This window comes from Lissotriton vulgaris, chromosome 4_1 (assembly GCF_964263255.1).
Source record: "Lissotriton vulgaris chromosome 4_1, aLisVul1.2, whole genome shotgun sequence".
NCBI classification, from domain to species: Eukaryota; Metazoa; Chordata; class Amphibia; order Caudata; family Salamandridae; genus Lissotriton; species Lissotriton vulgaris.
Window position 1 is genome coordinate 936,303,272 of NC_141691.1, and position 144,179 is coordinate 936,447,450.

The window sequence follows — 144,179 nt, forward strand, 5'->3', positions numbered from 1 at the left end:
CCCTCGTATTATTTCCACCAAACGACTTCACCTTTAAAGAAGTTAACTCGAGCCCAGATCCTTTATGCGTGAAGTTTTTATTTCAACATAGAATGTCAAACAACACCCGATGCGTTTTGGTGCAACCGCACCTTGGTCACGGGTAACAGTGTTTTCTCCCATCACAGTTTTTAAAGTAAAGTTACATTTAAACAACATAAACGTAGGACTACCCGTCCTCACACAAGTGTTTGTTATACCACAGTTTGGCGGCCATCTTAGAGTATGTTTTTGACCACAAGCGCAATATGCATCTTATACATGCAAAACTTATAAGGACAACTTAAATCCTGTGAAACATAAACAAAGTAACTATTTGCAATTCATAAAATTATTACGTTTAAATGCAAAAAAAACCTTTGGTTCCGGTTAAACAAGTCTCTGATTCTCAAGTTTGGCCAGAGTGGGCAAGAGTATCTTGCCCAAATATATAACACTTTACAATTCCGCCCCAGTGGGCATTGATTCAAAGCGTTGAATATAGCCCCAGTGGGCATAAAGGCCTCATTATACTTCCATCAAAGTGTCCTTAAGCTCAAAAAGTTTATCATGAGGGAACCAGATGCATTGTTCTTGTGATTTCATCCAATTAAATCGACAGCAGCCAGTGGTTTCACATCCTCACTGTGCGGCGACATATGTGTCTCCTACAAACATAACAAATATAATCACTTTGAAATATACACAAATAATTTTAAAAACACTTCGAAGATAGCTTCAAGATAATGTTGTGTCAGGGATCCCTTCCTTAGAGTATTTCAGTTAGGTAAATGCATTAAATGGGCTCCTATGTTAAGTGGACTGATAACTCCTCGTCCTTATTCAGCCCCAGAGATTGTACAGTATTGTATTTGATTATGAACCTCGATTCAAGTTGTCGTAATTGTCTGAGTCTATTAACACCTCGCTCCGATGGTAAGACCCTGTCCAAAGCACAAAACTTGAATAGACTTAGATTCTTACCATGAAAGTCTTTAAAGTGTTTTGCAATGGGGTAATTTTTGTCCTCATTGGTTATGGCCCTCATGTGTTCTAATACACGTTTTTTACATGGATGTTTTGTACTTCCAATGTACGTCAAGGGGCATGGACATTGCAATGCATAGACACAATAGTCAGATTTGCACGTCAAATGTTTCTGGATCTTGAAAGGTTTGTTATTTTTAGATAGGGTTATTTCTTCCTTATTGACACTGTTTTTGCAAGCCTTGCAAGAGCGACAGGTAAAGAAGCCAATTACTCCCCTAGTATCTTCCTTATCCTTTACCATGTTGCTGCAAAGCACATCTTTCAAAGCCGAACATTTTCTGTAGGTAATCATTGGCTGATTACCTACAGCACTTTTAAGTGTCTCGTCCAACTGAAATAAGTGCTAAAATTTCTTAAGACTTCTTCTGACCTGCCATGTTTGGTCAGAATATGTGGTAATGAATCTAAGGGGTCCTTCCTCACTGTTCACTGGTGGTTTAGGGACGAGAAGATATTTCCTGTTGACGTCTCTGACCTTATTACAGGCTTGCTCAACCACTTTGGCCGAGTAGCCCCTTTGGTATAAGTTTTGCATGTATAAGATGCATATTGCGCTTGTGGTCAAAAACATACTCTAAGATGGCCGCCAAACTGTGGTATAACAAACACTTGTGTGAGGACGGGTAGTCCTATGTTTATGTTTTTTAAATGTAACTTTACTTTAAAAACTGTGATGGGAGAAAACACTGTTACCCGTGACCAAGGTGCGGCTGCACCGAAACGCGTCGGGTGTTGTTTGACATTCTATGTTGAAATAAAAACTTCACGCATAAAGGATCTGGGCTCGAGTTAACTTCTTTAAAGGTGAAGTCGTTTGGTGGAAATATATATATATATATATATATATATATATATATATATATATATATATATATATATATATATATATATATATATATAGCTCCAAGACCTAAAACCAGGAGGGGCCTGAAGAAGTTATTTTCCTCAACCTGAAGGTTTTTTAACGTACTCATTTCCCATAATTCGGCCCCTTTGAAGCTGCTTACATAGCTTTCTGCTGCTACATCTACAGAATTCTACTCAGGGTTTGAAAACTCACTTTGTGTTTCACAGTAAGTAGTTCCGGCGAACTTCATATTAGGTTGGTAGTAGCCCAGTCTATCTGTCCTCTCCAACTTAACTTCTCCTCAAAACGGATCCCCGACTAATTGTACCTTAGAAAACCACTTCAAGGGTGCACCGTCGACTCTGTGTTTACTTCTAAGATCAGCAGTTGGCTTGATAAGCATCACCTTGTTTGTATAGTGTTAATAGTTAGATCCTTCCAAGAGCAGTAGTCCAAAAACACATCAAGTAGTATGTGATGTGTTTTCAAATATCGCCAATAGGGCCACATCATCTGCAAAAAGATCAACACTTTACTCCCTGCAATAATGGGTATATCTAGGTTTGCATTTAGCAGATGTCCAAACATATAATTCGTGAATAAACTTAAAAGGATCTGTGCCATCACACAGTCCTGCCTAGTACCTTGTTTATTCAGGAAAGAGACACTTCACTCACCTAGGGGCCCATAACAGTCCCTTGCCAAATTACTTGTGTGTAGCATAATGATAGCTTTCAAAAACGTGTCATGTACACCCATCTTACACATGGATTACTATACCATCTCTTGATGGAGACGCTGAAGTCAAAGATCATGTACAGGGCACTGCTCCTACCTACTTTACATTGAAAGACCCTCAAATATAAGTGTATTTATTGAGATATTGAGACACCATGTGAGTCCTGGACCTCAAGCTATCCTGTGCCTCTAACAGTATGGCGTTGCTACCTTGGAGTATTTTTAATATCACCTTCCCTAAGAAATTCCCTGCACCATTCAAAAGAGAGATTGGGCTGTTATTGGTAAGCTGTTTCATACTCCCTTTTTTGTGTATTGGCACCTTGATCACCGACTGCCACAAGGTCAGTATCCTTTCCACTGAAATAACAGCATTGAACACCTAAGCACGAAAACAAAAACAAACTTTAGGCTCCTCACTGGAAAGGTTAAAAGGAAATTTGGTCTGCGCCAGGGTATTTTTCTTCTTTTTATATTGAGAATAGGTCTTTCCACCTCAGGGAATAGATTTGTTAGGGCCTGTTTATCATTTACACACACAACTCACTTTTTTCTGTAATTCTATATTTATACAGCGTTCACTAGTATATAGCTGCTTGAAGGGGCTCACCAGGTCCTTGGGGACTATATGACAGTCCTGCCTATAAATATAGCATTTTAGAGCATTAGAAACAATTTGCCAAAATGTATTTGCATATTTCCTGTCACATACATCCATCAGCGCTAGCCACAGCTATTGTTTGACTTCTATTTGTTTACTTTTTAGCAAGTTTCTGTACTCTTTTTTAGCCCCTTAAGTGCTGCCAACGGTCGTCGCGAGCACTAACTTGCCAGTGCTGCGCACGACCATTGGCCGATGTGCCAGCATTCGTTCTTTGAACGTTAAGCACTCGGCGCTGAACGTTCGCCGCACCTATGATGTTAAGGTGATGGAACAAAACTGACAACATTCAAGAGAAAATTGGTATATGCCAATTGTGTGAGATCTTTATTCAAGTACATGCATGTCAATACCACTTATGGCTGAGATACCTGCCACCCCCTCTCAACACAAATCCCCAAGGATGGGAAGACGGAAACGGTTCTGAACTTTTAGAAGGCGGGAGGGAGTTACCCTCCCGGCCGTATTTATTAAAATATGAAAACAAAATTAAAACATTAAAATAACAGTTTTCATATCATGTACAATTTCATTTACACATTACGATGTTCTTGGCTGACCTTAACACATCTCTAATACAAAGGTTCTCCTAGCCGATACTAAACATCCTGCAAATGCATTTCTGAACATTGAAATTGTACATCCTAACGTTACGGGCCAACGGCAAGGTCGTAACCGGTGTCAGATCCCCAATACCAATTCCCCCCTCACTTGTGAGGGGCGGTCGCACAGCGGACTGTACCTCTGTGCCTACTTCCAATTTCCCTTGTCTTAGCGGGAGCCCCCTGTTAACTCGATGCCATCTTAGTGGTCGTCCGAGGACTCGTGTGAGGTGTCTAGAAGGTAGCGTAGACCCCCCTCCCACCCCACAAAACTTACCACATCTGCCGTCGCAGATGTCCAGGCCCCGAGAAATTCCGAGGAGGGGTCCGTAGCCCCTCCTCCCCAGGGAGGGGCCTATGGCCGCCTTCCCTTTCGGCATCCCCATCCTTAGAGGGGACCGCCTCCCATTTGAGGGGCCAATGGCCGCCTCCCCCCGGGCGCTCCCATCCATAATGGGTGACGCCCAAACCTCTAGGGATCTTCCAATTACTGCTCACCGATCATGACCTTACCGCCACAGGCCCGGATAGTTGACCGGCTATCCGGACCCCCCACAAAACTCCTACTTAAAGGTCATGGCTACAGATTCCTCAACCAAGCTATGAAGTCTCCTATGAGTAAAGCATTCCCCACCCGGGACAAATGGACCCCGTCCTCTAGATACATCTCATCCCCCCTAATACACCCATGCGGAATAGAATGCAAAGTATTTGTACGAAACAATCTACCAAGTTTGTTATTCACTTTCTTCACAGAATGATTTAAAGCAGACACAGAATTAGCCCCCCGCCACACCTTCCGTGGGATCATGTGGGACCATGCAATTGTGCACCCCGGGACCCTTCTCGCCAAACAACTTACAGTGGATAATATCACCTCGAGAAGTACTCGTCGACCAATGGTCACCAAATCTCTGCCCCCAAGATGCACTATGATTATAGATGGCGGTGACCTCGTCCGCCCTAACAAACCCTCCATAAACTTCTGAAACTGGTCAATACAGAGCCCGCCCCTTCCGTAGAAGGTCACCCTGTACCCGTATTCCCCAGCCATGTGAATCATGTCACCTGCTTTGAATACATCTGCAGCACGGTATACACCCGTTACAACGCATCTTTTACTCCGCACTACCATTACAACGCGACTTTTACTCCGCATCCCATTACAACGCATTGCGCTGGGGGGCGCTCTAGGATAGGGAATAAGTATAATTTACTATCCAACACCTTCCCTAGGGTCCACGGGGACTGGAGTTAGAATAGTAAATTATACTTACCACTATCCAGCACCTCAAAGCGCTATGCGTTGTAATGGTATGCGTTGTAAAAGTCGCGTTGTAACGGTATGCGGAGTAAAAGTATGCGGAGTAACGTCATACATCCCTGCGGCACGCCTCATGTATGAGTGTCCCACGACCCACACCACTCTTTCCTCAGCCGGTGTTCTCTGACCGCTGGTCCCCAGGTGTCGGGTCAACTGCACAGTCTGCCCCGCCTCGTAAGCTTGCGAAACTGTAAACCAAACAAAAACAAGAAGCGTGAGTGCATGACATTGGCTTCACAACATGTGCAACCGCATGTACCGTTTATAGCAATTCGAGGACCAACGCCCCAACTGTTTTACTTTTTCGACACTCAGACCCCTGGCTGTGGCCTCAGTAGCAGCCCCTATCGGGAAGGAATGGGTTCCAAACTCGCACGGGTTCAAGCCTGCGGCTGCAATTGCCATCGCAAGCACCCGTTGGAACTGAAACCTCGTCAGTGGGGTGGCGTCGGCGTGCCTCAGTAAGCTTCCCCCCCATGCTGCCGCCCTCTGCGCCAAATATTCCTCAACGCATGCCACCGGGCACATGGGAGATCCGGGAATCCGCTGGACTACTACACAGTCCCCAATCGCTCCCTGATCGGTCTTGGACCTGGCAAACGAGACTACCATTGTTTCCCCCCTAATTTGGATGTGCTCTCGGCACAGCCCCCCACCCGTATCCTGCTTGTTCCGTGCTACCAGCTCGCTTACCCGCATAGCCCCATGGAATGCTAAAGAAAAAGCGGCTCGAAATAGTACTGTCTCTGATTGAGACGAACAAGTTGCAGGGAGTACGGACATTAACAGGGCCAACCTTTCCAGACCTATCGGGTGCCTTTCGTCCATTCTGCGACCCTCAAGGCGTTGCCATCCTCGCAGCGCCTTCTGTACCACAAAAGACGCTGTGGGGTCCTGGATACCATGGGCCCATGCCATGAAAGAAATGGCGGCCCGGTGCCTCTGTGCCGTGGCCACTGATTTGCCTGCCTGATGTAAGGACAACAGAAACTTCAGGACATACTCCTCTTGGCCCCAAAGCCCCCCCCAGCAGAACCCAAAAAGGACCAATAGGAACGGAACGCCCCTTCGTATGCCTTCCTTGTCCTGGGCGCTAAACTCTCTCCCACGAGGTCTTGTAGTCCGGGGCACCGAGAGACCAGAGAGCTTCGGGGAATGGTGCCGCCACCGGGTCCGCTGAGGGTAGGAAACCCCAGAAGGCCTGCATACGGGAACGAGAAAGCGCGTCAGCTGCCTGATTTAACACCCCTGGCACATGTCTTGCCCTAAAGTGGACATTTAGCCTCATACACAGCAGCACAATTTCCTTCAGCAATCTCAAGATCCATCTGCAGCGGGCAGCCTGACTATTGATACACTCAACAACGGTCATATTATCCGACCAGAACACCACAGAGCGGTCACAAAACCCCTCAGGCCATGTTGTCAGGGCCACCAGAATAGGGAACAGCTCGAGAAACCCAATGTTACCTGTGAGTCCATTCTCGTGCCACCATGCCGGCCAGGTTTGTGCTGACCAATGATTACCAAAAATTGCGCCAAATCCCACACTCCCTGCCGAGTCCGTCCACAACCCCAGCTCCTCAGAGGAAACCGCGGGTTTGCTCCACACAACTCGACCATTGAAATCCGCCAGGAATGCCAACCATATGCGCATGTCCTGGCGAACCTCCGCCGAGAGCCTTGTGCGGTGGTGGCCTTCCTTAAGGCCAACCATGGCCTGAGCAATAGAGCGGGAAAATGGGCGCGCCATTGGCATTACTCTCAGGGCAAAATTTAGTTGACCCACAACCCGCTGCAACTGATGCAATCTTACTTTCGTCTCGCTAATACATGTTTCAAGCGATGCCTTAAATTTCGTCACCTTTTCCTTAGGCAAGCGGAAGCACCCCTCTTCGGAATCGAGCTCTATTCCAAGAAACTCGAGCGAAGTAGACGGCCCCACTGTCTTACCGGGTGCCAATGGCACGCCAAAGCGTCTCATGAGATCACAAAAATCATTCAAAGCTTGTGCACACTCTATGTCCCCGGCTGCCCCCAGGAATAGAAAATCATCAAGATAATGCATCACATGTGTAAACCCTGTTGTTTTTGTGAAAGCCCATTGCAAAAAACAACTGAATCTCTCAAAATACGCACAAGAGATGGAGCAACCCATTGGCATACATTTATCCATGTAATAGCGACCCTGAAACATGAAACCAAGGAGACGCTGATCATCTGGGTGTACCGGGAGCAACCGGAACGCTGACTCGATATCTGATTTAGCCATCAGCGCTCCGGGCCCTAGGCGATTCAAAATGGCGACGGCCTCATCGAAAGATGCGTACCGCACCGAACAAACTCCCGGGTCAATCGCATCGTTCACCGAAAGACCCCTTGGAGCTGACAAATTATGTATCAACCTGAATTCCCCCGGATCTTTTTTGGGGACTACACCCAGGGGTGAACAAACAAAATTAGCAACTGGCGGGTTGTCATATGGTCCCGCAACCCGACCTCGGGCCACCTCTTTACCAATCTTTGCTTGTACCACCGCCGCATTCTGCTGCACCGATAGTTGATTCTTACATTGTGCTTCACCCTGAAAATCCCCCGCCGGGATGCGGAAACCATATGAGAAACCATCTCACAACACCCCAGCGGAGAGATGATCTGGGTATTCGTTTAGCCAAGGGATCATTGCCATGATATCAACCGGGGTAGGTAGGGGCACCCCTTGGACTATTTCAGACCTGTTTGGTGCTTCCTCTACTCCCCGTATCACTAGCTTTGGCTCTGCACATATTCTCAGGATGGGAGGACTGCCCACACCCCGAACATTCGTGCCTGAACTTACAAGAACCCTGTGGCCTAGTACATTTCCCTCTGTTAAAGCCCCAACAGACCCCTTTTTTCCCTGAGCTGCCACTATTTTTTGAGTTCCGGTCATTACTTGAACCTGCCCGAAAGGGCGCCCCTGACGAATGGCGGGAATACTCAACTACATCACCCCCCAACGATGGTGACTTCCCCACGCCTGGCTTTTCCATTTTTTGCCATGAAATGGAGTCAAAACAATCCCACGTCAGGGATGAATCATGCTCCTTGGATTTACGAAATATATTATCATAAGAAAACCATTGATTCCCTCCATAAGTTTCATAAAATTCCATGATACGTGTCTGGTACACGGCCAATTCCCCCAACAATTCGGGCCTACGTTCCCCCATAATTGCAATGAACATTCCGAACGCTCTGCCCCAATTGCCTATGGATTCATCGACTCTAAAACCGGCCATCCTGGCTCGCCATACACTTGGATGTAAAAACTCTTTTTGATTTTTTACATGCTCGATCTCGTAGTGATCGGTCAACAAGGAAAACATGTTCACATATTTGTCTGCCCATATCCTCTCTTTCACCTCGATCGGGATATGCTGAACAATTTTTTCCCTCCTTGAAGGTACCGATCCTTCCCTCACCATCGGCAATGGCTGCTTACCTGAACCTGCCGTCGTAACTGTAGACCCCGCCGTACCAACGCCCGATCCTGGTTGACCCACGGGAGCCTGCGGGGAAACAAAAGGACAAGGTGCTTTTGCGGCATCTCGGGATTGCCGCAACTGCCTCATTATTCGTTTGGCCTCCTCGGCCGTGTCCCCCGGAGCAACAGAAGCCTCGTTGTTTCTGCCCAACCATGCCGCCAGCTGGGCAGCCAACTCCGGTGGCATATCCCCTTTGTTCACAGGGGTAACTACGACAGGGATCAGCTGCCCTGCGTCGGGAATCGGCACGGGAGCCTCTACCGGTCTAGGAGGGCTCGCCGGGGGAGCCTCCGGAACTGGAACCTCGTCATTTGCCCTGTTCCTGGCCCTCTTTCCTCTCCCAGCAGGGACCACCCCTGGCAATGCTGGCTCGATGATTCTTTTAGGCCGTCCCGTACCGTCGTAGGGTCGCCATTTTCCTCTTCATCTCCGCCATGTCTTTCAGCAGCATACGGAGCATTTGCTCGGTGCTAACCTTCTTTGCGACCCTTTTGCCCGGCATCTTGCTCACGATAGATGAAAGGTCCTGGACAAGGCTTCTAGTGCTAAAAGAGAAAAAAGAGAAATTACAAATTTCAAAATTGGCTCTTCGTTCCGTCTCGAGCTCACGTGCAACGAGGAGGTGCAGCTTCAGAGCACAGGAACAAGAGGATGCTTCCTTGGCTTGTCGCTCCTTTTATCCTTATTCGGGTGGGCGTAGACCCTCCTCCAATCCGCCTCCCGGCGTGGCTGGCGGTGTCGGTGTCTAGGACAACCCCCTCTTGGGCGGGAAAAGGCGCGCCCCAGCTACGCCGCTTCGGGCATACCAGCCGGGACACGCCTCCCGCCCAAAATGGTTTCCCGGGGAGATCGGGGTACTCCACCATACGTTCGGGGGGACCGAATGGTCGCCCCTTTCCATACTCAACCTTCTGATAATCACTTTTATCAGCAATCTCTGAATGCAACTTTTTGCTCTCTTTGTCATACTTGAAATCAACACAATGAGAGTAAAAAAACTCTGGCAACCTAACGAGGGGCAGTAGCTCCAAAATTTATTACATTGTAGAGCAAGATAAGCAAGAATTGAGCATGTTAATGACTGAAGCTATTGTGATAAGAATGTGCCAAAATATGATGTGACTAAATTACAGCAATTCTAACACAAAAAAAGGTCCTCGTGCCCATTATGGATGGAAAAGATAGGAATGGCGAGAGGGCTCATGACATGCTCGCACAGCTGGGGGGGCTTGTACCGTGAACTGGGCAGAGCATCCGGCCCTAGAGGGATAGAAGCTGCCTACACCCCCCCCCCCCGGCAGCAAATAAATAGCACAGCAGCAGCATAGAGCATGCCAAAGCAACAGGGTCAGCGAGTCACAAGGTTTCACAGTACATATCTTCACGAGAGGACGTAAAAAAGGCAATTGCCCAAGCAAGGTCCTTGGATGCTGTTCAGAAGTATGACTCAGTAAATTGGTGATGAAGTCAAGTTGGTTTATTTGGAGAAGGAAACCTGGCATCTAACACCCTCAACGGTCCAGCAGCAACTGCCCAAGGTCGAGTGTTGTGAGCCTTACATTCTATAGAATACATGAAGTTCCAGTATGAGATAAGAATAGAATACACATAACAAGGAGCAGGGAAAATAAGGTAAGTTTAAATGTTACATTAACAAATTAACATCATAACACATTCTCCTTCTTACATTTTGCTACGATCCTATAATAAATACCACAACTAACTTAAACAGTGACATAGTCACGTAAATAAGAGGGTGGTCGGCGCATTCTACTACTAGTAACACCTGAATCGCTTCTAACATCAGAGTTAACAGCAGGATTACCAAAATCACTACCATCAGAATCATCACCAACCTTATTGGGTTCAACATGATTTTGAAGTGAAGTACCTCCAATACTTTTTCCCATCATCTCCATTTCCACAGTGGAATCATTATCAGGAATGAACATAGCACCAGAACACTCCTCATCAAGGCTAGTCTGTCTGACAACTGCTCCCTTCCTTTGATATAGAGCAACTCTGCGCAAATTCCATTTCTGACCCACCTCTACACAACAAAATGCTTGGCAACATTGATAGCACGACAAGGAGCTGAAAATTTGCTCAATCCACCTTTAACTCTTCCAGACTTCAATTTAACCCAATCGCCAATTCAAAATTTTGATTCAAAGTAGTCCTCAGGACAAATACCATCAGATGACACCAAATCTTTCAACCAAGCGGGAACCAGATATGCATCACCTCATGCTTTTAAAAGGTGATACATGAGTTACACTGTGCTCTGTGGTGCGATATGCCCACAACATTTCCTCAATCAAGCGCATAGGAGACTGACCATTGACCACAGCCAATTGTAAAGTACCCTTCACTAGCCTATTAGCCCTCTCTACCATGCCATTTCCCATGGGATTATACAGGGTAGTGCAAGAATGTTTGACTCCACACTTTTCTAGAAAACAGCACATCTCGCCTGAAGTCAATTGTGTGCCATTATCTGTCAGCAAGACGTGTGGGACACCTTCCTCAAGAAACAACCTTTCTAATACTTCAATAGTTGATTGTGTAGTGATGTCCCTGACAAATTTGACCACAAGCCATCTGGAATAAACATCTATAATAACAACAGCAAAACGGAAATCCAAAGTAAGTTCTGAAATAGGACCAATGAAGTCTAAGCAAATTGTGTGCCAAGGTTCACCGGGATCACTAATATGTCCCAAGTTTTTCTGATTGACTACCTTAAGTATTTTCTCACTTTCCTTGCACAAGATGCAATTTTCAATCCATTTTCGAATTTGATCATCCATCCCTGGCCACCAAAATTCTTGAAGATATGCAACCGAAGTCCTAATGGAGGCACACATATATCACCTCTCATAACAACTTCATGATCATTTACAGACAACTCATCTAATAACTTCCAAAATGGTCTTAAGGTAACAGGTACCATACTTTCCAGAGGTGCACCATTCCTGATTAAAGACATAACTTGTCTCAACACACTATTAGATTTCATCTCCTGGATCCACTATTCTTTAGAGAAAGCACCCAAGCTGCAATCACAAACCTCATTGACTACAGCCACTGCTTCTTCAGATTCGAATTTGTTGCCAACATATTTGTCAACAGCTTCCCAATTTAAAGACATTCTAGATAAAACATCAGCTTGTAAATTTTTCCACCCATGAATAAATTCGATATCATACAAGTATTCTTGCAACCTTGCAGAAAATCGAGCTAAACGAGCAGACCTCTTTCCAGAACCTCCAGCAGATAACATTTTTATGAGAGGTTTATGGTCTGTTTTTAGAATAAATCTCGAACCCCAAATATACACCCTGAAATGCTCAATGCCCCAAGCCGCAGCTAGCGCCTCTCTCTCAATAACGGAATAGTTCCTTTCTGCCTGTGTCAAAGTGCGGGAAGCAAAATCAATTGTTCTTTCACCTCCTCTCTGAATTTGAGAAAAAAACAACCCCAATACCAGTGAGGGTGGCATCCACAGTGGGTATATATTTGTATTGAGCAAATCATGGGGCCAAAATACCAGCACTGCAAATCTTGTCTTTAGTGTTGGAAAAAGCTTCCTGTTGTATACTACTCCATACATATTTAGCTCCTTTCCGCAAAATAAATCTTAAGGTTTCAACAATGGCTGCAAAAGATCTAACAAACTTGGAATAATATTCCAAAAGGCCTAAGAAAGACCATAGTTGATCCTTGTCTTTAGGATAGGCCACATCCTTAATAGCTTGCAAAAAGTTACGTTTAGGAGTAAAACCCCCACTGGAAATTGTATAGCCCAAATACTCTACTTCTTCAGTTAAACATTTACATTTGTCTTTATTGACTGTCAATCCAATATGTTCAAGCTTCCATAAGACTTGTCTTAAAATGGCATTATGCTCATCAACTGTATTACCTGAAACTAGAACATCATCCTGAAAATAAACCACACCGAGAGGTCTTTGAAAAGATTAGTCATCATTCTCTGGGAGACACTTGCCGCCGACACTAAGCCAAACGGCATGCGTGTAAATTGAAAAGTGCCCTCGGAAGTGATGAAGGCGGTGAGTGGCTTAGAGTCAGGATGAAGCTTAATTTGGTGGTAGGCACTTCTTAAATCGATCTTTGAAAAATACCTCCTACCACCAATGGATTGTAACAGCTCATTGATATTTGGCAATGGAAAAGTATCCATAACTATGTCACGGTTGAGAGATCTCAAATCAATGCAAAACCTCAAATGGCCGTCCGATTTTTGAGTCAAAACTACAGGTGAAATCCATGCTGAGGATCCACAGGTTCAATTACCCCTGACTTTAATAATTCTTGCAGTAAATCTTTGAGACAATTTCTTACAGCAAGTGGTACGTTTATGCTGAACAGGACAAGCATTAGGTTTGAGTACTATTCTATGCAAATATCCTTTCACATATCCTTACTTAACTTCAAAAACTTTGTGAGCATTTTGTAAAATATGACCTTTCTTTATATCATCTTCAAAAACCATAATTGGATTAGGTGAGCGTGGATTAATGATAATATGCAAGTCATATTGATGCATCCATCCAATAATTGGTGGTCCATCTTTTGCTATGTAGACTTTTCCTTCAATGCATCTTGAACCAAATCTAATTGAACATTGCATGAAACCTAAAATGTCAATTGGTTTGCCTTGGTAACTAACAGGATTAATATCCTTATTAGATAAGGGAACACCTTCCCACAATGATTTGAAAATTGACTCAGGTATAATGGTAAACATCGAACCAGAGTCAACCATAAGAGAAACATCCTTACCACACACATTAAATATCGCAGAAGGTCTTGTTACTCTTCGTAAGTCTTGGTATATTTCGCCCACCAAATTAAAATCAGATTCCTCACCTAAGACCAATACACGATTGACAGTTAGATTGGAATCAACACCTGGCTGAACTTTAACCTTAGATTTGAACTTGTCTGAATTATCAGACGATTTACACATCTGTGCGTAGTGTCTTTACGACTACACTTATGACAGTTTTGTTAAAAAGCAAAACATTTTTTGTAATCAGCCATGTGATATTAGCTTCCACACCGTAAACATTCTCTATTTTTCTGCTTTGACACATTACTGAATGTGTTTTCCTTTTTACAGTCTTTTTTGAAACAGCATTAACATCAACCTCCTCACTCTGACTGGTACTTACAATTTCATTTTGAAACTTATCTTCCTTATTTAATTCTTTTATACACTTCTGTGACTCCTCAATAACTTTAGCTAAATCAATAGCTTCTTTGAGTGAATGATTTTTAGCTGCCCACAGCCTTTCTTGGATTTTCTTGTATTGACACTGTACAACAAGTTGGTCCTGGATTAATTCTTCACTCATTGTTCCAAATTTGCAATTTTCAAATAATTCACGCAATCTAGATACAAAGTCATTAACACTTTAATTTTTAGATTGCGGTTGTGTATAAAATGTATATCTGGCCATAACTACATTTACCTCTTTTCCAAATCTGATTGCCAACCTCTTGATGGCTTCATGGTATTCATTATCCGTTGGTTGACCAGTTGGACCCATTGCTACAGGAAGATATTTAAAAACACGCTGACCCTCACTTCCCAAAGCACTAAGCAATAAAGCTTTTTTCCTTCCAGGTGAACAATTAGCTCCATCAAGAGCTACTATGTCATTTTCCAACATCTCTAACCAATCCTCCACAAAATTTTAGGGGTACTTGGTGAAGGCAAAAATAAACGTGGCATAATACCATTTGAATGCGGGTCACACATCCTGAAATATAGCAGAATAAAAGAAATCTTGAAAGAATGCACTGAAACTCACAAAACTAAATAAGTTGTGCAAATCACCGTAGAAGTATTGCACACAATGTATTGAATTTCTACAATCCTCTTTAAACCAACACTCTAATGCAGGAAAGTCACTAAAAGGAAAAACGAGGTGTGTAGATCACCGTGAAAGTGCTACACAAAGTACTCCAAACTTATAAACTATTGCTTAAATTGTTGTTTCACAATGAAGGTATGTCCAAAAAATGCTCTTAGTAGATGCAGTCTGTCACAGGATGTCACAGAAATAAGGGACAGTACTTCAAGTTAGTATTTAATAACTGCACCAAAAAAAATAAACTCACCAAAACTGTCAAAACAAAGTGAAGAGAACAGTTCCGATCCTTGACACCTCAAACAGGGAAAGTGCCGAAATGTCTCGAAGATAAAAGTTGACACTTCAAACAGGAAGGAAATGCAGTTATTCAAACACCAGCATACAAAATGGCAGCACGTAGATGACGTGTGACGTGCAACATTGTCTGCAGAGCGTGTGCACTGTAAACGTTGTGCATTCCAGCAGCAAGCATGGTGCCTTTCAACTGCAATGATGTAACAGGCGACAACGCCGGAAACAACGACATCACCCCGTCGCAAGACCTCTGCAACTCCCTCGCCTCCTACTTCCACAACAAGATCGCTGACATACACAACAGCTTCAGCCCACAAACAACGCTCCCAACGACCGCACCAACGCCCCCCACCACCACCCTCAACGCTTGGACCCAGATCAACACAGAAGACACCATCTGCACGATGAACTCTATCCACTCCGGATCTCCGACCGACCCCTGCCCCCACCACGTCTTCAACAAGGCCGACGCTGTCATCGCACCCCACCTGCGGGACATCATCAACACCTCCTTCGACACCGCCACCTTCCCTGAGAGCTGAAAGCACGCCGAACTCAGCGCTCTACTAAAGAAACCACCAGCGGACCCCACCGAACTCAAGAATTACCGCCCCATCTCGCTCCTCCCGTTCCCAGCCAAAGTCATTGAGAAGACCGTCAACAAGCAGCTGGCCGCCTTCCTCGAGATGAATGGATCCCTCGACCCCTCACAGTCTGGCTTCCGAGCCAACCACAGCACCGAGACCGCCCTCATCGCTGCCACCGATGACATCCGAGCCCTGCTGGACAACGGTGAAACAGCGGCCCTCATCCTCCTAGACCTCTCCGCGGCGTTCGACACTGTTTGCCACCGCACCCTAGTGCAGCGCCTCAGCAACATCGGAATCCAGGAGAAGGCACTGGAGTGGATCATCTCTTTCCTCGCTGGAAGGACACAGAGAATCCGCCTACCACTGTTCAGATCTGCAGCCACAGAAGTCATCTGCGGCGTTCCTCAGGGCTCCTCGCTCAGCCCCACCCTCTTCAATGTCTACATGAGCCCCCTTGCGGCCATCGCACGCCAGCACAACCTCAACATCATCTCCTACGCCGACGACACCCAGCTGATCCTCTCCCTGACCAACGACCCCGCCGCCGCCAGAACCAACCTCCACGAAGGGATGAAAGACGTAGCCGAGTGGATGACGACCAGCCGCCTGAAACTGAACTCAGACAAGACGGAAGTCCTCAACCTTGGCTCCTCGCCCTCAGCCTGGGACGACTCCTGGTGGCCCCCCGCCCTGGGTACCGCACTGAAACCGACAGCCCACGCACGCAACCTGGGCTTCATCCTGGACTCCTCCCTCTCCATGACCAGACAAGTCAACGCCATCTCCGCGTCCTGTTTCAACATCCTGCGCATGCTACGGAAGATCTTCCGGTGGATCCCCACCGAGACCAGGAAGACGGTCACCCAGGCCCTCGTCACCAGCCGACTAGACTACGGCAACGCCCTCTACGCCGGAACCACCACCAAACTCCAGAAGAGACTCCAGCGGATCCAGAACGCCTCAGCCAGACTCATCCTCGACATCCCCCGACGCAGCCACATCTCCGGACACCTGAGAGACCTGCACTGGCTCCCCGTCAACAAGAGAATCACCTTCCGTCTCCTCACCCACGCACACAAAGCCTTACACGACCAAGGCCCGAGCTACCTCAACAACCGCCTCAACTTCTACGCTCCCAAACGCCACCTCCGATCGACCAACCACACCCTCGCCGCCGTCCCCCGCATCCGAAGAGCGACAACAGGAGGAAGGTCCTTCTCCTACCTGGCCGCCAAGACCTGAAACACCCTCCCTACCGACTTCCGCCTGACCCAAGACCACCTCTCCTTCAGGAAGAAGCTCAAGACCTGGCTGTTCGAGCAGTAGCGACATCCCACCCCCTCCCCCAAGCGCCTTGAGACCCCCTGAGTAAGTAGCGCGCTCTATAAATGCCTTGATTGATTGATTGATTGGTGTGTGCTCGCAGTTATGACGTTATGGTTAACCTCTCGGCAATATTTCTTTTCTTCAAGGAAACAAAAAGAAAAATACCTTCAGAGATAGCCAGTTAAGTCACGATGCGGCGGATGCACTTCTTCAGCGAGGAACTCACGGAACAACCACAAGCAATAGAGAATCGCACAAGATCACCAAGGGACCTTCAGGATCATCGAGGAAGACCAACCATTTTCCCCAAAATTGTTAAGAAGTACGACTCAGAGAATTGGTGATGAAGGCAAGTTGGTTTATTTGGAGAAGGAAACCTGGCATCCAACACCCTCGACGGTCCAGCAGCAACTGCCCAAGGTCGAGTGTTGTGAGCCTTACATTCTATAGAATACATGAAATTCCATCACGGGGTAAGAATAGAATATACATAACAAGGAGCAGGGAAAATAAGGTAAGTTTTAATGTTACATTAACAAAGTAACATCATAACAGATGCCTCATGGCAGGGACACTTAAGACCATTGCCCGTACAAGGTTCTTGGGATGCCTCATGACAGGGAAACTCAAGGGCAGACAAAGGGATAAGAAATGATCAACACTGGGTGGACATGTCACTTGCAGTCCGGCATGGCAACAGCGTCACAAATTCCAGACATTGGTAGAAAGGGAAGCCTTGAAGCCGTGACTTTCTCTTCCAAGTAATCAACAGAAGCAGAATTGTCACGGAAGTTAGAAAAGTGAATTACGAAAACCACTAAAGAGACATTATGTCTGTATGGATTATGCATTGCAGGATTTAGCAAGTTATGGGTATTAAAATGCAATAAGGATAAGATGCACGCTCTACAACCTGATGTGTTACATTGTAGTGCAAGATAAGCAGGAGCTGAGCATGTTAATGACTGATGCCATCCTGATAAGTATGCCCCAACTTAGGATGTGAATAAACTGCGGGCATTCTAACACCACTAAACAGCCTTGGCCCCAATTAGGATGACGGGCAGACTTTGTCCGCCCACCATCCTATCGGAAAAAGGGACCACCCGCCATAAGGGCGGGGGTCCCGATCGTGGCATTAGGATGTGCCCGCCACAGTGGCGGGCCCATCCATCATTCCTACCATTTTGGTGGGCGGTGAACTCAGAATCGCCCGCCACAGTTGCAGGAAGGCATGCTGTGCACTTCCATGCAAAACATAGCAGTTATCCCGCGGTGCCTCCCAAGTTGTCCATGGAACTGCTGGGGGATACCATAGGTACCCCCCATGTGCACCTCTCCCCCCCCTGGAGTCCTTGGGGGCCCACAACTAATATGGCCCATCCTAATATGGCTGGCCGTGTCTGATATACACCGCTACCACAAAAAACCTTTTTATAAACCCGATCTTTTACTGGCTGGGGATTTACCACCAAGTCCGGAAATTCTGTAGGGAGTGTCCCATTTATTTGAAAAGTAGTCAAACATTACCTTCTAAGGACCCTTTGAGGCCCCTACCCATAATAGACGGACCCTTTTCCAGGGTGGGGATGGACATTATAGGACCTCTTCTTCCGTCCTGTAGCAGATGTTGGTATGCTCTAATATTGGTCAATTATGTCACCCGTTCCCTGAAGCCATAGCCCTCAGACTGCCTAACACAGCGGCGGACAGTCTTTCCGTCCACCGCGAACCTCCCAGCCATACTAATATGGTGGGGGGTCAATCCGGCACGGATGGCAGGCGGATCGCCCCTGCCAGGCCAGCGGTAGCCACCACCGGCCTGGCTGGGGCGATCCGCCCACCATCCTAATGGGACCCTTGGTTTCCATAATTGATGAGAATGAAAGGATTTGCGGGAGGGCCTGTGAGATGCTTGCAAAGCTGGGGGAAGGGTAGAGTTGAAAAGAGAAGCCAAGAAATATTGCCATTTGGACAGTACACTCACAGCTTCGTTTGTGAAAGAATGAGTGCAAGTGCCCAAAGCTCAGCTCAGAAGTCAGCAGCCAACGCAATTAAAGTAAGTGCACCCAATACCAAGACTGAATAGTCTTGAATCCTCCTCATGACTCTTTAATCCTCTACCAGACACTTTCTACAACTACATCTCACTCTTGCAGATTACTGTATTCTGACTTTATGTCGGTTTTCTGTCTTTCTCTTACTCTGTCTTTCCGCTTTGTTTGTTTTTCCCTCTCTTGCACTTGCTAAATGTCTGATTCAGAAAAATATGTGCGGGTTCCCTAAAATGAGAGCTGAAAGCCCCCACTGGCAACCAACCACGAGCTCTCAGTAAGTACTGAATATATCTAGTCATGCTGGGAGCTTCCTTTTTCTTCCTAAATAATGTCTTCACAACCGAAGAATTGCATAGGTACTACTGTTGTGAACTCAGCGGAAAAGGTTCACTTAGAAAGCAAAACAAAGCAAAGCAAGGGTGTACTCACTCTCTCGCCATCCGGCTCTGACACTTCCAAATTAGAGGGATCATAACAGCTCTGAATGGTCATATTTCCTCAAGGGCGGTGGGGAAGGAGCAGGTGGAAAGCTGGGAATTCGGGAAGAGAGAGAAAAAAGAGTGAAAGTATAGAAGCCGTGCACTGTAAGACTACAATAACACAGTGTCAGAAAGGGCGAAGAACCAGTGTGGGAATCTGGACTGGCCACAAGACAAGTGATTTCAGAGTCGGTAGACAGCAATTTAACATTGCATGTATGACAAACTGCTTGACCCATACTCGACTCGAGACCCATAACTTGATGCATATGTTTATACAACATGGAGAAAGCAAAGACAAAGACAAACACGTTACCTTTTCAAGTCGAAACTTATTGGCTTTGCCAACGATTGTTATTACGTTTTTTAAAATTTGGACTTTGGTTTGGGTTCCCAAAATTCTCTATGCGTTCTATTATATATAACAATCTTCATCGTCGATATATATGGGATAAAGTACACCCTGGCGCACACTATAAGGATACTGCAAGTCATGGTGGGGTTCCATAACCATATAGAGTGGTGAAGCTGACGGCGAGATTCTTTATAAGGTTATGGTAGTCTTATTTTACATGTAAAATATGTTACCAAGCCCTATTACCAGACCCGAGATTGCAATGTGATGTTTTGTTACTGGATTTTATGACTGTTTTTGAAAGGATTGCAAGGCTTTTTCTCTCGGTGTCAGTGTCACCATCCTTTCTTGTACTGTTATAGGGCATGATAAACAGCTTTGAGACTTACTCTTGTAGTATCCCTGGCTTACTCCTGAGTTCTAAGGAGTATGCCACCGTGTAGCACGTTTTACTATTCCTTGGAATTGCCAAATTAAGCTCCATCTACTCATAGACAAATGTTTGTTTATGTTCTCATGGGATTGAAACTCGATTGCATTGATGGAATAAGCAAAACTCCACTTAGAATACTTCCATATTATTTTTTTTTACGAATGGGCTCATGTGATCATGTGTTAGGTACTTCAGCACTGATAAGTGCTCCGTTTCAGTTTTTGATACGTCACCACCTCATCTCGAACAAACAACTTAAATAGGGATAACACATTTTGCCATAAAAGAGTAATCAATTCTACCTTTATTTTTAAGAGAAAGAAAGCAATCAATGTTTTTGAGGAATCAACACTTGAATTTAGAAGTTTTCAAGTTCTATATAGTTTTTTTCTCAGCCCAACTTTGGCTTTTATATAGCTCCACTTCTAAATCATACTGACACTGGTCTTTAACTCAGTGGGACAGATCGAAGTGATTCAATGTAGGTCAGCCGAAGGCTGCTTCAAAAGGACTATTCATCAAAGTAAATCATGCTATTGGAATGCCATGGTTCCGTTAATTAGATATGCCATCACGTTCATGCTGCCATATTGTAACTCAAATGATAGTTGACAGAAAATCATTGCATTTTGAAAATGCATATATGCAAAGAACCTCCATTTTTTTTAACATGATCTGCAGTCCCGACAGTGCACTGCTCTGATCAAGGATTGCTGTAAGAATTCCCTTAACTCTAGGGGTTGTGTGAGTGCAGGACAATCAAAAGTCATGTCAATGTTGTAAGGGAGATATGAGACACCAGGCAAACCATTGACACAAATTCTCCTTAAACAGCATTGACTAATTCATCTCTCATTAGTACTTTTCTTAAGTTGCACTGGATATCACTCACTTTCTTAATATAAGTGCAAAGTATAAGTGCAAAATATTTCCATATTTTTTTAAGAGACTGTAAAATACATACAGGTATTATTGTATTTAACCCCCTTGAGTGCTGAGGCGCCTCCGAACTCCACTGTCCCCCTCTTACTGACCCCTGCCGTTGATTTTTGGGGGAGTTTGCATCCAGGCCGTTCATGACTTTTTATTTTACCACACAAGATACCCAGGCTGAATTTGAATCTTTCTTTCCCCATATGGTGGGGATTTTACAGGTGCTCAAGGTTTGTGAATGCCCCAGGAGAGAACTGAGAAAAAAGCCATAATGTAGAAAGATTTTGGATTTTATTTTGAAAAATGGAATGAACCTGCTGAGCAACGGTGTGTGTTTGTTCTACATATGGCATTAGCAAAATGTTTCTATGCAAATAATTTCCTCTTCCGAATTTTCATCTGGAAAACAAAGAGTTGTAAAAAAAAATCACCACGCTTTCTGAAATTTGCATCAGTCAGTATTTGCTATTTTTTCCGTTTCTACCTACTTGCAGGTTCTGATGGAAACAGCTTTTAAGGTTATTGGAGAGACCAGGAAGCAAAGGTATACATTTCTGCAAAGTAGAAAAAATTTGGAATTCAGGAAGCGGTCATTATGTAGATCCCTTGCGGTTTGACAAGAGAAACCAATCTATGAAATCAAAATTATAAAGAACATAGGAAAGGATAAAATGAGGTGACGATGTTTTCAGGTGCCATTTTTTGCCTTGACGACTGATCTACAAAAGTAAAATATTGTTACATCTGTCAGACTCTTCCAGGCACAGTAGCGTGTTGGTTGTACAAAAACCACCCAAAGCCAAATAACAAGCATCAAATTAGGATGGTAAAATCTAATTAATTAAAAATTGGTATGAAGGAAAGATGTGAATTTTTTAAATGTTAGCAAGATTCTGAGTTTAGGAATAGGGTTAATTGTACAGTTCTGAATGTGGTATTCCTCATAATGCATGTATTTAGAGCGAATTTTGAAAACAGTTGTTCTATCTTGCACTCTATCTTGCACTCTGACTCATCACAACTATACCAGGCAAGACACCTCCTACCAACCAATCCACCTTCACTGAGGGGTACTTGGCATACATAAGAGGGCACTTGGGTATAGAGGAACTTGTACAGTAGTGGGCGTATCGCATGCACCGCCTCCTAGATGAGCCAGCTATAAGCACAAAAAACATTTATAGTTAATACTGTAGTTAAGGAGGAAGAGAGTCACGATTACTCCAAACACGTGTCCACTGGGTCCCCTGGCACAAAATAAGACCCGCGGGCAAGGCTTGTGGGAGCAATGGCCATAACAGCTAGATTTCACGTGCCTTTTCATATGCCAAGCTCATAATATGCCACCACTTCGGCAGCTCTGTGCACCAGGGAGTGGCGAAGACAAAACTGGTGTGATGAGGTGCATTCTCCTTGCCTAAGGACACCTTTCCGCTGTCAAAAACAACACCTGAACTCATATCTATTGTAAAGAATGCTCACGTAGGGGAGATAGAGACCCACCCAGAAGAAATGTGCCCACTGATCACAGGGAAAGGAAGGCTGTGTGTGAGATGTTCAGGCAGACACCCACACTCCCCACTTAGTGACCCAGAAGGATGATCCCCAAACAGGAAGGAGCTCAGCGAGATACTGATGAATTGGTCCAACACAAATTGAAAAAGACCGCCCTTTATGGGGCCACATTGACTGCGAGGGTGCAAATGGCACCAATCGTAAAGCTAGGTCCACTGTAAAAACCCAGAGGGTTTCAACTGAGCTATAGCAGCAGAGGCCAGGGTGGTAGGCAGCAACTTGACAATAGTAAATGCTACTACCACTATGGATGGGCAAGCAGGCAGGCAGACAGATGCTCGTTAAAAGCATACCATGAATAGAGATCGATAGCCAAGGTCAACCACCATAAAATCCTAATTCACAAAACCAAGTCCAGGGAAACCCGAATAACCATCCTACACTCTGCTAATGAGGAGCAATTATTCCGAAACACCGGTGTCCAGAGTTGGTGCTGCAACTTTGCAAGAACACACTATCTTCGAATAGCGCGCACGCTATAAAGACTGCATCTACCATGATGCTCCTGGGGTTCACCTGCTGGTGGGTGGAGTCGGAGTGCGACCTTAGACTTTTCCGAATAACCATACATTCAGCCGCAGGGAGGTCAGACAGCTGCCGCACCACAGCAACAGTAATCAGATGGTCAGACAAACATGTGGCAAAAGCAACCACAGACAGGGAACTCAGTCCAACATGGACCTGGGCCACCGCCTCAGCAGGGAGAGGTAACTGCCTGGGAAGGTAATGCCTCCACACAAAGACAGAGTCTAAATTCACAGTAAACAAAAAAACTGAGTAAAATGCCATCCATTTACCCACATCCCAAGAACTAGCTGTACCAAAACCAAAAGAATGACCCATGAGTCTCATTGGAAATACAAACTTTTACTTGCATCTGGGGATTCAGGGCTGCTGTATGTGTTCTGTCGCTTGCGTATCCTCACTAAATATCACCAAGAAGAGCACCTGCAGGAGTCAAGGCCCCAGTGGGCTGCTGATTCCCCAGGGCGGGATTGGTTTGCCACACCCCAGGGGAGGGCAGTCTGACGAGGGGGCTGGATGGCTCCCAGATAAGTACTTAAAAAACAGGCACCCAGGTCCCTGTGTCCAGAGTCAATGGGGATGGGTTAACAATTACCAAATCAAAAGCTGCCCATTCCCAGCATCCAGCCCCGGACCCATGTTTCCTTTGTGGCATTTTGCCCCAACTGTGCTTCCAAAACCAGAGGTCTCCACTCAATGGAGGCCCCCTGTCAGTTCTAAAATTAAGCTGCACTCAAGTGACGAGAGCCCAAAGTTAGCCCAAAAAGAAGTCTCTGGAGAAAGGGTGGAGTTGTGCTATCTGGTGTCACAGGTGAGGGGATAGTTGCATGCTACATGCAGAGAACTGTAGTAATACCCTCAACTGACCTAGGGGCATGTTGCCACCATCAACACCCTTAACAGTGACATGTCCCCTCCTAGCACAGTCCCATGCATGTGGGTTGAAAGCCACCTGCACCAATGGTGTCCCCATGCACGGACCAGGAGAGACAGGGTCTCACAAAACTGGCTGCACCCATAGAACCCTAGATAAAGGATCCATCTCGACAGTCACATGACCACTCCATAAACATTTCTCACTAATCGAAGCACCCAGCTAGGCACAAAGAGAAAGAGGGGTCTAAATGGCTCATAAAATAAAATAATTCATCTGATCACCAAGAAGGCACCTTTAAGATTTAACTATCAAAAGATACCACAATCGGGCCACAATCCGATGGTGCACTAAAATTATTATAAATGGAGTGCAAAGAACACACCCCTAAAGGAAAATACAGAACCATGAAGAAAAATCATTTGTGTTGGCACATGTAATGTTTTCTAAATTAACCAAATTTAACAAGCTCTAATCCAACAGGTCACACCTCCAAGTGGACCACCTTTTCAGCTGTCACATCAACACACAAACACAGATCTAATATGTGTGAATCAAAAATAGGAACTGCACCACAGATTGTTTGCACCACAAGCATCAGAGGAGCACAGAGTCCTCACCTGGATCCTTACCAAGACCTGCAATGTTTAATTACAAGTTAGATACTATTGCACTTCTATGTACCCTCTGTCTTTTTTGGGTGCTGCCACACCTATTAGTATTCACATACATTCGCCAAGATACCCCCCAAGAGTTGATCCATCACCATTACCAGGCAGGAAAGAATGTCGGACCCCGTCTTGGTCAAGAATTGGACACCCCTCACAGAGATGTCAGGCAACCTCAGCATGCATAGACCCTCAGTGTCAGATGAAGTGTTCCTCTGCTAACCCCTGGAAATGCTTCTTTATTTATGATAAAACGCATCCTTGCGATGTACACACATTGTTGTGGATATAAAGATAGCATTCTCGTGGATGAATATAGAATGACATTTGTACATTATGTGTAAAGGCCTTGTACAAGGTTTTCAGACATAGTGATAATGTTGCACAAGTCCAGATGTGCAAACAATGGTAGTTTCAGAGAAACTAATCCACCAACATTGTCACACACAGGAATGTGTGCAAAGGTCACAGCGAATAATATTATTGTACAGAAAAGAGGACAATGTAAGAAAATGGGCTGTGTTGCTACATTGGCCTTACTCAGGCACATACCACTATGTTAGATGTTGACTTGAGTAATCTGGTTGACATTCGAACTGTATAGTAATTTATTTTCAGGTCAACATTGAAGCTTAGGACAGCTGTTCTGAGGTTTTGAGGCCAAATTGCCCTGTAGTAACTTTTCAGGTGGCAGTATCTCTGCATTGTTCACACAACCACTGTGTAACACAACTAACTTGTTTTGTCATGACGCATAGTGCAACACAGTTACACAGGTCGCGGGGACTGCCATTTCTGCACATGTGATATGGAGTAAGGTCCACATCTGCCTTGGTGATTTGCTTTCTTTTTCATGATGCCTATACTGATTGTGTTTTGACTTATTGACACTACTACTGTGCACATTGCACCTAGTACCCAGAGTGCCTACATCCCATGTGGCCAGTACTCAGGCCACATCTCCTGTGAATGTGATATGGGCTTGGTCATGAATTAGTTATGATCCTGCAGTCTGCCTTTTACAAAGTATACCACAGCACTCTGCCTTGTTGTGTTGTCTGGCATGCACATGTGCTTTCATATGGTCAAGGGTTCTGTTTTTCAAAAAGATTGCTAGCACTGATTCTCACCCCATTTCATCATTGGCAGAGTTTGTCATCTGCAGAGTATCAAACATCTTTGGACTCAGGCCCCCTCACTTGTATGTGTACATACTACCTCTAGCAATCCTCATTTTAGGCCACATATTTGACTTACTGCCACACACTGATGGAACCCAGATAATACACTGAATCTAATGTACCTACAACATCAACAATATGCATGACCAAATTCTTTTTTTTTTTTTTTAAACTTTATTGTGCAAAACAAAATCATTACAGGTATGGGCCTACAACCACAGGGGCCGGCCGCTAGTGTTTGTAGATTAATTAAGTAGAGTCAAAAAGCAGCGGTCGACTCCAATAGGTCCAGCAGAGGTACAGGATACACGTTTGGCAACACAGGAGGTATACAGGATACAAAGTATTTTTAAGTTTTTATAAAGGGACAAAGAAAAGAACAAAGGAACAAAAAACTCAAGGCCAGAAACATTGTAGAAGATGTCTAGCTCAGAAGGGGGAGACCTACCATACCAGGATAGAGAATCAGGAGGACGATATAGATGACCAGTGGGGGGAGGCAGTGGGGAAGTCAGGACAATCGGGTAAGGAATACAGTAATCAAGGAACCTCAGAAGTCAGGGGGACAAGGAAATGTCCGGGATGTCTGCGAAGGGGGGCGTACAGATGTTCCTGCGGTATGCGTTCCACTGGCCCCAAATTTTACTCCATGCCCTAGGCTTGCCCCCAGCCAAATATACGGTCTTCTCCGTGAACATGCACCAATCCATGTTCTCCTTCCATACCGACACGGTGGGAGGCCGTTGGGAACCCCAGAGCTGCGCAATATCCCTTTTGGCAATCATGTTCCCAAGTGCCGCCCACCGGGCCCGGGCAACGTTATAGTCATTCGGCTCCCACACATTCAGCAAACATCTTCGAGCCTCCGGCAACAGAGTGACCCCAGTGACACACTCCATTACTGCATGCACGCGGTGCCAATATGCAGTGACATCACAGCACTCCCTAAGGATATGAAGGAAAGTGGCACTCATTCCTCAACCGCGCCTAAACAATCCGTCCGATGAAAAACCCATAGCAACCAAATGAGGACCCGTCACATACACACGGTGGAGAATTTTAAGCTGGACGAGGCGGAGACGGGCCGGAATGGCAACCCCTTTGGGGAGGATAGTGCAGACTGCCAGTCCTCGTCATCCAATTCCAACCCGTCTCCAGTCCAGGCCTCCCTAAGATGCACAAGGAGATCTGCCCAATGGTTGATTAGCTTTTTATAAATCAGGGAAATTGTACTGTCGGGTAGATGACCATCGAGTATACGGTCCTCAAGCGGGGAAGATTCAGGGACCGTGGTACCGGCCGTAAAGACCAACAGTAAAGCGCAACGCACCTGTGCATATCTGAAAAACTCCCGCTCACTCAACTCATACTCACTCTGAAGCTCCGCGAATGGTTTGACCGCACCTTTCACCCAAAGATCACCCACTCTACTAATGCCAATCGTGTCCCAGTTCTCAAAACCTTTCGTCGTCCAGAGGCATCCCAATCGTTCCGAAGCAAACAAAGGGGTCGCTTGCGTCAGTCGATCATTCCACCCCATGGCCACATTGGCATCCTTCCATACACGCACTGCAATCTTGGTGGGTCCCGTTAAGTTCCTCCCCGCCATCAGAGAGTAGAGTGCTCTGTTGAAGTCGCCACCATGCAACAGGTATTTATCAATCGCAAACGCTGGATTCAGACCGGGTGCATATGTAGCATGGTTAATGGCGGACAACTGGGAGGCCCAATAATACCTCCTGATGTCTGGGAGTGCGATGCCCCCGTCATACCAGGGGAGAGTTAGTTTTGAGAGCCAACACCGGACAACATGACCACCCTCAAGCTTGCCACCCGGAAGCACCACCAGCTGATCCGCGACACCAAGAAAACTGCATTCAAGGACCGACTGGACAACAACGCACACAACTGCAAGGAACTCTTCAACATCGTGAAAGAGCTCTCCAACCCCAACGCCGGAAACAACGACATCACCCCATCGCAAGAACTCTGCAACTCCCTCGCCTCCTCCTTCCACAACAAGATCGCGGACATACACAACAGCTTCAACACCCAACCGACGAACGCCACGTCCGACTCAACCGAACCACCGCCCCCCACCACCACCCTCCGCGCCTGGACTCCTATCAGCACCGATGACACCGTCCGCATGATGAACTCCATCCACTCCGGATCTCCGACCGACCCCTGCCCCCACCACATCTTCAACAAGGCCGACGCTGTCATCGCACCCCACCTGCGGGACATCATCAACACCTCATTCGACACCGCCACCTTCCCTGAGAGCTGGAAGCACGCCGAACTCAGCGCTCTACTCAAGAAACCAACAGCGGACCCCACCGAACTCAAGAATTACCGCCCCATCTCGCTCCTCCCGTTCCCAGCCAAAGTCATCGAGAAGACCGTCAACAAGCAACTGGCCGCCTTCCTCGAGACGAACGGATCCCTCGACCCCTCACAGTCTGGCTTCCGAGCCAACCACAGCACCGAGACCGCCCTCATCGCTGCCACCGATGACATCCGAACCCTGATGGATAACGGAGAAACAGCGGCCCTCATCCTCCTAGACCTCTCCGCGGCCTTCGACACCGTCTGCCACCGCACCCTAGTGCAGCGCCTCTACAACGTCGGAATCCAGGAGAAGGCACTGGAATGGATCATCTCCTTCCTCGACGGAAGAACCCTGAGAGTCCGACTACCACCGTACAAATCAAAGGCCACCGAAGTCATCTGCGGCGTACCCCAAGGATCCTCGCTGAGTCCTACCCTCTTCAACATCTACATGAGCCCCCTCGCGGCCATCGCACGCCAACACAACCTGAATATCATCTCCTACGCCGACGATACCCAGCTGATCCTCTCCCTTACCAACGACCCCGCCACCGCCAGAGTCAACCTTCAAGAAGGAATGAAAGAAGTAGCCGAGTGGATGCCAACCAGCCGCCTGAAGCTGAACTCGGACAAGACGGAAGTCCTCATCCTGGGATCCTCGCCCTCCGCCTGGGACGACTCCTGGTGGCCCCCCGCCCTGGGAACTGCACCCAAACCGACAGACCACGCACGCAACCTGGGCTTCATCCTGGACTCCTCCCTCTCCATGACCAAGCAAGTCAACGCAGTCTCCTCGTCGTGCTTCAACATCCTGCGCATGCTACGGAAGATCTTCCGGTGGATCCCCACCGAGACCAGGAAGACTGTCACCCAGGCCCTCGTCACCAGCCAACTGGACTACGGCAACGCCCTCTACGCCGGAACCACCACCAAGCTCCAGAAGAGACTCCAACGGATCCAGAACGCCTCAGCCAGACTCATCCTCGACATCCCACGACACAGCCACATCTCCGGACACCTAAGAGACCTGCACTGGCTCCCGGTCAACAAGAGAATCACCTTCCGTCTCCTCACCCACGCACACAAAGCCCTACACGATCAAGGCCCGAGCTACCTCAACAAATGCATCAACTTCTACGCTCCCAAACGACACCTCCGATCAGCCAGTCACGCCCTCGCCGCCGTCCTCGCATCCGAAGAACGACAACAGGAGGAAGGTCCTTCTCCTACCTGGCCGCCAAGACCTGGAACTCCCTCCCGACCGACCTGCGCCTGACCCAAGACCACCTCGCCTTCAGGAAGAAGCTCAAGACCTGGCTGTTCGGGCAGTAGCAGCACCCCCCCCCCCCCCCAGCGCCTTGAGACCCTCCGGGTAAGTAGAGCGCTCTATAAATGTCTATGATTGATTGATTGATTGATTGAGAGAGCGATGCGTGCTCGACCGTCCCAACAAGTCTCCTCTGTAAACCCTCCACCTCCCGAAAGTAGCTCGCCGGAATAATATCAAAGGAGTTCTGAAGTGCGTAGAGAAATCGGGGTAGGGACATCATTTCAAACAGCGCCGCTCGACCAAGAGGGGACAGCAGCAGTCTACGCCAACGAGCTACGTCAAGCTTCAAGCGTCGGAGAGGAGGAAGGAGATTATGCTCGTAGCGGACAGCCGAGTCCAACGATATGTAAACCCCCAAGTACTTGAAGCCAGAGTGAGAAATTTGAATGGGGAACCTAGTCGGCAAGGGAGGAGGGCCACCAGAGATGACATAAACACACGACTTAGACCAATTAATAATCAAACCAGAGTTTTTGCCAAAGGAAGTTAGGACATCAAAAAGGACATTGTGGGACTTGTGAGGGGAACTGAGATACAGAAGAATATCGTCGGCGTACAACGAAACCCGGTCTTCAAAGTCAGGGGTCCACTGAATGCCCTTTATCGAGGGTTCCTATCAGAGCCAGGCCGCGAGCGGCTCCAGGGCAAGAGCAAAGAGCAGGGGGGACAGCGGACACCCCTGCATAGGACCCCTCCCAAGTGCGAAGGACTGAGAGACCCTACCATTGACAACCACCTGAGCCAGCGGGTCCGTATATAAAAGCCTCACCCAACTGATAAATCCCGCACCAAAGCCAAACTTTTCGAGAGTGGCCCAAAGGTACGGCCACTCTATCGTGTCAAAGGCCATCGTGGCGTCCAATGAAGCCAAGATGGCCGGTTCAGACAGAAGCTCCGCCCTGGCGAGGACTCCATGAAGGTGGTGCAAGTTTAAAGCAGTGTTCCGGTGCGGAATGAAACCAGATTGATCCAGATGGATCAGGTCACAAATAACAGTGAGGAGGCGGTTAGCAAGGACCTTAGCGAGAATCTTAGGCTCAGCATTCAGTAAGGAGATAGGCCTGTATGAAGCACAGCGGTCACTAGGTTTGCCCTCTTTGGGAATTACCACTATAGTAGCCAGGCTCTGGTCACTAGGGAGGGAGCCAAGATCACGCGAATCCGTAAACATATCACGAAGATATGGTGCAACCTTGTCAGAGCGTAATTTGTATAATTCAATGGGCAAGCCATTAGGCCCCATGGCTTTGCCGGAACGGAGGGAACGGATGGCAGTCGCAATCTCGTCAACCGACAACCATGCCTCCATACTCTCCCGGTCCTCTTCAGACAGGCAGGGCAGCGCGATGTCTCTCAACAAAAAGCGAGAGTCATCCTCGTCTCTGCCAGACACAGGGGAGTAGACCACACGAAAATAATCAGCAAAACATTCCACAATCTGACCAGGGTCAGTCACATCCACACCGTCAGAATTCTGAATCACAGGGACAACACGATTCGCTCTCTCCTTCTTATCGAGCCAGGCAATCAGTTTACCCGCCTTATCCCCAACATCATACAATCTACCTTGCTGTTCTCTGTACATCGTTTTGTCGGCCTCCGTCACAAAGAATTTATAATCAAACTGTTTCAAGCTAAGGGCGTGGAGTTTGTTCCGGGTGACACCCGTGTCCAGGTCATCCTCTAAATCCAGTATTTCAGCCTCCAGACTCTCAATCTCCCCATTCCTAGCTTTCTTACTCTCTGCTATTAAAGATAGGGCATGTCCATGAATAACAGCCTTAAAGGCTTCCCACAGGGACACTGAGGACGAGACCGACCCCTCATTCTCCAGGAAGTAGTGGTCAAGCGACTTCATGAGGCTGGTGCGGGTCTTGGGGTTACGGAAGTGCCAGGGATTGATAGGGGCGACCTGCCCCTCAGAGTGCAGACCCATATCAAAAAGAAGCAACAAAGGAGAATGATCCGAAATACCCCGAGCCAAATGGCTAACTTCCCCTATGTAGGAGGACTGGACAGCGGGCATAAGGAAGTAATCTAGCCTGGAGAGAATGCCATGAGCACCGGAGTGAAAGGTGTAGTGACGTAACGTTGGGTGCATTAACCTCCAACAGTCCACCTGACCAAAAGTGTCCAGGAACCCACCAAGCTATGATTGAGACGCGGGAAGGTCCCGGGGGGTTGACGATCCAAATCGCCGGAAAGTATCAAATTGAAGTCCCCACCCATAAGGAGAAGACCATCAGGGAGCCCCAGCATCATCCGACCAACATCCGAGAAAGTAGAGGTCTGGAGGCCTGGGGGTACGTAAACAGTGACCAAGGAGAGAGTCTTGCCCTCCCACCTACCGGTGAGGGCGGCGTAACGCCCTCTGTCATCAAGAGTGACATTATCAATCTCAAAAGGGAGGGAAGACCGGACCAGAATACCAACCCCTCTAGAACCAGTGGTGAATCCGTAGTGTGCAACCAATCGGTAACCCCACCTATTCATAGCGTGACACACATTGCCAACTAGGTGTGTCTCCTGCAGAAGTACAACATCAGGGGACAAACGCCGTAAATATTGCAGTACAGCACCCCGTTTTATACGATCACCCAAACCATTGACGTTCCAAGATATGAGCTTCAGCCCACTACCCCCCATTCCCAAACATGCTGCATGGGGCTCCCCACGAAGAGTAGAACATCAGGAGCAGAGAAAGAACCACTATGCCGCCTTGAGAAAAGAATACAGAAACACCCCTCCCCACCCCCCAACTAAAACCCGTTACAACTCCCCCCTCCCTGCACCCCTGCAGAAGACTAAAAAGCCACCCCAAAATGCAGTGTGCCTGTCGCCCTAACAATCCCATTCTACAAAAAGACCCCGGAGGAGGAAAGAGGCCCGTCCCCACCCGCCACCCAAAAGTGGACTACTACAGGACAACATACACAAGAGAAATAGCACCCAGCTGAGCAAAGTCCAATGTTCAGAAATCAGGGACCAAAAAGTCACTTTTGCGTAGGCTCACCACCCTCGGCACCGCCAGGATGCTCCGTCCGATCGCCTCGGCCCGGCAGGGAATCCAACCAGTCACTCACACTGTCCGGTCAATCAAAAAAGAAGGTCCGTTCCTCATATTCCACTCGAAGCCTGGTAGGGAAAAGCATGGCGTATTTCAGGCCTAGGTCCCGGAGACGTCACTTAATCCCTGGGAAAACCCATCCTTTGTCTTTGCACAAGTTGGGTGAAGTCCGGGAAAAAGTTAACCGAGGAGTTTTCAAATTTCACCGGGCCATGCACTCTCGATGCCTGCAAAATCGCATCACGATCTCTAAAATGAAAAAGTCTCACAATGATAGGCCTCGGAGGGGCGCCCAGCTTGGGTTGACCGCCCGGGACACGATGTGCACGCTCCACAGCAAAGAATTTACTCTGGCCAGAAGGGGCAAGATGGGTGAGGATCAGATCTTCGACCAGGAGGTCCACCGAGTGAGTCTCAGGGTTTTCCGGAACGCCAATGATGCGGATGTTATTGCGTCTTGTCCTGTTTTCATAATCCTCCAGCCGATGGGACATTTGGTCATTCACCGATTTCAAATTTCCAAGTTCGGTTTGGAGTTCCACCACATCGGCCGTGAGGCTGGAGGTCTTCAGATCCAGTGATTTTACTTTTTCGTTTGTTTTAGACAGGTCGGCCCTGATCAGAGTGACATCCACGGCCACCGTGTCAATTTTCTTAGCCAGGGCCTCATATTGCGGGCCGATGGTTTCCCTCATGCCGGTGATAGGGCCCATAATATCATGCAGGGACAGCTCAACAGGAACAGAAGGGTCGTCTCTGACGTCCTCCGGGGTACGACTGGAAAGCCCGGGGGAGCCTTTGGCTTGAGTATACCGGTCCATAACATTTGTCTGTACCGGTCCACCACAGAGAGACGTCTTAGTCTTCCGCTTCTCGGCGTCACCCCTGCCCGCCATACTGGAGACTGCTCCACGGAGGGGCCCACGAGACCTGGTGAAAATGGCTGCCGGCAATCTGGGTGCCAACACAAAACCACACGGGCTGGCTCGTATAACCAAGAAAAAGTCACAGTGTGATCCAAAGAGATGAAATGAGGAGGCAGCTCAGACACTAAGTGGGGGCTGAATTGGTCCCCAGCCAGGCGAAACGGTCTCTCAATCAGACCATGCGGTGATCCAGAAATGAAACCGAAATTAGAGATGCGGCCACCAAGGAGGCCCCACTGCTGTTGTTGTTCAACTCCGTCCCGGATCCGCAAGTAGCCAAGGCCCCGGCACAGCCTCCAGGTGGGCCTCAAAAGTTCAAAGTGCCGTAATTTCGGTTACCCAAGTCCGATTTCAATTCTGAGAAGAGTTATGGACTTAGCCGAGGTTCATCTTTGAAGAGCCGTCCAAGAAATCAGGATATCCTCAGAATGAATTGCGAGGAGTGGCGAGGGTCCGGGGAGCCCTGTGCTCACGCAACCATCTTGGATACTCACTAAGCTCCTCCTCCTGCATGACCAAATTCATTAGTTTTTGAGGGCTATGGGTCAAGCTGTAGCCTACATCATAGTAGTACTGGAATTGGTGACCTCTACCTACCTGGGTTTACACACAACTGGGACCATCCACCTCAGCCTCAAACCATCCCTTATTCCTGCCCTTTGTGATGCAAGCTAGTTCATCCTTTACCTTGAAAGATCCCTGTTTCACATCCTCTGACTTTGACATGTTTGTAATGTTGAGTCAATTTTCCCATCTGATTCCCTCGTGCCACGTGCTACAACTTTGCCCAGAGCTGCATCACATGAAGGATGTAGTACCACAATGGGCACTTTTCTGTCAATCCCTTTCCAGCTTCGACACAACAGTGACACTGTCAGGCACAGCAGTGCATGTGTCTGTATGTATATGTATATGTATAGGCATTTATATAGCGCACTACTTACCCGGAGGGTCCCAAGGCGCTTCGACCGCTGCGAAACCCTTCCTGGCTTCCCTGAGAGATGGTCCCTTAATGGGTATCTCCAGGGTGAGACCAGGCATCCCCGGCGGTCTGGTGGGGCCGTTAGTGAAGATGAGGCAAGCTAATGCCCAGAGTTGCCGAGTGTGATCGCTGATCAGAGTGGGCACCGAGGCGAGAGAATTATCGAGTCCGCTGACCCTGGTCCAGAAACCTGCCGCGCCGGGAATCGAACCCTGGTCCCAGGCCGTCCTCTGCTCTCGGGTCTGCCGCCTCTAACCGGTGAGCCACATTACTTCACTGTCTTGTTTAGGCTACCTTGCAAAACACATATCCTTCCCACCTCCTAGGTATCCAATGTGTCTCCATTAAGACACAGTGGCAGTTCAACATGCTCAGCCAGTACCTACAATGCACTGCACTACCAGGGGTCCACCAGGGCCAGACACCATCTTTTGTTTCAACACACATGGTGTTCTGGTGTGCAGCACTTGCATTCACCCCCACATCCAGTCTGATTCAGTACTTAACTGGAGTTCAGCAGGTCCCTACCATGGCAGATAATTACTGTGTGCTCTCCACCCGCATGACAGGACAGCTGTGTGCAATGTGCCTTCATGCAGTTCACTATACATATTTCTCTTGCTATGTTGATATATCTTGATACTCAACAGCCGCCTCACACTCTACACACCCACCCGCCAGCTCCGTTCCGCTAGCCTCGCCCTCGATTCCGTCCCACGAATCCGCAGATCCACCGCCGGAGGAAGATCCTTCTCCTACCTGGCGGCCAAGACATGGAACTCCCTCCCCACTCACCTACGGCTGACCCCGGACCATCTCTCCTTCAGGAAACAACTCAAGACCTGGCAGTTCGAGCAGTAGCGGCTCTCCCCCCCCCCCCCCCCCCACCCCTCAGCACCTTGAAACCCTTACGGTTGAGTAGCGCGCTTTACAAATGTGGTGATTGATTGATTGATTGATTGATACTTCACATGCCCCACACCTGACCCCCTCACAGGTGAGCAGTTTTTTCTCTGACATGCCCATTCCATTGCATTGGTCCACATTACATATTTGTGTGCATGGACCTAAGTTAGACACAGTGGCCTCATGGTGCAAGGTGGCCTGCATTGTCACAGTTAGGTTGGGCAGGGTTAATGTGTCCATGCATGATGTGCTCCTCCAGTCCATGTTTTTGCTTTGTATTCTGGGACTGGTAGATCTGGCGACTCATGTTGTACATTCCACTACAAGTGCCAGTATTCCAAGGTGAACCTGGACTGATACTGTACTTTACACATGGAAGGGAGAAATGTGACTGACCTGGACTGAGCTGTGCCACATGTAACTTGGCAGTGTGACTTACATGTATGTAATGTTGCAGCTTACCCTGTAGGTCTTGTTGTTCCTCGTGACCAGCACTGTCCTGACCCAGAACTCCTGTGCCCACCTGCGATTGGATGACAGCTGTCAACCATTCCTCCAAGGCATCCAACTCTTCCTGGGGTGCTGGGCATGGCTTCCTTCAGGTTGTTGGCCAGTTTCTCCTTTGTCCTGCACTTATAGTCAGGTCAGCATTGTTTACAGTCAGTGACTGTCCTCTTCGCTTGTCCCACGCTGTTGACCTTCCCCAATATGGACTGGCAAATGGCAATTTTTAAGTGACAAAAAGCTGATTTTGGTGGTCTGCCACCCCAGTGATCACAATTTCATTGGGCTAGATGTATCATGCATTTTAATGCATTCACCGAATTGGGTCGTTTGCAACTGGCAAAATGCATTCTGGTATGTATGAATTCCAATTTGCGATTTGGTAAAATGTTACCGAATCGCAGTTTGGAATTGTGAGTACAAGCTGATTTGGTATTAGGAAGGGGTGTGTTTAGGGTACCTTCCTAAAACCAACTTACAGCGGTATGTAGGATTTAATTGTGACAGAAAACTGTATTTTACCATCTACATCAAGTAGGTGGGAGCCCATTCTCAAATGGGACAGGCCCCCAATGCCCCAATGAGAAAAATACATTTTAAATTTTGCTCTTTTTTTAATAAATGCAGCCCGTTTTCCATAAAGGAAAACCGGCTGCATTTATTAAAAAATGATTACTTTATTTAAAAGCAATTGCAGACATGGTGGTCTGCCAACCCCAGCTTGCCACCATCCCTGTGATTTTAGTGATTCCCAATGGGTTGCATATTGCAACCTGCCTAAATAATAATAATGAGGTAGGTCTATTTGCAGTGCATTAGGAGACACTAAATGAAACTCATGGAATTTCATACATTTAAAAGCGATTACCTATTTGCGATTCGGAGAGATTTGCAATTAGGTAATTGCTATTTGAAATAATGATACAAGTGGCCCATTCTTGTCCTCACAGAAATTGCACTTTTCTTTTCCCTAGAAGTCAGTCTTGGCATCCTGGCTGATGCTGAGGTTTCTGGGTTTGTTGTCTTGGCTGCTGCTCTCTTCTCCCCCCACCATGGCTGCCTTCTGTGAAGTGTGGCTCTTTTGTTTCTCAAAAGCATCATATGTTTTTTAATGCTTCATGCACTGAAAGCCAGCCTTACGTCAATTTTGCTGCCAATGCCTCAGGTAATACTGCAACATTACATCCATTGAAACATCATTTTTTTATGCTCCGTGAACCTTATACTATGGTGTGCCGTACCATAAATACGGTACAATCCTGGCTTTTAAAACTGATGTAACAAATCGCAAGTCATTTTGGTGCATCACTGCCGCAACAAAAGAGGCCCCAAGTGTTGAAACGCTAACATTCTTTGCATCTGAACTCTTGGTGAGAGCTTTTCACTAAGATTGATGCAAACATGTTTTACCACAGAATTACTATACCAAAATGTGGAAGTGCTAATGTGTCACAATAAGATGAATCCTTAATAAAACAGAAAGATTGCAGTTTAGGCACAGCAATAAAATGACAACTCTACCCATATTACAATAATACACAGCAATAACAGCAACACAGCAATGAAGCATAGCATGGTGTAACAGCATTAAAAAAAACAACTATTGCACAGTAACAACTATGCGCCACAACAACAGAGCACCCAAATTGCTGCAACAAAACAATAGCACAAGGATACTACAAAAACAAACATTGGCAACAAATATTTGTGGGAGTATTTCTCATCCCCAATATTGAATCAATTTTTTAAAATATTATGGCAAATATTGCTTTTCCCCAGTGGACACAGCCCAGGATTGAAGGATGGTGTTATATATACAATCTGACTTCAAGCCCCTGCATCTATCAGACTAAACTAAACTTAGCTGTCTTGGACCTTTGCCCTTTACATTTATTTTTCTAGTTAATGCAACTACATCACCAATCTTTTTAACTCCTATTTTCCAACTTTAACTGGGGTTCTCCCAAAGAAATATTAGTTGAGATTGATATCTCCTCTTCTGATTAAAGCCAACGTCAATGCTGATGAGCCTATACATTATGTACCCATTAGGTTTTTATCAACCGCCACAAAGTTCTACATAGAGAGGTAGCTTCTCAACTTTCAAAATTACTGGAATAAACCAATAGATTAGTGGGCAAATGTATCAATATATTACACAATGCAGCACAGCATGCCCCTTGGTGCTCTGTGTTGTGTGACAGGGTTAGGGCAGGAATGCATCATATTTAACATTATGCAACATACTCCTGTCCTCTCCTTGAGCTGGTGCACTATGTGCTACCTAGTGGCAATGCAGGCAACCTAGCGCCATGGTGCAAGAGTGCCTGTTTTGCAGGCTGGACTGTTTTAATGCAGGAAGGGAAACCTGCCTGCACAAAAACAATCCTCTGAGGCTTTTTTCCCATGTGTGTTGCAGGTTGCAGCACATGTAAAAAGAGGAAAAAAATAAGTGAAATAAACATATTCATGCTCATTATGCCTCCGCTGGTAAGGCGTAGCATTTTCCCACACTCCATGTCTGCCATTCGGGGTAAATCTGGGAATGTGTTAAAATCCAAGGCTGGATGCGTGGGAACACCCACGTTCCACCCATGGAAAGCCACCATGGGGCAGAGTTAGGCAAGGAAGCAACTTACGCTGCCTTGCGTTACTCCAGATTTATCAAGCTGTGCAGGGCCACACAAGGTGACCTTGCAGGGCTAGGTAAATATCATTCTAGGTTTTGCGTCACCCTGCATCACCTTGAGAAACACAAGGGTGACGCAAAGCCTTTGATAAATATGTCCCTGGATGAATTAGAACTGGGTTTTAGACACAGTTGCAAACTGAATAAGCCATTCCGTTGGTCATGGGAAAAACAGGTGATGGAGGAAGAAAGGGATACTCTGGACCTCATCCGTTTGGACTTTTTAGTCGCCTTTGATATAGATGATCATACAGTCTTGATGGAATGTGTGTCTGAAAATGGAAAACAGGGCAAAGACTCGCCTTGTTCTAATCAATCCTTTCCAATCCTACCAGAGAGTGTCCTGTTATTACGACTGCTTTTTTAACACCTACTTACGTCCCCTATCTTAGCTGATTAGATCTTTCAGACTAAAAACTCTATCACATGCTGATGACATACAAATCAGAATCAGAGTTACCAATCTAGCTCCTTTGCCAGTGTTAAGGTTAAAAAAAAGGTTTATTACCATACAACAGTGGATAGACTCTACTTTTTTCAACTTAATACAACACAACAACTTGTGCCTGCTGAGCTTGGAAAAGGTTCATTTGCCTCCCAAAAAGCAAAGGTTTTAGGTGTTTTAGGTGTGTATATGAACTTTGAGTCCTCATTCGAAATGTCAAAATGGTGTCCTCTTTCTTGATGTTGTGAATGAGGAAGATTCTCCCTTTCATTCCCTTTTGGAGGTCTTCAAGGCTGTCCTTTCACCAAACTCAAGTTTATTGAAAACTTTGCTGTTCTCAATGTCTGTAAGCTTCACAAGTGTGATCAAATCAAACTCTGTCCCCTGGCTTCCAGTTGAGAACTGTACGCCATGTAAGGCTGAAAATGAGATGTGAAGAAATCATTGCTTCCAAATACTTTCCCTAAAAGTTACATATGCAAAGAAGGCCCATTACGAGTGCCATTCTTTCAATCATATAGTTCCTAATCTATGGAACCCTGTTCCCTGAAACATAAGCTCACTGGATATTCACTTAGCATTCAGACATGCTCTAAAACGTTTTTATTTAGTTACCCCTGGCAACCAGCACATCTACTGCTTTTAGGTAATTTAGCTGCAAGAACCTCTTCATGTTAGTTGTGATCTAAAAAAAAGACATATAAATAAAGAAATAATAAAACTACAATACTACTACTACTAATAACAATAATAATAATAATACAAGAAGAAACTGGTAATTAAAGAAACTGGATTTAAGTACTCATGCTCTGGAAGTCCTTGTAGACGGTTTGTACACGGTTTTCAGACATAGTGATAATGTTGCACAAGTCCAGATGTGCAAACAATGGTAGTTTCAGAGAAACTAATCCAACATTTTCACACACAGGAATGTGTGCAAAGGTCACAGCGAATAATATTATTGTACAGAAAAGAGGACAATGTAAGAAAATGGGCTGTGTTGCTACATTGGCCTTACTCAGGCACATACCACTATGTTAGATGTTGACTTGAGTAATCTGGTTGACATTCGAGCTGTCTAGTAATTTATTTTCAGTTCAACATTGAAGCTTAGGACAGCTGTTCTGAGGTTTTGAGGCCAAATTGCCCTGTAGTTACTTTTCAGGTGGCAGTATCTCTGCATTGTTCACACAAACACTGTGTAACACAACTCACTTGTTTTATAATGACACATAGTGCAACACAGTTACACAGGTCGCGGGGACTGCCATTTCTGCACATGTGATATGGAGTAAGGTCCACACCTGCCTTGGTGATTTGCTTTCTTTTTCATGATGCCTACACTGATTGTGTTTTGACTTATTGACACCACTACTGTGCACATTGCACCTTATACCCAGGGTGCCTACATCCCATGTGGCCAGTACTCAGGCCACATCTCCTGTGAAGGTGATATGGGCTTGGTCACGAATTAGTTATGATCCTGCAGTCTGCCTTCTACAAAGTATACCACAGCACTCTGCCTTGTTGTGCTGTCTTGCATGCACATTGTACTTTCATATGGTCAAGGGTTCTGTTTTTCACAAAGATTGCTAGCACTGATACTCACCTCATTTCATCATTGGCAGAGTTTGTCATCTGCAGAGTATCAAACATCTTTGGACTTAGGCCCCCTCACTTGTATGTGCACATACTGCCTCTAGCAATCCTCATTTTAGGCCACATATTTGACTTACTGCCACACACTGATGAAACCCAGATAATCTAATGTGCCTACAACATCAACAATATGCATGACCAAATTCATTAGTTTTTGAGGGCTATGGGTCAAGCTGTAGCCTACATCATAGTAGTACTGGAATTGGTGACATGTACCTACCTGGGTTTACACACAACTGGGTCCATCCACATCAGCCTCAAACCATCCCTTATTCCTGCCCTTTGTGATGCAAGCTAGTTCTTCATTTACCTTGAAAGATCCCTGTTTCACATCCTCTGACTTTGACATGTGTGTAATGTTGATTCAATTTTTCCATCTGATTCCCTCGTGCCACGTGCTACAAATTTTGCCCAGAGCTGCATCACATGAAGGATGTAGTACCACAATGGGCACTTTTCTGTCAATCCCTTTCCAGCTTCGACACAACAGTGACACTGTCAGGCACAGCAGTGCATGTGTCTTGTTTAGGCTACCTTGCAAAACACATATCCCTTCACACCTCCTAGGTATCCAAGGTGTCCCCATTAAGACACAGTGGCAGTTCAACATGCTCAGCCAGCACCTACAATGCACTGCACTACCAGGGGTCCACCAGGGCCAGACACCATCTTTTGTTTCAACACACATGGTGTTCTGGTGTGCAGCACTTGCATTCATCCCCACATCCAGTCTGATTCAGTACTTAGCTGGAGTTCAGCAGGTCCCTACCATGGCAGCTAATTACTGTGTGCTCTCCCCCGCATGACAGGACAGCTGTGTGCAATGTGCCTTCATGCAGTTCACTATACACATTTCTCTTGCCATGTTGATATATCTTGATACTCAATAGCCACCTCACATTCTACACACCCACCCGTCTGCTCCGTTCCGCTAGCCTCGCCCTCGATTCCGTCCCACGAATCCGCAGATCCACCGCCGGAGGAAGATCCTTCTCCTACCTGGCGGCCAAGACATGGAACTCCCTCCCCACTCACCTACAGCTGACCCCGGACCATCTCTCCTTCAGGAAACAACTCAAGACCTGGCTGTTCGAGCAGTAGCCACTCTCCCCCCCCCCCCCCCCTCAGCGCCTTGAAACACTTATGGGTGAGTAGCGAGCTTTACAAATGTGGTGATTGATTGATTGATTGATTGATTGATACTTCACATGCCCCACACCTGACCCCCTCACAGGTCAGCAGTTTTTTCTCTGACACGCCCATTCCATTGCATTGGTCCACATTACATATTTGTGTGCATGGACCTAAGTTAGACACAGTGGCCTCATGGTGCAAGGTGGCCTGCATTGTCACAGTTAGGTTGGGCAGGGTTAATGTGTCCATGCATGATGTGCTCCTCCAGTCCATGTTTTTGCTTTGTATTCTGGGACTGGTAGATCTGGTGACTCATGTTGTACATTCCACTACAAGTGCCAGTATACCAAGGTGACCCTGGACTGATACTGCACTTTACACATGGAAGGGAGAAATGTGACTGACCTGGACTGAGCTGTGCCACAAGTAACTTGGCAGTGTGACTTACATTTATGTAATGTTGCAGCTTACCATGTAGGTCTTGTTGTTCCTCGTGACCAGCACTGTCCTGACCCGGAACTCCTGTGCCCAGCTGCGATTGGATGACAGCTGTCACCCATTCCTCCAAGGCATCCAACTCTTCCTGGGGTGCTGGGCATGGCTTCCTTCAGGTTGTTGGCCAGTTTCTCCTTTGCCCTGCAATTATAGTCAGGTCAGCATTGTTTACAGTCAGTGACTGTCCTCTTTGCTTGTCCCACGCTGTTGACCTTCCCCACTATGGACTGGCAAATGGCAATTTTTAAGTGACAAAAAGCTGATGTTGTGGTCTGCCACCCCAGTGATCACAATTTAATTGGGCTAGATGTATCATGCATTTTAATGCATTCACCGAATTGGGTCGTTTGCAACTGGCAAAATGCATTCTGGTATGTATGAATTCCAATTTGCGATTTGGTAACATGTTACCGAATCGCAGTTTGGAATTGTGAGTACAAGCTGATTTGGTATTAGGAAGGGGCGTGTTTAGGGTCCCTTCCTAAAACTAACTTGCAGCGGTATGTAGGATTTAATTGTGACCGAAAACTGTATTTTACCATCTACATCAAGTAGGTGGGAGCCCATTCTCAAATGGGACAGGCCCCCAATGCCCCAATGAGGAAAATAATTTTTTTATTTTTCTCTTTTTTTAATAAATGCAGCCTGTTTTCCATAAAGGAAAACCGGCTGCATTTATTAAAAAATGATTACTTTATTTAAAAGCAATTGCAGACATGGTGGTCTGCCAACCCCAGCTTGTCACCATCCCTGTGATTTTTGTGATTCCCAATGGGTTGCATATTGCAACCTGCCTAATTAAGATTAATGAGGTTTGTCTATTTGCGGTGCATTAGGAGACACTAAATGAAACTCATGGAATTTCATACATTTAAAAAGCGATTACCTATTTGTGATTCGGAGAGAATTGCAATTAGGTAATTGCTATTTGAAATAATGATACATGTGGCCCATTCTTGTCCTCACTGAAATTGCACTTTCCTTTTCCCTAGAAGTCAGTCTGGGCATCCTGGCTGATGCTGAGGTTGTTGGGTTTGTTGTCTTGGCTGCTGCTCTCTTCTCCCCCCACCATGGCTGCCTTCTGTGAAGTGTGGCTCTTTTGTTTCTCCAATGCATCATATGTTTTTTTATGCTTCATGCACTGAAAGCCAGCCTTACGTCAATTTTGCTGCCAATGCCTCAGATAATACTGCAACATTACATCCATGGAAACATCATTTTTTTATGCTGCGTGTACCTTATACTATGATGTGCCATACCATAAATATTGTACAATCCTGGCTTTTAAAACTGTTGTAACAAATCGCAAGTCATTTTGGCGCATCACTGCCGCAACAAAAGAGGCCCAAGTGTTGAAACGCTAACATTCTTTGCATCTGAACTCTTGGTGAGAGCTTTTCACTAAGATTGATGCAAACACGTTTTACCACAGAATTACTATACCAAAATGTGGATGTGCTAATGTGTCACAATAAGATGAATCCTTAATAAAACAGAAAGATTGCAGTTTAGGCACAGCAATAAAATGACAACTCTACCCATATTACAATAATACACAGCAATAACAGCAACACAGCAATGAAACATAGCATGATGTAACAGCATTAAAAAAACAACTATTGCACAGTAACAACTATGCACCACAACAACAGAGCACCCAAATTGCTGCAACAAAACAATAGCACAAGGATACTACAAAAGCAAACATTGGCAACAAATATTTGTGGGAGTATTTCTCATCCCCAATATTGAATCAATTTTTTAAAATATTATGGCAAATATCGCTTTTCCACAGTGGACACAGCCCAGGATTGAAGGATGGTGTTATATATACAATCTGACTTCAAGCCCCTGCATCTATCAGACTAAGCTAAACTTAGCTCTCTCTTGGACCCTTGCCCTTTACATTTTTTTTCTAGTTAATGCAACTACATCACCAATCTTTTTAACTCCTATTTTCCAACTTTAACTGGGGTTCTCCCAAAGAAATATTAGTTGAGCTTGATATCTCCTCTTCTGATAAAATCCAACGTCAATGCTGATGAGCATATACATTATGTACCCATTAGGTTTTTATCAACGCCACAAAGTTCTACAAAGAGAGGTAGCTTCTCAACTTTCAAAATTACTGGAATAAACCAATAGATTAGTGAGCAAATGTATCAATATATTACACAATGCAGCACAGCATGCACTTTGGTGCTCTGTGTTGTGTGACAGGGTTAGGGCAGGAATGCATCATATTTAACATTATGCGACATACTCCTGTCCTCTCCTTGAGCTGGTGCACGATGTGCTACCTAGTGCCAATGCAGGCAACCAAGCACCATGGTGCAAGAGTGCCTGTTTTGCAGGCTGGACTGTTTTAATGCAGGAAGGGAAACCTGCCTGCACAAAAATAATCCTCTGAGGCTTTTTTCCCATGTGTGTTGCAGGTTGCAGCACATGTAAAAAGAGGAAAGAAATAAGTGAAATAAACATATTCATGCTCATTATGTCTGCGCTGGTAAGGCGTAGCATTTTCCCACACTCCCATGTCTGCCATTCAGGGTAAATCTGGGAATGTGTTAAAATCCAAGCCTGGATGCGTGGGAACACCCACGTTCCACCCATGGAAAGCCACCATGGGGCAGAGTTAGGCAAGGAAGCAACTTATGCTGCCTTGCGTTACTCCAGATTTATCAAGCTGTGCAGGGCCACATAAGGTGATCTTGCAGGGCTAGGTAAATATCATTCTAGGTTTTGATAAATATGTTTTAGACACAGTTGCAAACTGAATAAGCCATTCTGTTGGTCATGGGAAAAAGAGGTGATGGAGGAAGAAAGGGATACTCTGGACCTCATCCGATTGGACTTTTCAGTCGCCTTTGATATAGATGATCGTACAGTCTTGATGGAATGTGTGTCTGAAAATGGAAAACAGGGCACAGACTCGCCTTGTTCTAATCAATCCTTTCCAATCCTACCAGAGAGTGTCCTGTTATTACGACTGCTTTTTTAACACCTACTTACGTTCCCTATCTTAGCTGATTAGATCTTTCAGACTAAAAACTCTATCACATGCTGATGACATACAAATCAGAATCAGAGTTACCAATCTAGCTCCTGCGCCAGTGTTAAGGTTAAAAAGACAGTTTATTACTATACAACAGTGTATAGGCTCTACTTTTTTCAACTTAATACAACACAACAAATTGTGCCTGCCGAGCTTGGAAAAGGTTCATTTGCCTCCCAAAAAGCAAAGGATTTAGGTGTGTTTTAGGTGTGTATATGAACTTTGAGTCCTCATTCTAAATGTCAAAATGGTGTCCTCTTTCTTGATGAGTGAATGAGGAAGATTCTCCCTTTCATTCCCTTTTGGAGGTTTTCAAGGCTGTCCTTTCACCAAACTCAAGTTTACTAAAAACTTTGCTGTTCTCAATGTCTGTAAGCTTCACAAGTGTGATCAAATCAAACTCTGTCCCCTGGCTTCCAGTTGAGAACTGTACACCATGTAAGGCTGAAAATGAGATGTGAAGAAATCATTGCTTCCAAATACTTTCCCTAAAAGTTCCATATGCAAAGAAGGCCCATTACGACTACCATTCTTTCAATCATATAGTTCCTAATCTGTGGAACTTTGTTCCCTAAAACAGAAGCTCACTGGATATTCACTTAGCATTCAGACCTGCTCTAAAAAGTTTTTATTTAGTTACCCCTGGCAACCAGCACATCTACTGCTTTTAGTTAATTTCGCTGCAAGAACCTCTGCATGTTAGTTGTGATCTAAAAAAAGACATATAAATAAAGAAATTATATTATTACAATACTACTACTAATAATAACAATAATAATAATAATACAAGAAGAAACTGGTAATTAAAGAAACTGGATTTAACTACTCATGCTCTGGAAGTCGTCTGTGTAGGAGCGGAGCACTGGAGCCTGGAGGGGGTTACGAGAGGAGAACGTCTGTCTCCCTGCATGCCACTCCCTTCTTGCATCAGGGTTGTGCCCAGAAAGTGGCGGAGGGTAGGGCGGTGCGAGGCGGAGGGAAGTCTCTTCACAGGAGGGCTCGTCCGGTGGAGTTTATCCTGGAAGGGAGTGGCCGTGTCTGCTGCAGCAAGGAGGATCGAAGGAGCGCCCGTGTCTACCACTGCAATGAGGAACAAAGGAGCAGCAAGTAAGTGCGACCAGAGAACGTCCCCTGCACCGCAAGGCACCAGTAATGGCGGCATCCATTGCGGGATAAGGCGGAAACCTGCACCGAAAGCCGCAGGCACCGCAAGAGAAGAAGCACGTCGTGTGGAGGAAACGCACCTCAGCCCTATGCGTTCCTTACTAGTGTTAGCGGGGTCCGCTGATCCGGTTGCAGAAAGGAAAACAGTGCTGAGACCTTCAGGCTTCTGCAGTAGCAGGAGCACGTTTTAGTGGTTGGAATGTGCTAAATTTCATAACGGCTGGCTCACCCCTCCTTTCTACGAGTGTCTTGCTAATGAGAAGCAGGACAACGTGGGAGAGGGACAGGGTCATGCCGAGGAGCAGGAGGCAACAGCTTCTTGCAGCGCAGAGGCAGGGGACTTTGGGAGAGATGGCCATCACCTTCAGAATCAACGGTGAGGCGCTTTTGCTATACCTACTGGAAGAGGTGAGGTAAATTGGTTTGTCACTGTGGGAGTGGTGCAAGAGAGGGGCTATTTTTCACCACACCTTCTCACCGCAAAGGGCTAATTGCATACAGGAGCACCCCATCTATGTTCCATTTGGGCTCTATTCCAGGTCATTGAAGGGATGCCACCATGTTGGGGGATATGACTAATTGTTGGTATGAAACTTTATCTAGTAAAGTGCAAAATGGCCTTGGATTAAAATAGAGATTGTACTAGCGCAATTAGTAAATTCCAGTGAATTGCTTCAATGGTTTTGTGCAATAGGAGTAAACGGAGGACTTTATCTAATGAAGAATGAGTGGAAACTAAAAGAGGACTGTTTCTTCAAGGAATCTGGTCCATTAACAGTGACAAAGGACTACACTCCAGTCTGTTGCTATAGGGGCAGCCATCTTGGTAGTTGCAGAACATTGCTAATAACAAATATTCTGCTTTCTAAACCATGGCAGGGCATCATCTTAAACCTGAAGGAATTAATTCATTCTGAATAATTTACCCTCCCAGACTTACTAAAAATGCATCCAAAGCTTTTAAACAAAACCTTCTCAGATCTAATCCAGAAATGCTAATACTAGATTCTTCCTTCAATTTAAAAAAAGGTATGATTATTAATGACCTTATCTTCTTTACTCCTAAAATGGCCAAATGGAGAAATACTTTAAATAACTCGCTGAAAGTACAGGAATCAAAAAACATTCCCTATGGAACAAAGTTGCTCATTACACCTTCCCCAAAACTGAGAGCAACATTAAATATAACATGTTATAAAAATGGCACGATTCTCATCCAAGCTGCCAACAAAGATCTGGAGCGCTTTGACAAATTTTTCGCTACATTAAAAAACCTTGTCCGCAGCGGCCCCATCTCAGGAAGTAACCAACCTAATATGAACTATCAAGTCATTGCTGCACAGAGGAACCGACCGGTTGTGTCGGAATTAGGCAGTGCGAGCGAATCCCAACAGTCTAATACAACTATATCACTGGATGGCATTAACACCAATGAAGAGCCCCATCCATTGAATCAGGTAGACAGGAAAGGGCAGGATAATACAAATGGAAGAGATAGGGTGTTAGGTTACATAAGCCCCAATGTTGAACCCCAATTGTTACTTCTGGAAGCCAACACCCCGAACGATGGCGAAACAGGAACTGCCAGGGCGATTGAATCCCAACAGCCGGTTCAGGAGGTGGCATTAAAAGGCATTTCCACTAATGATGAGCCCCAGAAATTGAATCATGAAACCAATAAGCCATAAGACAGGGGCCTCAACCCTCAGCTAGCATTAGTTACTTCACCCATAGAGTCTAGCTCCCCGACTACGCCTGACTTTAAACCTGACCAGCCGACAGGATCTGTAAGCAGTTTGGAAAACACACAAGTCAAACAAGTTAACTGGAGAGGAATGCATGCGACCTGCACAGGGAATTACAGATCTGTTTCCAGTATCAATAAAACTGGCACAGATCCAGCAGAGATGTGCAAAGCTAGCCCCCTAATAGGGACGAACCCCCCAACGACTATACATTATAGACTAGACTCGGAAAAGACTAGAACCACTCAAACAAATGGGGATCTTAATTATCTTAGTTCACAATCTTGCAAGACCTACAAAGCCATGCTTTCCACCATCAGAGATATGAAGAACCTGCTGTGCTTATCAGAAAATTGGCTGGCAAAAATGGGGGCTCGTCAGTCTTCCTCTTTTTTAACAAATGTTAATCGCTGTTCCACCCCAAGGTGGCCTCAAACAGAATCTGCCGCCCACGCACGCAACTCAACTATCTGACAGACAGTGAGTTAGAATCCATTCTGTCTACATATGATCCTATTCACACTTCGCAAACTAAGATAGGCGAAAATGTTATCCAAACTATCGTATCAAATACGGATAGAGCTTCCCAGGCTGACAACAGCAGAACTAATGCTAGCAACCTAAAGATGTTGACACTAATCCCTGAAATGTTTGTTCCGCCAATGACCAACTCCCAGAAACTCTTTTGTTGCATATTATTCAACTGTCGCTCAGCAAACAAACATGCAGCAGACATAGCTGACCTCATACTAAATCATGAAATTGACGTAACAATCTTAACTGAAACCTGACTTTTCGACTCGTCTTCCCCATGCTTAGACCTGTTACTCCCCCCGAACTATCAGATTATGAGACTGGACAGACAAGACAGATTGGGTGGAGGCATCACTTGCATACCTAGGTCAGACATTACCATTACTAAAATTAATTCAGACCCTTTAGAGTCTTGCGAATATCTAGGCATGTCTTTAAGATCAGCAGCCAATCGAAACTGTAAACTCCATTCATCCTTCCACCCGCCTGGTACAAAGACCAAGGGGCATATTATCGAGGGGGTTTATCTCCACTTTTTTGGCTTTAAAAGCCAAGAAAGCGAAGATAACCTTATCTCCCTGATACCTAGCTGTCGCTAACACCAGTTAGCGACAGCTAGTAGGAGATAGCGACCATCTTGGGCCCCGCGTTGCATGTCAGTGATATTTAACACTAATGACATAAAAAGTGGGCGTGCCAAGATGTTAGCTACTGGAAACAGTCGTTAACATCGCTATCTCCTATTTCCAACTTTTGGAGATATTCGCGCTAAGCGCAAATATCTCCAAAAGAGAACACCTGCCCCTGAGCAGTTCTTAGCCATGTTATCCAATGGTAGGTGGATAACATGGATAAGAGCATTAGCTCAGTAATGCCTGAATATCGCTGACTTTTCAGCGATATTCATGCACTGCGGGCGATTTTTATCGCATTTGCGATAAACCTTGGTAATACCAAGGTTATTCTGCGATAAAAATCGCTGCAGGTCGGCGATACATTTTTGTCTCTAACCAAGCAATAGCGATAATTATTGCTATTGCTTGGTAATATGCCCCCAAGTTCCAAGACCAGTTGATGGAAATCATTACTGTCAACTCTAGTCCTCAGTCAAATGATATTTTCTTAGGTAACTTCAATATTCACTGGGAGGATCAGGCTGACAATCAAATCACCATCCTTAATACCTTTCTGGAAGAACAATCTTTAGTCCAGGGATGTCATCTCCCCACCCGCTCCAAAGGTTCAACCTTAGACTGGATCATAGCCAAAGAAAAAGCAATAGAGAATATTATAATCACACCATGCGATTGGTCTGTTCATCACATAATTACATTCAAAATTCCCCTGAGAAGAACAAAATCGACCTCACAAACTATTAAGCCAAAAAAATGGACCAGGGACACTAGAAGAATCAATATGGAAAACGTAGCTGCTTGCTGTGAAAGAGAGTTGCAGCCACCCAAGAACATGGTTGACATCAGTGACCTCAGTTTGCATTATAAAAAGTCAATGTCAAGCATTATCAAGGAATTAGCCCCTCTAAAACTGAAAAGGATCTCTGACAAAGACAAAAATCTGTGGTTCAATAGTTCCCTCAATGAGGAAAAACGATCACTCAGACTCTCAGTGTGCAAATAGCGTCAATACCCAATACCCTACCTTACCCCACTTAATACAACTGAGACAATCCAGGAAAGCGTATAACAAAAGCATCCTTAAATCTAAAAAAAAAAGACTTTTTTAGGAAAGAACTGGACAATGCAATAAATAGGCCAAGGGAACTATTCGATATACTTAAAGAACAATCAAATAAATCTGCCTAATCAGCACCAGTCATCGCCAAAACAAGCTTAAATAGTGAGGATTTCTCTGTCTTCTTTACCGACAAAGCTAACGCGCAGGAGAGGGAACTCAAAAAATCAGCTGAAGACTTTGAAAGGGAGAAGGGTACCTCAGATGAACCACAGTCCCAACAAGAATTGGACAAACCAAAAAACAATGCTCGATGGTCAGGATTTAAACCGATCAGTGAATTAGACATCTCAAAGATCATGTCATCCACTAACTACCACTATAACGACGCCCTACCAGCAAAGTGCTGGTCTTCTCTAAACCACTCCCTAATCCCGTCTTGGACTAAGATCATGAATGCCTCGTTATCACAAGGCCAAATACCTGACTGCCTAAAAACAGGGCAAGTCATTCCTCTCTTAAAAAAACCAACAGAGAACCCTTCTGATCCAAACACCTGTAACTAACATTCCCATGCTAGCCAACGTTCTGGAAAAATGTGTCCAACAACAATTGAGTCTTCACATTTCGGATTTCAGTCTACTTAATGATTGCCAATCTGGGTTCAGACCGAATCATAGTACAGAAACTGCAATCCTGCAAACAGTAGATGACGCGTTACTGGCTCTCGACCACGACACATGTCTCCTAATATTGTTGGACTTGTCATCTGCTTTCGACACAATAAACAATGCCAAAATTCTGGATAGGTTGAAAAACAGAATGGGGCTAGATGGTACAGTGGTTCAGCTCCTTCCAGGAGAATAGATCAAAAAAATTAATTGTCAACCAAACCCTATCAGGTTCTACCATAAATACAATTGGAGTTCCACAAGGTTCAACGTTATCCCGGCGCTTTTCAATCTTTATGTAGAACCACTAACGGTTATACTACAAAAAGCAAACATTTCATTCTATATGTACACGGATGACACGCAGCTGTATATCAAGGTGGCATCAACAGGAGATATAAAGACTATGAACCAAACCCTAACGAGAACCCTCCAATGGCTAACCATGAATCACTGGAAGCTAAATCCGCAGAAAACTGAATTCTTACTGATTACACCTCGGAAAAGGAAATTTAAGATAGCAGAATGGTCCAACCTTATCACTGCTATAAAATGTACCCCGAAGATTGTCGACTCCACTAAATCTTGGTGAATTATTCTTGACAAAAATCGGAACATGATTGCACATATCAACACAATGGCAAAGAACACCCGTTTCCATCTAAGCTACCTGCGGAAACTAAAACCATTCCTAAATAAAACAGATCTTAAAACAGCAGTCCAGGCACTGGTCATATCCAGGATCGAATATGAGTGCACTACACTGGCTGTGCTTCCCAAGGTCACAACAGCCCCATTGAAAGCATGTCTTAATGCAGCCACAAGACTGATATTGGGATCCCAAAAAATCGACCATATCTCCCCTCACTTGAAAGTGTTCAACTGGCTACCCTTCGAAGCAAGAATTCACTTCGAGTTAGCTTGCATCACTCATAAAGCATTGCACCAGAAAATGCCAGTTTACCTTGCACAGAAACTCAAGCTTTCAGGAGAACACAGAATCTCCAGGAGCAAAGACGATCTACTTCTGAAACCAGCTCGTTTTCTTAAGAAAAGAACTTATGACTGAGCGTTCTACGGGGCAGCACCAAGAATTTGGGATGCACTCCCCCCTAGCATTAGAAGAATTCCATCCATCGCAGAATTCAAAAAAGAAGCAAAATAGTTTTATCTGAGAACATTTCTACCATAAGACCATACAGCAGTACCTATGGCTACAAACTTTTCATGTCTGCTTCCATGCATCCTCCAGCCTTTCACTTCCCAAACATGAGCGTGCATATATGTAGTACATGTGGTGGTGTGTTTTTATGCGCTTTGATATTAACTGAAATTGTTGATTGTTATATATGTTTATACGCTTTCCTAAAGTTTACTGTTGTAAAGATTTATTGATTTGCAGTCTATAAGGTTCTAATGTTGAAATACTTCTGTAAAGCGCTCTGATACCCTTTGCAGGGTCATGTTCACACTATTGAAAACACTGAATAAAATAAAATAAATACAATAAAATACCATAATAAAAATAATCATTCATAATCATCATCATCATAATGACAATAATAATAATAATAATAATAATAATAATAATAATAGTAATAATAATATTAATAATAATAATAATAATAATAGTATTAACGCCACAGTACAACTCAGCACACCAAACAGCATAATTGCATTCCAACAAAACACTATAGCTTATATTTGGAGTTATAGTGTGCTTGGGGTTGTTGTGTTTTTGTTTTCTAGTGTTACAGTTTTGTGTTGTGCTTGAGATTTTGTTATCTTATGTTTGTGTGGCTTTAAATCACATTGTTGTGATGCAATTGTGTTATTGTGAGGTATTGTGGTGGTGTCTCTGTCTTTTGGTTGTACTTTATTCTGTTGTTTAAATGTGTTCCTGTGTCATTTATATTGTGCCTTTGTGTGATTTTGTTGTATTCTTGTGTTGTGTTTTTCCTGTGTTGTGGTTTAGGATATGTTACCATATTAGTGGTGTGTTGTTTCTTTGTGTTATTGTGTTGCATTGTGTTGTGCAGTGGTGGCTGCTGACATTTAAAAGTGGTGTGGCGTAAATGTTCGGAAAGAGTGCCTTGTTGCGAGCGAGCACGCCTGAACATCATAAGGGTGGTTCAGGTGGGGGAGGGGGGAGGGGTATACCGCTCCAGGGCACATTTAGAAAAAAGAGTTGGCAAATGGTGCATTTTCAAGCAAATTTGAAAAAGCTAGGAAGTTAATAAAGCAATTGTGAAAGTGTAGTTATTGACATCAATAAAGAGATTTCATATGACAATGACATAGTTAGATGCTTATTCCGTATAGCCAGAGAACTTCATAACAGACTTTGAAACTATTAAACAACTCAGATGTTCTAATGTTATCAGTCTCAGAAGGATGAAAGGCTGTGTTAACCTGTGGAGATTTGAACATGTGACAAAAAGGAATCCTGGCACTCTAGAGTATTTCGAAATTATAAATATTTGACCTTAATACGTTTTTGTAACCATACAGCAAGGATCTATTCACTCACAGGTAAACACCCTGAGATAAAATGCGACAGAATTTCTTAGAACAAAAGTTCGTCAATTTATTTCATACAAAAGAGGTAAAACATGTAAGCTAAAAGCATCACTTATAGTAATTTTAAACAGGATCTAAGACACTCAAGGTCCATCCCAACATCCATATAGATGGCATAACATTTCTTTGAGAATGACGTGCATCAATCCAAGTGAGCAAATACAGAAACAGCCGACACGTGTTTCGTCACATCCAGTGACTTCCTCAAGGCTGTTTACAAAAACGTTGCAGGTCCTGGAATGACCAGTATGTTGATGGTCTAGTCGTGCCGACCGTTGATGTTGGTATTAAAGAATATATAAAGCCCATAATCATTTGTATGAGAACTAGTAATGGCTACAAGACAATTCTTTGGGCAGCTCTCTTTAAGAATATTTAAGATCCATTTCCTAAGTAGTAGTCAAAGTTCCAGGATACAGTGTTGTTAATGTAAATAGTAAATCTTGCAGGCTATGATAATCCCCCATGGGTATTCTGTCGTTTAGGTATGCCGTCCTCCATTCGGGACATCCACTTTGACCGTAGCTAAGATTTGAACATGCAGGGACTATGGTACGCATGGGATTTTTTAAATGGACCCATTAGTCCACTGAGATATTTTAATGGCGTGTGTGCTATGATGTTCACCACTGTACATTTTTCTCTTGTAAATCAATGTCCGCTCTTTGCTTGTCTTATGTACTTGATCGTTCCCTGCACACGTTTCTCATGTGAATCAATGTCCACTTGGTACAATGTCCACTTGGTGCTTTCCTTACGTACTTTAATGCTCGCTGCACACTTTGCTCTTGTGCATCAACTGACACTCTATGCTTATTTTTACACACCATTGTCTACTGTACTTTTTCCGTTGTAACACTATTGACAGGTGTGTGGCAATAGTGCCCCAGAAACGTTATCAATTTAGGATAAAATGCCTGCTTTATTATTTCATTAAGACAGAACTATGCTCTTGCCCATAGCACTCCATGGTCTTTTACAGAGAGGATACATGTCATTCTTGTGCCAGCAACATTAAAAAGGCACCTGACACATGTGGAAGGTTACTTTTTTAGGCAAATAACTCATTCTCACCGCTCCCATATCTGAGGATTGACCGCTGAAGACACGTCACGTATCCAGCGACAGCTAAGAACCATGGGTTTGTGTCAACAAGCCAGTGACTGTGATGATATCACAGACATAAAAGCACATCATTTTACCAGTGAAATCTAAAAAAGGTAGCATTAAAATGTGAAATGTTTTTATTTTAATATTCACTTCACCAGTGATGAGTGTGTGAAACATACAGGTAGGGTCTCTTCAGTGGTTCCAGAGTTGGCGACCTGCCTTTTCCTCTCCGTGCTGGTCTATAGCAAAATATCAAGGCTGGATGTTTCACCTTTACCTGTTATCTGGTCAGATCATTACCTGTTGAAATTTGATATAGCCATAATATCTACCCGCCAAAAAGGCGCTGCTACAGAACTAATATGGCGCAGGCCTTGGAATAAAATGGATCTGGAATCTTTTACCGCACATTTTATAACCCCTCTGCTGTCTAATTTGAACCATCTCAATGAAGCGCCAATCTGCTGGAGGCCACTATCTGTCAAGCCCTTGACAAAATTGCCCCAAAGAAACAAGTCAAACGTTCTCACAAACACTCACCTTGGTCCACTCCAGAATTAAGAATTCACAAACCAGCGGCCAGGAAGGCGGAACGTAAATGGAGACACTCAAAAAGCCTTATTGATCGTAATGACTTTAAGTTACTACACAGGCGTTATCTAGATCATATCGCCTTGGCTAAGAAAACATTCCTTGGGGAAAGAATCAACAAAGTGTCCAACTTTCAAAAAGAGCTGTTTAAGATTCTGAAACAATTTACAAATCCTGCTTCTCTTCAGTCCGGCTTTACAGGAGTGGATTGACTCCCTATCTACTTTTTTGTAGTCAGTTTTCCCATACTACCAGTCACCCACCCATTCAGAGACCAGGTAACACTTGTTCCATGTTGGATTCTACTCTTAATGAATTATCTGAATTTACACTGGAAGAAGTTAATTTGCCATTCAAGAGGGTGAAATCTGTTTCCCCAAATGATCCAGTCTTCCCTCAGGTTTTATCATCAGTTAACCTAGCTATCATTCCTAGCTTAACCTTACTTTTCAATCTCTCGTTATTACATTCTTCGGTACCTGTTAGCTGGAAGCCAACTCTAAAGAAGCCCTCATCAGACCCTGAACAGGCAAATAATTATCAACCAATTTCCCTCCTCCCTTTGTTTGGTAAAATCTTGGAGTCACTGATAAATGGGGAATTGAACAAACACCTGGAGAACAGCAATGTGCTAGATCCCTCTCAGTCGGGATTTTTTGCCTTTCACAGCACCAAAACGGCCCTACTAGTAGTGGTGGACACCATCAGATTATCTCTCGATAACCGTACTTTTCTGCCATCCTGGTACTCCTGGATTTGTCGGCTGCCTTCGACACCATCTCCCACGGCACCTTTTAGAGCACCTACGGGAGTCGAGTGTTGGAGGCTCCGCATTAGCCTGGCTCAGGTGCTATCTAAGTGACCTCCCGAGTTCAAATCAGTGCCTATACTTCCAAGAGTCAATCCATCAACAGGGATGTCTCTCAGGGATCCATCCTGAGCCCCACGCTCTTTAATTTATATGTATCCATCCTGGCCAAAGTCATTAAGGCCCATGGCTTCAACACTTCGTCTTACGTCTTACATCGATGATACACAGTTGTTGATTACTCTCGGCCCAGACATTGCTAATACCAAACATAGATTCAGGCAATGCATGTTCGACATAAACAACTGGATGCTAACTAATAACCTCCAACTAAACGTAAATAACACAGACATTGTTCTTTTCGGCGATGCCCAATCGATATGGAAAAACGTCAAGTGGCCCACTACCTTAGGTACTTGCCCCTCTCCGAAGGAAACAGCTCTCAACCTTGGAGTATTTATTGACAATAAACTCTCCATGCAGGAGCATGTCAATCATGTTGCGCTCACTTGTTATGGGCTAATGTGTGCTCTCCACAACATTTTTAAATGGGTCCCATTGCCATCCCATATGCCACTGATCCAGGGCTTAACCATTAGACTATGACAATGCCCTACTCACATCCATTAAAGAAGAACACCTCTCTAAGATCCAGGTTCTCCAGAACACAGCAAAATGGTTTTAAACTTTCCCTTTCGTTCCCCCTCTGCTCATAGCCTAAAAGTCCTCCACTGGCTACCTATTAAGAAGCGGATTGATTTTAAAATCTGTTGTCTTGGCCATAAAACTCTCAATGGATAGGGCCCTCAGTATATGGTAAATAAATAAAAAATATATCAACCAGCTATAACTCTTCGTTCCGCAAATAAACATCTTGTAATAATTCCCAAGGTTCGCACAGTCAGAAACGGCGGCAGATAATTTTCAAAACTAGCCCCTACTCTTTGAAACTCCTTGCCACTTCACCTTTGGACTGAGACTGCGCACCAGAAGTTCTGTAAGTCCCTCAAAACGTGGCTATTTCAACTTACCTCTTTGCCTCTAGTTCTCCTTTGTCTGTTCTAAGTCTCAGCAAAAAGTTATGAGACCTTTGGGTGAAATATGTGCTCAACAAGAATCGCTACATAGACATAGACATGTGTCTGCAGTGCAGCACTTTTTGTGTGAGAACTTTTCTTCGCTCGGGTTGACTTCTAGAATGTTTTTTTCCAACTACAAGTTTTAAATTGTTGGAATACTGAAAAGACTAGGATGTGTCCAAGAGAAGGCTTCAGCCAGCATCCGGTCTGATGGTATCATGCCAAGCGTGCAACATGGTAAAAAGACACCCTGAAGTCTCCAGCATTATTACCTGGGATTAGCCGATTTGAGGCGTCGCATCACAAGCGGTCTGCTCCAACAGTATGACAGCCATATCCCGTAAATACATTTAAATCAGCAGTATCCTGATTAGTTGGCACTATAATCAATGAACAGTATTTTAAGCTGCGGGAGCTCTTACCTGTAGAATTCCACACCACGGTTCAGCAGCTGAAATACAAACACTGCCATGGTAGGTCCTCTCAGCTACAACCAGGGCAGGACGGGAAATTGAGACTTCAATAATGAGCCAGCGAGGAGAAGTACAAGGGACATTACTGCTTCTCGGCCTCACGTGGAGTTATCTGCTGTGCAATGCAAAGGGAGGAATACGCTGCCACAGAAAAAGAGACTGACACAGGCACATGGCCAATCGCTGTGTAGCTTCAAAACAAAGCCACATCGTGAATGGCCATGTTGTGAAATTCTCCAGCCCACACATTGCCGCATGAGCCCGGGCCGTGGGAGTATAGGCCAACTTCTAAAGCCAATCATGATGCTGCTATCATACTGTTTATTGCAGCAAACAGCATGAGAGCAGCACCAAGATGGGTTTGGTCAGGCTAATCCTACGCTCCCTGGGAGACTGGGGAGCTGCATCTGTGTTCTCCATGGCTCCTAATACAGCATGGCTTTGAGAGGCTGCAAGTGGGCATGTCGGGCTGGACATACCAAAACAATCATCTAACCAGACATGCGCTCTTCATGTGAATCGACCATGCTCGATACAGTCTCTATTCTGCAAGCAATGGACCCGCCCTAAAAGACACCATGTGACCCGACACAACAGAAGGGGTCAGGGTATTGTAAAAACAAAGAACTGGTAAGTTTATTTATTTTTTCAAATGCACTGTGGGGCTCACAGGTGAGGCAACACCCTTACGCTTTAATGCAAAAACCACCCCTGGTATTGTGGCAGTGGTGTGCTGTGCTATTGCAAGTGCTCCGGGGTTATTGCGTTTCATTAGCGAATTGAGTTGGTATTGAGATACACCATTATGATTGTGCTGCTTTCTGTTTTGATTGATTATCTGTGTTTTGTTGTGCCATGTTGTACTTTTGTGCCCAGATTGCCAAACATTTTGCTTCATGGTTACTTCACATTTTAGACGCAGCCTTGACGCAGAATTCAAAAAGCCTGATTTGCGTGGCTTTCCATGGCTTAGTAAATAAAAATGTAATGCAAACACAGCACATAGTACTGCCTTGTTTTCTTTTGCAAGGGGAGACATTCCATTGATGGAGCACCCTGTGCATTTAGTAATGAATTTTGACATAAACCTAGATTTACTGAAGTTACTAAACTTTAGTTTGTGCTGAAATGGAGCACTTGCCAGAGAGAGGCATTAACGAGCAGAAATATATAGATTTTTCCCTGTTAGTTCATCTTTCCACGTGGGCTAAATAAAAAGAAAACTCTAAGGATTGTTTTTGTGCAGGAAGGTGTCCTTTCCTGCCTGTAATGCACACACCCTTCTGCCAAGGTGCAAGGGTATTGGACCTAGGCATCCACAAGTGCACCAATGCTAGAAGAGTTCTGAACTGAGCTATGTCTTTGTATGTATGGCAACGTTCATCGCTCTCGCTTTAATACAACACAGCACAGCAAAGCAATTTCCCTTGTAGAGCTGAGTTGCATGAAACTGTGAGTAGCCCTGCTGGCGCCGCAATTCTTGAGCGTTTCTCATTAGTTTTTAAAATCTGTGCATATTTTAATCTGTTGCTCTTTTAAATATTGATACGTGGGTTTGGGGCAGGTTGTAATCTGTACTTCGCATTAGGTTAATTGAATCGGGGAAATCAGGAATTGCAATGTGTTCCGGGGGTATTTTAAAACGCACCTTAACATTGTTCTGTGCTTCTTCTGGAACTGACCCTGGTCCGCCGCGGCTGCTGTGCCGTTTGTGCGCAGGGTAGTTGCCACCATTCCTTACACAATCCCTACTTCCGGCAGGATGCGGTCTAGTCGTTCGCCGAAGGAAGGTACTTAGCCACACATTTACCAGATGAGCAGTGGATCCGCGCAGCGGGCGTGCTGCGGGCGTGCCTAAGGCAAGCCCGTCTGAGCCCGCCCACGCCTGGCCCGTGCTGAGTGTTCGGGATCCTTCTAGTTCACAGAAAAATAGGCTATTTTACTCTAAGGTGGAACTCCTCGCCCTCAATCAAACAAAGGAGGGATGTGAGGTTTGTCCTTTTAATGCCTACTGTAGATGCGGTGGCTGTGGCTTTGCATTTTCAACTTCAGATACAAGTCACGCAGCTTCTTTGCCTACCGCAGAGGGCAGCCGGCAATCGAAGTTGTTAATGCAGGGAGGGCTTATCAACGCCCGCTCACTGGGGAAACATAGGTATGAAATAGCCCAAGTTATTGAAAATATGCGGCTGGACATGCTGTTCATAACAGAAACATGGTCCGATGTTGCCTCGGACCCTGACTTTATTACCGCAACCCCAGCGGTTTACAGTTTTGTAAAGATGGATAGGCCTCTGGGTAGGAGAGGAGGAAGGGTAGCAATTATATTCAAAAATTGCTACACTGTTATGGTTCATCCGTTTCAGTTTTCTGGTTGTGAAGCACTACATTTCACTGCCAAACTTAGCGCAAACCTTTCATTCAAAGGTATTTCGCTTTATCGGCCACCTGGAGCCAAAGCTTTGTTCCTGAACAATCTTGATGAATTGCTTGAAACAGTGTTAGTTAACAAGGAATTTACTGTTTTGGGATATTTAAATTTTTATTTAGAGGACCATGCAAATAAAGAGACCACTGCGCTCCTGGACACTCTGGGTACAGCAGGGTTGGCTCAACTGGTTGGTGTTCCCAACCATGAAGCTGGGCACACGCTGGACGGGATTTTCTCTTCTTTTTACGGACTCAAAGTTAAGGAAGGGATTCCACTCCCTTGGTCGCATCATTCACTTATTATTTTCTCCCTCCCCATAAGTTTTGACCGGCAGGAGAATAAGGCCATGCTTCAACCAGCCCCCTGTAGAGCCTGGAGTAAAGTGGATAAAACTGCTCTCCGGTCTAGATTGGTATGTTCCATTCCCCCAGGTTCTGCCAATGTGGATAGAGCAGTAAATAACTACAATAGCTGGTTATCTTACGCTGTTAGCATTACGGTTCCTATCAACATATTTCAGGTAAACTATCGGCGCCATCAGCGCCCTGGTTCTCCGATCTTCTCCGTAATGAAAAACAGAAATGCCGTCGTATGGAACGTCGTTGGCGTCTGAACTATCTTGACTCTGAAAAACAGAGTTACAGGACTACCCTCAGGTCCTACAAAGCATTAGTAATTACAGAGAAAAGGAAATATTCTTCCAAAGAGCTGTTTTCAGTTATAAACAAGCTTACGGTCCCCAAGCCTTTGAACAAACTGGGCAGCCAACAGTTTGTGCACGATATGGCTTCCAACTTTAAAAGCAAAGTTCTGGATATTGTTTGCAATTATAAAGACAGTTTAGGTGCTCAGCCGGCCCCTAGCATGCAGGCGATAGCTGCCGGCACGAGTAGAATTCTTGAGTTTTCCCCTGTGTTGGCTGATACAGTAAGCCATTATATTTTGGCCTCCAAGTCAGGCTTTCCATCAGACCTGTGTTCTCCAGCTTTTCTGATAGGACTAGCTGACTTGGTGAGTCCTGTGTTGGCAGACATCTTCAATGGGATATTTTCCTCAGGAATCTTTCCTACTAGCTGGAAGGAGACCTCTGTCCTCCCGCTCCTAAAGAAACCTACATTAGATGCTTCTACTACATCGAATTACCGCCCCATTGCTCGCCTTCCCCTTCCAGCTAAAATTGCGGACAAAATTATGAATGTCCAATTGACTCAGTTTATTGATGACAATGGGTTGTTGGACCATTTTCAGTTTGGCTTCCGCAAGGAAAACAGAACCGAGACTGGTACAAAAGGGGGTGGTGATGGATGGAGCATCTGAATCAATCAAACACTCACACCCAGTCAAAAGATCTGGTTTTAATCCATCACCGTTCTTTAGCCCACTCTGCCACGCCAGTTCAGACATGGCTATATGCAAATTAGTCTGACCCAGTGCCTCATGGGAACAGTCCAGCCCGAACTGCCAAGCCATGTCTTCCCTGGACCGGAAACAAGCTTCCGAGGACCGGTTTCTGGCATTCCAGCAGTCATCAGCCCGGCTTGCTTGAACCCAGTGGCAAAGTGAGCAAGGGACTCACGTCTGAGCATACCCTGCCACACTTATTGCAGCAAAAAGAGGTACAAAAGGGGGTGGTGATGGACGGAGCATCTGAATCAATCAAACACTCACACCCAGTCAAAAGATCTGGCTTTAATCCATCACCGATCTCTGGCCCACTCTGCCACCCCAGTTCAGACATGTCTATATGCAAATCAGTCTGACCCTGTGCCTCATGGGAAAAGTCCAGCCCGAACTGCCAAGCCATGTCTTCCCTGGACCGGAAACAAGCTTCCGAGGAGCGGTTTGTGGCATTCCAGCCGTCTTCGGCCCGGCTTGCTTGAATCCAGTGGCAAAGTGAGCAAGGGACTCACGTCTGAGCATACCCTGCCACACTTATGGCGGCCAAAACCGGTACAAAAGGGGGTGGAAATGGACAGAGCATCTGAATCAATCAAACACTCACACCCAGTCAAAAGATCTGGGTTTAATCCATCACCGTTCTTTAGCCCACTCTGCCACCCCAGTTCAGACATGGCTATATGCAAATCAGTCTGACACTGTGCCTCATGGGAACAGCCCAGCCCGAACTGCCAAGTCATGTCTTCCCTCGACCGCAAATAAGCTTCCGAGGACCGGTTTCTGGCATTCCAGCTGTCTTCAGCCCGGCTTTCTTGAATCCAGTGGCAAAGTGAACAAAGGACTCACATCTGAGCATACCCTGCCACACTTATGGCAGCCAAAAGCAGTACAAAAGCGGGTGGTGATGGACGGAGCATCTTAATCAATCAAACACTCACACTCAGTCAAAAGATCTGGGTTTAATCCATCACCGTTCTTTAGCCCACTCTGCCCCCCAGTTCAGACATGGCTATATGCACATCAGTCTGACCCTGTGCCTCATGGGAACAGTCCAGCCAGAACTGCCAAGCCATGTCTTCCCTGGACCGGAAACAAGCTTCCGAGGACCATTTTCTGGCATTCCAGCCGTCTTCAGCCCGGCTTGCTTGAATCCATTGGCAAAGTGAGCAAGAGACTCACGTCTGAGCATACCCTGCCACACTTATGGCGGCCAAAAGCGGTACATAAGGGGGTGGTCATGGACGGAGCATCTGAATCAATCAAACACTCACACCCAGTCAAAAGATCTGGGTTTAATCCATCACCGTTCTTTAGCCCACTCTGCCAGCCCAGTTCAGACATGGCAATATGCAAATCAGTCTGACCCTGTGCTTCTTGGGAACAGTCCAGCCCGAACTGCCAAGCCATGTCTTCCCTGGACCAGAAACAAGCTTCCGAGGACCGTTTTTTGGCATTCCAGACGTCTTCAGCCCGGCTTGCTTGAATCCAGTGGCAAAGTGATCAAGGGACTCACGTCTGAGCATACCCTGTCACACTTATGGCGGCCAAAAGCGGTACTAAAGGGGGTGGTGATGGACGGAGCATCTGAATCAATCACGCACTCACACCCAGTCAAAAGATCTGGGTTTAATCCATCACCGTTCCTTAGCCCACTCTGCCACCCCAGTTCAGACATGGCTATATGCAAATCAGTCTGACATTGTGCCTCATGGGAACAGTCCAGCCCGAACTGCCAAGTCATGTCTCCCTGGACCGCAAACAAGCTTCCGAGGACTGGTTTCTGGCATTCCAGCCATCTTCAGCCCGGCTTGCTTGAATCCAGTGGCAAAGTCAGCAAAGGACTCACGTCTGAGCATACCCTGCCACACTAATGGCGGCCAAAAGCGGTACTGAAGGGGGTGGTGATGGACGGAGCATCTGAATCAATCAAACACTCACACCTAGGCAAAAGAACTGGGTTTAATCCATCACCATTCTTTAGCTCACTCTGCCCCCCCAGTTTAGACATGGCTATATGCACATCAGTCTGACCCTGTGCCTCATGGGAACAGTCCAGCCCGAACTGCCAAGCCTTGTCTTCCCTGGACCGGAAACAAGCTTCCAAGGACCGGCTTCTGGCATTCCAGCCATCTTCAGCCCGGCTTACTTCAATCCAGTGGCAAAGTGAGCAAGGGACTCACGTCTCAGCACACTTATGGCGGCCAAAAGCGGTACAAAAGGGGGTGGTTATGGACGGAGCATCTGAATCAATCATACACTCACACACAGTCAAAAGATCTGGGTTTAATCCATCACCGTTCTTTAGCTCACTCTGCCCCCCCAGTTTAGACATGGCTATATGCACATCAGTCTGACCCTGTGCCTCATGGGAACAGTCCAGCCCGAACTGCCAAGCCATGTCTTCCCTGGACCGGAACAAGCTTCCGAGGACCGGTTTCTGGCATTCCAGCCGTCTGCAGCCCGGCTTGCTTGAATCCAGTGGCAAAGTGAGCAAGAGACTCACGTCTGTGCATACCCTGCCACACTTATGGCGCCCAAAAGCGGTACAAAAGGGGGTGGTGATGGACAGAGCATCTGAATCAATCAAACACTCACACCCAGTGTGGTTTTTGCATTTGTCACCCCGAGTGGGATGGGTATGCTCAGACTTGAGTCCCATGCTCTCCACACCACTGGATTCAAGCAAGCCGGGCTGAAGAAGGCTGGAATGCCAGAAAACGGTCCTCAGAAGCTTATTTCCGGTCCGGGGAAGGCATGGCTTGGCAGTTTGGGCTGGACTGTTCCCATGAGGCACACGGTCAGACTGATTTGCATATGGCCATGTCTGAACTGGGGTGGTGTGGAGTGCAAAAAAACAATGGATTTAGGCCCAGATCTATGTACTGGGGTGAATGTATGACATTGTTCTGCATTCTGTCCATCAACTGTGGTTTTTGCATTTGTCACCCCGAGTGGGATGGGTATGCTCAGACGTGAGTCCCATACTCTCCACACCTTTGGATTCAAGCAATCCGGGCTGAAGAAGGCTGGAATGCCAGAAACTGGTCCTCGGAAGCTTGTTTCCAGTCCTGGGAAGGCATGGCTTGGCAGTTTGGGCTGGACTGTTCCCATGAGGCACACGGTCAGACTGATTTGCATATGGCCATGTCTGAACTGGGATGGTGTGGAGTGCAAAAAAATGATGGATTTGGGCCCAGATCTCTGTACTGGGGTGAATGTATGACATTGTTCTGCATTCTGTCCATCAACTGTGATTTTTGCATTTGTCACCCTGAGTGGGATGGGTATGCTCAGACGTGAGTCCCATGCTCTCCACACCACTAGATTGAAGCAAGCCGGGCGGAAGAAGGCTGGAATGCCAGTAACCGGTCCTCGGAAGCATGTTTCCGGTCCAGGGAAGGCATGGCTTGGCAGTTCGGGCTAGACTGTTCCCATGAGGCACAGGGTCAGACTGATTTGCATATGGCCATGTCTGAACTGGGGTGGTGTTGAGTGCAAAAAAACGATGGATTTAGGCCCAGATCTCTGTACTGGGAGGAATGTATGACATTGTTCTGCATTCTGTCCATCAACTGTGGTTTTTGCATTTGTCACCCCGAGTGGGATCGGTATGCTCAGACGTGAGTCCCATGCTCTCCACACGACTGGATTCAAGCAAGCCGGGCTGAAGAAGGCTGGAATGCCAGAAACTGGTCCTCGGAAGCTTGTTTCCGGTCCAGGGAAGGCATGGCATGGCAGTTCGGGATGGACTGTTCCCATGAGGCACAGGGTCAGACTGATTTGCATATGGCCATGTCTGAACTGGGGTGGTGTGGAGTGCCAAAAAACGATGGATTTAGGCCCAGATCTCTGTACTGGGGTGAATGTATGACATTGTTCTGCATTCTGTCTATCAACTGTGGTTTTTGCACAGTACCGAGACAGCACTCATTACGGCGACCTAAGAAATTAGAGCGGTTATGGACGGTGGAGGTACCGCGGCTCTAATTTTACTCGACCTTTACACCACGTTTGACACCGTTGATCACACTCTCCTGACCCACCGATTAAAAGGTCTAGGTGTGGATGGTATGGCGCTGGCCCTGCTGGCCTCTTTTTTGCAGGAGAGGAGATCAACGGTGTCACTCAACGGGTTTAACTCAGAGCCTTACGTGCTGCCTTGTGGGGTTCCGCAGGGAAGCTCGTTGAGTCCACTGCTGTTCAATGTCTATGTCACTCAACTTGCGTTACTGGTCAGGGACTCCGGCTTTTCATTAACATTATACGCAGATGACTCTCAGATTGTGGTTGCAGCTCATAAAAAACAGAGCTCCCCAGCGGTGCAATTTCACAACTGCATGGCCGCCATTAACATCTGGATGAGTAGTCACTGCCTTAAATTAAACTAAGAGAATACGGAAGTGTTGATTTTCGGCAATCTACAACCTTCCAGGAGTAACATCTAGTGGCCTGTAGAAATGGGCCAGCCGCCCACTCCAACGGCAAAGACAAAAAATTGGGGCTTTTTGATCGACAACAGACTGACATTCATTCAACAAACCAATGCGATTGTGTCAGCCTCTTTCTTCTTGATAAAAAAAATCAAGAAGGTACTAGCCTATATCCCTGAGGAAACCAGGAAACTGGTCATCACTTCCCTTATACAATCCAAGTTGGACTATTGCAATGGGCTTTATTTAAATGCCCAGAAGCAATGCCTGAAAAAACTTCAGGCTGTTCAAAATTCAGCCGCCCGCCTTCTGCTGAGCCTACCCCGGCATAAATCCATCAGAAGAGATTCGGAAGCTGCACTGGCTTCCAGTGGTGCAACGGATCAAATTTAAGGTGCTCTGCGTGGCCTTTAAAGCCTTGACACAGAAGGGTCCGTTTTTCCTGCAGGAGCTTTTCACGTGGTACCAGCCAGGCAGAGCACTCCGCTATACGGGCGCAAAATTACTAACAGTGCCAAAAATCTGGACTTTGCATTGGGGAGGACGAAGCTTCCAGTATGGCACTTCTAAATTGTGGAATCTTCTGCCACCTGAGATCAGGAAGGCAGCTCTCTTATGAGCTTTAGAAAAAACTTGAAAGCCTGGTTGTTCCAGAGAGGATTGTTGGTTGGGGTTCTGCTCACGGTTCTAGCGCCGGGACACCATTTTTTGTATTTGCGAGCTCTATAAATATCATTATCATTATATAAACCCCTAATGTATTGTTATTTTAACTCAGTTTGATGTTATCATGGTGAATTGTGCTCTGTTGTTAGTTTAGAGATGTCAACAAATCTACTGAATTTGCATCCAAAGCTGCACATTCCTTTAAAGTTAACATGTCAAACAACCATTTCGGTTTTTCTAAGGTGAGAACATGCCACTGCTCCAGCACTATTTAAGCTGAAAATTGACAGAGACCCTGCCTTAAATTAGTAAACATGGTGTTCATTGTATGTGATCTCGTCCTGATATGGTTCTAGGCATAAGTTAGTTCAATATTCAATTCTTCAACATAGACTTGCAGAAGTTGGTACTATCTGTTAGACCGCATACCTCTCATTTGCTGTACTTGAGAAATTGTCATAGAACTGTATAAAATATCCCTTATCATCTCAGATGACTTTCACATCGCTGAATTGTCAGCAGTGGCAATTGTGGTAGAGATAAACTGTGGACCAGGGAGGCTGGTGAGAGACATATGAGCAGCCTAGTGCACCAAGCATGCCTGAGAAATGTGTGGCAGCTTTCTGCCACTGAACCACATGTAGCTTATCCTGCACAGACAGCAGGAGAGTGATGTAGCATATGGTTGTTCAGAGAGCAGAACCTGGTGCCGGCATCAATAGTGGCTTGACAGTGAAGATCCTGCAGTAATTCTTACAGTACTTGAAAAGGAGCCTTTTGCCAGTGTAGCATCTTCCCCAGCCCAGGAGCATGCAAATGGAAATGCCAAACATGGATCCCTGTGACAGATGTATTTATTCTTCAGCATACGATCACACACTATGGGCCACATGCATCAAAAAATGTAGTTGCGTGGTTTGGACGCCGTGGAGAATGGCGGCTTAGGGCTTCACCTCCTCCCGTGGTGAAGAGTTCCCAATGCTTTTGGTGGGGTAAACTTGGTGCAGAGCAGCAAAAAACGACGGATTTGGCACTCAGAACCTGCAACCTTCCAGTTTCTGACTTTTGAGGGTATTACGAGGTCCCTTCATGGAGAAAACTGTGACCCGACAGTTCCCGGAGCACGGCCGGCAGTGATGAACCGGCGGGACTCCCGTGGTGTTTGAGCCCGGCGGGCCGGACGAGAAAAAGTGACTGCTGCAAACCGGACAACCTTAAGGCCAGTAAGTGGAGCGCTTGTTGCAAAAGAAACACTCCTCACCACACACCACTCTTCCCAACGGTTGCAGGATCGGAACCTCCCAACCGCACTTTAGTGCTGGTGTAATGGCGGCTACACCAAGAAGGGAAGACCCGAATGTCATCGTGTGAACCGCATACACTACACACTCTGCAATCGGCTTATCTACACAAACGCTATTTATCTACACAAACGCTCCCCCTGCTTTAGCAACGCTCACCTGTATAGCCAGTTGGTTTCGACGCTGGGTGCTTGTAGTTGCCGGTGAAGGTCACTCACACGGAGGCAGACGTGTATAAAGAAAATGGCGGGCGCGCTGGATTTGTGAAAGCACAGATGAAAGGTATAACGGTCGGCGGTTGGGAGTAAGGAAAGTGACCTAGAGTGCATCATAAGTGCATCATAACTGCGTGCGAACTGCGATGTACTGCGATGCCTGAGCGATTAATTTTACGATGTGGTAGTGAAGGCACATAAGAAGCATATCGGGGCATAAAGAAGGAGTGCTATCTATGCATGGTAATACACGTGGAGCTGAAATATAAGACGCGTGTTGTTGGACATAATGCTGGAATGAGCTACAAACTGAGTATGCTGAACTATCCCCTAACATTTAACGCTCGCTGATGCATAGTGTTTAGATACTTAGGGCCAGATGTAGGTGGCCGAAAATAGCTATTTACCGATCGGTAACGGCCGAATTCGGCCGTTACCGACCGGTAAATGGCCATTGACATGTAGGGGCCCTTAAATGTTGCATTTTCAGTAATTTTACCGAATCGGTTATCTTACCGATTCGGTAATTTTACCGATTCGGTAATTTTACCGAAAATGCAAGATTGAAATGTGGATAGCCAATTTTCCATTGGCACATGGCTTTCAGAATCGGTATTTTACCATGGAATACAAATCCATGATAAAATACTGATTCCTGTGTACATGCACATCTGTGCATGTACACATGTGCCATGTGGCAGACAGACGTGCCCTTAGGGCATGTCTGTGTGCCACAATGCACACATGCCCGTTTTGGGGGTGCTAGAGGGTGTCAAAGTGACACCCCCTGCACCCTTGACAAATTCAGTATTTACTGATTCGGTAAATACCGAATCGGTATTTGAATTGAATCCTATGGGCTTCAAGGCCCATAGGATTTAATAGCAAATACAGATTCGGTATTTACCGAATCAGTAAATACCGAATTTTTAAGGAATCGGTAATAAATCCAGATGTTGGTACCTACATCCCATTTATCGATTTTGAAATACTGAATCGGTAAAATTCGGTAATATTCGGTATTTCAAAATCGGTAAATGTGATTTACCTACATCTGGCCCTTAGTGCTTACAGTATGCTTATGGAGTGGCGATGGAATGTAACTTCAACCTGCTGGCAAAATAAAATAAAGTAATTGCGCTAAAACTGCCAGAAGACGAAGGCATTTGTTAAGCAAGTCTGGGCGCATAAGAAGGGTGTGAGCTGGGCAACTGCCTAATGGCGTAACACAATGGCACAATGGGCCATATAAGAGGTTTGTGAGCAGAGCAATTAACTAATGATGCAACGCAATGACAAATGTCTAATGGCCATATAAGAGATGTGTGAGTAAGGCAAATTACTAATGGTGCAACCCAATGGCGATTATCTAATGGTGTAGCACAGAGCTTACAAATGAAAGTCCAAGTGATAAAGCCATAATACACTGATACTCCTGTGACAGCTGCCCCACACACCCTCAGTGGCCACTTACTACACCACTTACTACACCTGCAGCGGAAGTATGAATGCAAAGGTGAGTTATGCTGTGACAATATGAATCTAATCCCTAATCGCTGATATAAAAGCATAAAAGCATAGTCCGACGACCTATTCATCCAACTGGTTCTTGCCATTACCATACTCGCCCAGGACAAGCCTTTATTACTGCATTGTACCTCTACCACTGGCCTATTTTCGGCACTCGTCACCCCCTGGGCTCTTTTGTTAACACAGCCTCGAGTTAACGCACAAAAAGGGCGAACCGCAGCCTCAAGCCTAACGCTACTTACAAGTCAGTGCGATAATACCCTCAGGGCAAACGCAACTCGACGTATCAATCCTTGGGCTGCCTCCCATAATACCTCCACAACACCAGTTGACACGAGGAAGCACCGCTCAAGAGGTCTACATACCTGAGTTACCACAACAAGTCTCACCATGGGGGACAAGGAAACAACAAAAAATCTCAAGAGGCTCAAGGCTGAACCACCGAATCCAGTGTCGCCTATCAAAGGCAGAAAGGACAACGCACACAACTGCAAGGAACTCTTCAACATCGTGAAAGAGCTTTCCAACCCCAGCGCAGGAAACAACGACATCACCCCATCGCAAGACCTCTGCAACTCCCTCGCTTCATACTTCCACAACAAGATCGCCGACATACACAACAGCTTCAACAACCAACCAACGCACACTATGACCGAACAACCACCCCCCACCACCACCCTCCACGCCTGGACCCCGATCAGCACCGAAGACACCATCCGCACGATGAACTCCATCCACTCCGGATCACCGACCGACCCCTGCCCTCACCACGTCTTCAACAAGGCCGACGCTGTCATCGCACCCCACCTGCGAGACATCATCAACACATCCTTCGACTCCGCCACCTTCCCCGAGAGTTGGAAGCACGCCGAACTCAGCGCTCTTCTCAAGAAACCCACAGCGGACCCCACCGAACTCAAGAATTACCGCCCCATCTCGCTCCTCCCGTTTCCAGCCAAAGTCATCGAGAAGACCGTCAACAAGCAGATGGCCGCCTTCCTCGAGACGAACGGATCCCTCGACCCCTCACAGTCAGGCTTCAGAGCCAACCACAGCACCGAGACCGCCCTCATCGCCGCCACCGATGACATCCGAGCCCTGATGGACAATGGAGAAACAGCGGCCCTCATCCTCCTAGACCTCTCCGCGGCATTCGACACGGTCTGCCACCGCACCCTAGTACGGCGCCTCAGCAACATCGGCATCCAGGACAAGGCGCTGGAATGGATCATCTCCTTCCTCGACGGAAGAACACAGAGAGTCCGCCTACCACCGTATAAGTCAGAGGCCTCCGAAGTCATCTGCGGCGTCCCCCAAGGATCATCTCTGAGCCCCACCCTCTTCAACGTCTACATGAGCCCCCTCGCGGCCATCGTACGCAAACACAACCTCAGCATAATCTCCTACGCCGACGACACCCAGCTGATCCTCTCCCTGACCAACGACCCCGCCGCCGCCAGAGCCAACCTGCACGAAGGGATGAAAGAGGTAGCCGAGTGGATGACGACCAGCCGCCTGAAACTGAACTCAGATAAGACGGAGGTCCTCATCCTGGGCTCCTCACCCTCCGCCTGGGACGACTCCTGGTGGCCCCCCGCCCTGGGCACCGCACCCAAACCAACTGACCATGCACGAAACCTGGGCGTCATCCTGGACTCCTCCCTCTCCATGACCAGGCAAGTCAACAACGTCTCCTCGGCGTGCTTCAACATCCTACGCATGCTACGGAAGATCTTCTGGTGGATCCCCACCGAGACCAGGAAGACCGTCACCCAGGCCCTCGTCACCAGCCGACTGGACTACGGCAACGCCCTCTACGCCGGTACCACCGCCAAGCTCCAGAAGAGACTCCAGCGGATCCAGAACGCCTCAGCCAGACTCATCCTCGACATCCCACGAACCAGTCACATCTCCGGACATCTGAAAGACCTTCACTGGCTCCCCGTCAACAAAAGAATCACCTACCGCCTCCTCACCCACGCACACAAAGCCCTACACGACCAAGGCCCGAGCTACCTCAACAGCCGAGTCAACTTCTACGCTCCCAAACGCCACCTCCGATCAGCCAACCACGCCCTCGCCGCCGTCCCCCGCATCCGAAGAGCGACTACAGGAGGAAGGTCCTTCTCCTACCTGGCCGCCAAGACCTGGAACTCCCTCCCGACCGACCTGCGCCTGACCCAAGACCACCTCTCCTTCAGGAAGAAGCTAAAGACCTGGCTGTTCGAGCAGTAGCGGCACCCCCCCCCCCCCCAGCGCCTTGAGACCCTACGGGTATGTAGCGCGCTTTATAAGTGTCAATGATTGAAAGGATGTCAATGACACTATGGACATTATACTGAGCAAGCTAGAAGAGGTGCGTGATCTGGCTAGATCCACTAAAGAAGAAGTTGCGGCCATCAGACAGGACATACGGAACACTTAATTCTAGACTCACTGAAACGGAATCAAGAATCAGCCATTTGGAAGACACAGAGGTCAAAACTTGCGGAGCTCTTAAACGCCTTACTATATCCTCAGAAAAAACAACAAGGAGGCTGTCCGAGTTGGAAGACATGAACCGAAGGGGCAATCTCCGCATATTTGGCATTCCGGAAAGATCAGAGGAAGCTCAAGGTTCATGCATCTCCTTTCTAGAATCGTGGTTCTCTCAAGCGACCAACCATACCTTTTATCAGCCGCTTGAATTTGAAAGAGCTCACAGAGTTTCGGGCAGGATCACGAAGACTCAGAAAGGCCCCCGACCCATCGTCTGCAAACCCTTGGGATACCGACAGGTGAAACAGATATTATCCCTTGTCAGGAAAAACAACCACATACTATGGAAGTCGAACAAGGTCTATATTTCACAGGTCTACAGTAAAGAGATGGTTGACATACGGAAGGCCTTCCTTGCTCTCCGCCCACAGCTACGGTCATTGGGCCACCAATTTGGGTTCATAGGTCCAGCAAAATTTCGAGTCCTTATCAAGGGGGCGCCTCAGATCTTCACCAACCCGCAAAAGCTCAAAAAGCTCCTGGATCGACAAGAGGACCTAAATATGGACACAGCATCGGTGAACTCTGAGGCTGCCTCATCCTCTGGCTATAAATGAATATCCTTTTTCTGCATAGTTTAGCGATATAGCTCTGTGGTATCAGGTTCCACATACAGGGTTGGTAAGCTCAAAATGTATTCACTGTTGAAATGTGTGTTTTCTGCTGCGTTCCAGCTTATAAGGTGCTCTAATTAAACTTTAATGAATCATAGTATACTCCTCATCCTACTCATTGTCACTGAGCCGTCTCATCTAAGCCATTTAATCCATTCAAGCCGTACTGCATGGGTAATGTTGGTCCTTGGTTGCAGTTATCTCAGAAGTTAAACACACTGAAGCTTATACTGAAGTTATTATTGCAATTAAATTAACAGTTAGAAAAGTTCGCACTGAATTGGAAAGTTGCTAGTTTTTTGAAACTTGACCAACTACAAACCTGTCTTAAAATGTGCCTAATACAGTACCTAATATGGTGTATAATACAGTGCATAGTGCAAACTAAAAGCTAATGATGTTCAATTAGTTTACATGACAAGCAGAGAAGTTCGCTATGGATGACAGAACGTTCAGTAGAGTTGGTCTGCTTGTGCTCGCTTTGGTACAGATATCCATGGGACAGGATAACGCTGGCATATATATGTATATACATATGTTAACTAATGTTACACCGTTGAATTAATCCCAAAGTCTTAATATACTCTGTTTCTAATGCCATGGGAGGTATGACGCTGTTGTTCTCCTAGTCACCATGCCTATCGACAACGTTTGGGGTAAGGCGGGTGGGTTGGGATGGGAGGGTAGAAAGGGTAGGGAGGGTGGGGAGGGGGAGGGAAAGGAGAGGCGCAGGAGGGTTCTGTTTGTTATTTTGTTCCTTGTCTTTGTCTATATATTTATTGTTTGCTGCATAACAATGTCAGGGTGCTCACATTTCAAATGTTCTGAAGTCATTTTCCCTTACTCTGCAAGGCATGTTGTTCTCACTACGAATGTTATCCAGATCTTGGTATTAAAGCTGAGGGATCTCAAACTTATCATATACATGCACTCTCAGACTCTGGATTGGAAGGGTGGCAATACACACGGAAACTTGGTTAGCATGGTTTAACTTATTGTATTGAATCATTTAATACATGCCCATGTCTACGTCCACAATTATTACACCCCTTGGGGTATTAAAGGTAGGAAACCTGAAATTGCTTTCCCTCAATGTTAAAGGTCCTAATAAGCCTGTCAAACGCCAGAAAATCCTACACTATCTACGCAGACAAAAGGGAGATATTGCATTACTACAGGAATCCAAACTTGATGCAAAACAATTCCATAAACTCTGGAATAAATTCTTCAGTGAGGGTACTGGTTCGGAAGCCGTTGGGAAAAAAAATGGGGTAGTAACACTGATAGCCAAAAAATCCAACATTGATTTGCTTCCCTCCATGGCAGACACCAAAGGGAGGTGGGTCACATCCAAATTACTAAAAGACGATACAGAATTTTTTTCACAAACGTCTATGCCCCAAACACATGTGACTTGAAATTCTGGTCAGACCTAACGAAACAAACCGACAGCATCCCGGACTCGGCAGTCCATATTCTTGCAGGTGACTTTAATTTCCCCTTTGATCTGATTCTTGATAGGGACTCCCGATGCTCTTTTCGCAGCAACAAATCACACAAGGCCTTCCTCAACCTTTGCGACCGATTCCATCTAATCGATCCATGGCGGCTACAGAATCCTGATGGGAGGGAATATACATTTTACTCTTCCTCTCACGACTCACTCTCTTGAATTGAATATTTATTTATTACAAAGAACGTTATTCCCAGAATAGAGGAAACGTTGATAGAACCGAGAGATTCATCCGACCACTCTTGCATAACTCTATCCATCTCCGATGTAAAACCATCCACCCTGCAATCTCTTTGGCGCCTTAATGATGAAGTCCTTGAGCAAGGACAACATCGGACTTCCATTGAAGCTGCCATCAAGGAATATCTGGAACACAACAACAGGTGGGACACCTCTGACTTGACTCGGTGGGAGGCATTAAAAAGTACAATTAGAGGGATCATCATTAAAATTCAATCTGCCATGAACCAAAACACCACACTAAGAAGCTAGAGAACCTAGAGAAAGAAATTTCTATTCTGGAAGCTAGACATCTGCTGGATAGGAAGGACGAGACGCTTAATAAGCTGGCCAACAAGAAGTACGAATACAATAAAATAGTGAGCGAGAGAGCAGGAGTGTGGCTAAACATGAGAAAACGGTTTAAATTATGTGAGTCAAATAAAGCTGGGAAAAGCTTAGCAGCCTATCTTAAATTCAAAGTACAGAAAAACACGATAAATTCTATCGTAGATCAGCTTGGTGTGGCCCACTCCGACCCTAAGAAAATTGCTGATATATTTAACGTTTTTTATAAACGTCTTTACGCCAAAAACACGGAAGTCGAAGGCAGCAAGATCAAAGATTATCTAGGAGAATGCATGCTGCCGTCTCTCTCCTCGGAAGAACAAGCAGACATTAATGGCCCAATTACGAGCCTGGAAGTTGAGAAAGCCATAAAATCGCTAAAATGTGGGAAGGCCTCCGGACCGGATGGGTTTACTGCCAGGTTCTATAAATGCTTCTCCTCTGTAGTATCACAACCACTGCTCCACATGTTTCGGGAGATCAATGAAACGGAAGAGACAAAAGGTACACTATCAGAAGCCATTATCGCGGTCTTACCCAAAGATGGGAAGGATCCAACATTACCCAAGAATTATAGGCCCATCTCACTTATTAATCTAGACTGTAAGCTTTTAGCCTCGATTTTAGCTGATCGCCTGCAGAGAGTCTTGCCCAAACTCATACATCCATCGCAAGCAGGGTTCTTGAAGCACAGGCTGTCCAGTGATAACACCAGGACTCTAGCACATGTGCTGGAGAAAGCGAAGCTCCTAACCACTCCTACTGCAGCTATCACACTCGATGCAGAAAAGGCATTTGACAAAGTGGACTGGACGTATCTGGAGGCCGTATTGAATAAATTTAACCTGGGTACATCATTTATAAGGATGATCATGTCGCCATATTTCTGTCCATCAGCAAGGGTTAGAGCAGGGGGATCGTTCTCATCATCGTTCCGTCTACATCAGGGAACCAGGCAGGGATGCCCCCTCTCCCCCTCACTGTTCCTATTGGCTATTGAACCATTTCTCCACCATATTAGACACAATAAAGTTATATCAGGCATTCCTTTTAAAGACTGTACTATAAAAAAAACGGCCTATGCGGATGACGTCTTAGTCGTCTCAGAGGAGGCTGATGAAGCTATACTGGCCCTCCTCACTACCATTGAGGAGTTTTCGAAGGTCTCCGACTATAAATTAAACAAAGACAAAACAGAAGTCAAACTACTAAACAATCGAGGGAATAAGGAGATTTTAGGGGATTCTGGCCTAACTTGGCAGCCAGGCTGCTTTAACCGCATCGCTGCGGCGGCTTTTCCCGCTGTGTGCAGCAATTTTTAAAAAGCCGCGTTACATGACGAGCTCAGCTCGTCATCCGCACACGACCACCGTGGCTGATGACGAGCTGAGCTCGTCATCAGCAGCGAAGGGGTAAATACTTTGGGTTGCACTTTGATAGGGACCTAATATCTACGTTACAAACCAACGAACACATACTCCTGAAGAAAATTTCCAAATTACTCAACGGTTGGTCTCCTAAATATTTATCCTGGTGGGGTAGGGCTGAAACCCTGAAGATGATGGTAACCCCCCTGGTAAATTACTTAGCAAGTATGTTACCAATTACCTTTTCAGACGATTTCTTGCAAACGATAGATAAACTATTTGGTACATTTTTGTGGTAAGGGAAGAAGCCTAGGATATCCATAAAAAAGCTACAACTAGCTAAAGAAAAAGGCGGCCTGGGCCTCCCAAACTTCAGACATTACTAAACTGTGTTCCTATGTAAGCAAGGTCCACAATGGCTAAGCGACGACTAAGCCTACACCCCACTATTGATAGATGTTGAAAGAGCCATCATTGGCAACATTCCCCTCTCTGCCCTACTCACCATGGACCTCGCACATCTGCCCCACTCGAAATACATCTTGCTGAACACAAGACGGGCCCTGCTGAAACTCGACCAAACACATCACACGGGCTTAAAGCTAAAAAAATCCACCTCCATTGCCTTGTGGCATAACCCTGTGCTAAAAATCAATGGAGAACCTCTCCAATGGGTACACTGGTCTAAAAAAAGCATCAACCTGGTGTGTGATCTCTATGAGGGAAGCAACCTACTACCGTTCTCTTCAATTCAAGCCACACATGATCTCGCACCAATAGACTTTTACGACTTTCTGAAATTAAAAGCGGTCCTGTCTGCTCGTTCCTTGACACCCTCTGCACAATGGCTTTGGAGCAACATTACTCGTATCAGAGCTGCAGGGTTTTTTGTCTTGAGGGTTTACAAACTTCTCCTCCCCTACCCCAGAAAACACACAGGCGAAATGAGATAAGATGGGAAACAGAGCCCAACGTAACCGGTCTGACCTTTGAGTGGGATCAAATTCACACCACGGCCTTTAGGAACAAAGTCTCTCCTATACTGTCACAAACTAAATACATGATAATTAACAGAACATACTGGACACCACAGAAGCTCTTTAAACTTCACCTAAGAGACAGCCCTAAGTGTTGGAATTGCGACTTAGGAGTAGGGGACCTGGCCCATATGCTTTTTAATTTTCCCTCTTTGGGGAAATACTGGGGAAGAATTTTTGAATGCATAGAACATATTTTCAACCTCAAGCCTGCAAGGGAATTTGTTTATGTCCTACTAGGTGTACTAGACCCGAAATTGGCAAAGTTGTGTTATGTAAGTGGAAGAACGCCTCTGAGGTGTCGTACAAAATGTGGCAAGAATGGTGGTTCTTTTTAAGAGGGGCTGATAACCCGGCCCTAAACTCCTCTCCAGGGTGCGGTTCTCATAAAAAACTATGGAAATCGCTTGATGCTTCCTCCTTCTCATTTGACCCGCCATAGGCACTGTAGGTAAACCAATATGCTTCCCTCCGAAGGGTAGTTGTGTAGAAGTCACATCACACATCATGAGTGCCGTGGACAAACACCAACCTCAAGTCATTACTCCCAAAGATACCCTGAATCATGAGACGTCTATAGATGCTATTGATACGAGACCCTAGACAGATACACACATTGTGTATGCAACTGTATATGTATAAGCTGTGCAGCGTTTATTGATTTGTATTTCGTATGATTTCGTTGGAATTGAGTATATCTGTAATTTTTTTCCAATATGTGTGTAATTCATGGCAACTTAGTACATGATTCAATGTAGTCACATGTTTCATTTTATTTTCGCTCCATTGTATTTTATTTTATTGTACTTTATTGTATTTTATTATATTTTATTGTCCTGTCCTCCTTCTATTTCCTTTCCAAATAAAAACGATTTGAATTAAAAAAAAGTTTAAAATATATATATATATATATGTAGTTGCGATTCCGTAATAGCGAAAAATGTCCGTTCCCGGACGAAATGCGTTGGCTGTTTAACTGTTTAACTATACCTGTTTTGTTATATAATGATTGTATATGATGTGGATGTGATATGAAGTAGTGTGGCTCACTGGTTAGAGGCGGCAGACCCGAGAGCAGAGGACGGCCCGGGACCAGGGTTCGATTCCCGGCGCGGCAGGTTTCTGGACCAGGGTCAGCGGACTCGATAATTCTCTCGCCTCGGTGCCCACTCTGATCAGCGTTCACACTCGGCAACTCTGGGCATTAGCTTGCCTCATCTTCACTAACATCCCCACCAGACCGCCGGGGATGCCTGGTCTCACCCTGGAGATACCCATTAAGGGACCATCTCTCAGGGAAGCCAGGAAGGGTTTCGCAGCGGTCGAAGCGCCTTGGGACCCTACGGGTAAGTAGTGCGCTATATAAATGTCTATACATACACATACATACAGAAATGAACATTGATAAAATAAGTGTCGCCATCATTTTATGATCAAAACTTCAATAAAAGAAGATTTGGAATCAACGCTGTTGAACCTATGAGAATAAATGTTTTGAACACGACTCTCCTGCTATTGAGATATTTGAGTGATTTCCAAGTTAGGTTCCTAACGGTAGATTGTAGAGGGTTGAGCGCAAGACCCTTTTTTTTGATTCATGGACTGTGATACATACACATTTGTGGTGTATTCTCTGTGCTTGCTAGTCCAACCATTCCGTTATCATTGTATTTGTAGAGGCAGTTAGTTGTTGGTGTGACACAGATCGACACATCAGACATGCAGGTACCTCCCAAGGTAAGAGCACAGCTAAACATGTGTGTATGTCAAATGTAATCATAATCTGCCCCCAGTGGTCGAAGTGGCCGGGATCAGCAGGGCACAGCGTGCCCCTACTTTTTTAATTTAATGCAGTCCATTCCACTACTTTATTAATTTAGAGATGCGTCCCAGAACGGCCGAAATAGCCCGGCCGTTCGTGGCTGTTCAAGAATGGGCGGGCACAAAAGGAAAAGGGCTGTTGTTTCCTTCTTGCCCAGAGAAGTCAAGGACAGTGTCCACTTCTCTTGCTTCACCGCTAGCAGCCGCCCCTCTCGTTCTCTTATTCTATACATTTTTGTCGTGCTCCAGGTCACTTGTTGAAAACCGTGACTATTCTTTCCTCTGCTTTCTTTAATTCGTTCCCCTGCAAAATGGATCCAAAAAAAGAGGAAAGACTTTTTCTGCAAATTTCTTTCTCTGAAATTTTTTTATGCAGCCTCGGGAGGAGAGAAAAAAAGGTTTACAATTTGAACAACAAATACATAACTAAATAAAGCGAGAGAGAGTGGTAGCAAATTGGCCTGATTGATTTTATTCACCCCCAAACACTTTAGCGGCACTTTACAGAATTTGCCAATGAAGCGCCACTTTTCTTTTCTCATCTTTCTTTGAACATCATTCCTGGAGGTACTGCAATACCTGCTTGAGGAGCGGATTGGAAAACGTTTAATGTGATTCTTATCAGTTGTTTTCCCTATTTTAGTTCAGAAAATGTTTACCGCAGCTCTGTGTTCAGGGATGTGGTCTTTTTAAACCATGCTGCCTATATTTTGCAAACATATAAGAAATGGACACTGAAACGGGTCCCTTTCGGGCCCTGTAGTCATGTGCTTAACTTTTCAGGCAAAAACGCTCATTGATTTGCTGAATAATGAGTGTTAAAGTGTTAAGTTGTATTCCCTATGAGGATTTGCTTTTTTCAGAATGTTGTTACTTTTTTCAGCCAGCGTATTACTCTTGTCTGTTGTATAATTTGAATTGAATCACATCTAGGTGTTTATAGCGGGGCACAATTAGGTTGAAGTTGAAGGCAGTGTGAGTTTCTCTCAGTGGAGCAGTATGTTGTCCAGTGGGGGAGAGGATATGGCACTATGGTCAGAGTTGCCAAATTTGAAACTGGGAACCAGGTTTAGTCTTTATGACCAGTCCATCAGACTACTCTCGCGAGAGAGCACATTCCCCTGCTATACCTCAGAAGGCCCCGCTAGAGCTAAAAAGCCCTGGTGTTTTAGCATCAGCAGGTGGACCCTATTTATTTATTTATAGCATTTGTATAGCGCTCTGCAACCCTACGGGCATCCTGGCGCTGTGTACATATTGCTGAAAAACACTGTGCATCAGAGGAGGAGGGATAGCATTAAATTCTGGTAAATTAAGTTTTTGGGAAGAGCCATGTTTTCACCTTTTTTCGTAAGGCCATCAGTTCATCTGTTTTCCTGATGTCGATGAGTAATTTATTCCACAGATGAGCTGCAGCTATGCTGAAGGCTCTGCCACCATAAGTGGCTTTCCTAATCCTGGGTATGCTTATAAGATTGGAGGATGAAGATCGGAGGGACCGTGTGGGTTTATACCATTTAAATTTGTTTTGAAGTGGTTGAGGGCCCATCCCATGCACTGCCCTAAAGACAATGCATAGGGATTTGAAGCGGATCCTTTGATGTACAGGTAGCCAGTGTAGGTCGGCCAGAGCGAGGGTAGTGGAGGATCTTTGCTCTCGGGAGAGTGCCAGTTTTGCTGCTGCCGCCTGGATGCTTTGAAGTCTGGAAATCAAATAGGCAGGGGATTCCAGAAGCAGAGCGTTACAGTAATCCAGGTGGCTGAGAATGGTACTCCTGACTATGGTGGCTCTGACCTGTGTTGGTAAGAGGGGTAGCAGCTTTCGCAGTCCACGCATTAAAGCAAAACAGCTACTCACCTGCTTATTAACATTGGTCTCTAGACTCAGACTGTCGTTAAAACTGACTCCGAAGTTCCTCACTGATTTCACTGGGGTTAATGACTCCCCTGAATCCAGGGGCCAGAAGTCTAGGAATGGCAAGTGGGGGTTAATCTCCAAGGCAATCCATACTGAAGTTCACCTCCAGTCTTGTCGGCAGGCATACGAAGAAGCACACCCTAGAGCAACATTGACACCAAAATAAGTTCACATACTTAACAGTCTCTTTGCTTCATGCACAAGACTTTTAACATGTATTGGGAAGTCGCTGGAAATATGCAGCAATTGACTATAAAATGATGCTGCAGTGTTAACTAAATTATGCAGTAAGAACAAGGCTGCAGTGTAATGCGGTATATTTCCTGATACTTCATTATTTTTACATTTTTAAATATACTAAAAGTCTCTGCAAATATTTTGACTCGTTAGCACCAGTTCAACATACAAATGTAGCAGTGATAAAGGTAACCACTCAAACTTTGCAAAGGGCCCTTCACTTCGCTGCAACACAAGTTACATTTTTAGTAACTTTTCATCCGTTTGAGCAACAAACAATTTATTAGTTAAAAGCGTCAGATAATGCAGCAGATGATGTGTTATGTAGCAAATATGGCAGATATATTCAAAAAATGTTTGGAAGGTTCCCCTGGTATTTTTCACAGGGAGGGGAGCGGACAATGCATAAAGTTAGACCCTGTGCTTTTGTGTGGGAAAAGTCCCAAGGTGATTAATCAAGCGAGGAATCTAGGAGGGATAGACCACCTAAATGTAAGGGTTTGTGCAGATTCTGATTCAGGACAAGATCATTGATTGATGTGCAGGACAGGGAAGTCAACAGTAAAAGTTCATAATTAATAAAAAAATGTAAAAATGTTTGTTAAAAGATATATAACAAAAATTTATTGGGTACCTCCCTTCAGGGTTACAATCTAAAATATATTAAAAAGTATCATAATACTCTAATAGATATAAACATTTAAAAAAACAATCAAGTGATAGTACAAAAGAAGTCAAAAACAGTCGACGCGGCATTTCGGTGATTTGAAATGGAGTCACCTTCTTCAGGACAAATTGACTTTTCACAATTGATTCGAATCTTGATGGAGTGTCTGGGCACCTTAAGTCTCCATCCTCAAGATGTCATGCAGGTATCAGTACTGCTTTATATAATGGTCGGATGTTTCTTAATTCAACTCAGACTCATTCATACTGGACACGGGGAGCCACCTTAATGCTGTTTGTAAGGCTGTTTTTTTCTTTTTTGGGCAGGCAATAGTAAATTAGTGCCCCCTTTGGTTTTCAAATTTGCGAGCTGGCAGTGATTTTGATAAATTTCGAAAAAGCTGCTTCTTCCTGTAACACTGGAATCCGGACAAGGTGGTAGCAGGGAGGCCTGATTCGCGATTTAAGGCTCACAAATACGGAGAGGTCAACCCTCCATGATCCCAACTGAAGGAAGAAGCAGCTTTTTCAGCATGTAGGTGGAGATGGCTCACTGCTGCGGGGATGTGGCCAAAGGCCCCATTCAGGGCACCAGAGCTGTGGAAGGACTACAGACTGCACTGACGGGGGTAGCAGAGCCCACTGACAGGGCCCCAGGAGTGTGTGGCAGGAAGAAGTAGACAATTGGACATGTACCAATCTGGTGACATACCCAGAAATATGTATCCTGTCCACACTGATGTTGCAGTGCCAAGACAATGAGATTTGACTGTCTGCACCCACACTGCACTTTTCTGACAATGGTATGTGTGCATCAAAACAACTACCCACGTAACGAAATAAACCTTCATTAAAAATACTGTGTTGTGTTGTGATTACTCACCTTAGAAGTAATGTTGCAAGATTTCTGCCCATCTCTGTCTCCCCTCTGATGCATTTGGACCGCATGCTGATTGGTGTGGTTGTCTTGGGGGAATGTCTTGTTCTGGCTCGCTATCAGAGTCTTCAAGGGGTATGCCCCTATTAGTGGCCTCGTTTTGCAACATGTAGCAACAATTTTGGATTTATGTCAGTACAACGCATGCTTTTACCCCGCATGCCATTACAACGGGGGGATTACAACGCAAGTCATTACAACGACTTGCGTTGGGGGGCGTTGGATAGTAGAATAGTTTAATTTTCTATTCCAACTCCAGTCCCCGTGGATAGTAGGGAAGGTGTTGGATAGAAAATTAAACTATTCCCTATCCAACAGCGCCCTCTAGCAAAAGTCGTTGTAACGACTTTCGTTGTAATCCCTGCGTTGTAATGGTAGTGCGGGGTAATAGTTGCGTCGTAAAGGATGTTCCCCAACAATTTTACAGCATGTCTCCGGCCTATACTGTAAAGCCCCACCGGTTTTGTGCAGGATGTGAAACCTGGATTTTAGTACATCAAATGTCCTCTCAATCACATTGTGTGTCGCAATGTGTACTTGATTGTATCGCTGCTCCCTTTGTGTCGTAGGATTCAGATATGGAGTGAGGATGAAAGACCTCACAGCGTATGCACTATCACCTACAGGATGTGAAAAATAGATATAGTTAGTTACTGCTATGTGCCACCATGGCGGACAGGCGTGCAAGACAGTATTACATTTGTTTACCCGGGAAATAGCCTTCTCCAAATTCACCCGCCAGCAGACGTCTTTGTATGCCACTATGCCTGAAGATGTAGGAGTCATGTGCACCTAATGTGGTGGTGTATCCTCTGCAACATGTAATTTAGGAAAGCGTTGAAAAAGCGTGATGGGGCAGTTTGAGAGACAGCGCCATACGCTGTGATTACTTCCTGGAAGGTCCCTGAAGCTAGGGATTGCAGACAGCATAGGACCTGCACATGGGTGGGGATGGCATGTGACCTGAGAGACTGACAATTCAGTAATGGGTCTAACTCAGCAATGAGATCTAAGACTGTGGCAGCATTCAGCCTATATGTATCATACATTGCTTCCTTCTTCTACCCTAGCAAAGTGACACACACTCTGAAGATTCTCTCCTGTATCCTCCTTCTTCTGCTACTCTTAGCCTCATCCTCCTCACCATGACTAAAAACGCTGCCATTGTGAGACACTCTGATGCATTCTGGGACTGTTTAAGTAGTTTGCTGATTACTCACACCTGATTTGATGTATGCAAAATTTTTACCACCTGAAATGATTTGTTCTTATTTAGGAGATGCAATTTGCGATTCTTGACTAATTCTGTATTTGCAAATTCTTGTTTCATGGGCGTTTGCAATTTCTTATTCATCAGGTGAATTAGAAATCGCAAAATTTGTGAACTGTAAGGTTTTCTGCATAGTTGCTTCATGCATTGGAAGAAGCCATTTTGCGATCACAAGCTGCCTTTTTTTGCAATTCACAGCATTTGCAATCGCAAATTAGCTTGATGCTTGTGGGCCTATATGCATTGAGTCAAAACTTTCATGACCACACCTTAACACCTTCCAGCAGTCTATGATATTCCTCTTTAGAGTTTGCCCAGAACCACGGGAGTCCTGGGATGCATAATATCAAAGGCACTACATTCCCTCCTTTGTAAAATAAAAGGTACAGGCAACATTAGCATATTTTTTTCACAATGAGGAAACAAGGCGCTCACACTGGTCTGCCAGATCAGGTGGTATGAGGTAATTAAGATACACCTTGATCAGGCACCAAGGACATTGGCTCAGAGGTTTAATGTAGACTTTCAGGCGGAGTCGCCTTGCTCGTGATCTTAGGGGCTGATGAAAATTGAGGTAGATGTTTAAAGTGCAACGAGTCCTGTGTGAAAGACTTTCCGGGATGGTGCGCTGTCACCATGTGTCCTATGCACGTCACAACCCTGAAAGGGTCAACAGTAAACAGAGTGTCTGTTTTCTGCTTCCATTTCAATTTGACCAGGACCCAGTCCCCTTTATCAAAGACTCTTTCTTCGGCGCACAAGTGCTGATCAGCATATGATTTAATTTTACCAGTTTGAGACGTCTCTGTGACATGAACAATATTGGTATTCATCCATCTATCCAATGTCCAGTGTTGTGGTTTGCTCCAATGGCTCTCCCAAACAGCAAGGTGGTAGGACTCTCACCTGTCATGGAGTGAGGAGTTGATCGATAGGCACGAATGGCTAGACACATGGCTTGGTTCAGGTCAACTCCCTCCATCGATGCTCACTGAATTAGCCTCTTGAGGGTGCCCATAAATTGTTAAACAACTCCATTGGCCTGTGGCCAGAGAGGTGTACTCTGTTGATGCATGAAATTGAGTCAAACAAGAAACTCCTTGAATACTTAGCTATAGAAAGGTGATCATTATCAGATTTGAGAATAGCGGGGATACCCCACGCTGTAAAGATGTTACAAACCTGCTCAATGACTTTGTTATGGATTGTCGATGAAAAGTCTTCCTCCAAAGGAAAATGCAAATATTCATCAATAACTACCATGACATGATGTCCATTTCCTAGAGGGTCAAATACATCAACTGCAACTCTCTCCGAAGCATGATCACAAAGGTCAGACATTGTCAGGGATGCTGTATTACATTGGGGATAATCAGTTACAATGGTGGCACCATTTCAGCTCCTTCTAAACTCATTCATCTAGTTGAGGGAACCGCACTTAGTCTCATAGTGCTCTTTTGGTGGCTACAATCCCACAATGTCAATCATGAGCTAACTCAATGGCTCTCAGGTATGACAATTCTAGAGCTTCTCAAGATGATACCATCTTGGGTGATGATTAGCTCATTCTGGACAACCTTATCAGCAAAAGGTTGAATACTTTTCTTCCAAGAATGCAATGAAATGAGGTCTTTGAGGGTGAGCATGTCTTTATCTGCATCGGTGGCAGCAATAGTCTCTCCAATGGGTAGAGCTTCTGGCATGCTGAACCCCATAATGAAGTTGAGATATTTTTCAGCTACGTTGGATGTCGAAATGTGGCAATGTAGCAGCGCACATGGAAATTATTCTGCACACTTTTGGTTTTTCCCCGGCTTGTGTACAATGGCACAGTCATCCCCTTGGAGTCACAACCCCTACCCCTTGAAGGAACGGGGCATCTTAGCTTTCAGGTTTCCAAATATGGTGCTCAACACCTGGTGGTCTGTGATCATAGCGAAAATTTCCCCACATGAAAATGTTCGCAGGCCCACACTACAGGCTGTCTCTCACTAGGCACGTTCTGTTTCAGGCAGGTTTCTACTGGCATAGTCCACAATGTGTATCGGGCCATTCAGATGACCATTGTGTTGAGGAAGGATTGCCCCCAGCCCCACCTGGTTCACATCTACTGTAATCTCAGTATGTAACTTGAGGTCAAAATAGTGGTTAGACCTGGGGGTCTCTAGTTGGCAGTACTTTGCAGGCTAGCCAATTAGGGACCCTTATTCTAGTCAGGGTAAGTGAGTCACACACCTAAGATAACAGCTGTTCAAACCCGTAGTAGCTTGACATAAGCAGTCAGGCTTATCTCAGAGGTAATGTGTAAATCAAGTGGAAGTACACACACAGTAACACTGTGAAAACACTACAAAAGGACACCACACCAGTTTAGAACAATAGCCAATAATTCTCTGAATAAGCAAAACCAAAACAACAACAATACAACATACACAAGTGAAGATATCACTTTTAAAATGTTTGAAATAGTTTGGCCGATACGGAACTAAGTACCTGGGGTGTGTCAAAAAAATAAAAGATGAAAACAGGCGCAGGAGAGGTGAAGTGCTGATCTTACTGCTGGGCAATGTTGATGAAGAACTTGGTGCACAGGGATGATGTGTCAAAAATCAAGATGTGCTGGCTTGATGTGGTGGCAGATGAACAGGCACTGAGTTGATTTCCCAGCTGCGAAGTAGGTGATACGTTGATTTCTTCAGCAGCACACCAGGGCCTGCAATAGAGACAGAGCGTGCACCACAGAAGTCTGTGACACAGTATTCGGGACTGAGGCTGCGGCAGTTTATCAGCAGGACAGCAGGCGCTGAGGTCATTCTTCAGCCCACCACAGAAATGCGTTGGTTTTTCAGGTGCCAAGCAGTGTTGCATCAGAAAAAACAGGTGCCGAGAGTAAATGTATGGATTTGCTTGGTCCTTTAGCAGCCATGCCACCTCCAAGGGTCCAGAACTGAAAATGGCACCACTTAGCAGGTAAGAACTCGCAGAGGTGTTCAGGGCTGCAGCTGAAATATTTGATGTTCCTGAGAATTCTTAACAGGAGGCAAGCACACACATGCTCTTGTTGAAGCAAGCAGGATGTAGGAAGCAAAGTTCAGTTCTTTCACTGCCCAAGACAGAAGCAGTAAGCAGCAGGCTAATACAGCAAAGCAAACAGCAACGTTGCAGTCCCTCCTAAAAGCTTCTTGAGCTCTTCTTTTTGGCAGAATGTCCTCTTAGCCCAGAAGTGTTCTGTCCTTATGGTGTCACAGCTACAGTACTTATACCAGTTTCTGCCTTTGAAGTAGATAAACTTCAAAGGAAAGCCTTTGTAGTGCTCCAGACCCTGCCTTTCCCTGACCCGGTCCAAGACACACTACATGGGGTGGAGACAGCTCTGTGTGAGGACAGACACAGCCCTATTCAGGTGGCAGTGCCAACTTCTCCCACTGCTCTAGCTCAGGAAGACCCATCAGCCTGGTGTTGGGTCATCAGGATATGCAGGCCACACCTCAGCTCCCCTTGTGTGACTGTCTAGATTGAATACACAAACAGCCTAACTGTCACCCTCCCCCAGCAGGGGATTCCACAGGCAGGTAGAGGCAGAGAACGGCAAAGCAAGAAAATGCCCACTGTCTAAAAGTGGGATTTTAAAAAATGCTATTGTAAAACCAACTGCACTAAAAGATGTATTTTTAAATTGTGAGTTCAGGGACACCAGACTCCAAACCCTTATATATTCCCAATTGGAAGTTACACTTGTAAGATGTTACAAGTCAGCTCCAATAATAACCTACGGGAGAGTTTGTTTGTGCAATAGTAAAAAACTAGGGGGCATATTATCAAGACAGGCGATAAAATTATTGACGTTTTAGCGGCAGAAAACTGCCGCTTAAACAGCAATAATGGGCTTGATAATATGCTCTATGGGATTCCACTTAAAGCCCATTTTAAATGTGAAGGACATTTAACATGTGCTTCAATTGGAATTCCATAGAGCATATTATCAAGCCCATTATCGTTGTTTTAGTGGCAGTCCCATGAGTAGCATTTGATTTACAGGCCTTGGACACCTGTGGTGCACTTTACTAGGGAACTACTAGTAAATAAAATATGCCAATCATGGATTACTGAATCACCAATACACTTTACACAGGGAGCACTTGCACTTTAGCACTGGTAGGCAGTGGTAACGAGCCCATAGTGCTAAGACCAGCAAAAACGAAATTCAACACAGTCAGAAACAGGACAGAGGCAAAAAAAGGGGAAAAGCACTCCATCGCACACAGGCCATCCCAGCTGAAAGTGGGGAGAAATACCCAACCTCGTGGGAGTTTTCTTTATTAAGGCGGAAGAACCTAGACAGAGCGTCAGCATTGGCGTATTCTGTGCCAGGACAGTATTTTAGTTTACTGAAAAAAACAAAGGTTACAGGCACATTATAGATAGGAAAGCAAATTTAAAAAACCTTGGAAAATTCACTGAATAATCCAAGGTTACAGGGACGTTACAGTTAGCCTCAGATTTCACTTATGCAAAATCGTTGAAATTCAGCAGTTATAGTTATCTGAGCTAACTATAACTTATGTGAACCGCAATGCACTGCTTATGACCTCACATACTACATTACTAATGACATGGTCAGTGGCATCAGAGATTACATCTCAAATGAGATCACTAATAACACCATCCACAGAACCACTCACACACCCAGTTGTACCCCTATACAACCTCTCATACATCCACACAACAGACATAAACAAGTGCTCACACAACCACTCACTCATCCGTAGAGCCAAGGAGTAAGGGGTAGGCAAAGCCCTGCGATCAAAACCATGCCATGCATTGCCCAAGGCTGTGCACAGTAGGTAGGATGATGGCTACTCACTGGGTTCGATACATCACCTCCATCCAATTCCACTCCATGAATGACTGAAGGTGGGCTGTACATATTGTAATAGAATATTACTTTACTTAAAAAATATTAAACATTTACTGAAGATAACCAAAGGTTAAGGTGACATTATAGTTAGAAATTGACAGCAACCTATTCAACAACATCATTGATGGCATGACCGTGAATGTTGTGGGCATAAGTTATAATTACTTTAAGGCGCAATCAGCCCATATTTTACTCTGAGGAACTCATCCACAGGAGCTCCATCACAGAGTCCTGGGAACCCCAATCTCTGGAACTCTGTAATTCCCTCACCAGGTGAGTGTCTGTAGGGAATAAAAATCTATTCCCTGCCACACTTTGATCGTCAGGGAAAAAACGTTGCTACCATCTGGGAAGCTGCAGTGAAAAATGCTGCTGCTGCCTGGGCGAGAGAAAAGGAATGGTGTGGGCTACTGACAGCACCTGATATGGTGCTAGCCAGGGAGGTGGCAGGGGCCCCAAAATTAAAAAACAGTTTTTATGCCAAAATCAATCAATCAGAACATTTGTAAAGCGTACTACTTACCCGTGAGGGTCTCAAGGCGCTGGGGGGGAGGGGGGGTGCTGCTGCTACTGCTCGAAAAGCCAGGTCTTGGGTAATCGTCTGAAGGTTAGCAAGTCCTGGGTCTGTCGTAGGAGGATGGGAGAGTGTTCCAGGTCTTGGCAGTGAGGTGAGAGAACGATCTGCCACCGGCGTTCATTCTTCAGATGCTGGGGCAACGGCGAGGTCAGCGGATCGGAGTTGGTGGCTAGGGATGTAGAAGGCAAGACGTCTGTTGAGGTCCGCCGGTCCGGTGTTGTGAAGTGCCTTGTGTGCGTGGGTGAGGAGCTTGAAAGTGATCCTCTTGTTGACAGGCAGCCAGTGCAGGTCTCTCAGGTGGAGTGTGATGTGGCTGCGGCAAGGGATGTCGAGGGTCAGGCGTGCAGAGGCGTTTTGAATATGTTGTAGTGGTTTCAGGAGTTTGGCCAGGGCTTCTGCGTAGAGGGAGTTTTAATGGTCCAACCTGCTGCTGACGAGGGCCTGGGTGACCATTCTTCTTGTTTCGTTGGGGATCCACCTGTAGATCCTGGGGAGCATGCAGAGGGTGTTGAAGCAGGAGGATGAGACGGCGTTGACCTGCTTAGTCATCGAGAGGGTGGCGTTGAGGATGACCCCCAGGTTGCGTGTGTGGTCGGTGGGTGTCGGTGCTGTTCCCAGTGTGGTCGGCCACCAGAAGTCATCCCAGGCCGAGGGGGTGGAGCCGAGGATGAGGACTTTCATCTTGTCCGAGTTTAGTTTCAGGCGGCTGTTCTTCATCCACTCGGCGACGGCTTTCATTCGTTCATGGAGGTTGCTTTTGGCGGTGAGGGGGACCTTGGTGTGGGAGAGCATAAGCTGGGTGTCTTCAGCGTAGGAGATGATGTTGAGGTCATGCAGTCGGGCGACGTTGGCGAGCAGTGCCCTGTAGATGTTGAACAATGTCAGGCTGAGGGACGAGCCTTTGGGCACGCCGCAGATGATCTCGGTAGCTTCTGAGAGGGAGGGGGGAGACAGACGCTCTGGGTTCTGACGGAGAGGAAGGAAGTGGTCCAGTCCAGAGCTTTGTCCTGAATTCCAGCGTCGTGGAAGGTACAGTGGCAGACGGTGTAGAGGCGTATGATAGGTCCAGGAGGATGAGGGCCGCAGTCTCGCCATTGTCCAGCAGGGCCCTGATGTCGTCTGTGGTGGCGATGAGGGCAGTTTCGGTGCAGTGGTTGCTGCAGAACCCGGACTTGGATGGGTGCAAGATGCTGTTCTCCTCGAGGTAGCGAGTCAGCTGTTTGTTGACGGGCTTCTCGATGACCTATGCCGTGAATGGAAGCAGGGAGACGGGCCGGAAGTTCCTGAGGTCTTTAGAGTCGGCCTTGCATTTCTTCAGTAGGGCATTGATCTCGGCGTGCTTCCAACTCTCCGGGAAGGTAGCCGTCTTGAAGAAGATGTAGATGGCTTTCCGGAAATGGGGTGCGATGATGGTGCTGGCTTTGTTGAAGATGTGGTGTGGGCAAGGGTCTGACGGAGAGCCGGAGTGGATAGTGCTCATGATTTGGATGGTGTTGTCGTCGTATATGTTGGTCCAGGAGAGCAAGGGGTTGGTGCTGATGGTGAACGTGGGGATGGAGGTCTCAGTGGTTGTCGGGGTAGTCGAGATGATGAAACTGTTGAGAATGTCTGCGATCTTGAGGTGGAAGAAGGTGGCAAGGGAGTCGCACAGGTCCTGCGAAGGTGGGATGTCGTTGGTGTTGGAGCTGGGGTTGGAGAGTTCCTTCAAGATGTTGAAGAGCTCTTTGCTGTTGTGTGCGTTGTTGTCTAGGCAGGCTTTGAAGGAGGTCCTTTTGGCGGATCGGATGAGCTGATGTGTCTGGGGGTGGCGTTCTTGTGGGCCGCGTAGCTGTCCGGTGTTGGTTCGCGATGCCATTTCGTCTCAAGATTTCGGCAGGCTTGCTTGGAGGCCTGGAGGTCATTGATGAACCAGCTGGCTTTCATGCTGGTGTGTCTGTTGGAGGGTTACTTGATCAGGGAGAGAGTGTTGGTGCAGTCTTCGATCCACTGTCTGAGGTTGCGGGCAGCGGTGTTGGGATTGGTGGGGTTGGCGGGTGGGCTCTAGTCGAGGGTGGTGGTGAGCTGGTCTTCGGTGACTATGGTCCAGCAGCAGCGGGGGATCTGTTGAGTGTGGTGGTATGTGGTGGGTTTCTGGAAGGTGAAGTGGATGCAGCGATGGTCAGTCCAATGGAGCACGGTGGTGAGGATGAAGGCGACGTGGGAGCTTGCGGAGAAGATGGGATCAAGCCTGTGGCCAGCTGAGTGGGTGGGTGTTGTGATGAGCTGTCTGAGTCCAAGGTTGGCAAGGTTGGCAATCAAGGTGGTGGAGTTGGTGTCGTTGTTGTTCTTGAGGTGGAAGTTCAGGTCCCCGAGGAGGATGGAGTCTGTGGAGGCGAGGGCGTGCGTACTGAAGAGGTCGGCGATGGAGTCGCTGAACTGTGCTGGGTGTCCAGGGGGTCTGTAGACAGGCATTGTGGCGTTCGTGGGGGCCAGGGGTTCTGGCGCAGGGGGCGGTCCAGACACGGAAGGGCGCAGATGGGCTTGATGTTGGCGCACCTTTGCCGTGGCCGCACAGTGGCAGCCATAAAAGGGGAGGTTGGAGTTTAGGAGCAGCTGGGAGGTGGGAGTGAGGCGATGAATGGGCGAGCGGGGGGTAGGGCCGCAGGGGTGCAGCACCGGGAAAACGGTTTACAGAAGACAAAAGAGGGAAGAAAAGGCAATAAAAACTGAAATAGCAAAGAGGCAGGAATACAATTAGCAGGCAACAATTTAACAGAGCCAACAATAGACAGGTGCAGACAGAAAATTGACAGAGCCGAGGGAGCGGTGGAGTGGTGTGGAGTGGTGTGGCTCACTGGTTAGAGGCGGCAGACCCGTAAGCAGAGGACGGCCCGGGACCAGGGTTCGATTCCCGACGAGGCAGGGTCGTGGACCATGGTCAGCGGGCTTGATAATTCTCGCCTCGGTGCCTACTACAGTCAGGGACCACACTCGGCAACTCTGGGCATTAGCTTGCCTCATCTTCACAGCGGCCCCCCCAGACCGCCGGGGATGCCTGGTCGCACCTTAGAGATACCCATTAGGGACCATCTCTCAGGGTGAGCCAGGACGGGTTCCCCAGCAGTCGAAGCGCGGAGATACTCCTCCGGGAGTCGATTCCTAGCGCTATATAAACCCACAATTAAATTAAATTAAATTAAATTAAATTAAATTAAATTAAATTAATTAACTTACAGAAATGGCAGCAGGGGGCACAGACACACAGGTGATGCTGTGGGCAATGGGGCAATGGGGCAGTCACAAAAGAAAAAAATAAAAAAAAATGGATATTAAATGAGCAGCTAATTTATTATTCACTGCTCCGCCAGGCAGAGCCCCATAGTGCCCTAGGGCATTTATTAATTATTAGAAATTGGGTTGTTGTTTGACTGAGGTGTAAAGCTTAGTCAAACATCAATCACAATCCTTGTCAGGATAAGTATGAAGCAAACGCTAAATTAAACTTTGCCCACCCCCTGGTAGCTTGGCACAGAGCAGTCAGGCTAAACCTAGAGGCAGTGTGTAAAGTATTTGTGCAACACTTCAAACATCAAAACAGTGAAAACATCACACAAGGCATATCACACCATGTTAGAAAAAATGTTCTGGCATTAATAGGTAAAAACCAAACTAAACACAAAAAATCAAGTAAGTTATATTTAAGAGATATTGATTGTTTATTTTATTAAGTAAAAATAGCTCTAAGAAGTGTAAAGCACTAAAAGTTATGCTAGATTTGGCCATGTCCATGGTTGAGGCTGAACACGATGGAGCGCAGGTGAGATCCAGGGACCCAGTTAGGCCCACCGAAGAAAAGTACCTTAATTCAAAGTTGCGGAGAGCAGTGTGGGTTCAGGTAGAGGATACATCATGCAACAGAGGCAATGCGCTAGTTCTGTGATGTGGGGAGGCTGTGGTGCAAGCTCATGATGCATCAACCTCGAGGATCATGTTAACTGGGCTTGCATTGCAAAGACTGGTGTCAAGGATGAGTGTGCAGTTGAGGCAATATGTCGTCTCCGACGAGCGGGGAAGCTGCGATTCGCAGTATTAGCGTTTTTGTTGAGGTTGCCATTGATGAGTATGTGGGGACTTTGCATCATAAAAATGTTGTGCAGTGGGAGTTCCGAAGGGGATGTGTCAAGTCTGATCCATGCATTGGTCAGACCACACTGCATCAGCAATGCAATGGTTCCTATCTGTTCAGCTGCAGCGATGCGTCGGTTTGGCAGAGTATACGTCAAATACGCTGGAGAAAATACCTTAGGCTTACTTCCAAAGGTCCAGCACTGGAGTGGCACCACTTGGCAGGGCAGACACACAGGGCCCGATTCACAGAACCAACTTAAGACAAAATCCTAAACTTACTACCATTTTGGTATTCACAGAAGGCCCTTACTCATTTCGGTATTCACAGAAGTTAGGAGTCCTAACATTAGGACTCTTAAATGCCTTTTGTGAATACCGAAAGTCTTAAAGTTAGGATTAGCAGTAGTAAAGTTAGGACTCCTAACTTTAAGACTCCTAAATGCCTTCTGTGAGCACGGAAAGTCTTAAAGTTAGGATTTTTCTCAATTTAGGAGTAGTAAAGTTAGGAGTCCTAACTTTACTACTCCTAACTGCCTTCTGTGAATATCGAAAGTCTTAAAGTTAGGATTTTTCTCAGTTCAGGAGTCCTACAGTTAGGAGTCCTAACTGTACTACTGAGTATTCACGGTTTGAGGGAGATGGGTGGCAGCTGGGCAGCCGTGCATCGATCAGGCTATGTTTGATTGAATTTTTGTTAGGAAAGGGTGGGGAAGGGGAAGGCAGGAGTTTGGGGGCGACTCACATAAAGGGCGAAGCAGGTGCACAACAAAAGGTCACTGGATGGGTAGCAGTATTGAAACAGGCGGCAGCAAAGATTTTATCCTCTATATGAAGGAAGGTTGAAAAAGGTGGCAACCAAATCCAATTAGGCAGATGGGGAGAATAAGCATAGCCACACTGAACATTTGTAGACTAAATGATGCAAAAAAAATACAAGTGGTGGCGCAAGGTCTTCAATTGTTGCAGGCAGACATTGTCTGCTTGCAAGAGACCCAGCTTGATGGGTCAAAGAAAGATTTAATGAAATATCTTGGCTATTCTGTGGTTGGGGCCACGATGCAGGGGACTCACACAAGGGAGGTCGCAATTCTATCTAAGAAAACCTCAGTTCAGTTTAGGAGAAAATGCGCTCCGATGGGCTAGGACGATGGGTCATTACAAATGGGAAGACCTCAGAGCAGCAAGACTTTACCCTATGCTCGATTTATGGCAGTAATGTGGATGATCCATTCCTATTGGAATGGCTTACTAACGAATTAGCACACTGGCCACTGCCAATAATCGTGTGTGGCGATTTTAATATTAATCTAGACTCCAAATGGGGACAGGATCAAAGGTATAGGGGCAGGAATCCAAATGTGTATCAAGCGCTCTGTAATCTATGCCAGGTACATGGCCTGGTGGTTGTATGGTCTTTTCAGAGGCATGAGGAGCACAGGGTTACTTACTACTCGGCCCCACACCAGAAGCATGTTAGGCTGGATTTTGTTTACGTCCTCTACACAGGTGGGAAGAACAGTATTAATCGGCACCCTACAGTATAATACGATCATAGCCCACCCGTACTGCAGCTGGAGCAGGGAGGGCAAACCAAGAAATCCTTGGCATGGACCTTTGAGAGGGCCCTACTATTAGACGAAGGCTATGAAGGGCACAAGAAGGATTGGATACCGAATTTCCTACAGAGAAAGTTAGGTTCAGCATCACTGAGTGTAGTATGGGACACCCTAAAGGCAGGAGTGAGGGGCCATGCAATACAGTATCCAAGCAGGAAAAGGAAAGAGGAAAGAAATCTTAGAAACATCAGACTGCAAAAACTAGCCCAAGCAGAGGAAAGAGTAGTTGAAGCCTTAAGTAAAAATCTGGAGCTAGATAAAGCACAAAAGGAGATGGCCCTAGCAAAGGCAGACATTCAAGGATTACTACTAAGGAAAGCTTTAGACAAGGCAACAGTTCATAGGGAGGAAGTCTATGAATGTGGGGAGAGGGTGGGCCACTTATTGGCTATCAGAACAAGAACAGAGGTGACACGTAGTGAGATCTTGTCAATAAATGATCCAGTAATGGGGCGAGTAACGGAGACTAAGGATATACGGGCATCCTTCTTTAGATTTTACCAATCACTTTCTATGGAGGATGTGGGTAGAATGGTTGGGGATATGGTAGATCAAATAGGTAGATACTTGGACTCTTGTGAGATGGAGGTTTTGGAGCAAGATGAGAGGGAGACACTAGAAGTGTCTGGAGGGAAATAGAGGGGTCAATGTCAAACCTTCCCAGGGGGAAGGCGGCATGGCCGGACCAAATCCCTATAGAATTCTATAAAACCTTTATGGAGGAACTTAAAGAAATCTTGACAGCTATGATTCTTCAAATATCAGAAGGGGTTACCCCATCAAAAACCTGGGCACTAGCTTAAATCATAGTCTTCCCCCAAAAAGACAAGCCCATACAGGAGTTGGGCTCTTATCGTAAATAACTTAAATTAATCGCGATGTTAAGATCTATTCTACATTAATGGCTACACGACTTTTGCAGGTTATCGGTAAAATGGTATTTGAGGGACATCATGGTTTTATACCCGGAAAGGAAACTATTGAACATGTTTGAAGAGTCATCACCCTGTTTGATCTTAGCCATTTTTTTAGATGCGGGAAAGGCCTTTGATAGGGTCTCCTGGCCTTTTTTATGGCTGACAATTCAAACAAAGGGATCAGCAATTGGTTTATAAGAGCAGTTAAGCCTTGTATAAAGACCTGGAATCTAGGGTACTAGCAAATAGCGAGATGATCCAACCACTGAAAGTTACAAGGAGGACGAGACAGGGTTGTCCCTGTTCGCCACTTTTATTCTCGTTGTATATAGACTCTTTTCTCAAACAACTTGCTGCAGCCCATAATATTCCTCCAATAGTGAGAAATAACCATGAGAGTATAGAATTAGACCATGCAGACGATATAGCCATTTTGACTCCTCACCCAGCGCAGGCTATGGGGGCAATCGAAGAGGAAGCGTGGAGGCTTAGCCCTCCACAATCTGAAGATATATTGGTGGGCAACATCACTTGCACATTTTTCTATTCTTTCAAATACTGATTAATATGCAAGAGAATCTAAATCCCCCAAAATATGGGAACAGGTATTAGTCCAAGAGGCGTGGGGAGGCCTATGGCATCATCTAAGCTATGACTACTACAAAAGGATCCGGTTCTAGACACTACTTACGACCTTTAAAATCTGAGGGGCAATACGAAGTCTAACTGTGATTGGAAGGCTCAATTACTATACTCCATTAGAGCAGAATGGGAATCTACCAGATATTTTTTAATGATACAACTTTTAAGGTCTGGGTTGAACTGGGTATTAAACATTTGGGCTGTTTTTACTCTCAGGAGGGTATCCGATCATATATGGAACTAGTAACCAAATTTGGTCTTACAACTAGGGATATTTTTAAATATTTACAGATTAGGAACTTTTTACAAAACAATTTGGATAAAATGGACGAACCTGAGAGAAGTGAACTAATCGACAGAATTATTGTGCCCAACCCCCCTAGAATTGGGACCATCTATAAGCTTTTGAATGAGCAAGCTAAAGATGACATGGAAATATGCTCTGTTAAATGGCAAGAAAGATTAGAAATTACGAGGGCAATTTTCCAAAAGATATTCCAAAACACCCAGACAATTTTAATACCAGCCAAACTCCAAGTCATGCTTTGGGCTTTATTACACTCTAAATAGGCGAATAGTATCCATATGTTTGCAACTTGCGACAAGTTGGCTCCCCTGATTAAGGATCTAGAGAGGTTTTCAAAGGAGAAATGATCGCTGCAGGTAGAGCTGAATGCGCCAGCAATTCTGCTGGGAATAACCAGACTAACAGAAAGAGAAGGAGGTGCAATCTTAATAATAGCAATGGGGGTGTATGGGTTGTTCAATTCAGCAATGGGTGGCTCGGCTGTTGGATATATACAACCTAGAAAACGCTATATATAGACGCAAGGCAAATAAGAAGGGCCTGGAAATATGAAAGGCAGTTTCAAATTGGATAGAATAATGTGTACATTCCCTGATACCAGAGAAGATGCTGGCATTGAGCACTTTAAATGAAGCAATGTGTAATTTCCCCATGTGCAGCGTATTAAGCAAATAATGGGGATTTATTTAAGGTAGGACTGGAATGTAAGAACTGATTGCTGCTTTTTACTAGGCACCTAACACTTTTATACTATTGCACTTTGAAATAAGTATTCACAGAGATATGGTCAAATGCTAATATATATTGTGCTACCCTAAGGAGGACTGTAGCCGGAAACCCAATTATTCTAATTAATGGATTACAGTATCTGGTACTTTAAACCTGTTAAATTGTGTAATGAATGTGGCAAATTCTGGTATCTGCTCAAAAGTATTAAATAAATAGGGAGGGTGCATCTTAACTAGGATAGAAACGGGAGGATCAAATGGTACTAATAATTGGGCACCTGAAACTTTGATACCTTTGCACCTTGCACTGTAAATTAAGAATTTGTGGGGATACTCTCAAATTGCCACAAATTTTGCCACTATATGTTCAAAGCTTGTTATCAAAATATCAATATGATGATTAGCATAACTTAGCACATGGCACTTTAAACCTGTTAGAGTTAATGCACCATTGTGGGACCAGAACTTGGACCAATGTGGGTCTGTGGAGGGGTGAAGCAGGTGAGCCTGGGATAAAAATGAGGGCGGGACGAAAAAATTGTGTGTTTTATATGTCTCACTCTCAAATAAAAATATTTTTAAAAAAGAAAGAAAGAGAACAGTCCAGCCCGAACTGACAGGCCAGGTCCACCCTGGATTGGAAACAAGCATCCTAGGACCCGTTTCGGGGTTTCACCCCTCATCAACCAAGAGAACTTCACTTCATTGGCATGGAGAGCACGGGATCCACGTCTGGGCATACCCATCCCACTCGGGTGACAAATGCAAAAAGAACAATTGATGGACAGAATTGGGAAAAATGTCATACATTCACCCCATACAGAGATCTGGGCCTAAATCCATCATTTGTTTGCTCCTGTTAGAACTGGGGGTCTCTAGTTGGCAATGGTATACACCTTTGTCCAAATAGAGACCCTTGCTTCTAAGTCAGGGAAAGGGGATAACACTACTGGATAACCCCTGCTCACCCCCTTGGTAGTTTGGCACGGGCAGACAGGCATATCTTGGAGGCAGTGTGTTAAACATTTGTCAACACATACAGCAATACAGTGAAAAAGCTACAAATGGACACAACACAGGTTTTAAATGAATAGGTATTCTTTATATAGACTTATCACAAGACCATAAATGACAAAAAAAACACAATACTGTACTCAATACGAATTCTTTAAGATGGTATAAATAGTTAAAAAATAGGTTATTCACTTAAAAACAGTCTTTAGCAACAGATAACCCCAACTGGAGTTATCAGGACGTCAAGGTCACAGAAATCCCAAAATACGGCGCCGACTGCGAGATGTGTGGCGTCGGGCCCAGAGTCAAAACAGACCCACAAAGAACAGTACCGTGGAAAAGCGAAAACAAAGACAGCTCACGGCGTCGGGGAGGTGTGGCGTCATTGGCCCATTGCATCGTTGGTTCCTTACTTCGGGGAAGATGATGCGTTGGTGTCATGGATGCTTGCGCCGACAGGGGAGACGTCAGTTCCTGACCAAAGAGGAGGTGATGTCACGATGGCACCAAAACCACGGTTCTGTATGATGTCACGATGTCGATAGATTCTTGACCAACCATGTCGACGATCAGCTCCGCAATGATGTCAGCTTCAGAGTCGATGCCGCACAGCAGCAGGTGTCGGGCCGGCATCACAAGAAGGAGCAGCGCCCATGGCTATGGCAGGTTTACAATGTCGTTCACTGGCGTCGATGTGGCACGGTGGCCGGCATCGGGTCTATGTTGCAAGTCGGAGCAGCGCTCGCCGCTTCGGTGCGGATGATGGCACGCTCTTCGGCATCGGTGTTGCAGAATTCCTTCTGTAGCAGCTAGAACAGCAGGTTCCAGATGCAGGCAATAAGAAGGGGTGAAGGTAGGTATCCCTGAGACTTCGGTCTGGAGGCAACCTCAAATCAAGCCCTTGGAGTGATATTCTGGAAGATGATGAAAGTTTAAAAGTTCCTTCTTCTACAAACCAATTCTGGTCAGTCATTGAGCACTTTGTTGACAAGACTCCTTCTTTCCTTTCACAGTGTAGGCCAGGGACATCAGACACAGACGCAGGAGGTGGAGCCAGCATTGTGGAGGTACTCAGGTCCCAGGTGCAACTCCTCCCACCCATCTACATGCAGATCTCTCCATTCAGGTCTGTGCTGACTCACCCTGTCTCTTGGAATCCCCCAGACCCTGTCACTCAAACTCCAGACAAGGAATACACAACCTAGCAGAGGCAGGCTTGGATAATTAGGCAATAAAATATCTACTTTGTAAAAGTGGTATTTTACAACACAGAATGTAAAACCAACTTCACTAAAAGATGTATTTTACCGTTCTGAGTTCATACATATTAAACCCGAATTTCTACCTAGTTCCCTGAGTCAGTTAGGATTATAAGATGTAATAATCAAACTGACCATTCTGGCCTATGGGAACAGGTAGCCTCACAATACTGAAAACCGAAAATGGCTGTAATTCACTATTAGGACATGCCACACACACCAGGGCATGTCCTACCTTATCCTTACAATGCACCTTGCCCTTGGGCCTACCATAGAGGTGTCTGATATAAAGAAAAGTGAAGGTTTGGGGGCTGTCAAGTGGGTGCACTTGCTAAGTCGACATGGCAGTCACAGACTGCACACAGTCCCTGCAATGGCAGGCCTGAGAAAAACATTTTACAAGCTGCTTCTGTGGGTGGCACAACCAGTGCTGCAAGCCCACCAGCAGCATTTGATTTACAAGCCCTGGGCATACATGGTGCACTGTACTAGGGCGAGACAAGTAAATCATATAACCCCATCATAGAGTCACTAATCAATATATCAATTTAACATAGGGAGCACTTGCACTGTGGCACTGAATAGCAGTGGAACAGGGCCCGAAGCATCTAACCAGCAAAACAGACCAAAAACAGGGGAGATAATCATTAAAAAATGGAAGGGAGACTCATACCAATGGTACTAGGTCTAACAAGTGTGCCCGCCAGCTGAAATGTGGGGAGAACTACCCTTCCCCTTGGGAGTTCTCTTCACTAGGGTGGAAAAATCTGGGCAGACCATCAGCTTTAGTGTGTTCTGTACCAGGGCAGTTTTCCACCGTAAAGTCCATCCCCTGTAGGGAAATCGACCACCTCAACAACTTTGGGTTCTCACTCCTCATCCTCATCTGCATTAACCATCTGAGGGGCTTGTGGTCTGTCTGACCCCGGAAGTGAGTCCCAAACAGGTATGATCTCAACTTCTTCAGTGCCCAGACCACAGAAAATGACTCACGCTCAAATGCACTCCACCTTTGTTCCCGTGGAAGTAACCTCCTACTGATGAAGGATACAGGTTGGACTCAGCCATCTTCATTAATCTGTGATAGAACACCCTCCACACCATGCTCTGAAGCTTCTGTTTGAACAATGAACTATGAATTCCTTTGAGAAGTTGGGCGCCTGAGGCAGGGGTGCTGTGCACATGGCAGTCTTCCCAGCGTCAAAAGCCTTATGACAGGTTTGCATTCAGTTCACTTTCTTGGGCTGCTTCCTGGAAGTCATCTCAGTCAAGGGTGCAACAATGTTGCCATACCCCTTGACAACCCTCCTGTAGTACTCCATGAGTCCTAAAAAGGCTCTCACCTGTGTCTGAGACTTTGGGGGTTCCAATGCAAGGATGTTATCAATCTTGGGTTGTAGGTGCGCCACCTGGCCTCTCCCTACCTGGTGCCCCAAGTACACCACGGAACCCTGCCCGATCTAGCATTACTCGCCTTGATCGTGAGGCCTGCCATCAACACTTCCCACAGGTGGCGCAGATGTTCTTCCCAACTGGTGCTCCTATGTCATCCAGGTAGGCGGCATTGAAATCTTCCTGTCCAACCTCTGGAAGGTGGCAGGGGCATTTTTCATCCCAAAGGGCATAACCCAGAATTGGTAGTGCCCATCTGGTGTGGAGAATGCTGACCTCTCTTTGGCCCCATCAGTCAAGGCGATCTGCCAGTATCCAGACATCAATCAAATGTGCTGAGGTACCATGCAGCCTCTAACCGATCAATGAGCTCATCAGCTCTGGGGAAGGGGTGCACGTCAGTCCTGGTGACTGAATTAAGTCCTCGGTAGTCCACACAGAACTGGAGTTTGGGTGTGGCGCCAGGCACGGCAGCCTTTTGGACCAAAACCACTGGGCTGGCCCAATGACTGTTAAAGGACTAAATAACCCCTAAGGCATACATCTTGGAGACTTCCTCCTTGATGTAAACTCTGACCATGTCAGTCACTCTGTAAGCCTTGTGCTTCACAAGAGGACTGTCCCCAGTGTCCACATCATGGACACACCACTCTTTGATACCAGGGATCAAGGAAAACAAATCAGAGAATTGCCCCAACAGTTGACGACAATCTTACTGCTGATCAAGCATCAGTTTGGGAGAGAGGCTTACACGCACCAATCACTGACCCATCTTGCTCTATTGCAGACAGGAGGTAAGGAAGAAACTAGTCTTCTCCTCCATTCCATTATCTGTCATTAGGAGCATGACCACTTTGGACCTCTCTAAGTGGACCTTCAGGCGGTTAACATGCAGGACCCACAAAGGGTTCCTTGGAGACCGCAAGTTCACCAAATCACTCTTGCGCTCCACCACCTCAAATGGTCTGGTCCACCTGTCCTGGAGCACACAAGGCTCTACAGGGGCCATTGTCCAAACTTTCTGTCCAGGTTGAAGCTCAATCAGAGTAGCATTCTGATCATACCACCGCTTCATGTCCACCTGGCTGGCTTCCAGATTCACCTGAGCGAGTTTTCAGAATCGCTGAGTCTGGTTCATGAAGGCCAGCATGTAACTGTATACATCCTGGGGAGGTTTAATGGGATATTGCTCCCAGCCTTCCTTGACCAGAATCAAAGGTCCTCCTACCGGGTGTCCATACAACAGTTCAAAGGGGCTGAACCCTAGGGACTTTTGTGGCACCTCACAGTAAGCAAAAATAAGGCATGGAAAGAGGACATCCGACTTACGCCTCATAGTTTCCTCAAGACCCATAATCATGCCTTTAAGGGTCCGGTTAAATCTCTCAACCAGCCCATTACCTTGGGGGTGATAAGGGGTGGTGAACTTGTATCTAACACCACACTCCTTCCACGGGGACTTCACATAACTGGAAATTAAGTTGGTACCTCTTTCAGGCACCACCTCTCAGGGGAACCCACACGGCAGAGAATCCCCATCAGTTCACTTCCCACCATGGGGACCGTCACTGTCCTGATCAGGATGGGTTCCGGGTACCAGGTAGCATAGTCCACCAAGACCTGGATAAACCTGTTGCCCATGGCTGTCTTGGGGTCCAGTGGCCTCACAATGTCAATTCCCACCTATTCAAAAAGGGTACTGACTATAGGGAAAGGTTGGAGAGGAGCCTTGTGCTTCCTTCCACTTTTTCCACTTGCCTGGCAAGTGTGTCAAGTCCTACAATGAGTATCTGAGCTCTTCCGCAACTCGGACCTGTAAAAGTGGGTGACAGACCTTTCAATGGTCTTGCATTGTCCCAGATGTCCAGCTAAAAGCACATCATGAGCCAACCAGAGTAGGAAGGCTCTGAAGCGCTGGGGTACCACCAGCACACGGGCTGACCCAGGCTGAGCAACTTTAGGCTTGCTGTACAAGAGGTCGTTCTCCCAGTAGATCCAATGTGATCCAGGCTGATCACCTGCTGCCTGGTTTGTGGCCTGTTGCTGCAAACCCACAAGAGAAGGGCACTTCCTCTGGTCTGCACAAAATTCTTCCCTGGAGGGCCCTCCTTCTTGCTGACAATGGGTCGGATCAGATAGGTCCCCTAGTTCAGCAATTTGCTCCCCTGTAGGTTCCAGGGCATCCCCCTAAAGGTCTGCCTCCTCCTGGACCGTGGAAACAATGAGTGCTGGTTTCCCATGCCCTCTACTTCTTCTCTTTAAGGTAGGTTCCTGGGCCATACATTCAGGCTCCAGGATCTCTTGAACACATTGGCTGCCATAGACCGAGTGGTCACACACACCCATTCAGGCAGACCCAACATCTCCAAATGAGACTTTTTCTCCACCGTAGCCCAGGGGGAGTTCTCTAAATCATTGCCCAACAGACAATCAACAGGCATGGCAGGCCTCACAGCTACTTGAAAAGTACCAGAGACCCCCCACTCAAAGGGACTTGAGCCACCTCTCACTTGCTCTGTGAGTTGTCCGCTGCAAGTACAGGGAAGAATATATGAGGGATAACCTGCTCCTTGATCACCAATGGGCAGCTGACAGCTGTGACACCAGCCCAGGTGTTCCTCAGAGCCTCCACTCTATGGCCATTGATGGTCACCCACTGCCTGTACTTTTTAGTGTTATGAGGGAGCTGAATCTTAGGGACCATCTCAAATTCTTCTAATGAAACAAGGGACATTTCTGCGGGCTTGGGCACCAATCTCCTTCCCTCCCAGGGCTACACTGGCCATCTGACGGGGTGGTGCACAAGGTGGCCCATACTGACTTTTGGGGACACTGGGGATCATACCAACGGTGTTCCACCTGCTCACACTGAAAACAGTTTGCTGGACCCCTGTGAACAGGTTTACCTGTCGGGGCTCTGACTTATTCTCAGGGGGAGGCTGGGAACCCTTTCCTTGGTTCCCTTGGGAATTGCTATGGGGACCTTTCTGGAACTCCCTCTGTTTACCCTTGTCCCTCCCACTCTTCTGCTGGGGACCCTGCCCACCCTTGGCGGAATCTCCTACATGACCCTTGTAGACCCTGGTACTGACCCAACAGTCCACTTCCTCAGCAAGCTTCCTAGGGTTAGTTAACGTGCTATCAATAATGTGCTGGCGTAGCTCTGGAAAACAGTTAGCAGACAAGTTCTTCCTTGCAAACAAATCATAGAGCGCTTCAAAAGTATCCACTTTGCTACTCTTCACCCAACCATCCATAGCTCTGCAAAAGAATGATACATATTCTACCCAAGTGGTTCCCTCCAGCTTCTTACAATTCCTGAATCTCTGTTTATAGAGTTCGGGGGTCAAACCATACCTTGTCATCAGGGCTTCCTTCATGTGGGCATAAGACATCCTATGTTCACTGGGTAGGTCTAACATAGTATCCCTCCCTTCACTCACAAATTGGCCACACAACCCAGCTCCCCAATCCTTCTCAGGGACCTGGTGGGCAAACATTGCTATCTCATAGGCTGCAAACCACTGCCCAATATATTCATGCTTGTGGAAATCTTTGATGACATCCTTGGGGATATATACCTTGCCTTCTGAAGGTACAGATGGTGCGCTACCACCAGAGGGATTGATCTCTAAGCCATTTGCCTTGATCTCTAACTCCCTCACCATCCTCTCATTTTCCATTCTCATTCTCCCTCTCTCCAAAGACAATCTGTTATTCTCTAATTCCCTCTCACTCTCCATCTTAAGCTTAGCCATCTCCACCTTGTGTGCCCTTTCTCTCCATGTCTTCCAGCTCTCTGGGGGACAAGTCTTTGGAGGAGGTACTACTGCCAGGTGGGGATGGTAGCCCTCTCCTAGCTGGAAACACTGGCCCATCCAGCTGCCCATCTGCATCCCCAGCTGGCTCCACCACAATCTCAGGGGCATTTCTTGCTTCTACCCAGGCCCTCAGTGCTTTTTGATAGTCATCCTTTTTAGAAATGCCTGGTGTAGCACCTTTAATTTTCTTGCAGAGATGCTTGAGCTGTTTCAAAGTGTAGGTTTCCAACCTCTCTTCCTTAAATCTAGATCCATAGATGCAACAGATGCTGGTCTACTCATTTTAGTAAGAATTGGCAGTTCTCAGGAAAAATAACAGTCCAAGGAAAAATAATTCTTTAAAAAAATGTATCTGGTCGCATTTGGTCTGCACTCACTAGTAGTGTACACCAGTTACTGCATATGAGTCACAAATGCAGTTCCAAATCCTCACCACTGCACACCAATGTTAGAACTGAGGCTCTCTAGTTGGCAATGTTATACACCTTTGACCAAATAGGGACCCTTGCTTCTAAGTCAGGGAAAGGGGATTACACTACTGGATAGTCCCAGCTCACCCCCTTGGTAGCTTGGCATGAGTAGACAGGCTTATCTCAGAGGCAGTGTGTTAAGCATTTGTGAACACATACAGCAATACAGTGAAAACACTACAGATGGACACAACACAGGTTTTATAAAAATAAGTATTCTTTATATAGACTTATCACAAGACCATAAACGACAAAAATCTACAATACTGTACTCAATACAAATTCTTCAAGATGGTAGAAATAGTTCAAAAATAGGTTATTCACTTAAAAACAGTACCGCGCGACTGCAAGATGTGCGGCGTCTGGCCCGGAATCAAAACAGACCCACAACGAACAGTACCTTGGAAAAGCGAAAACAAAGACAGCTCACAGCATTGGGGAGGTGCAGCGTCATTGGCACGTTGCAGCGTTGGTTCCTAACTTCAGGGAGATGATGCATCAGTGTCCTGGATGCTTGTGCAGGCAGTGGAGGCGTCGCTTCCTGACCGGAGACGAGGTGACATAATGATGGCACCGAAACCATGGTTCCGTACGATGTCACGATGTCGATGGATTCTTGACCAACCACGTTGATGATCGGCTCTGCGATGATGTCAGCATGGGAGTCGATGCAGCACAGCAGCAGGCGTCGGGCTGGCGTCGCAAGTCGGAGCAGCGCTCACAGCTACGGCAGGCTTACAATGTTGTTCACTGGCGTCGATGAGGCACGGCGGCCTGCGTTTGGTCTACATTGCAGGTCGGAGCAGCGCTAACAGCTTCGGTGTAGATGACGGCATCACTCGCTGGCTTCAGTGTTGCAGAATTCCTTCTGTAGCAGCTAGAACAGCAAGTTCCAGGCGCAGACAAATAGAAGGGTTGAAGTCTGGTATCCCTGAGATTTCGGTCAGGAGGCAAGCTCAAATCAAGCCCTTGGAGTAATATTCTGCAAGATGATGAACGTTCTTTAAAAGTTCCTTCTCCTTTGCTTGGCAATGAAGCGACCAGGACAGGCCAACCCAGCAAACAGCACACTGGCAGAGAGGCAGTCCTACCTCCTGCAGCTTCCTTGGTTATTCTCCTTGGAAAAAGGTTTGTCTTGTCTCAGAAGTGATCTAAAATCTTGTGGTCTGGGTACCCATATTCGTACTGCAAAATCATTTGTCCTCTGAAGGCAAAGAGGCCTTTACCTAGTCCAAACCAGTTTTGGTCAGTCCTGGAGCCCTTTGTTGACAAGACTCCTTCTTTCCTTTCACAGTGTAAGCCAAGGACATCAGACACACCACAGGAGGTGGAGCCAGCATTGTGGAGGGAAGGCACAGCCCTATTCAGGTCCCATGTGCAACTCCTCCCACCCATCTACATGCAGATCTCTCTATTCAGCTCTTAACTCACCCTGTCTCATGGAATCCCCCAGCCCCTATCACTCAAACTCCAGACAAGCAAAACACAACCTAGCAGAGGCAGGCTTGGATAGTTAGGCAAGAAAATACCTACTTTCTAAAAGTGGTATTTTCAAACACAGAATGGTAAAACCAACTTCACTAAAATATGTATTTTATCATTCTGAGTTCAGACATACTAAACTCTAATTTCAACATAGTTCCCTGAGACAGTTAGTATTAGAAGATGTAATAATCAAATTGCCCATTTGACCTATGGGGGAACAAATAGCCTTGCAATAGTGAAAAAAGAAAATGGCTGTAATTCACTATTGGGGCATGCCACACACACCAGGGCATGTCCTACCGTACACCTTATCCTTACAATGCACCCTGCCCTTGGGCATACCACAGGGGTGTCTGATATGAAGAAAAGGGAAGGTTTAGGGACTGGCAAGTGAGTTCAATTGCCAAGTCACAGACTACACACTGCCCCTGCAATGGCAGGCCTGGAACACACTTTACAAGCTGCTTCTGTGGGTGGCACAACCAGTGCTGCAAGCCCACCAATAGCATTTGATTTACAAACCCTGGGCACGCATGGTGCACTCTACTAGGGTCTGACAAGTAAATCAAATAATCCAATCATGGAGTCACTAATCAATAAATCTATTTAACATAGGAAGCACTTGCACTGTGGCACTGAATAGCAGTGGCACAGTGCTCAAAGCACCTAACCAGCAAAACAGATCAAACACAGGGGAGGCAATCAGTAAAAAATGGAAGGGAGACTCACTCCAATGGTACCAGGTATATCACTCCCCATGCCATTCTAGTTTAAGCCAGGCTATATGCAAATCAGTCTTGACCCTGTGCCAAATGAGAGCAGTCCATCCCGAACTGCCAGGCCAGGTCCTTCTCGGACTGGAAACAAGCATCCTAGGACTGGTTTCAGTGTTTCACCCCTCATCAGCCAGGAGAGCTTGACTTCATTGGCATGGAGAGCACGAGACCCACTTCTGGGCATACCCATCCCACTCGGGCTGATAAATGCAAAAAGAACAATTGATGGATAGAATGCAGAACAATGTCATACATTCACCCCAATACAGAGATTTGGGCCTAAATCCATCGTTTTTTTGCTCCCCATGCCATTCCAGTATGAACCCAGCCATATGCAAATCAGTCTTGACCATGTGCCCAATGAGAACAGTCCAGCCAAAAATGCCAGGTCAGGTCCTCCCTGGACTACAAACAAGCATCCTAGGACCGGTTTCGGGGTTTCACCCCTCATCAGCCATGATAGCTTGACTCCAGTGGCATGCAGAGCAGAGGACCCACGTCTGGACATACCCGTTCCACTCGGGCTGACAAATGCAAAAAGAACAATTGATGGACAGTATGCAGAACAATGTCATACATTCACCCCAACATAGAGATATGGGCCTAAATTCATTGTTTTTGTGCTCCCCATGCCATTCCAGTTTGAACCCAATAATATGCAAATCAGTCTTGACCCTCTGCCCACTGAGAACAGTCCTGCCCGAACTGCCAGGCCAGGTCCTACCTAGACTCGGAAAAACATCCTAGGAACGGTTTCAGGGTTTCACCCCCTCATCAACCATGAGAGCTTGACTTCATTGGCACGGAGAGCATGGGACCTTGTCTGGGCTTACCCATCCCACTCGGGGTGACAAAGGCAAAAAGAATAATTGATGGACAGAGGGCAGAACAATGCCATACATTCCCCCCAGTACAGAGATCTGGGCCTAAAACTATCGTTTTTTGCTCCCCATGCCATTCCCGTTTAAACCCAGCCATAATAAAATCAGTCTTGACCCTGTGCCAAATGGGAACAGTTCATCCCAAACTGCAAGGTCTAATCCTCCCTGAACTGGAAACAAGCATCCTAGGACCTGTTTCAGGGTTTCACCCTTCATCAGCCAGGAATATGTGCAGCTCGACGATGACGCATCTTCTTCACCCTCTTTGCTCCTCACATCTCATCTTCAGCATCAATGCAAACAAGGTACTTTGCAAAGAACAAGGGCGGGCCCTGTATCCAATCCATGCTCCATCACGGGTGGCCTGAACTTTTGGATATGACCTTTAGAAATTCATAGCTTCGGTTTTACTTCTTGGATTTTTGTCCTTTTGGTCCTGTTTTATTCATCAAATTAAACTTTGTTCTTCTAACCAGATGCGGTCTTAAGTTAAGCCTGATGTCTCTGTGCCTAGCTACTAAGGGGTAAGCACAGGTTAATTAAGAGTGTGTTTGTGATACACCCTGACTAACTTTGTCGGTCCTGCTTGGTCAGGATGCATACCTATGCCAACCAAAACCCCAGTTTCAAACAGTGCTCAACTCACAAATGTTCTCTTTGGGTTTTAGGTCCTTTGTCTACTTTTGGAAGAAATGCTTTAAACTGTTGCATTTGATGTTATATTTACAACGGCTGCATTAGTCATTTGGAACTGCTACTAATTTTTCCTTCTAAATTGTTTTTATTACATGAACTTATTCCAGTTCTTCTATTCAATTAGAAATTCATGATAAAAGACACAAAAGGCTGTTTTTATTAAAGAAACAACCACTTAGCTCCATAGTGTATTGTCAAATAATTGTTCTTCATAAAGAAAGATGAGGAATTTTCTTTTTTACATGATCTTTGACAAAACAGTCATTGACAGTCAGCAAGCGTACCACGAATCAGAGGAACATTTTCATAGAATTCTACTGATTGACAGCAGCAATTATTATCATTTGCATTAAGTTCTAGCTGTGTTGCCTTGTCCTGTGTTTTAATGTAGAATTATAAAAGAATACCTTTCAACAGCTTTCGCTTGATTTATATTGAAAGATTAATTGGAGGGAATAAAAGAGCTTTTTTTCATTAGTGCCGACTAAACTTGCACATTATTCTCTGCCGCACAACTTATTTTACTGGTCTTGTGTGTGTTTTTGGCTTGATATGGGTGCAATTGCCTTCTACTCAGATATTTACTAAAATCACTGTTGTGGAACATATATAAGGATCTGAAATTATAAGGCTTGTTTTCTCACTCGACTGGAGAGTCACAACCTGCTGGAGGAAAGCTTCTGCTTCTTTCAGTCTAAATCTCCGAAACCCTATTATGACCGTGTTCTAGGCTTACTGTGATCACGTTCTGTGCCAATATAGAGGCACATAGGGAACTAATGCGCTGTATGCTAAGAAAGACTTTTGTCTGCATGTGTGCTGTAACTGAGCTGTATCAAGAACAAGTGCGGCTAGCGGAGAGCAATGATGTAAGTCTGTTTTTTTTCAGATATTTGGATGCATATTGACATGGAAAGATGGAGGATGGAGCTGCGGCAAATTTTGCAGCACCATGCTCCACCATTTCCAAAACGAAGGGATGCGCGGTATTTACAACAGTACGGTGCACCCCTGTGTTTCCCCCTGCACTGATTCTAATTGATTTTTTGCAGGGAGGTGTTCCTTCCCGCACATAAACAATTAATAATGGCGCTATGTTATTTCACTGTGTATTGCATTCTGCTGCACACAAAGAAGTAACACATCACCATTATTTAATGATTGTTTATGTGCAGGAATTGACACCTTCCTGCACATAAACAATAATTAATGGAATTTTGCTGGGAAATGCAGCACACATAGAAAAAAACAAAAAAGAGGAGAAATTAAAGTATTTCACCTTATTGTGCCACTCAAATGCCTGCCAATACATGGCGTTAGTTTTTGGCGCTGCCTCAGATTTACTCCTCCTTGTAAATCTGGGGCGCTTCAAAAAGCAATGGGTGTTGCAGTGGAATGCCCACGGTAACTGCGTGAAAGGGTACCAAATTTATAAAGTGATGTTAAGCCACAAAAAGTGGCTTAACGCCACTCTGTAAATATGGTGCAGGGCATTGCACCACCAACATCAAGAAAAGTGAGGTTCCAGTGGCGCAGTTCCCTTGTACATATGCCCCTTGGATCATATCATTCCGTTCTCTGCACTGTATCAATGCAGAAGGGTTATGCGTGTTTCCTTTTATCTTCTTCAGTGCACACATTAGCTCTAAACATCTTCATGTCAATTTTATAGGCTGCAGACGGCACTGCTCCGAAACACAGGGCGGTAATTGCTTCTTCGTGTTTCCGAGCTCTGCAGACAGCAGCAGATGCAGTAGCTTCGAGATTTTTTGAGTTAATATATGCGCTGAAGACGAAAAAAACAAATGTGCAGACCTAGTCTGTGTTAGAGTAGCGTAAAGAATGGGAACATGATACAGCGTGCGCACTTTCCAAAGGGCAGACATGTAACTGGTGTCTGGGTCTCCTCCCTTGAGCTACAGGACTGCAGGCATTACACTTCGGTCTGGGAAGCTGTCCTCACCTCTAATCCGCGCCAACCAAACCTAGCTAACTCAATGAGACAAACTTTAAGGGTAAACGGCAGAAGACATCCGCGTTGGCATCTGCAGAATCTCCCACATTGTTTTAGAAATTAGGTTACTGCATTATTCAAGCTCAGTCTAAAGCTCTCCATTTTTTTCTGTGTACGTGTCCAACCATTTCCTTATGTTCCCAACCAATGAGTTTTGTGGTGGGTGAGGCACCCACCCAATCCAGCGATACCAAATCATACATCGACTTCTAACTGACACTCAGGGACCCAGGCCATGTTCTCTCAATCCCCTGCGCAGCATATTGGATACAATTGGTCTGGGTGAATGATAGCTGCCCACAGGTAGCATGGAGGTGGCAGTTTAAAGTGAAAATTCGACCTGTAAAACAAAAACATTTTGACAGGCCTAAATCTTCCTTTTAAAGAATTAAGAAACGCCAAAGTAGGTTGTATTGCCCATAATGGAAGGATGCGCCAGTTATTTTGCGTCCCCTGCTCCGCCACCCATGGTGTGCGGCACACCATGGGGCAAAAACGGCACAGATGCGCGACGCATCTGTGCCGTAAAGGCGGCACATTGCTGGAGTTGCGTCGCAAGCGTGACGCAGCTCCAGCAAGGCTCGGGGGTGCCCCATCTTTACAATGCTGCGTCAAGACCTACTCCTGCTTCAAGCAGGCGCAGAGTTTTGATGCAGCATTGGCCTGAAAGTGACTGAGTGAAATCTTATAGATTTCACTCAGCCACTTTTGCGAGGCGCACCTGCCCCGAATGCCCACCCTGCGCCGGAACGCCCACAAGTGGCGCAGGGCTTTACGTGACGCATCTGCCTAAATGCGTCACGTTGTAATTTGGTCGTAGGGATGCGCCACATTTACGCGCTGTTGCGTGACGCAAACGTGGCGCATTCCCAACATAAATCTGCCCCTTTGTTTTTAAGTGTAGGCCATTTAAAAGTTAATGTTGAACATGCCCTTACAGGGAAATATCCCCAATAGCGACTTTCACTGTAGCAAGCCTGGCTGTTTTCATACAGAAACATTCAGCTGCAATGTTAAATTTACTTAATGATAACTTTAGATGGGTAGCAGCTAGGCAAATAATTCAAGGACTAATTTGTAGAATTATTAAAAACTCAATTTAATGGTAAAATCGAATTTTGTCTAGCTATTAAGCAACCAGTACTTTAAAAAAGTTCACACATTCCTGCCTAAAGCTTGTAAGCATTCAACTGTCACTTGCCAGCTGGATGGCTCATCTGTGGTCAGATATGGATTGCTCCCACACAAAGGGCTTGGGTGTGGGAAAATCCTGTGCTTCCCTTTATATTATGGCCTTGGGGCTCTGCTCAGAGACTGGTTACACTTCAAAGAGGCCTACATTTTCACAAGCAGATTAACATGACCTAAGGCCAGCCCCCTTCTTTTGTCCCTCACTCTAACTTAGGTCCAAAACCAATGGGAGAGAGAGCTGCCCCAGAACCAGTTTATGGAGATCACATGGGAAGGTTTTCCCATTACCATAGTCATACCTCTGGGTGGGCATAGGAAACTCCGACCAGAGGAAGAAGGGCTCTGCCATATTTGTTGCAGAATGCTGTGCTGGAGTGTTGGCACAGGGGTGGGGGATGATGTGGCATTCTAAGATTGGCCAAGGTCGCCTGACATCTATAACTTTCCACTCACATCTAGAGACCCGTGCACAAGGGAACATTGGGGAGCAAGACCCTAGTCCTGGAAGGCGACACCAGCAAAACCATGGTCAGCTGGAAGTAGAAGTCACTTGATGCCCCTGATGGACTAAGAACATTGTCTGTAGCTGACACCCATGACTAGATGGTTCTCTTCAGGGTTAGTATCTCTGGGCTCCTTATGCCCCCTGAGGACCAGCTGGAGAAAGTCTTGGACTACACTTCCCTTCAGGTACTCAGCAAGATGACCGGAAGGCAATGTGACCTGTGGTAGTAAAGCAGAGGAGAGAAGGCTGGTGCAGGCAGTCAGTTGAATCAGCTGTTTACAAATTGCACTGCATTAGAGGTCAGGGGGCTATTCAAAATGCTACAGGTGGTCAGAGCTCGCCACAAGGAGTAAAAGTAACCCAAGATCAAGAAAATTGGTCCAACGTGAACCAAATTATGCACCTGCGAAGTTTTGCCCATTTTTACATGCCTGAAAACAGAGAGCGTGGGGATCTGCCATAACTCTCTAACTTACCCCCAGAGTGGACCAGTGCCCTCAGGTTGGTGCAAGGAACATATGGGAGTGTTATCAAGGACAGGTGTGTGTACAGCCCTCATCCCAGACACTCACTTGGCCCCATGGGCCCCAATACCTGAGGTCTAGCACAGTAGGGGTAGGTTCCAAGACCCCATCTCCATTACCCAGGGGATAGCTGAGGCACCAAGAACAATGTTGTGCTTCTCCCATGGGCGGGGGAGCAGAACAGACTTGCTCCTACCACAGGAGCACATGGAGATTGCTCAAGGAAGGCAGTATCAGAAAGGCAGATGATGGCTCGAACTCACTGGAAGGTAGCGCATGCAAGAAGCTGGTGGGGTCGCAGAGCACTCTGAGCTCCCCCCAAGGCCCTCATTTGTAAGTTGACCATGGGGTGTCCCAGGTGGAATTGGGGCATCCCTACTAAACAAAATTAAGAAAAAAACTCATATGGAGCGCTGCTGCATCAACAAGTAAACAACGTGTGATCTGCTCCTCAAAGATTCAGGAACTCTGCTGAAGAGCACTCAATAATGCCCTGCATGGGCTGATTTGAATGTCCTTGTGGCTACTGTGGTGCCCCAAAATGGGAAAGTGCAGCAGCAGTGTATTGAAAGCATTTTTGAAGGGGGCTGCAGGAGTTGCAGCAGCCCTCCCAAAAACTATTTAAGCAAATGATCCCTACATTTCTGGGGACTTAGAAAGCTTGACCCTGGGAGAGATTGCAGGCTTATTCATTTCATTCTTCAGTATGGGAGTACAGAGTCTCAAGTGGTTGGTCCTATATCTGTATTGACTCGCCTGAAGTGGTAAAAGAATGACCCCAAACTCAAGTTTAAGATTGTTTTGAACGGGAAGCTGTTACCGCTCTCACTATTGAGCAGAGCCACCCTATTCAAAATAATGTTGCTACCTCATTTCCTCTACACCCTGCAAAACAATGCCTATGAGGTGCTCGGCTCCTACCTCAGGGCAATTGAGGATGAGGTGCGAACACTACTATGGACTGGGGGCCTATAGCCCTTTCCAAGTGTCCAAGGTTTTGGTACAACTGAGGCATTGTGGTGCCTGACATCCAGAAATACTATTAGGTGGCACAACATGCCACAATCAATTGCTTTGTCTTTCTCCCAATGCCAGAACCAGTGTTCCATATGGATAGGGCAGTATTGGAACAATGAGGCTACAGAAGGGTCTTTTATGGCGGAAAGGAGAAGACAGACTGAACAGATCCCACAACGACAGTAATGGAGCTCTGGAAGAGAGCCACAGCATTTGTGGGGGGAAGGGCAAGGTCACACAGGCAATTCCCCTATGAAAAGCCAAAATCCTGAAGCCTCCGCGGGACCAGCCGGTATTTTATAAAAGGGGCCAAATTGGGATCTCCGTGGTTGGTTATTTTACGAAGCAGGTAGATGTCATCACCTGGCCGGAGCTACAGCAGGAATATCAATTGGTGCCCTCCAAAGTTTACTGCTCCTTGCAAGTTAGACACGCCTTACAGGCAATCCTTCCAAAGAGGAAAGAACTACCAGAATCCTCACCCTTAGAGATGAATATACGCCTCAGAAGACCACCTTGTGACATATAAAAAAGTTGTTTACTCACTCTCCAGATGTTTAGAAACAGTTAAAGGGAAAATAGGAGCGACATGTGGGGTTTTCAATGATGGTGAGTGGGAAGAGGCCCAGGCAGCCCCTAAATAGATGGCCATACACTCCAGATTTCAATAATTTCACATTTGAATCATACACCGGTCCTGGTATGCTAGAACAACAATGGTGCAAGAGATTAACAAAGTCGACGCAGATACAGGCAGACAGGCACCTTTTTCCACATCCTTTGGGACTGTCCGCTTATACAAAAGTTCTAGGTGGTGGTGATTGATTGACTGATGTATGTATTCATGGGGGTGAATGCATCAGCATATCAACCGAGCAATGCATTTTGAACATTTGGGGTGGGACAGATGCCACAAGGACATGCAGAATATGGATGACAAATGTTCTGGTGGTGGCAAGGAGGAGCATCACTAAAGCTTGGGGATTTGCTCAGCCACCATGGCATATGTTGGAGGAGCAGGTGGTCTAGGACAGTTGGGTGTGCCCTGGAAAATGGGAGTATATTTGGGCGAGTTGGAATATCTACAGGGGCAATCTATGTACAAATGAAGACCAACATTTAGGGGTGGGATTCGGGTGAGGGAAAAACAAGCTTTAAAATGAGCACTGGATGAGCAATACCAGGGGGTACGGGGGGAGGCAGGAGAAAGCAGTACAATGTTTAACAGTAATATGCATGTAGGCTGTAACAGTGCCTAAAGTCTTAATAAAAATATTTATACAAAAAGAGTATCTTGAATACAAATGCTTTATTAACAATGTTGTTGATGAATAATGCAATGTTTATTGATAATGATTGTATTTATATATAGTTATTAATTCTGTTGGTACGATGGATTTTTTTTACATGTAATTATTGTTCTTAGAATGTGATGATCTCTTGACAAAGCCAATAGTCTTGCCTTATAGGTTAATGTAGTGCCCTTGACAAAGCCAATAGGCCAGCTTTATTTCAAACGGCACCCTCTTATCGGGATTTTCCATCTGGAATGGGTGGGCTGCTGTATGAATTTGGGGTGCAACTAGAAAACAATGTCCTGAAAGGTAAAAGTTAATAGACAATTCTAGATAGCATGCACATAGCAATACTCGGGTGGACAAGAAGGAGATTACTCATTTTTTAGTCAAAAGATAATTATTCATCTTTATGTGGTAACATTAGTTTCAGGGTCGGACATATACAGTTAAAAACAGCACTGCATTAGATTGTATGCCAACCACATAGAACTTGGTGCACAAACGTGAAAAAAGTGCAGGTGGCGACGCAAGTGAAAAGAAGAGAGCGTTGTTGGCGCACTGTGCATGAAGTGCAAACTATTTACAGTGAGTGGCTTAACGGCGCATGTGACATTGTGATATCACAGTGGGCACAGTTGATTTAATTTGAATCTAGAGCCACATAGAAGAAGTGCGCCTATTGGTCAGGCTGTTAGGTCGACGGCGTTTCGATCCAGAGCATTTTGGATCATCTTCAGGACTGGTTGTCTGAATAGGGGAGTGCTGGAATGATCCTGGATGTATTGAAACCTTGTAACCCACGAATGGGTTGTGTAGAAAAAAAAAGTATGAATTTGGGGACCATGGCGTACTAGAGGCCACATGGCAATGTGAGAATATCATCAATGGTATGCCTGAGATAGATATTTGAAAATTAATGTGTAGTATTTTGTAGTGTGAGTCATAAAGGTACTTTTCCTTTTTCAAAGAAAAAGCAATGACTGAACATTCATTTATTGAGTGGTGTGTTGTTGAGTGCAAGCGGATGGAGATTACTAGTCTACACCACCTGCTTGAGTAGGCCTATTTCTGCTACCCTGAGAGAGTCAAGTGCTACAAGGGGTTCTTAGTTCAGAGTAAGGAGACAATTGTGGACCTATTACTAGTGAAGGACTCACATCCATCAAAAGTAATATTCCAATTTCCACAACATTTCAGAAATGAAATTGGAAAATTCAGGGAACATTCATATACAGATAGTACAATTAAAAAGTATTGTGCCACCTTTTTTCTTGGAATAGGGGGTTGTATATTTCAAAGCAGACACACAAAGGCTTGTAAAAGTACTGTAAAGTGTACTCCTATAGTACTGCTACCCTAAATACATCAATGCTTCAGTAAGTTCGCCCTAGGTTGCATAAAGTAAAACAATACTCATTATAGAATTATCCATATGTCCCTAAAGGATTGAAGCTGTTCCTTTCTGTATCCGATTAAATTATCAAAATGTACACTGGAGGATAGCTGCATCTATGCTATCTATGCAGAAATGCTGTTATGAGGCAAATTGAAGTGTTTCTCACTCTGCATGCATTATTATATATGCATGTTAACACATTTCATGCACAACCTTCTCGGAGACCCTTATTCCAGCTGTCCACATTTTTATTTTTTATTAATTTTCATTGCCCTATTTTACATACCAGTAAATAAAGTAGGTACTCTTTATTGAGGTAAACGATCTAACTACATATGGAATTATCTGTTATATTTTTAGAATAATGTTGTGTCTTAGTTTCTGACTGACAATGGGTTGGAATCTTCTGGCAACAAATGCGTAATTTAAATTACACTTTGGCCCTGATTCAGAAAGGTGTCTGGAAACACAGCGCAGCACCCAAAGATACTATGTTGCGTGACAGGGAGAGAGCGCCATATTCATAGAAATATGGCATTCTCCTCTCCCTAGCACCGGCACGGATTTAAGCTGCCGTGCCTCAGGCACACACTTTAGCACCATAATGCTAGGGTTGGTGCCTGAGTCTAGCATAAGTTTTGTACAGGAATGGTACCCTTCCTGTACACAATACTATGGAAAGACAAGTTAAAACGTTGTTCATCCTTTATATGTGTGCTGTACAGTTAAACTGTGATTGTCCCTATCAAACAGTGCATCAATGGGGCTTAGGTTACAGTGATGACAGTGCAACTTTGACTTACTATGTAGTGGCTAGCTGGCCCTTCCTCCTCTCATATCTGCTGCTTTGTGATTGCTTGTGGGGTGTTCCATTCTATTAAATTTACTAGACCTACTTTACAGCATAACAAGGGCTTCTGGATCCATGGATTGAGTGGTTACTTGTGATTTTCTTCCTCAACTGCTGAAAATATTTGAAGGACACTCCCTCAGAGAACTTAGTTGCTTGCCAGAATGCATTTCCTACAAACCCCCCAGTTGGACGTGACCCTTACTGCAGGGTTATTCCCAAACATGTTGTCTTCCTCCTCCCTTTTTCTTTCCCTCGTTTTGTTGGCTTTAGGAGTCTGGGCACTTTACCACTGCTAGCAAGGTATGATTGGTTTACACATGTTTGGCATATCTGATTTACTGTAAGTCTGTTTTAAAGTGGTATACCATGTACCCAGGGGCTATAAATTAAACAGTACTAGTGGGCCCTCAGCACTGATTTTGCCACCCGAAAAGTAGCGTTTTCAAACATGTGGCAGGCCTGCCACTACAGGCCCGGTATGAGCAGTTTAGTATCATTTTGACTTGCTATTTGAAACTACTTGCCGAGCCTTAAAACTCCTCCTTTTGAATTGCACACAGGCCACCCCTAAGGTAGGCACCAGAGAGCCCTGTGGACAGGGTGCTGTGTAAGTAAAAGGTAGAACATGTAACTTTATGTTTTGCATGTCCTGATAGTGACAAACAGTCTATTTCGTTTTTCACTGCTGTGAGGCCTACTTCCCTCATAGGCTAGCATTGGGTTTTCTCTTATATACTTTTAAGTGGTATTTTGTGATCAGAAAAACATGGCATTGATATGTTTAGAATAGTAGTGCTAAATTCGATTTATGGTGAGGTTGGATTTCACATTACTATTTTGGAAATGTCATTTTTAGAAGTGGGCATTTCTCTGTGCTTATAACTCTTTTTGCTTTGTTGCCTGTCTCCAATACAAGTCTGGGAAGCTTTTCCTTTATACTGCCATAGTAGTCTCCAATATTTGCCAAAAGCAGAAATGGAAATGGTGAAACACATTCTGTCCACAGGTAGACAAAGCCAGGAAACATGTTAATACAACTGTTTCTGTAATCCCCAGAGACCATAACATGTGCTCTATCGACAACAACAACCTATGGTTTAACATGGGCAGTATCTACAGAACTGATGGTGTACATTTCACTGAGAAAGGCAGCAGGGTGTTCCCAAACAACTTAAAAGACTGCATCCTGTTTTATCTGTGGTTACCATATACACACAATAAACACAAAGGCTCAGAGTTATAGTTAGCTGGACATTTTACTCATACAAAACCATTGAAATTCCCACGTTATAGTTAGTTGGACTCACTATAACTCGCGTGCCCGCAATCCACTGCTGATGATGTCACATATTACATCATTCATGACATGGGAATTTCAATGGTTTTGTTTGAGTAAAATGTCCAGCTAACTATAACTAGTGTTAAACCTATGGTTTTTTCAGTGAATTTCAAAGGTTTTTTAAATGCTAATTCCTAACTATAACAAATGTGAAACCTATGGTTTTTTCAGTGAATTTCAATGTTTTTTTAAATGCTAATTCCTAACTATAACGATTGTGAAACCTCTGTTTTTTTCACTGAATTTCTTTGTTTTTTTTAAAGCTAATTCCTTTCTATATCGAGTTTGTAACCTACGATTTATTTATTTTTATTTGCTGTTTTGTATAAGTATTAATTATTAATAATTTATTTTTGAAATCATATTTTTCCATTTTTTTACATCATTTTTTCCTGGGGCGCTCAGGGTGCGCGCACCGGTAAGCTCTCCGGAGAGCGCACCGAGAGCGCTATTTCTGCGTTCGTTAAAAAAAGTATGAAAAGTAAATAATAACGCAAGACAGTTTGGGCCCGATGTAGGTCACCAAATACCGGTTGGTAACGGCCGAATTTGGCCGTTACCGACCGGTATTTGGTGATTGAGATGTAAGGGGGCTATATTTTACAGAATCAGTAAATTTACTGATTAGGTAAATTTACCGATTCTGTAAAATACTGAATCAGTAACTTTACCAATTCGGAATATTCCTGATGTAGGTAGCACTGTTTCCAGTGCTACAGGCCTTTCAGATTCAGTATTTTAACACCCAATCCAATTGGGTGGTAAAATACCGAATCCAGGTGTGCTTGCACATGTGTGCATGCACACCTATGCCATGTGACAGACAGACATGCCCTTAGGGCATGTCTGTGTGCCACGTGGCACACATGCCTGTATTTGGAGTGCTAGAGGGTGTCAAAGAGACACCCCCTGCACCCTTGCTGGAATCGGTATTTACCGAATCGGTAAATACCGATTCGGTAATGCCCATTGATTCCTATGGGCTTCAATGCCCATTGGAATCAATGGGCATTACCGAATCGGTATTTACAGAATCGGTAAATACCGAATCTTAATGATTCGGTATTTACCGATTCTGTATTACCTACATCTCCCCCTCCTCTATTTTACCACTTCTTAAATACTGATTCGGTATCATTCGGTATTTAAGAAGTGGTAAAATGAAATTACCTACATCGGGCCCTACGTACCTTGCTTATAAAAGCAGTATTTTTGATTTACGAAATGAAAATGATTTTGCATTTCCGTGAAGCTATCGAAACGTCACTTAGGCGCGCCACGTAAGCGCCCCCGGAAGCGCCTACGTTCGCGCCGCATAAGCGCCCCCCGAAGCGCCTACGTTCGTGCCGCGTAAGCGCCCCTGGAAGCGCTTCGGTGCGCGCAGTTTAAGTGCGTCAAGTCATGTGACCTTAAAATAACTCTTTTCATTGGTTGCTAACATTTTTTTTTTACAAAAATGAAATCCCAACCCATTTCCTTCACTTCTTCTTTCACTTTTGTGACTGCAAGACCTGCCTTTTTGCTGTCGGATCTTTGTTGGAATAATATCTTGGATTACCATGGCTGCCAGACCATCCAGCAGTGAAGATGACTCCAATGAATTTCTTGATGAAGAGGTTCCCCAGCCGAAAGTAAAAGAACACTTCATATGGAAGTTTTTTTACATTCCTAATGACCAGAAAAAAGTAAATGCTCCAAAAGTGGAGTGCAGGATTTGTCACACTGTCCTGTCACGGGGTGACCCCACCAAGAAATATTCTTTTGGAAACTCCACAATGATTCGCCATGTGGAGAGGAGGCACCCCCAGAATTTTTCCCGGGAGAGTGTCAGGGCTCTGGCACAAGAGGTTCCCAGTGATGGGGCCTCTACTTCAACCGGAGGAGCAACTACTTCAGTGAGGGGGCGATCGCCAGAGCTGATTCCTAACATTCAGCCTGCTTTTAATAAAGGCGTTCTTAAATGCAGAGACTGTGATCAGCTACTTTGCTATGGTGAACAAAGTGTTCTGCTCATGGTTCGAGCATTGGAGAACCATCGCTGCCGTTCCCAGCCCTAAATTTGTTTTTTTTTTTGCTCCTGTTGAGCAGTTTCTATTCCCTGTTTTTGTTTTTGTTCTAAAAAAGGAAAAAAGAAGAAAAAAAAATTATTTTCAGAACTACCTCCAATTCTCAAAAAAGAGCTGTATTCTTTACATATTTTACAATTCTGTTTTCCCCGTGGTGCGCTCAAGGTGCGCATACCGGAGCGCGCACCTGGGAACGCACCCAGCGCTTACCCCGTGAAAAAAAAAAAAAAAAACTTCATTTGAGATGTCATCAGTAATCTCATCAGTGATGTCACTGACCATGTCATGAATGATGTAATATGTGACATCATCAGCAGTGGATTGCGGGTGCGCGAAATATAGTAAGTACAACTAACTATATAGGAGGAATTGTCATTTAAAAAACCTTGCAAATTCATTGAAAAAAACCATGTGGTGTAAATTTATTGGTGTTCCCCTGATGAGGGGTCAGCTGTGGTACATTAACAGCTGGTTGGACTGTTGCAGTCCGCATTACATATTGGACTAATTGCCTATGAATTTTAATTAATGTTTTTAGCTGTGCTAACAGCTCTTCTTTTGACATTTTCTCAATGTCCGAATGTGGTGTGTAGCTGGCTAGAACCGGCCACATTGCTCCTGGTCTACCTAGTGGACCGAACATTTCACTCATACAAAACCATTGAAATTACCCCGTTATAGTTAGTTCAGCTAACTATAACTCGCGCACCCGCAATGCACTGCTGATGACGTCACATATTACATCTCTCATGACATGGTCAGTGACATCACTCATGACATCACTGATGACATCTCAAATGACATGACTGATGACATCACTGATGACATCATCCAGTGAATGTGTGTCTTTCTGAAAAATAAATATTTTTATATATGTATATCTAAAGGTTGATGGAAGAATAAATGGGTAAATAAGTGTCTAATTTTTTTTTCTTTTGTAAAATTGATTGTATAACTGACTTATTAAGTATATCCTAGTGAATACATGTATTAGCGAGTAATGTTTAAATATGTAAATATCCGTATCAGTGTCTCACTTTGTGTATAAGTGGCTGCATGGGTTAGTGAGTAGCTACATGAGTGTCTATATGGGTTATTAGTTGTTTTTTTGAGTATCAGAATGAGTGTCTGTATGGTTTGGTGGGGGGTATTAATTAGCGCAAGATGCATGAATAACTGACTCACTGTTTGTATGTGTTTTGAAGACAGCATGTGTCCAGGACTGTATGGGGGGTTGAGTGTGTGTATGGGTGTGTTAGTCAGTGAATGACTGCCTCAATCGTGTCTTTATGAGTAAGTACATATGTTTTAAACTAGTATATGTGAGTATTGATGTATAGAAGTAAGGATATATGACAGTGACAGATTGGAAGAGTTCCTGTATAAATAAGTATGTGTTTCTATAACTGATTGTTTAAGAGAGTAAGTATGTGTATGTTTCTGTAGAAGTAAGTGTAGTGGTGTGTGTATAGCTGTATATGCAAGTAAATGGATGTTTATTTGCATGTGTGAGTATGTTTGCGAGTAAAAGGTTGTTCTAACTGGTATTGGTATCTCCATATTTTTGAAAATTTGAGTTTATGTTTTTCAATGTGTGTATCATAGGTTATATTACGGTGAGAGGAGGTCTGCCACTCTTTCACAAGGATGATGTCATCAGTGATGTCATCAGTGATATCATTTGAGATGTCATCAGTAATGTCTTGAGTGATGTCACTGACCATGTCATGAGTGATGTAATATGTGACATCATCAGCAGTGCATTGCGGGCGCGCGAGTTATAGTTAGCTGAACTAACTATAATGGGGGAATTTCAATGGTTTTGTATGAGTGAAATGTCCAGCTAACTATAACGTATGTGAAACCTATGTTTTTTTTCAGTGAATTTCAAAGGCTTTGTAAATGAAAATGTTTAAATGTATTAATTATTATATTTCTTTCTTTTTATACTAATTTCTTACATTTTTTATATAAATATTTATATTTATTTTATTTTTGAAATTATATTTCATATTCTTATTGTAAAATAATAACAAAACTAAATTCCAAAATATTTTTGGGATTATTTATTTCCCCAATATATTAAAATTGAATTCTATATAATTTCTTTTTCATCGTTTTTTTGGTAATCGTACCGTACACGTACGGTAACGGAATTAAAACAAATTTGGCATAGAGGTAGAGTTCAGTTCGCAGATTGTGCTTTTTGTTAAATGGTGTAAATCCGTTCAGTAGTTCCTGAGAAAACCCCTATAGACTATGCATGTAGTGTTCTATGCACCGGGAAACTTGTCTTTTATATCTTCAATTCCCCAATCTGTATCCTTACACTTCCAGTAAACACATTCACACTTCTGTTTCAGTATTGTAGAGTCCATATGGCACTATGTGCTTATCTATACACTGTTGTAAAAGAATCCATTCAATACATTAAAACTCAAATCTGCAGGTGTACAATAAGTGGTACATCCCCAGAGATATGCAAGTTATTGTGTATTGTGATATCACCTCCTTCTGGCATAGGGCTTTATAGTGTGATGCACCTTCCAGGTGTGTCACATTGTAAATACTACACACCATGGCACATCTTTTGCACCACCAGTGCATCACAAAAGTGACGCAGCAGCTGTGTTAAAAGAGGCACAAGGGGGTTGTAAATCCACCCGTAACACATAGAAATTCATCCAGGCAGTTTCACAAGCAGTGCAAATTGAAGCATAGACTTGAAACATATTTATGTACATATGTTACATTCAAGTGCTTCGGAGGTACTACAGTATACTATAGGTAAACTGCTTATAGATTTATGCTGTAGCAGTTCCTTATAGTTCTGCACTTTAACATTCACCATACACTATTAATGTATTCATTCATTTATTTATGCACTACACATTTATTCAGACAATGTTTTACACACTATCATAGAAATATAGCTCTTTCTTTGACCAGTGGAGGTAGTTCTGGGAAGAACTGTTTTTTGTGTTTTTAGTTTTCTATTTTTTTTTCAACATTTGTTTTTTAAAACCAAAAAAATGAAACTGGAACCCAAAAAGTGTCCAACAGGAACAAAAGAATGAAAAAAACAACTAATGTCGAGGACAGCGATGCTCCTGCTTTGTGCATTTTATCAGGTCGACAGATTGTTCCCCATAACACAAATAAAAGCATAGAAATTTAACTTCACCAAAATCAGCATCAATTTGTGGGTGTGGACTGATTGCTGAAAATGCAGTTGATGTGCTTGGTGTAGTAGCAGGTGTGTAGTCCCTCAACCTCGTCTTGCAGCTCGAACAAAGTTGTTGGGGTGCAAGTTCTTCACGTGTCACAGCATATTTGCTGTGCCAAAGGAGTATTTTTTAGATGGATCACCCCTTAAAAGAATTGTTTGGCAAATTGTACAGGTTACTTTTGGAGCATTAACCTTTTTTGTCCTTCTGGAAAAGCAAAAAACCTCCAAATTACAGCTTCTTTCCACTTCTTTGGAGGTTATTCAGGAATTAAATCTCCCTCTGAAGAAAGGCTGGAAGATGAGTCCATTGCTGTTATTATGGTGATCTGCATTCTATTTGACAGGATTCTCAGAAGAGATGCTTTTACTTAGAAAGTCAAAATGGAATGATTAAATTGGGATGGAACTTTCAATAGTTGGAATAGGAAGTGTTATGAACCAATCAAATCTCTTCTTTTAAAGTCACATGGCTTTGCAAACGCTTACGGCGTGCTTACAGTGCTCTTACGATTCTGTTACGATGCGAGTACGCATGATGTTCCGCCACGATTTGTGTAATTGCTTTTGAAAGTAATATACAATTGTTTAAAGTTTTAAAAAACTGTTTTCATAATTATCCCAGATAATTTCTACCCTTAGTATGTACATTAAATACATAAATATATGTTTTTAAACAATTAAAAACATTGGCGCCTTTCGCGTACAGGCGTCACACGGAAGTTTTGATGCGACACGTAACGTCAAAGCGTATTTGTAGCATATACGCGAGTATGCGCTGAGTATGATTAGCAGTACAAAGTATGGTGCGATCACCCTCTCAGTGTCAAATCAGAGCACAGGGCGCACTACGAGAATGATTACAAGTGGTCACTCATTGGAGATCCAATTTCTGGGCCTTACTCTGCGCACATGAAAAACCCACCCCGTCTGTCTCTGCTGTTAATTGTTGGTGCAAACACTCACACTTGCACATGCGCGGTGCATGCCCACCCACACTCCCCAGATGTCACCACCTAGCTTTTTTGCTATTACTAAGCCTGGAAGCCAATACATTAGCCAATGGGAGGTCCCCCAGGGCCATCATTCTTGTAGAGCGCAAAAACGTTACCAATGACGGTGCTGGGCTTGGTTTGGTCAGCCCCTGTGGTTCCTATATAATGCGGGCAGTGACGTGAGCATGCTCTCTTTTGCCTGCCTGTGCTGTGACGACAGAAAGACTGTCGTCGCCGATTGTACTACGAACTGTTTGCTCAAACGGAGGAGGACTCGTGACACTCGGCATGGGGTCACTGCTGCTGCTGCCCAGCCAGGCCACCATAGGCACGGTGGCGGCGCGCCCGCGCCCAGCTCACCCCAGGCCCAGCCAAAGTCCCAACCTTTGAAGACAAGACAAGAGACAACAGAAGCAAAGGTAAGAAAAGCCGTCATAACATCAGCCTCCACTGTAAATTGTACCTGCATGATAGTATTTTTTTTTACTGCGTCACGTGTCCGTCTCAGCTCCGTTTTGCTTTATTTTTGTGTGCAACATGCTTTGTGCTTCATCGTATTTGCTCTCTCCTAATCCTTCCATGACTTTTAATATTTATTTTTCCCTCACGTGGCATTCCCAGGCCTCTATTCTTATCAATCATATTTTGCTGATCGGAATATTTCCATCTGCGTCACGGGGCCCTCCTAGGCCTTTTTACAATAAATTGTGCGTGCAGAAATTTCTGTGTCGTATTTTTTAACGGTGTCACGTGATTTTGTCTGTATTGTTATAAATTGTGCATTCATAATAGTATTATTTTTTTACTGCGTCACGTTCCCCACCCAGCTCTGTTTTACTTTATTTTTGTGCGCAACATGCTTTGTGCTTCTTCGTATTTGCTCCCCCCTAATCCTCCCGCGACTTTTAATATTTATTACTGCCTCATATGGCCTTCCCAGGCCTCTATTCTAATTGATTTATATTGCTGAATGGAATATTTCCAACTGCGTCACGGGGCCCTCCTAGGCCTTTTTTAAATAATTTGTGTGTGCATGAATTTCTGTGTCGTATTTTTGAACGGTGTCACCTGATTTAGCCTGTATTGTTATAAATTGTGCATTCATAATAGTATTTTTTTTTACTGCGTCACGTGCCCCTCCCAGCTCTGTTTCACTTTATTTTTGTGGGGTACATGCTTTGTGCTTCATCGTATTTGCTCCCTCCTAATCCTCCCGTGACTTTTAATGTTTATTGCTGTCTCACGTGGCCTTCCCAGGCCTCTATTCTAATTGATCGTATATGGTTGAACGTAAAGCTTGTTTCCGAAACAACGACAAGTTACCCGTCAAAGGACAGAATATGTAATATGCAGGAGACTTGCAATACCTATTAGGCTAATGGGGCTTCAGCCCCCCACCCAACAACTGTGTCTCTTCCATGTTTTAATGTCCATTTATTTCACTCTTTCTTACTGTCTCTTACATCGTTTTTTTTTTTTACAGTTATGGACGCTGCTGTCTTCACTGTGCCGTATAAAACCTTCCCCGAGTTTAAGTGATGAACTCTTTTGGCTACAGTGAAGCCTGCTCCAACCCTCTTTTAATCATGTCTATGGCACTAGGTGAGCAAACAAACTTGTTTCCAAAACAACAACAAATTATCTGTGAAACAAGAGAGTCGATAGTGTGCAGCAGCTTGACTGTGTAGAAATGTATAATTACCACAGAGCAGTGACAATAGATAGGTTACAACAGTCTGAGGAACAGATCTACAAGCTTATTGTGCCAGTTTTGTGTCACTTTCAACATGGGAAAAGTGGTGCAAGGAGCTTGTAAATCTGCGTCTAACTTAAAAAAAATCTCTTAAGTCCATACTCTGCGAGACAGTTTTAATGTTGTTTTCTCTCTCTCTCTTTCTCTCTCTCACTCTCTGTGACATCATTTCTCTTTCTCTTTTAAAGTTATAGACACTGCTGTCTACTTTGACGTGTAGAAGCAGAGTTGAATTGAAGTTGTGAACTCTGGTGGCCGTAATGGTTACACAAGGTAAGCACAGCGGCCTAGATATACAATGCCTCCATTGCAATGCATTAGAAATAAATTGGCGTATTTACAATCCCGTTTTGCCACTTTTGTGTCAGTAACACAACAGGCACTTCCATATAGCCACCAATTGAACTTAGGACTATAACAGAACTGAAATGTACTAGGCACACTGCACACGTAAAATCATAGTGTTACCTTGACTTGTAATGTTTCACCTCATTTACTCACATCTACATCATTTTAAACTCTAATTTTCTTTTTTGTTTTGCAGATTACCGATTGTACGTCTTTTGGAGTCCACATCACAATTTGTTTATAATGTTTTTTTAAAGTTATTTGTGTACTTGTTTATTATATTGTTATCATTAAGTTACATTTACAGTTATTGTTGTTTTAATAAAAGTTAATAAAAAAACTACATACTTCTTTTTTGGGGGGCAGGGGGGTGACGGTCCACAATAAAAATCATATTTATAATTTGAAGTACTATAGTAAGAGGTTCAAGAGTAGGGTTGAAAAGTACTAACTGTACAATAAGTTATTTATATTCTGGATGGACTACAACATAGAAAAGAAATCAAACTAAAACAAAGCAATGTGTACAACATTTACAAAATTCTTGTGACGTTTTCCCGTGCAAACCTACCCCCTTACAAAATTAAGTGTGTGGGCCTCAAAAACGCCTTTCAAAACACGGAAACAATCAACCCCCAAAGATTTCTATATTGTATGAGAGGGGCTGCGAGGCCCTCCGCATAGTGCCCTGGAGTCCACAACGCCCAGATCCGGTTGCTGCAGTGTCCATTGGGGGAAAACAGCCATTACAACGCGGTCATAAGCACGCGTCATCGTCACCACAAACCCATTAGCACGCATATGGCTTTACCAGCATGCTTTTACAATTAGTAAACATTTACCACCCATGAAAAAGGCATAAGCATGATAATGGCTTTCTGGTAATGGACACGCGTTGTAATGGCTGTGGCTTACGTGCTTCAAATTATTTTTTAGGTATGCGTGTGACCAAGTCTGATAACATCGGAGGCCAAGGAAAAACACCGTGGTGTCTGTGGCAGGAAATCTCATCGATCACAGAGAAGAGAGGCGGAGGGAAAAATGACAGTAACAGGTATAATAAAAATAACGGAGGAAAACTACTAAAATGGCGGTGCATGGATTATGTAATCAACGTTTGGCGGCTCGGCAATACGTTTCAAATAAATATAGATAGAAAATAATAATTAATATATTACAAAAGTATAGCAACGAATGACACACACTGCCCGTGAAAAGAAAGCGGCAAATTTAAAACCTGAAAGGAGCACAGCTTTTCTTGGTGAACTTGAAGAAAAAGAAAGAAACATGGGATTGGAAACGAGGCTGCTCATGCATAGAGAGTACAACTGGTACACAAAAAATGGAAAGTTTCACACACTATCATAGAAATATAGCTTTTTTTCACCAGTCAAGTTAGTTCACAAAAATAACTGTTTTTTTTTTAGCCCCAATGCCCCCACAAGCCACAACGGCTCCCCGCGTCCTTAGAGAGCCGGCATTGCTTTGTCAGAGAGAGCAGATTACATGCTGCTCTCTCTAACGAAAAGCAATCTGCTTTCCTACTTGAAAGAGAGAGCAGATTAACTTGCTCTCCCTTTCAAATAGGAAAGCGGTTTGCTGTGGTAAAATGGGAATTGCGACACTCCCGCCCTACCATAGCAAACAGCAGTGTCCCAGGGGTAGGCACCCCGAGACACTGCAGGAGACGGCCCTGGAAGCCATGGTCCCCAGGGCCATCAAGGGCTCCAGGAGGGGGGCCGCGCGACCCCCTCCCAACATGAAAAAGCCCTGGGGTTTGCAGGTCCCCGAGGCTGAAAGGTAATTTTACATATAATATATATATTATTTGTGCAAGATCTGCTCTATGTGTGAGTGAGTGGGTATGAGAGTGTCTGTATGGGTGTGTGAGTGGGTGTGTGAATATGTATGTAGGTATATGCGTGGGTGTGGGTTCTATGGGTATCTGATTGGGTGTGTGTGAGTCTTTCTATGGTATGTGTATGAGTGTCTGCATGTCTGCATAGGTGTTATTGTGGAGGTGTCAATATCTGCACGGGTATGTATAGTGGGTGTGAGAGTACCTGTATGGGGATATGACTGGGTGAAAAAAGTGCCTGTAAGAGTGGAAGTGACAGTGTCTATATAAGTATGTGAATCCATCTGAGAGTGTCTTTTTGGGTGTAATTGTGGGTATGAGAGTGTCTGCATGGATATTTGAAAGGATGTGAGAGTGTATGTATGACTATAAGAGTGGGTGTGAAAGTATATTTATATATTTTTTGTCATTTACATGAGATCCAAGAGTCTGTCACAGATTTACACGGGGTGGTCAGCCTGAATCCCGCGACAGCTCAGTGAATCTCACGCTGGGCCCAAAAACTATTTTTAGGCGCTTCACTGTCCAGTACACATGCTTCTCCTCATTTTAACATACACAAGTGGTCAGGAAAGCCCTCTCCTGACCTTTTCCTTTATTGTACATGCAACTTTTCAGCCCCATGGTGAACGCAACCTTTCTGTGAAAGTGTTGCCAGCCAATCCGAATCTTAGTTTAGTGTGAGGGTCCACGGATTCCATGCGCACAGAAGGTCTGCGTCCTGAAATATAAAAATTAGGATTTCAGTTAATAGCTCTAAAACTACTGAATGGATTTACATGAAATAACAAAAAGCATGCTTTCTGGATAAAGAGCCAGCTTTTTGCCAAATTTGATGTAATTCGTTTAGCAGTTCAGGCTGCAGCCGTGTTCAAAATCTCTATGGGAATTAACATGGGGAAAATGTGTTTTGGTACCGCTCCTTTTTCTCATGCCCCACTTGACGGATTACTCTAAAACCTTTAAAACAGTAGCTGACCTGAGCATTGTTAAAATTTCTAAAAAATTCTTGAAGTTTCATTAAATGGAGCCAAAGTTATATTGGCAAAGCTAAAAATGCTTTTCTATGAAATCTATTTGTGGGTCACCTTCGACTCGTTAGGAACCTGGTGCCCCTTGTTTCACAATGGCTAGTGAACATTTTGTGCGTAGTGTTTGGTTTCTAGTCAATTTTGCATCTAACATTGGAAGAAGCCGAATAATGCCTTTTTAGAGTTTTACAGGAGCAAGTCTATTCCTTTTTAATGTATGAGTATGGCTTATGGGGCATTAAGAAAACCCTGAGGTTCCAGGCTGAAACGAATTGAGTCTGCAGAAGACTTCTTGGGCTTCCACCTAGCTGCCCCTCCTATGTACTGCATTAGGAACTGAGTCTTGAGTATTCTGATGATGTCATGAATATCGCCACCTCGATGTTTTGGTGTTCTATCTGAGTAATTCTCTGTCTTTACTCAATAGAGAAATCATTCAAAATTGCTTATTCCTTGGCCAGAATATTTTAGAAATACATCTATTAACTTGGGAAGATGATCTATCTTTTTCAAACCTGCAGGTCTGCCCAAAGGGGAAATCCTATGGGTAAAAAATATGTGTGGCCTAAAGGCAGTGCAGGCGGGTGTCGGTTGAGTTAGTGAAAACCTAGAATAAGGATTATATTTTGATCTAAGATACTCCAGGATTCGAGTCATATCTTGACTTTATTTCACACTCTTGGGACAGGTCCTTTCTTATCAGATTAGGTTTAGGGATTATAAATTGACATTTATGCTTCCCCCTTGGCCAGTCTGATAATGTAGGCTTCATTCTTTGTCCCTGTGATGAAAGTTCCCTGCGATTCCTGCTACACTTTGTCTCTATTGTGGGGTTTATTTGTGCTTTACCAAGCATTTTGTAATCCTTGTTTTAAGAGGATCAAGTCTTTTCAACCTTAAACTGGCAGTGCTATATTTGCAGAAGCTGAGCACTCCTGTGACCTGTGCTGATGTCTGTTTGTTTCTCATGAAAGCTTTATGTGTTAGGAATGAAATGGTGTTTTAACACTGTTAGTGTTGTTATGTGTTTATCTAGGTTCCTGATCGATACTGTGACCTTATGCCCCTATTCGGCTATAAATCCATTTATTCCCTATATTGGCATAACCGTTCAAGTGCGATTTTCTGAAATGTCATCTCTGGCCTCACACGAACAGAGCCACATTCCAGCATAACTCTCTGCCACTTCCTTTGCGACCAATTAGTGCAATGACAGAGCAGAAGTCACTATCTGATATTCCTAGATTAACACTCCGAGTTCTTCAACAAGATAAAAACTCAGCAAACCTGGAAATCCCCGCTTGCTTTGTTTTGATTAGTAATGGAACTCTAATGAGCAACTGATAACTATCACTTCCTAGTGACATCTTTAATTGACGTCTTATGTCCAGCAAACTTGCGTCAAACCCGGCACCTGTCAGGTATAAATATTACCAACGTTGCCTTAAGCAATAGCTCGTTGCTCGTTGCCTGATGTTAGCTGTCTGCAAGACCCCATGTTGGTGAAGCTAGCACCCTGTCGCTGCAGACTGCTGTCCCCTTGGTGGTGAAGCTGCTGATACCATTATCGCTGCTAAAGCGCGAACGATGGTGCAGTACGCTTAGGAGTTGAACAGCCGTCCCTCTGCGAAGACATCCAGCAGATTCCAGCTGCCCGCGGACGCTGTCCCCCCTCCTTCTTCGACGTGCTGAAGAAGAGCCGCTGCCTTTCTCGTGCAGAGAAATCCAGCTCCGGCGTTTCCGGTCTAACCTTGCGGGTGACTGGGATATCGAGAGTGACCCCTGAAGGAGATACCAATCCTCCATCATTCTATTCAGAGGTATGGTGTTGACTAAACCCTTAGACGAGAATTCTTGAAACAAACCTTGGCAAAACCAACTTAACTTAAAGCTACTTCCTTACTCCCCTTCCACGTGTTAGGCTTAGGTCAGGCACACTGGGGTAGGCTTAGTTAGAAGCACCAGTTGAGTATGTTAGCCTACTGTATATATGACTGTATATATGTTTTATTACTTTTAAACCATTGTATGGCTAAGAAACCATATCAATGCTTTTACAGTTCTATTTCGCAAAACTTAACTTACTGTACGTACTTTTTATCATAACAAGTCTTGCAATTGTGGCAATACATTTCTCTTGTACGAGAAGAAAGACTGTTCAATAAATGTTAACCCTTTATTGACAAACGCCCGTCTCTCTATTCTCTACATCTCGTGAAAGTAAACTGCACTAAACTGACTGAGTGAAATACATGTCTATTGTTTCACACGACCCTAGAGATTGACTCTTGATCTGAGGAGCAAAGTTGTCATGTTGCACGGTTGTTGGAAAGCTGAATCCCTTCTTGTCTGTGCCAAGGAAGCTGATCACTTCCCATGCAGAGAAGAAAGTTTCCAGTGACCTCTGAGCTAGTTGGTAACACAACCCAATTAAGTTTAGCATAGTCAGTGGAGGCCTGGAATATCTGCAGTTCCACGTCGATACTACTGTTTATGTTATTCCAATGCGCAGGGCCTAGTGGGAAACTAGGAACTACACTACAGTGTGATGTATTTATTTTTTATATATATTTAGGAATGCATATGATTGTATGTTAGGTTGATGTAATTTATTGTTTTCATGCACTCAGGGGCTTACATGATTTTGATGTTTTAATGTGGTTATTGCCTTGAAAGCTGCATTGGCTGCCTGTTAAGAATCGAGTCTTGTTTAAGGCCTTATGATTTACTCATAAATCAATTCATTCTACTGGTCCAAACCATCTGATCCAAAACACCAATTAGTATGTTCCTACAATATCCCTGCGCTCTTCAGAAGCTAAACTCATATGTATACTTGGTCCAAAAAAGCCGATTGGGGAGGGAGGAGTTTTTTTGTAGGTGCCGCTAAAGCATGGAATTCCCTTCCTCTCTCTCTTAGAGGCATTACAGAGCTCATCGTTTTTAGGAAGGCCTTGAAAACCTGGTTATTCAACTCATAATCCTTAAAGTAATCCTGTGACCAGGCCTTAGGTGGACATCTTACATAGCGCCAAGACGCCCTTGGGCAGCAGCGCGCTCTATAAATGTCATTAACATTTACACCATGGATGCTGCCCCGATTTCCCTCCCGTGCTGAACATTCCTTAACTGGGTGTGGTCGTGACGGAACCATTCCGTCATCAGCACATCTCAACCGTGACTGATGACGGAATGGTTCCGTCACAAGCATTGAAGAGGTTAACATTAACATGATATATAATTGCCATATTTTTTGCTTTTATAATAATTGTATAATGTTTCAATAAAGCTTTTTGAACTGAACAGAACTGGCATTTTCATCAATGCAATACAGCCTACAATGGATAGGGAGAAGCCTCTACATATTTTAAATAAGTTAAAAACCTTTCTCCACATGGGTCTAAATGTTATTATTAATAAACACTTACTCTTGCTCATCTGAATTAAAAGAAAAAATACAAGTTACATTTCTGATCTGCTCTATAATTTTTCTTCACAGCTAATAGGAGGACTTCCGAAGAGGTGTTAAATAATAAGCACTTTTGCTTGATTCATTTTATACCCCCCACTCCTGAAATTTGTAAAGGATTTAATCAGTTGCAGAGCCCTAATGAGAGAGTAATTGTGGTTAAAAATAAAGACATTACATCTGTGCATAGCATTATTTTGGACCCAGAAGGTAAGGGTGATACAATATTTATATTCTGCCAAATGTGCTGTGCCAAGGGTTCGATAAAAAAAGGTTCATAGTAATGGAGAAAAAGGGAAGCCTTGTCAGGTGCCGTGATTCAAAATAATTTGGTCTGCCAGAGAGTTATTAATTATTAGCTGTATCATGGCCCCTGGATATAATATCTGAATTCATCTTGTAAACTGGGGTGCGAACTCCTTCTTGGCATCTAACAAAACAATCACCACTGGGATGGCATCCACCGTCACAACATGAATAAATGTACTCATAAAATGACTATTAGAGTTTAAATTCTGACCATTACTGAAGCCATTCTGATGCCCCACTATGAGTAAGGAGACCACCTCATCAATTCCATTGGCTAAAATATTAGTATAGACCTTATTGTCAGAATTTAAAAGAGCTAAGGAGTGATCCCCTAATATGAGAAATGAGGCTACCATATCAATTTCATTGGCTAAAATATTAGTATAGACCTTATAGTCAGAATGTAAATGTTTATTGGTCTATATGATTTTTGATCTGCAGGATCTTTCCCAGACTTTAACAGAACCCCTTTCTGAAATGAATCCAGGACCTGTCCTCCAGCTAGTATGCTATTAAAAAGGTTGGCTATTGGAACCCTTTAAGAAGCAACAAAAGAATTATAAAATTCTGCACGAAACCTAACCTCACATGGAAGCTTCTCCAGTGATCTGTTAAAGATATTGTTTTAATATACTTGGTTGTTTCCCGAGGCAAATATAAGAGTAAGAAAGTATATCTTTGTTTTGACTCTTTGTTCTGTCTTTGTCTGTTTTCTTGAATCATCTTTTTTCAAGTGATTGTAAATTGCGTAATCTCCTGTTTCATCTAGAAATTCACGTTTCAATGGGGATTTTAATTTCTAACTTCTGAACCTTCATTACCACAAATATCTGATATTCTTCTGCACCAATCATGAAGAGCCCAATCTAAAATATTTTTCAATGGAGAAAATTAGCTGGTGGTCTATGGTAGGAATGTAGGCAGCATGCATGCTAGGGAAGAACATTTTGATGTTGTGATGGGAATAGTGTAGGATTTGCATGGACCTGGAAAGGCACAGGTATATTAGGATAAAGTACTGTGCTCCTCTGCTCATTGACAAGTGGGATCTCCCACTGGTGATTGTTTGATAATAGACGAAATTTAGCTTTAGTGATCAGATTAGGCATTCTCAATGACGATACATGCAGGTGTCATCACAGACAATTTAAATCATTGGCATCCTTCCATAATGAACATGCACATAAAGATCGCACATACACAACCAGTGGTACCATTTATGAGTTATTTTGTAAGCAATCATTAGTAGAAATGTCTAATTGTTTTTTGATAAGTTGTGGGTATTTCAAAGAAAACATGTTTGGGACCACCCTTAATGCAATAGCTCAATATGTTTTCTGCTGCTGACCACATTTAGACTCTCAAAATGGTGCTATATAGGAAAGTCCTTTAGTTGTACTGTTCGCACCATGCTATCTAAGAAAAAAAATGGGAATTAGTTATGTGGTGTCACTACATCCAAACTCCAGGGAACAATGCTTTCCTGAGACGCTGGACCCAAGTGATGTAGGTCAGGTGATGAATTATCAAGGGACTTTGGAATGGCACCCAATTTCGGTAATTCTGCATTTCCCGCTGAATATTCCCCCAGACATTTCACCTTCTGTTAGATTTGAAATTCCCTTTCATACAGTGCACTTGTTATGCTATGTTAGGTTAGCGATGTGTGGCTAAAATGGACGCCATTTGTATTCACATTATGTAACCCACTGAATTATCAATATTGCATGTAGGCCTTAGTTTGCCCATGTGACTCCATTTTGCATTTCGTAACTAGTAGAAGACTGCTTAGGTTGTGCTCACATCAGGCCTTACTTCCATAACAAGCTTGCCTCAGCAGAAAACTCTACTTCATTATTATTCTCTTTTGTTCAAGGTGTTAACTTGACTTGCTAATGAACTGTTATTCTGTTTGCACATTCCAATCTCTCCATATATTCCTGTTCCCAAATTAGGAGACGCTGAGATTCGGCACAGTGGCCTTTAAATACTGATAGTGTATCCCTCTGGCAGGTGCAAACTCATCTCTGTGTACCTCCTTTGTTCATGCCCTGCTCAAGCCGGTAATTTCCCACCAGAGGCGTGGCCGAAGTCTCCAGAAAGTTTTATTATGTACTAGCGTACCCATGGGAGTCAGTCCCCTCGACAGACATCTTAGGGTGAAGGTCTGACTGGGCTGCTCTGCAGGGTACATACCTGAATAAATGTAAGTTTTCATTCTCTACTGCTCGACCGACTCTTCATTTTGGGAAGGCATAGCAGGTGGTCATAAGGACCCACATGGCCCTAGACGGCCCAGTCCTTCAGTTCTTTCAGAAGAGTTACACTGGATCTCTTCATCACAATATGGTCCAAAACTCCTGGGACCAGCCAGGATTGCCACATGACTCCTAAGGAAGCCCTACAAATATGACATCACTGGAAATAGATACATTTGTGACATTTAATTAGTGTTTACATGTTTTAACTCACTAACACCTCTTACAACCCACAAAAATCAATGCCCTATGGAGTGCTTCCAGTTTGTAACTCTGGTAGTCTGTCTCTGCTCTGGCCGTGGAACACATGCAAGCAATCCACCGCCCCACCTACTCTGTCACACAGACACACCCAGATGCCGACGTTTGGGCTGGAAATTCTTGATATGGCTATTGTGAAAAAGGAAAGCTGAATCCATTGCTGTCACCTGCCAGAGGCTCACTGCTGCTACCAGTGAAGAGTTTTCCTGAATTTATATTCTGAGATCACTGAAGAACTTGGTTTTGTGTATTTTTTTTATCCAGCATACCATTCCACCCCTCCCCCCACTTTCTCCCAGGACAATACAACCCAGAGAGAACTGCTACTGTTGGCACCAAGTCAATAATCGGTAGCCTCTGTGTTCTTTGAGCACCATCTCTACTGTGCTCCCTCTGTTATAAATTTGACTTGCTACATAGTACACAATCAATCCACGATACTTTAGAATACAAAGGTAATGACTACCCAGAAGTGTTACAACAACATGCTGGACAAGTGTAATACAACAAACACTGGTAGGTAGAAAAGAAATATGTTTATAAGTAGTGGGGGGAATTATGGAGGGTCTAAAGGCATACCAAATGTGTCCTCACAGCTTCTAGAAGGCTTAGCCTGTGCCTTCCAGGTACTTTATTTTTTTCAAATGAAGAAAGTGAGTGCCATCTGGATAAAAAGCGAATGCTTGGCAATTTCTTTAGCAGAAAGAATAAAGGGGCCTGGGCATGCTCTACCTGAATGGCAGTCCAAGCATTAGAAGTAACTTGGTGCAAGGGTTCCTGCGTTGGTTGTAGGGAGCCTCAAGCACAGCGGTGCAAGAAGAGAGATGATGGGTGGCATATCTTAGTAGATTTGGCACTGTTCAGCTCTCGGGTGCAAACAACGCAGCCTGTCAACTTGACTTGGTGCACTGCGCCGCTGCGTGAATTCTAAGTAAATCTGCCAGGCATTCTTAATACCACTGAGCATTGAATACACATTCTCTGCTTTTGGATAGATGCTTCCCAGGTGTAACAGTCAAAGCTCTAACAATTTTAATCCATCCATCCCTTTATTTTATATATTCGGAAATTTAAAGTGACAAAAGAGAAAGCTGAAGCTACAGAAAGCGTTATGGCATTCAATGACACTTATAAATCAAAATTTCATCTTATATTTTCTAATATAGGAACCTTACCCTGGGATTTTTTGTTGTTGTTGCATATAACTATAAGCACAAAAGAAAGCAGATAATAGTCTTTCAGAGCCTTAGAATGAACTGGACGTATATAGAAGAACATCAGAGATGAGTCGGTAGATTCTTCCACCTTGAAACAATACATACGATTGTACTGAAATGTTTTATTTGTGAGGATTTCACAGAAACTCAAAAACATGTAATGCTGCAAATTCACTTTTAAGTGGGGGATTGTATTTCGGGAAATGATGCTTGAAGACTGCAATGAGGAGGGCATGTTATTCAAACATATACCGCGTACGTGGAATTTTCTCGCAGTCATTAGCGCTACGCCTCAGGCGCGGTGGCGCTACCCGGAACCAACCCTCACTGACTCGCAATAACCGTGGGATGATTACAAAGAAGCAGAATCAACATTTGCAGGTCTCCGTCAGAGACCAGCCTCGCAGAGTGACAGCGGGAAGAGACACAAGCTAGCGGTGCTGTGCAAGTCCGGAAGCAAATGCCACCTGCTGTAAAAACAGAGCAATCAGGAATGTTTACTGAGCTGAGTTTTCAAAAGTTTGCTCAGAAATAGTGGCACTGCCTATTTTAGACTGCATCAAAATATTTCATGCATTCAAAAGTTCAAATGATGCCTGGCGCATGACAGTCGACAATGAGAATGTGACATTTATTTCAGCTGTAGAGCACCATTGCCACTTTAATGAAATATAATGTAAATGCAATATAAAATTGACTTATAGAGCACGCTGATGCCAGAAGCGGTATCCTGGCTCGAGGTAATAAGAACAATTAGATTGGGGTCAAGTGAGTAATTTTAGAAAAAAAACAAGTTTTAGACCTTTACAAAAAGGCAACATGGTCGAAGATGCTAGGGCAGAAAATCCAAGGTTGTTTGAGGTGTGTGGAAGCGTGGTCTGACCACCACAGCAAATACACAAAGTTGGCACTGGCAAAACAGGCTGTGTGAGTCGTATCCATGTCACATGATATTTATTCAAGAGATACATTGGGCCTCACTTACAAGAAAGTGCTGCGACGCAGCACCACAAGCCCTTTGGTTGCACCACGCTGCAGCCCTTTCAAAGCAGAGGAATGTGTAATATCTACAAGGATATGACAGATCCCTTTCCTCTCCCCTGCGCTGGCGCACAATTTACTGGCATGCACCGACACAGGCACCCCTGAACCATGGTGCAAGGATGCCTGCATCACGGGGATGATTGTTTATGTGCAGGAAGGTGTCCCTTCCTGCATATAAACACTCTGAAATGGCTTTCTTTCAACTCCTATGTGTGCTGCAGTAGCACATATAGAACTTGCAAAACCTAATTTTTTTAATGATTTTTTATGTGCAGGAAGGTACACCTTCTTGCACATAAACAATCACCAGAGGTGATTTCCTTGTTCTATATGTGCTGCAGAATGCAGCACCCACAAAAAGAGGAAAAAAACGAGGAGGAAAATAATACATTTCTCCTCGTTGCACCTCTCTATGCCTCCCCTGGGGAGGTGTAGCATTCAGATGTAATTTCAGATTTACGATTTCTGGTAAATCTGGAAATGTGTCAGGTTCCATGGGTGTTGCATGAGAACACCTGCAGCAACACCCATCAAACACCTCTTTCACGCAAAAAGTGCTGCGTGGAAAGGGGCTGTAGTTACAAGGACAGGAAAAGCCATCCAGGGTGGCTTTTTCTGTTTTTGTAAATGTACATAATAGAAACAGGCATTGATCGCGGGAGCATCTCCTACTTGGATGTCATGATAGAGTTGGTTGGTACCACAATCACTACTACAGTTTTCAGAAAACCTGCAGATTGTAACAACACACTACCATATAGTAGTTTCCATCCTACATCTTTGAAGAAACACCTTCCATTTTCCCAGTTTCTTAGAGTGAAGAGCAAGAAGGGCACATGGGATACCTAGAACAGATCTTTTAAGGAAGAAGGAAAAGACGACAGATAAAAGAGAGGTTTTTGTATCCACATTCTCCACATAGTCATCAGCAATCAAACATGTGATCCTGAATCAATGGGAGGTATTGCAATCCAAGCCTGATTTTTACAATCTATTCCGTGTCCCCCCGTTTTTTGCTTACAAAAGATCACGCAATCTCAGAGAGATTCCAATGGAATCAGACAAGAAGATGGAACCCAGAGGGATGCAAAAGTGCTATAAATACTCACATTGTAATAACGTATTAATCGGCTCTTCCATTTTCTCATCCGTGGACAGAAAAACCTGTTAATTTACATTTCACAGCTAATTGCAATGAGCAAAACGTGTTCTACACTATCAAGTGTCCATACGGCCTGTATTATGTGGTCAAGGAGGAGAGATCTTTGCGAATCCGGATCACAGAGCACGAGAGCAGGATCAGAACTAGGACACAAATTCAGCCTTAGCTACCCACTGGGCCGACAGTCATCACACCATCGCCCAACTCAGGTTTAGGGTGTTGGAAGTAGTAAAGATTAGAAATGACAGGGACACGTCCAAGTTTCTTATCCAGCGAGAACATTTTTAAATTTGATTTCTGGATACTCTAATGCCCAAGGGTCTCACCGACAAGCTTGAATAGGCATTTTTTTAAATTATTTTCTCTAGTTTCTTTTTTGGGGTTTTCTATAGCTACATTTTAGTTCCACTATTTACACGGTAGTGCATTACATAGCATGGCTATTAACATTACTCCCTAGCAAGACCTCATACCTTAGACATCAGAATCCCAGAGGTTTCAAGCAGACTATTGTACAGCAGAAGTACAGTCATCATTTCAGGAGTTCTCAGGGATACACATCTTATTATGAATGGTGATATGTACAGAATTGGGCATATTGTAATCTGTAACATAATTATTATTCACTCTGTTATATATTTGAAGTGTTAGAGAGCATAGCTTTAATTTCTTACATGGAACATTCAGTGCATATCAATTCAAACTTATTGATGATTAACCACAAGGTTATTTCCAGATCAGTAGTGTTGTATAAATTGGAGTGTCAATACATGCATTTTAAAATTGGTGGGTTTACTGTTAAGGCACAAAAAGCTGCAAAGAACCTTGAGTACTTTTATTGTATCAGTAGTCTCACCTGAGCTACTGGGATCAGAACACTGCAACATATAACCAAGTAAATCTGATGCGGATTCACAGTATGTTTATTATGAAAGTATTACTTTTATGTCTAGTCGCTGTAACACTTTATTGAAATATTTGTTCAATTATATTGCAGTTAAAACTACTTGACTTGCATTTGTAAAACGAATGTTGCTGTAGTACTTCTTCAAATGTGGTACATTAATATTGCAAGTGAAAATACTTGTTACACATTAGCAGAAGTAATCATGGAATTAGGAATTTTAGTAATGCGCATTAGTAAAGTATATCACATTATGGGTATCAGACGTCACCTTGGCAGACATATTGCTTTGACTTGAATCTGCTCAAGACCCTTATTTTGCCTATTTCTACCACTGGTGAAGGCGCGTTACGTACCAACGGGAAGCGTTTTGAGAAAGGAGACAAGTTACTTATAAAACCACGCAGGATCACTACTAAGGGGATGCATAGTGATTACATGGTGGTGGCTTGGGCTACACTCTCAAGTCATCAGAGAAGTAAGTCGTTTTTAGGAGAGTGGGCGGAATGAGATACTCATTTGCACTCTCACAGAGCACGAACGACGCTGAGATTGATTAGCGCTGCTATTAGTTGTGATGTAGATATTTTAGACTGCTACTGGAGCGTTTTTATAAAATTTTAGAAATTTTAAAAATCTTACTGTTTAATTCATTGTGCACTTCATAATATCCTCTGCACCTTCATCCTGTATTTTGAAGCAGAAATCGGCACCTTCCCGACTCATTAGAGCGGGGGGAACAGGGCACTCGAACTCGGCCACGAGTACCAGCCGCCATCTTAGGGCTGGCTCGGGACGCGTTGTAGCTCTTCTCCACTTCCAGGAGAGAGCTATATAGAGCGAGCGAGCCTGCCGCTCTGAGATACTCATTTGCACTCTCACAGAGCACGAATGACGCTGAGATTGATTAGCGCTGCTATTAGTTGTGATGTAGATATTTTAGACTGCTATTGGAGCGTTTTTATAAAATTTTAGACATTTTAAAAATCTTACTGTTTAATTCATTGTGCACTTCATAATATCCTCTGCACCTTCACCCTGTATTTTGAAGCAGAAATCGGCACCTTCCCGACTCATTAGAGCGGGGGGAACAGGGCACTCGAACTCGGCCACGAGTACCAGCCGCCATCTTAGGGCTGGCTCGGGACGCGTTGTAGCTCTTCTCCACTTCCGGGAGAGAGCTATATAGGCCTCGCTCACCCAGGATGCGCAGCGGACGTGCGCAGCGGGCGCGCGCCGAAGACGCGCTTAAGACAAGCCCGTCTGTGCCCGTCCGAGCCAGATCCGGGCCCAGGGCCACCCCCCCTGGTCCTGCTGCCATTCACAATCCTCCATCTATTATATGCTACACCTCCGCACAACTGAAACAGTGGAACACAGGTGTCGGTAGGTCTTGTAATTTACCATTGTCATGTAAACACCTGCATACTTCATCTATATCTTGTGTAGGTTGTACTTTTTCCTTGCCACCCCCACAGCACGCGATAAACACCACATCCTACTTCCAGGAAACCCCCAGCGCTTCTCTATCGACTAACCAATATGTGAAAGCTGCATTAATTAATGTACGCTCCCTCCCCCAACACAGTCTGGAAATAAGGGAGACTATTACTAACCAAGAACTGGATATACTTCTTATTACCGAGTCATGGGGAAATGAAGCATCTGGCCCTGATTTTGTACTAGCCACCCCAGAAGGCTACTGTGTAGCTAGACAAGATAGGATTTCAGGCCGAGGTGGAGGTTTAGCCATCATTTACAGGGACATTTATCGAATAAAATGTGATCCTAGCCACAGCAATAACTGTGAAGCTGTTACATTTACTATTAATCTTACCCAGAAACAAGCTTTTAAAGGGACACTTGTGTATAGACCCCCAGGAACACGCACTAAATTCATAGCCACTCTTCCTGATATTACAGAATCAGTAATAGGTTCACCAAAATATACCATTCTTGGGGACTTTAATTTTCCGCTTGAAAACATGGAAAATCATGATACAGCCCAACTTATCGCTGACATGCAGGCAATAGGACTGCAGCAGCTAGTGAGGGGCCCAACGCACAATGCTGGGCACACACTGGATGGATTATTTACCAACGACCCCAACATTGAGACACCAGTAGTACTTCCTTTGATATGGTCTGA